Source organism: Cervus canadensis, chromosome 1, assembly GCF_019320065.1.
Source record: "Cervus canadensis isolate Bull #8, Minnesota chromosome 1, ASM1932006v1, whole genome shotgun sequence".
NCBI classification, from domain to species: domain Eukaryota; kingdom Metazoa; phylum Chordata; class Mammalia; order Artiodactyla; family Cervidae; genus Cervus; species Cervus canadensis.
Genome location: NC_057386.1, coordinates 117,045,438 through 117,175,580, shown reverse-complemented (window position 1 = coordinate 117,175,580; position 130,143 = coordinate 117,045,438). Strand labels below are relative to the sequence as shown.

The 130,143-nt window shown below is 50.0% G+C and overlaps 4 protein-coding genes across 6 annotated transcripts; all 4 read left to right on the top strand.

Annotated features, from left to right (window-relative positions):
• The first annotated feature begins 37,253 nt into the window (after nucleotides 1–37,253).
• On the top strand, nucleotides 37,254–62,659 carry CABP1 (calcium binding protein 1). Of its 3 annotated transcripts, XM_043438916.1 has the most exons (7): nucleotides 45,150–45,764; nucleotides 50,332–50,508; nucleotides 53,698–53,728; nucleotides 53,969–54,112; nucleotides 56,112–56,221; nucleotides 56,453–56,600; nucleotides 62,201–62,659. In XM_043438916.1, the coding sequence occupies exons 1-7, from the start codon at nucleotides 45,720–45,722 to the stop codon at nucleotides 62,224–62,226; spliced, it is 681 nt and encodes a 226-aa protein (XP_043294851.1). In that variant the 5' UTR covers nucleotides 45,150–45,719; the 3' UTR covers nucleotides 62,227–62,659. The 3 variants fall into 3 exon arrangements, with proteins under 3 accessions (XP_043294850.1, XP_043294851.1, XP_043294852.1); XM_043438915.1 differs by lacking the exons at nucleotides 45,150–45,764; nucleotides 50,332–50,508 and adding an exon at nucleotides 37,254–38,035; XM_043438917.1 differs by lacking the exon at nucleotides 50,332–50,508.
• Nucleotides 62,660–75,993: 13,334 nt separating this feature from the next.
• MLEC (malectin) lies at nucleotides 75,994–91,241 on the top strand. The gene is made up of 5 exons (XM_043438914.1): nucleotides 75,994–76,368; nucleotides 82,573–82,751; nucleotides 83,800–83,976; nucleotides 84,094–84,151; nucleotides 85,614–91,241. Exons 1-5 carry the CDS (start codon nucleotides 76,161–76,163, stop codon nucleotides 85,841–85,843), a joined length of 852 nt encoding a protein of 283 aa, XP_043294849.1. The 5' UTR covers nucleotides 75,994–76,160; the 3' UTR covers nucleotides 85,844–91,241.
• A 6,535-nt stretch (nucleotides 91,242–97,776) lies between these two features.
• On the top strand, nucleotides 97,777–109,525 carry UNC119B (unc-119 lipid binding chaperone B). The gene is made up of 5 exons (XM_043438913.1): nucleotides 97,777–98,064; nucleotides 100,670–100,783; nucleotides 103,573–103,693; nucleotides 103,827–103,999; nucleotides 106,053–109,525. The coding sequence occupies exons 1-5, from the start codon at nucleotides 97,821–97,823 to the stop codon at nucleotides 106,163–106,165; spliced, it is 765 nt and encodes a 254-aa protein (XP_043294848.1). The 5' UTR covers nucleotides 97,777–97,820; the 3' UTR covers nucleotides 106,166–109,525.
• Nucleotides 109,526–111,584: 2,059 nt separating this feature from the next.
• On the top strand, nucleotides 111,585–125,563 carry ACADS (acyl-CoA dehydrogenase short chain). The gene is made up of 10 exons (XM_043438912.1): nucleotides 111,585–111,744; nucleotides 113,012–113,175; nucleotides 122,410–122,559; nucleotides 122,771–122,882; nucleotides 123,235–123,386; nucleotides 123,671–123,841; nucleotides 123,935–124,072; nucleotides 124,246–124,341; nucleotides 124,539–124,595; nucleotides 124,770–125,563. Exons 1-10 carry the CDS (start codon nucleotides 111,699–111,701, stop codon nucleotides 124,920–124,922), a joined length of 1,239 nt encoding a protein of 412 aa, XP_043294847.1. The 5' UTR covers nucleotides 111,585–111,698; the 3' UTR covers nucleotides 124,923–125,563.
• Nucleotides 125,564–130,143: the final 4,580 nt, after the last annotated feature.

Below are 130,143 nucleotides of genomic sequence, written 5' to 3'. Positions count from 1 at the left end.
GTACCACCCGCAGGCACAGCCCCGGGGGAAGCACACCGGGTCCGTCCTGGGCCTCCTCTCCTCGGATTCTGCCCGGCGCCCTGCGTCCCCGACCGACTAGGGTCCGGACACCCGCGGGCCGGGCTGCAGGGAGGGGAGGCGTTGGCGGCTAAGGCCGCTCCCGGCGGTAATTAGCCGGTGTAGACTCCCGCCTCGCCAGCCGCTAATTACACGTCTCCTAATGAGGCCGGCGGCTGTTTGCAATCACTCGGGTCCCCGCCGCGCGGCGCGGGAGGCCGCGGGGGAATACGCCCGCGGGGGCGTGGATGGCGGCTGCAGCCCGAGACCGCGAGATCCGCTGGGCGGCGGCGGGGGTGCGCCCCGGCGGCGTCTGCCCCGCATTGTGCGCCTGGCTCAGTCAGTCTTTGGAATCATTATCATCCCACTTTACAGATGAGGAAGGGGGCTGAGGCTCGGAAAGACGAACTCAGCCGCAAAACTCACTCTGGAATAGTCTAATCCAGTGCCCTTAACACGGTACGGCCTGGATCAATGGGGTACTTGCTGTTGTGACTCCTGGGACTTTCAGAAGCATATGTCCCAGATCAGTTAAAAGAGGCGGGGGTGAGGGTGGGGTGCCGGACGTAGAGGGGGACTTCCTTTGAGCTCTTTCCCATTTGAAGGTTCTCACCATCAATTTGCCCTTTTGGATCAGACACAAAACCGAGTATCAGCTCCAGTAAGGCCTTTAAAGTTTACTTGGAAAAGTAAATCATATAACCCATTTCACAGACTGGGAAACCTGGCACGTTTCCTAGGAGGTGGTTGGGGCTACTGCTAAAATGCTCCCATAGTGATGCATGTGGGTGCATGTGAGATTTAAATGAGATACCATGGGCAAGCGCCTAGCACTGTGAATTCCCTGGTGATCCAGTGGTTAGGACTCACTGTTTTTACTGCTGATGGCCCAGGTTCAGTCCCTGGTCAGGGAACTAAGATTCCGGCAAGCCATGTGGGATGCCTGGTGGAGAGGGCGGGGAGGGGGGGGGAAGCTCCCATAACATCAAGGTGGGCTTCCAGGATGGCTCAGCCTAAAGAATCTGCCCGCAATGCAGGATCCCTGGGTGGGGAACAGCCCCTGAAGGAGGAAACGGCAACCCATTCCAGTATTCTTGCCTGAAAAATCTCATGGACAGAGGAGCCTGGTGGGCTACAGTCCATGGGATCACAAAGAGTCAAACACAACTGAGCACACAGTTCAGAGGTTCAACATGATGGTAGGAAGCTACAACTGTGTTTCTTGTTCTCTTCTGGGATGGGATCCAGAGTAGCTGCTTTCTTTCTTTCTTTTTTTTAATATTTACTTATTTTTGACTGCATCAGGTCTTAGTTGCGCTGCCCAGGCTTCTCTCTAGTTGTGTCCTGAGGGTTTAGTTGCCCCATGGCATGTGGGATCTTAGTTCCCTGACCAGGGATGGAACCTGCACCCCTTGAATCGGAAGCAGATTCTTAACCACCGGACCACCCAGGAAGTCCCTAGCTGCCTCTATTCTTCCTCCTTATGTTCTGGGCTACCACTCATTAGGCTCTCACTATGAGCCAGATACTGTCCTGAGCACTTTGTGGGCTTGACTTCCTTTAGTCCACCCCATGAACATAGGCCCCATTACTCTCTGAAGCTGAGGGAGGAAAGTGACTTGCCTGAGGTCGCACAGTAATTTTGTATTCGAGCGGGCAGTGGCGGCCCTTGCCGGGAGCCATTGCTGTGCCACCCATTACCAGGCAGTGGTTATCGCGAGACCACTAACGTGGGCCAGTTAGAACGGCGGTTAGAAGTCCCATCAGCCACTGGGCAGCGCCACAGCGGGCCCCTCTCCCAAGCGAGCAACTGTCACCGAGCGACCCTTCGTGGGCTATTCAGCTAACAGTCGTTGGAGTGGTGGTCTGTCAGGAGGAGAGTAAGGTAAGAGACCGATCACGACCTGCTCTCCGGGGCCCTCCAGCTCATGTGGCCTCGGGCCAGCGAACAGGGGACCCAGGGAACAGGCTGTGTCCTGCAGGACTCCAGAGCCCTCACCATGGCCGCCCATGGCTGGGCCCAGGCCTTGAGGTGGCGGGGAACCTCTCTCCCTTCCCCACCTCTACACTTCGACCTACTGACCTACTGGCGGTGGCAGGCTGTGTGGGATGCCGTCTGCAGGACCTGGCCCCCGCCATTTGGGTGGCCTGAGGAGCCTGAGGGCTGGGTGGGTTGATGCTTTTGAACTGTGGTGTTGGAGAATACTCTTGAGAGTCCCTTGGACTGTAAGGAGATCCAACCAGTCAATCCTAAAGGAAATCAACCCTGAATATTCATTGGAAGGACTGATGCTGAAGCTGAAACTCCAATACTTTGTCCACCTGATGCGAAGAACTGACTCATTTGAAAAGACCCTGATGCTGGGAAAGACTGAAGGCGGCAGGAGAAGGGGATGACAGAGGATGAGATGGTTGGATGGCATCACCGACTCAATGGACTTGAGTTTGAGTAAATTGTGGGAGTTGGTGACGGACAGGGAGGCCTGGTGTGCTGCAGTCCATGGGTTCGCAAAGAGCTGGACACGACTGGGGGACTGAACTGAACTGAACTGAACTGAAGAGCCTGAGGGCTGGCTGGGTCCTTCAGCGATGACGGCTGGGCAGGGCCTGGGGACCTGGCCCTGAGGGTGCCACGGGCTGAGGCCTGCCTCCGCAGCTGGGCCTGAGCACTGGTGGGAGGACCCGGATTGGGTGCTGGACGAAGGCTTTGGGACAAGGTGACAGCTCCTGCAGGGACACGCTTCTCTTAACCAGGGCCTGGACCTTGGAGGGTGACAGGTGTGCCTTTGGGACCTTGCCCTTTCTCGTCAGAACAGAGAATGACATTTGTTTGGTGGAGATTTATAGGAACGTTGTTACCTGATTGAGACCTGACCTCAGGAGCAAAGAATCTGACACCAAGACGTTTGCAAAGCACCATGCCCCTCCCTCACCTTTCCTGGAAAAGGGCTTTGCTGAGAGCTTTCTGGGAGTTTGGGGTTTTAAAGGCATGAGCCACCGGTCTCCTTTAGGACCCTGAACCAAACCTTTCTCTGTTTCAAACTCTGACGTTTTGGTATCATTTGGCCTCACTGTGTGTTGGGCACATGGACTTGTGTTTCTGTAACAATTTCAGCAGAGACCTTTTGTCTTACCCCTCAAACCTGTGCTCTTGACCTCTTGCTCTCTACCTCTTCTGGGATGTCTGGGACCTAGAAGGATGTTCAAAGGAGGTATATGCAGCTGGGGTGCCATTCTGAAGTATCTTCGGCATCCAGCGGGTCCTGACTGGAGCCTGCATGCTGCCACAGTGGTTGGTGGCAAAGAAAAATGGTTCCGCATCAGCATCTTGTTAAGCAGCCGCTGCTCATTAGGGGCTCCTGCTCCTCTAATCCAATCAACCAGTTCCCTATAAAACCTTCATGGGGACAATCTGGATAAAATTAAACCTTCCATCTGCTTGGCCAGGGGCCTGGGGGCTGCATACTCTGGGTTGCTGGGGCAGGCACAGCCCTCCCTGAGCCTCAGAGACAGAACATCGTGCTTCTCCCTCATCCTCCCTGCCTGTGGACCTCCTTCCCTTTGCCCTGCCTGCCATGAGGATTCACTTATCCCCAAATTAATTGAAATTACAAGGGCACTACTGTTTGACCCAGCAATTTCTCCACCAGTAATTTATCCCATTGAGATTCTTGGGCTTGTACCCAATGACAAATAGACCAGGGTGTATCTTGTATCATTGTTTGTGATAGTAAAAGCCTACCTTAGTGTCCACCAGAAAGGATCCACTGTATGTGTACATTTATTGGACAACCACATGCCAGAGAATTCGCTAAATGCTTCACGTCAGTTCAGTTCAGTTGCTCAGTCATGTCCAACCTGTTGCGACCCCATGGACTGCAGCACGCCAGGCTTCCCTGTCCATCACTAACTCCTGGAGCTTGCTCAAACTCATGTCCATTGAGTTGGTGACGCCATCCAACCATCTCATCCTCGGTCATCCCCTTCTCCCTCTGCCTTCAGTCTTTTCCAGCATTGGGGTCTTTTCCAAGGAGTCAGTTCTTTGTATCAAGTGGCCAAAGTATTGGAGCTTTAGCTTCAGCATCAGTCCTTCCAATGAATATTCAGGACTAATTTCCTTTAGGATTGACTGGTTTAATCTCCTTGCCTTTCAAGGGACTCTCACGTCTTCTAAAAAAATAAATAAATAAAAATTAAAAATTAAAAATAAATTAAAAATTTAAAAAAAACATTTAAAAAAGAGTTTTCTCCAACACCACAGTTCAAAAGCATCAATTCTTCGGCACTCAGCCTTCTTTATGAAGGTCCAACTCTCACATCCATACATGACTACTGGAAAAACCATGGCTTTGACTAGACGGACCCTTGTTGGCAGAGTAATGTCTCTGCTTTTTAATATGCTGTCTAGGTTGGTCATAGCTTGGTCATATGCTTCACATAGATTGACTCATTTAATCCTCGCAGCTACCCTGTAAGGCAGGGACTTAGTTGTTTTTTTCTTTTTTTTTTTTTTCATTTCATTTATTTATTTCTGGCTGTGCTGGGTCTTTGTTGCTACTTTTCTCTAGTTGTGGTGCATGGGCTTCTCATAGTGATGTCTTCTCTTATTGCGGAGCATGGGCTCTGGGGTGTGAGGGCTTCGGCAGCTGTGGCACGTGGGCGCAGTAATTACGGCTCTCCAGGCTCTAGGGCTCTAGAGCACAGTCTCAAGGGTTGTGGTGCACAGGCTTAGTGGCTCCGAGGCATGTGGGAATCTTCCCGGATCAGGGGTTGAACCTGTGTCTCCTGCACCGGCAGGCAGATTCTTTACCACTGAGCCACCAGGGAAGCCCGGGACTTAGTTTTATTAACCCCTTATGACAGATGAGGACACTGAGGCTCGGGGAGAACTAGGAACTTGCTGAAGCTTCACATACATAGCTGGTAAGGAAGGTTGGCTAAAGATGGCAGAGTAGAAGGACATGTGCTCATTGTCTCCTGCGAGAACACATAGCTAGCTGGTAAGCAGCAGGGCCAGGCTTTGACCCAGGCAGTTCTTGTCCTAAACCACTGTCCTAGTCAGCTTCTCTGTCTTTATGTGCTTGAAAAATTTCCAGAAGGTGACACAAAAGCTTTAACAGTGGTTACCTCTGGGGAGTAGAATTACAGGTGCAAAAGAGAAGGGGAATGTGTCCCTTTTTACTGTGTCCCGCTTTGGACCATATTATTTTACCATGAGCATATGTTAGTTTCATAATTTAGAGCAGTTATTGAGCCCCAGTTGCCACAGTATGTTATTAATAATCCTTCCGTCAACTCTGGTCGTGGCTTCTGTCATGATCCTTGTTTTGCAGGTGAGGAAGCTGAGCTCACCGAGGTGGTTTTGCTCAGTGACACGTCTGGGAATGGCAAAGGACTGATCATCAAGCCAGTGCTCATTCCCCTAATTTTTATTAGCCTCTTGGCGAAGAGGGAAGGGAAGGTCCAGAGGGCAGAAAAGTAGTAAAAAACAGACCCCAGAGCCTATGGAGTTCAAGTCCTGACTTAGCCACTCACCCACTGTGTGCCATTGGACAAGTCACTTCTCCTCTCTGAACCTCAGTTTCCTCTGTGAGAATTAAATGACTTAGCTCCATGTTAGGGCTTCCCTGCTGGCTCAGACAGTAAAGAATCTGCCTGCAATGCAGGAGACCCAGGTTTAATCCCTGAGTCAGGAAGATCCCCTGGAGAAGGGAATGGCAACCCACTCCAGTATTCTTGCCTGGAGAGTCTTACGGACAGAGGAGCCTGGCAGGCTATACAGTCCATGGGGTCGCAAAGAGGCTTTCACACACATACTTCCTTGTCAAGTACTTAGAGCCTATCTAATTGTAGACACTCAAGAAATGTTGAATATTTTTACATATTGTCCTGAATGCTGTCTTCCTCAGTTTCAAGCTCAGAGCAGTCCTGTCTCCCAGCTGGTGGGTTCAGCTATGGCTGTTCCAGCCCCCTCCCTGAAGGGAGAGGCCCAACCCCCGCTGCGCCCCAGCCTCCAGCAGAAGTCCTTCAGGATTGGTTCTCCTGGGCTTATCCCATTGTGGTGTGGTGTGATCAGAATTGATCACATCACCAGAGCTGGAAAAAGGGGCAGAGCTGCAGGGCTGGTGTGGCCCAGATCCAGGGTGAGGCTGAGACGGGCGGCCTCCCAGTTCGGGATGTTCCCAGCGCCTTCCCACCGCTCATGCTTGGAGGGAGAAGGGTCTCAAAATAGCTGTTGCTTCCCCAGCACGGCGCTAGGCCAGGGACAGGAATAGACATCTGGGGGTGGCCGCCTCAGCTTCCCTCAGGAGCCCTAGGGGACCGGGAATAGGCAGAGGCCAGACTCCCCCCAGGCTAGTGCAGCTCTCAATGTGCAGTGACCCCCCCACCCCACCCCGTGACAGTCCAGCCCCTGCAAAGGGTCGCCCCAGCTGGGGTGGGGGTCAGACAGGTCACTAGCACTGGCTAGATACTGGCCATGGCCTGGACTCTAAGACCAATAGGAAGTGCCCTTCAACATTGACTCCTGCAGTCCTCTCTTGACAAGTAGGGAAACTGAGGCCGGGAGAGAAGTTCATGTGCTTGAGATCACAACGCTGGTTAGAAACCAAAGCTGACAGAAGAGGCAGGCCCTGGGGCTTTGAGTGGCTTTATAGCATGGTGATTAAAAGGTTAAAGGACTCAGACTATCTGGGTTCTGATCCAGCCTCCACTACTTATGACCTGTATGCATTCTCTTGAACCTCAATTCCATTGCCTGTAAAATGGGCATGATAAAAGTTCCCACATTTTTTAGTGGTTGTAGAGGATTGAATGAATTCATGCTTGTGGCTATTATGATTGTTAGTGTTTTTTCATTAGATTCCTCACTTGTTCATCTCTAGGGCATTGGCTGAATACCTGCCCTGTGCCAGGCACTGTTCTAGGCCTAGATCACTGTAGCTCACAGTGTGGCGAGAGGAGATTGGTTGATATTTCAGGGACCCTGCCAGGTGCCAGCTACTATACAAAGTATTTTTTACCTACAGTACCTCATTTATTCCTCATGGCAACAGAAGAGGAGCCATTGTCATGCCCTATTTTATGCATGAAGGGAGTGAGGCTCAGAGAGGTGAAGTCACTTCTCCAGGGTCACATTGCCAGGAGGTTGCAGAGCTAGGATTTGAAATCTGGACTGCCTGCCTGCAGAGCTCATGTAAACCAATGCATGATGCTGTCTCTTTACTGGGGAGATGGACAAAGTCATTCAGTAGGTACAGTCCAGAGATTGGGTACGAGGTGTTTTTTGTTTTTGGCCACACCTCACGGCCATGCAGGATCTTAGTTCCCTGATCAGGGATTGAACCTGCATCTCTTGAAGTAGAAGCAGCATCTTTAACCCCTGGACCATCAGGACCACCTGGGTAGGAAGTGTTGGGTGCATGGAGGAGGGCTGCACTCTGCTAGCTTTTAAGCTTATCACCCCTGCCCCCAGCAGCCTCTCCCTGACTTCTTTCTTCTCCAGGCCCCTCCTAGTTACCAGGGCCTTTTCACTTAAAATAGCAATTTATTATAAAACAGCAAGCTATTATTTTTCATGATTCTATGACAGTATAGTTCTTTGTGTGGCTGGGGGCACTGGGATAGCTGGAAGTTTCTGAAGTGGCCTCCTCACTCACATAAGCCTGGTAGTCGGTGCTGGGGGGCCTCAATTCATTTCCATGTGGCCTCTCCATGGGGCTTGGGCTTCTTATAGCATAGCATCTGGCTTCTAAGTAGCAGAAGTTGCCACGCTCCTTAAGGCCTGGCTCCAGAGTCCCAGAACATCACTTCTGCTGCATCATAATGGTCAGTCCTAAGATCAGCCTCATTCAAGGGGAGAGGAAGTAAGCACTCTCATTATTATTGCACAATTTAGTGCAATTAGTGCAATTTAGTGGCATTTAGTGCATTCACAATGTTGTGCAACCAGCACTTCTCCCTAATTTTAACTTCCATCATCTCATAAGAACATCCTATACCCATTATGCCATTGCTCTCCATTCCCCCTCTTTCCAGCCCCTGGCAATCACTAGTCTGTTTTCTGTCTCTATGGATTTGCCCATTCTACATATTTCATATAAAAGAAATCATAAAATGTGACCTTTTGTGTCTGATTTCTTTAGCCCAATGTTTTGGAAGTTCCTCTATGTGCAGCAAGTATCAGTGCTTCATTCTTTTTCATGGCTTAATTGTATTCCACTATATGGACATACTAAAATTTGCTAATCCATTCATCTGATGGACATTTGGGTTGTTTCCATCTTTTGGTGATTGTGAATTGTGAATATACAAATGATCATTTGTGTATAAATTTTTGCCTGAATACCTGTTTTCAGTTCTTTACCTGGGAGCTGGGTCATATGGTAATTCCATGCTTAACTTTTTGAGGCCCCAACAAACTTTTTTTCACAGCCCCTGTACCATTGTATATTCCCATCAGCAATGGGAATTACTATTTCTCCAGATACTTGCTAACACTTTTTTTTTTAATTAAAGCTATCCACAATCCTAGTGGGTGTGAGGTGATGATGTCATTTGTGGTTTTGATTTGTATTTACTTAATTACCAGTGATCTTGAACATCTCTTCATGTGCTTTTTGACCATTTGTTTATCTTCTTTGGAGAAATGTACTTGGTTCATTTTTTAGTTGGGTTGTTTGTCTTTTCTGTTGCTGAGTTTAAGAGTTCTTTGCATATTCTGAATACTGGACCTTTATCTGATTTATGAATATTTCTCCCATTCTATAGGTAACCTTCTCACTTTCTTTGTCCTTTGGTGCACAAAAGTTTTTACTTTTCATGAAGTCCCATTTACTTTTTATTTTCTTTCTCATGCTTTGGGTGTCAAATCTAAGAATTCATTGCCAAATCCAAGGTCTTGAAGATTCACCCCTATATATTCTTCTAATCATTTTATAGTTTTAGTTCTTTAGGTCATTGATCCATTTTGTGTTAATTTTGAGGCACAAAGAGGTTAAGTAACTTACCCAATGCCACTTAGCTAATAAGCAGCAGAGCTGAGACTCAAACCCAGGCCATCAGGCTTCATTGTGCTGACTGGTGAGGAGAGCATTAAATAGGGCAATTTGTTCAGGGAAGACTACTCTAAAGATGTGACGGTTGAGTGGAAACACATAGACATCAGTCATGGGAAGTCCAGGAGGCTGTGTATATGGAGTGAAGTAGGGGTCTAGCTTCATTCTTTGGCATGTGGTTAAGCTCTATCCCTCGACGAATTGTCAGCATGCCCTTACCGGAAGGGGAGGTATAGTTAGGAGCCATCTTTGGAGACAATCCAACCCAGCAGGTCTTGGTGATGAGTTGGCCCTGAAGGCTTGGGGAGAGAAGAGGGAGGAGAAGGCAGGCAGGATGACATCCGTATTTCTGGACTGAGTTACTGTCATTGGATAGATGGGGAAGCCTGAGGGAAGAGCAACATATAGGCGAAGGAAAGAACTCAGTCCTGGACATATTGAGTTTCAGCCCCCTGAGTCATCCAGGCACCAAATGGTAAAGGAAACATAGAAGGATGCTAAGGTTCTCATTCATTCAACGAATTGCTATGGGACACCTAATACTAATAACAGGTAACATTCATGTGGTGCCAACCATGGGCCAGGCACACAGCACTTTTTTTTTTAACATTTACTGTGTGCTCATTGCCTGGTACTTTACAAATTATTATCTAAAATTCTTACAAAATTCAGAGTGATGGATATTCCTAGCTCCATTTTTCATGTGAGAAAACTGAAGCTCAGTTTGGCTGCTTAACTTGTCCAAAGTTGCATAGCAAGTTAGCAGCAGAGCCAGAATTTAATTGCAGACCTTCTGTCTTTAAGATCTGAGCTTTCTCACTTTTCAAAAAATTGAGCTGTAGGCCTTCCCTGTGTTAATCCTTCAGTTGTGTCCAACTCTTTGTGACCCCTTAGACTGTAGCCCCCTAGGCTCCTCTGTCCATGGAATTCTCCAGGCAAGAATACTGGAGTGGGTTGCCATTTCCTTCTCCAGGGGATCTTCCCAACCCGGGGATCAAACCCTGGTATCCTGAATTGCAGGCAGATTCTTTACCATCTGAACCACCAGGGAAGCACTCCGGGTGGTCCAGTGGTTGAGAATCCACCTGCTAGTGCAGGGGACTCAGGTTCAATCCCTGGTCTGGAAAGATCCCACATATCACATGACAACTAAGCCTGTGTAACACAACGCCTGACCCTGAGCGCTGAAATTACTGAAGCCCAAGTGCCCTAGAGCCTGTGCTCCACAACGAGAGAGTAGCCCTCACTTGCTGCAACAAGAGAAAGCCTGCATACATCAGTGAAGACCCGGTACAACCAAAAATAAGTAAATAAATAAAAATTTAAAAAAATTGAGCTATAACATACATGCAGTGAACTGAACAAATCTTGAGTTTGTTCACTAAATTTTGTATATGCCACCTCCCAGGTACAGACGTAGAACATTTCCAGCCCCCTAGAAGGTTCCCTCTCAGGAATATTTAATTCCTACGGTAACACTAGGAGGTAGGTATTATTATTGTCCCCGTTCTTCAGATGAGGAAACTGAGGCTCAGAGAGGTAAAACCACATGCCCATGATGCCCCCCCACCCCACCGCCACGTGGTGCTGGTGGGGGAGGGGTGGAATCTGGATTCTAACTCAGACCTATAGGACTAGGAACTTAAAGTCTTTTCTACCTCCCCTCCACCCCGAGATTTCTCCCGAAGGCCAAAGTCCAGACTCTCAGGCCCTCTGAGGCCACATTGAGGACCACCTCACCCCTCACAGGGCTGGGACTGGACTCAGACCTGGTGAGGGGTTGGTTCTTGAGGACAGGAGCTGGCCTCTGCTGAGGCCCTCATTTGTGGCTTTGTGGGGCCAAGGAGGAGGCGGATTTAGGATGAGGAGAGAGGAATGCAATGAGCTCTTCCTCGTACCCTACCTATCCCTATCAGTCACAGAGGATGAACAGTGGGCAGGAGTCCAGCTGGGGCCCTTGCCCAGCAACAGGCTCCCGGGGAAAAAGTTCAGCTCTGTCTGGAACTGACTGGCCTGAAGTGAGGGGAGGAGGGGGCTCTGGACCATTTCCTCAGCATCCCTGGAGCAGCTGGGAGGACCCCAGGAATGTCCTCGGCACCTCTTCCCACCTCCATGTGTCTGCCCTGCACCCCCCACCCTGACCTCTTCTCCTGTCCCTCTGCTTCAGCTAAAACTGACCTGCTTGCTTTCTTTCCAACCTGTCAAGCTCCTTCCCGCCTCAGGGCCTTTGTACTGAATGTTCCCTCCATCTGGATCCTTCTGCCTCCTGGACTTCCTAGGGCTGGTGTCTCATCATGCATCTCCACTCAAATGTCACGTCATCAGAGTGATACTTCCTGCACAAGTTGCCCTACTTAATGCCCTTCCCACCAGCCAGCACAAAGGAGCCAGATGGCCTGGGTTTGAATCTCAGCTCTGCTGCTTATTAGCTGGGTCGCACTGGGCAAGTTACTTAACCTTTCTGTGCCAGTTTCCTCAGCTATAAATGGGGCTGATGATAATAGTGCCTAGCTCATAGAGTTGTAGTAAGGAGGATGCTTTCTATAAACGTGCTGCCCGTGTTAGATGCTGTATAAAAATGTGCTGTTATTCACAGAGCACTCATCCCATTCTGAAATTATCCCTATTACTGATTTACTTGTTACTCCGGTTAGAATGTGAGCTCCGGACTTCCCTGGTGGTCCAGTAGTTGGGAGTCCACCTGCCAATGCAGGAGACACGGGTTTGATCCCTGGTCCGGGAAGATTCCACATGCTGCAGGGCAACTGGGCCTGTGTGCCACAACTACTGAGCCCTTGCGCCCTAGAGCCCACACTCTGCAACAAGAGGAGCCACCGCAATGAGAAGTCCACACACCTCACCTAGAGAGTAGCCTTGCTCGCCGCAACCAGAGAAAGCCGGCGTGCAGCAACGTGAAGATCCAGCCCAGCCAAAAATAAATAAATTAAGTAAAATTTTAAAAAACTGTAAGAAAAAGAATGTGAGTCCTGCATATTGAATCCATCTATGTTGGTTCACTGCTCTGCGCCCAGTAAGGGCCTGGCCCACAGTAATGCATGTGGGTTGAATAAACTGAATGGACAAATAAGCCAGGCTGCTAGATGATTCTGCTTGCAGCTCCCTGAACATGCCATGCTCCCTCTCGTTTCTTGACCTTTGTGTTTGCTGTTCCTGCTGCCTGGAGACATCCTCCAGAGGAAGGGAGGGAAGCAATGAAGAAAGACTGCTTTGCAGCCGTCCAGGTCTCTCTCTTATCCCCTCCTCCACTGCCTTCTGCATGAGGCACCCACAAGAGAGCAGGGAGTGAGAATCTAGACTCTCTGGAACTAGAATCACTTGTTACTGCCCTCTTGTTCTGGAAATGGGGAAACTGGCCAGAGAGGAGAAAGGACTGGGCCAGGGTCTCACAGCCAGTTGAGGGTAACATTCTCACCATTGGACGTCCCGGTATGTCACCTGGAGGTCCCTTCCAGTGTCCATGCTGGTTCCACCTCCCTGCATGGGGCTGGAGACAGGTGGCGAGTGAGGGGCTTTGGCTACTGCCCTCTGTCCCTGGGAGGAGGGGCCAGGGCAGCTGGGCCTAATGAAGGGACACACACTTTTGACTCTTCTATTTCGTAACCTTGTGGCCTTGGACTCTCTGAGCCTCAGTTTACACCCCTGGAAGATGAGGAGATGGAAACCCACCCTCTGGGGTCGCTGGGAAGATTTGCATTAAAAGCGCTCATGCATTGAGTACTTATACTCCATGGGGCAGGAATGAATTTTATGCCCAGCTTCCGGATGAGGAAACTGAGGCTCAGAATGGAGGCAAAATGACTTGCCCAAGATCCCAGAGCCAGCAAGAAAGAGCGTAGGGATTTGAATCCAGCAGGCTGACTACAGAGCTCCCGTTCTCAGCTGGGCACTCCATCCAAGGCACGTGGTAGGCACCCCACAGAGGGTAGCTACAGGTAGGTACCCCCTGGTTGAACTCCTAGGACAACCTCATTTGAGGTTGGCACCATTTTCGAGGACAAGAGCACTGCAAACCACATCTTTCCTTCATTTTCCTCCCCGCCAATCCCCACTTGGAGGGCTCTCGCAACCTCTCTCTGATGGGATTTTCAGATTATCCCCACCTTGATTAGTTCCAGAGTCTCCAGGCAGAGGCACGAGTTATTTTGGGGACTTGATGGCTCCCTCTGGCTGCCTCTGACCTCCCCTCACCGCCCCCCACCACAGTTGCAAACACCTCTGTCAGTTCGTTTAGGGTTCATTAGCTGCCTCCCCGCGGCTCACTTTCTGCCCCTGCAGCTCAGACTCTAGCGCAACACCTGCTCTCTGCTCCCCTCTCCCACCCCACAGCCACTTCTGCCTCCCCACGATTTAGTAGGGGTGGCGCAACCGTCAACTCTCTCCTAATCCTTGGCTCCCCAAGACGTTGCCTCAGAGCAGTGACCCTCCCTCCAATTTCAGGATTTTTCCAGCCAAACCTCATGCACCATTTGGATGCAAATATTTTCTTCCTGTTCCTTTTGGAATTGAGTCCCCAGTGTCATTCAGCCTGCTGTGGGAATAGGTCAGAAATTTCCAAGGCTAAATTTTATGGTATGTATATTTTACCACAATTAAAAAAAAATCCCCAAAGGGACACAGGATGGGGGGAGGGGGTTGCCCATGTTATGTCACAGAGCGTGGGGTCGACGTCACAGGGACATGGTATAAGTTCTGCTGTCACTGTCTGTTCTCTCTGCTCCTGGCTCTCCTTTCCAGCTCTGAGCTCTGCCAGGGCTGCCTGCAGGCCTTGCTTGCTTTTCAAAAATAACTCCAGAGTCTCTTCCCGAGGTGGAGGGGCTGCTTCCTTGGTGTCCCAGGCTGTGAGTTAATCCTTTCAAGGCAAGACTTCCTGAAACCAACTCAAGTTGGGCCAGTCCGGGGGAAGGTCTTCGGTGGTCTGTCTGAAGTCATTCAGATGCCAACATCCAGGTCTAGCACCTGTCACCTTCAAGGAAGCAGGTCCTCCCTGGTGCCCACGAGGTCATTTATTCATTCATTCAACAAGCATCATTAGTGCCGCTGGCTGCAGAACTCACCTCTGGGTGGCCTCTATTCTTCCCTCCTTTGTTTTTGCTTCTCTTTGAATTCCCACTTCCTTCTCTAAGGTAAGGGATCTTTTTTTTCTTTTTTTTTTAAAGTAGGGGATCTTAATTAGGGTGGCCAGTCAGTCCCACAAGGAAACAGATGGCGTGCTCAAAATTGGGCAACTTGAGAAAGACTGAATAAAGGACAGTTTAGGTGTGAGCAGAGGGTAGGGAAATTGCTGACACCTTGCTAGGAGCAGGCTGGGCCCAGGGAGCAGTTCTCCTTCCCAGAAGGAGTTGTGTGCAGAAGGCCACCTTTCAGAGAAGCTGTGACCTTTTGTTGCGGGAGCAGCCTGGCCTGAGGTGCCCTGTGGTTGAGACAGGGTTGGGGGTGCAGAGGAATAAGCATCCTGACTTCCTTTTCCCTTCCCGTCTCCACCTCCTCCTGAGGGCTCCCCACTGGCCAAACCTGATTGGAAGCCAAAGGAGATTGTTGAGTCTGAAGTGGTCAGTCTCCCTGGGCACAAAGCAAGGTGGGAGAAAGTGGAGCATGCTCCTGGATGGATGGACGGGCAGAGGATTATCAACCTGATCACTACCCAGTAGTAAACAGTAGGAGTCATAGTAGGTCTCATGACGCATGCTCAATAAATGTCAGCTACTATTATTAGTGCTCACATTTAGTTATTTACTGTTGCATAACAAGTTACCCCAGAGGACTCCCTGGTGGTCCAATGGTTAGGACTCCGCGATTTCCACTACTGAGGCCCTCGGTTCAATCCCTAATCAGGGAACTAAGATCCTACAAGCTGTACAGTGTGGCCAAAAAACAAAACAAAACAAAACAGCCTGAACTGTTGTCTGATAAATCATGCATGTGAATTTTTGCCCCAAACAAACAAACCTCCAAGTTACTGAAAAACTTGGTGGCTTAAAACAAATACATATTACCTCACACAGTTCCTGTGGGTCAGCTGGGAGTGGCTTCGCTGCACGGTCCTGACTCCGTCTCTCCTGAGGTTACAGCCAAGCTGTCGGCCACTCATCTCAAGCAGTTCACTCCTGAGGCTGGCGACGTGGTGCTGGCTGTTGGCAAGAGGCTTCAAGTTCTTTGCCATCCAGATTTCTCCACAGGGCTGCTTGAGAGTCCTCATGGTGTGGTGGGTGGCTTGCTTCCCTCAGAAAGAATGAGCCAAGAGCAGAATCCTCAAGATGTTTTCTGACCTTGTCTGGAAATCCACAGACCATCATTTCAACAATACCCTGTAGGTTTTACAGGTCAGCCTATTCAATATGGACAGGGGTGGGGTGTCATGGAGGGGCACGGGGGAAGGAATACCAGGAGGCAGGAATCATTGGAAGCCTTCTTGGAGGTTGGCCACCACAGTTCCCAATACGTTCACTCATTTAATCCCTTCCAAATCCCTGATGCGAAGAGCCGACTCATTGGAAAAGACCCTAATGCTGGGAAAGATAGAAGGCAGGAAGAGAAGGGGACAACAGAGGATAGATGGCATCACCGACTTGACAGTTATGAGCTTGAGCAAGCTCCAGGAGATGGTGAAGGACAAGGAAGTGTATAGTCCATGGGGTCACAAAGGTTGGACACGACTGAGCGACTGAACAACAACAAAAACACAAGTCCTAGGAGGTTATCTAAAGAAAATGAAGCAGAAACCTCTGAGTATTATTATTATTGTCACTTTTCTGTTGAAGAAACAGAGGCACAGAAAAGTGAAATAACTTGTCCAGAATTATACAGCTAAGTGGCAAAGCCAGGAATTGAAAGTGGAGTATTTTTTTCAGTCAGTTTTATTTAGTTCAGTTCAGTCACTCAGTCGTGTCTGACTCTTTGTGACCCCGTGGACTGTAGCATGCCAGGCTTCCCTGTCCATCACCAACTCCCGAAGCTTGCTCAAACTCATGTCCATCAAGTTGGTGATGCCATCCAACCATTTCATCGTCTGTCGTCCCCTTCTCCTTCTGCCTTCAGTCTTTCCCAACATCAGGGTCTTTTCCAGTGAGTCAGTTCTTCGCATCAGGTGGCCAAAGTATTGGAGTTTCAGCTTCAGCATCAGCCCTTCCAATGATTATTGGGCTACAGTAAAAACACTCCAATATAGATATAACCATTTTTGTTCCCCCGAATTTTCTCTCTTGCCCTTTGCAGTTAATCCTCCTGGGCCCTGCTCCAGGCAATCTCTGATGGACTTTCTATGATTATAGATTTTTGCTTTGTCCGTTTTAGGACTTCATATAAATGAAACCATACAGTATGTATGTCCTTTTTTGTAACTTGCTTCTTTTTTGTTTATTTTTATTTTTGGCTGCACTGGGTCTTTGTTGCTGCACGCGGGCTTTCTCTGGTTGCAGCAAGCCGGGGGGCCACTACTCTCCATTGTGATGGGCAGGCTTCTCATTGCAGTGGTTTCTCTTGCTGAAGAGCACAGGCTCTCTAGGGCGCACAGGCTTAGTTGCTCTGCAGCACGTGACATCTTCCCAACCTAGGGATGGAACCCGTGTCCCCCGCACTGGCAGGTGGATTCTTAACCACTGGACAACAAGGGAAGTCCAACTCGCTTCTTTTGTTGAACTAAAATGTTTATGAGATCCACCTACCTTGTCACATGTATTGGTAATTCTTTTTTAAACTGCTGAGTAGTATTCCACTGCATAGAAATGACGTAAATCTTTTATCCAATTCTCCTGTTCAATGGCATCTGGGCTGTTTCCAGTGTGGGGCTATTATGAATAAAGATGCTATGAACTTCATGTAAATGTCTTTGTATGGACATATGTTTTTTGTTTATTTCAGGTAAATAGGTAGGAGTAGAATAGCCAAACCATATGGTAAGTTTATATTTAATGTCATAAGAAGCTGCCGAACTTTTCCAACGTAATTCTACCATCTTATACTCCCACCAGAAGTATATGTGAGTTCCAGTTACTCCATATTCTCACCAACATTTTGTATCATCATTGTATATCATTGTATTAATTTTAGCCCTTCCATCTGTGTGTAGTGGTACCTTATCATGGTTTAAGTTTGTACTTCCCTGTCAACCACTGAGCATCTTTTCACATGCATATTGGCCATTTGTTTGTCTTCTTTCAGAAAGTATTTGTTTAATTCTTTTGCCTATGTTTTACTGGGTTATTTGTCTTCTCATTATTTAGTTGTGAGATTTCTTTATATATTCTGGATAGAGAAGTACTTTGTGAGAGATACACATAATGAATATTTTTGCTTAGTCTGTGGCTTACAGTTTCATTTTTTAATAGTCTTTTTTTTTAAGAACAGAAGTTTCAAATTTTGATAAAGTTCTGCTTATCAATTAATTACTTTTATTGTTTACTCTTTTTTGTGTCCTAAGCAATTTTTGCCTATCCTTAGGTCACAAGTTTTTTCTTATGTTTTCTCCTAAAAGTTTTTATGTATGGTATGACGCAGGGGTCATAGCTCTTTTCTTCCTTCTGTGTTGATATATTTCACTACTAGCTTCCTTTTTCTACTGAATCATCATGGCATTTCAGTAAAATAATCAATTGATTATATGTATGTGGATTTACTTTTGGACTTTATTCTGTTTTGTTGATCTATATGTGTATTCCTATGTTAATACTACATTGTCTTGATTACTACAGATTCATAGTAATTCTCAAAATCAAGTAGCATTTAAGTGCTGCAAATTCATTCCTTAAAATTGTTTTGGCTACTCTTTATTTTCATATGTATTTTATAATCTACTTGATAATTTCCAGAAAAAAAAACCCTCTGCTGGAATTTTGATCATGATTGTATTGAATCTATAGATCAATATGGAGAGAATGACATTTTACACATGAACGTGGTATATCTCTCCATTTATTTAGCTCTTTAATTTCTCTCAGGAAGGTTTTGTAGTTTTCAGACTGCAGATCTTACATGTTATGTTAAATGTATCCCTAAATATTCTATATTTTTTCTATATAAAATTTTTTTCTATATTTATATTTCTATATAAATAATTTTTTCTATTTTTTCTGTATAAAAATGATTTTATATATTTAACTTCTCAATTGTTTGTTACTAGTATAGTCTGCCCTCCTGTATCCACATGTTCTGCAGCTGCAGATAGAGCTGGCTGTACTATCCCATTTTTGTATAAGGGATTTGGGCATCTGTGGATTTCAGTATCCATGGGCAGGTGATTCCCAGAACCAGTACCCCATGGATACCAAGGGATGACTATATAGAGAATTACATTTTTATATAGTTACCTATATCCTTTGATCTTGTTAAATAAAATGATTAATTCTAGTTTTGTAAATCCTTTAGGGTTTTCTACACACATCATCATGTCATCTGCAAGTAAAGATCATTTAACTTTGCCCTTTCCCCCTTTTTTTTCTTGTCTTATTGTCTTGGCTAGGACCTCCCAGTGTTGCATGAAGTGGTGAGAGCAGATATTCTTGCCTTGTTCCCAATCAGGGAGGAAAAATGAAAGTGAAAGTTGCTCAGTGGGGTCCAACTCTTTGTGACCCCATGGACTATAGAGTCCATGGAATTCTCCAGGCCAGAATACTGGAGTGGGTAGCCTTCCCCTTCTCCAGGGGATCTTCCCAACCCAGGGATCGAACCCAGGTTTCCCGCATTACAGGCAGATTCTTTACCAGCTGAGCCACCAGGGAAGCCCTCATGAGGAAAGTGTGTAGATTTTCAGCATTATATACAGGAGGTGTTTTGCAACAGGTTAAGGAAGTTCTCTTCTGACACTGCTCAAGTTTGTTTGTTTGTAAATAATGACTAGGCATTAACTTTTATCAAATGTTTTTTCATATCAATACCATGTAGTCAACCCCTGTGTGTGTGTGTGTAAACTGAGATGAACATAAGATTAACACACAATTAATCTTATATTTATTTATTTTTGGCTGCACCACACAGCATGCCAGATCTTCATTCCCCAACCAGGGATCAAACCTGAGGCCCCTGCAGTGGAAGCATGGAGTCCTAACCACTGGACTGCCAGGGAAGTCCCATACAATTAATAATTTTAAAGCAAACAATTCAGTGGCATTGCATGACCACCATCTCTCTCCAGTCTATAAAGACAAACTATCTTTAGTCACTACAAAAGGAAACCCTGCACCCAGTAAGTGGTTATTACGCCCCATTCCCTCTCCCCAAGGGTGTGGTAACCATCAGTTTGCATTCTGTCTCTATGGGTTGGTCTATTCTGGAACTTCATATAAATGGAATATTCGACCTTTTGTGTCTGGCTTCTTTCACTTAGTATATTTCTGAGGTCTATCCACATTGTAGTATGATCAGTACTTCATTCATTTTCATGGCTGAATAATATTCCATCATATGGACACACCACAATTTTTTTAATTGAAGCATAGTTGATTTATAATGCTGTATTAATTGCTTCTGTATAGCAAAGGGATTGAGTTATATATACATTCTTTTTTATATTCCTTCCACTATGGTTTATCATAGGATATTGAATATAGTTTCCTGGGCTCTATAGTAGGGTCTTGTTGTTTATCCATTCTATATATAAAAGCTTACATCTGCTAACCCCAGCTTCCCACTCCAGCCCTCCCTCAGTACCTTCCCCCTTGGCAACTACCAGTCTGTTCTCTATGTCCATGATTCTGTTCCTGTTTCATAGACAGGTTCATTTGTGTCATATTTAGATTCCACATATATGTGATATCATATGATATTTGTCTTTTTCTTTCTGGTTCACTTCACTTAGTATGATAATCTCTGAGTCCATCCTTGTGGCTGCAAATGGTATTATTTTGTTCTTTTTATGGCTGAGTAGTATTCCACTGTGTATATGCACTACACCTTCTTTACTTATTCACCTGTCAATGGACATTTAAGTTGTTTCTATGTCTTGGCTATTGTGAATAGTGTTTCTGTAAACCTAGGGTTGTGTGTCTACCTAGATAGATTCCTTTTTAAAAATTTTATTTATTATTTATTTGGCTGCATTGAGTCTTAGTTGCAGCAATTGGGATCTTCGTTGGATCATGAGGGATCTTTCATTGTGGTGCATAGACTCTCTAGTTATGATGCACAAGGCTTTGTTGCTTTGTGGCATGTTGGATCTTAGATCTCTGACCAGGGATTGAGCCCATGTCCCCTGCATTGCAGGGTGGATTCTTAACCACTGGACTATCAGGGAAGCTCCTCCCAGGTAGATCCTTAACCACTATTCTATGCTATCTCTCAACGTGCCAGGTGGTGTCTTTAGCTCTACGGATATCAGTTCAGTTCAGTTCCGTCGCTCAGTCGTGTCCGACTTTTTGCGACCCCATGAACCGTAGCACGCTAGGCCTCCCTGTCCATCACCAACTCCCGGAGTCCACCCAAACCAATGTCCATCGAGTCGATGATGCCATCCAACCATCTCACCCTCTCATCCCCTTCTCCTCCTGCCCTCAATCTTTCCCAGCATCAGGGTCTTTTCCAATGAGTCAGCTCTTCTCATCAGGTGGCCAAAGTGTTGGAGTTTCAGCTTCAACCTCAGTCCTTCCAATGAACACCCAGGATTGATCTCCTTTAGGATGGACTGGTTAGATTTCCTTGCAGTCCAAGGGACTCTCAAGAGTCTTCTCCAACACCACAGTTCAAAAGCATCAATTCTTCGGCACTCAGCTTTCTTTATAGTCCAACTCTCACATCCATACATGACCACTGGAAAAACCATAGCCTTGACTAGACGGACCTTTGCTGGCAAGTAGTGTCTCTGCTTTTTAATATGCTGTCTAGGTTGGTCATAACTTTCCTTCCAAGGAGTAAGCGTCTTTTAATTTCATGGCTGCAGTCACCCTCTGCAGTGATTTTGGAGCCCAGAAAAATAAAGTCAGCCACTGTTTCCACTGTTTCCCCATCTATCTGCCGTGAAGTGATGGGACCGGATGCCATGATCTTAGTTTTCTGAATGTTGAGCTGTAAGCCAACTTTTTCACTCTCCTCTTTCACTTTCATCAAGAGGCTCTTTAGTTCTTCTTCACATATAGTGGGAAACAAAGCTAGCTTAAGAATGTTTTGGAACTAAAAAAAAAAAAAAAAGAATCTTCTGGAACTTAGTCGTCTCTGTGGCAACTATGTGTGTCCATCTTTGATCACACTGGGGGCCCCAAGTGTTCTTGCACATTTGTCTCCATAACCCCAGTGTCTAACCCAGTGCTGTCACCTGAAAAGACAAGTTTTAATCTGAGAAGGCTTCATGGAGGAAGCAGCTTTTGTGGGGAGTCTTAAAGTTTGAGAAGTTGAGAGATTTCCTTCAGCCCACAGTAACTGATAATGACAGCCACTATTTGTGTGCAGGGCATGGTAACGAGCACATCAACCTCCTGGGGGGCAGCCAGCTCCTGAGGGGCAGAGGAGAGACGGGATGTGAACCCAGACCCCCACTCTTAATAAGTGCCTTACACAGTCTTTCCAAGCCTGGTTCCAGATTAAGGCTGGGGTCTTTCTTCTCCATATTCCGTCCCCTCGTCTTTTCTTCTGGGGATACCTGAATGGGACTAGAGAGTGACAGGATGATGGGCAAAGCCTGGACTTGGATCACCCCAAGTCCTGGAAAGAGCTTAGCTCCTATCCTTCCGGGTCCTTCGGACTTGGTAGAGACCTGGGCCCCCGGGAGACGGCACTGTCTGTCCCTCCCATGGCTCTTTCCTCCCCTACCCCTGTCCCCCTCCTCCTTCCTTAGCCCCTCTAGCTCATCGGGCTGTGCCGGAATCTGTGGGGAAAGGAGCAGGATTTCAGCTAAATATAAACCAGGCTGTTCCAGTTTCCAAATAGAACAAAGGAGCAGGGTGTTAAGTTGATTTTTATAAATAAAGAGAGAGGGAGTGAGAGAATATTTTTTCGAGATGTTTAATAAAATCGCCTTGTGAGAGGCAGGAAAATCACTGGGCTGCGGTGGGAGGGTTTTTTTTGGGGGGGGGGGCATTGAGAAGGAGAACGGGGAATGCTTCCTCCTTCCTGCTGTGACACCTGCCGACTCCCGGTCCTTTTCCTGGGACCAGGGAGAGATGGTGGGGCAGAGGTGGGTAAGACGCAGGGGAAGGACATGAGGGTCCCTAGGAGGAGGAGGAGGAGGGCGAGGAACACTCGTCATCGTGATAGTGACTGCGTATTGAGCGCCCACTGTATGCCAGGCCCCGTGCTAGATCTATGCATCATCTCCCCAAATGCAGACAAGCGTGAGGAGTTGGGATACTCGTCACTGGGAGCTCTGCGAACTAGCCCCTGCCTACCTCTCTGACCTCACCTCCCTCTCTCCCCTCCCTGGATCACTCCAGTCCTACCACACAAGCTCCATACAGCAAGCTTATTCCCTTGGAGGTCTCCCTGCCTCCTCTTTCCTTGCCTCCAGGTCTCTCAGCCAGCTAGGTGTCTAGGTCTTCTCATCATTCGGGTCTCAGAATAAATGTCGCTTCTTGTCTGATCGCATTGCTAAATATGCATTAGCTAAGTGATTGAGGCTCAGAGAGGTGAAGTGACTTGCCCAAGGTCACACAGCTAGGAAGTGACAGACAGGAGGGAGCCCAGATTTACCTCACTGCCAAATGCATGCCCTTTCTACTAGTTTACAAGGCTCCTAGCATGGTGGGGACAGGGGAATGGGGACTTGAGGAGATTTTTCTGGAACTTGGAGGTTTTGGAGGATGACCAGACAAAACCCGGAGGATCAAAGTTGGGGCGTGGTGTCAGGGAAGTCGGAATGTCACCATCACCTTCATCCTTAATGTGTGTAACATATAAAAATTATTAAGAAGACAATGTTTTGGCAGCCGTTAGGCAGAGAGAGTTTTACTCAGTATCACCCAAAGGAGAGCTAGTCCAGGCTTTGGGGATGTGGCACAGAGATGGCCTCTCATCTCAGGAGGTGGGAGGGATGGTCAGAGGAAGCAGAGATATCTTGCACCCCTGCCCACCTGCCCCTCTTCTTTCCCTTGACCCCTCCGCTTCTGCTCACGGGAACATCACGTGTCGGGTGGGCTAGAAGAAAGTCCCCAGAGTCAGAGGGGGCTGGTTGAACCTTTCTGCTGACGTCAGATGCTGCCTCACCAGGTCCTGTGGGGCTTGGACAAGTCATCCAGCTCTCTATGAGTCTCCGTTTCTTCCTGCGTGACATGGAGATGGCGAAATTTGCTTGGTTATGAAGATAAGAGATATGGCATTATATGTCAGGAACCCATACTACAAACACCTGGTAGATGTTCTGTAGACTAGATGAAAGCTGTCATTTTCTAATTTATTATTACCCTTCTCCAGATTAGAATCTAACTGAGCACAGTGACAGTCACTCTGTTAATTGATGGCCATTATATGCCAGGCTCTGGGCTAAGCACTCTATGTGGAGTATCTTGTTGAATTCCCCATATCAGTTCCATGAAGTAGGTGCAGTTATTATCATCATAATATCACAGTAGTATTAGTACCATAGTACTATTACTGTTATTCTTCCTCATTATTGAATGAGGAATATGGGGCTCCCAGAGTGAAGTAACTTGCCAAAGGTCACACAGCCAGGAAGTAGCTGAGTTGGGCCTGAAATCCAGGTAAGCCCAAGTGCAGATCTTGAGGTTTTAAATATTATACAATCCTGCCTCCCAGAACTAGTGAACCAGTGGGCCTTCTGGTGCTCCAGGGGGTTGAGCCTGGGGTCAAGGGAGAGTGACAGGGTCAGAGAGGGTCATGGTAAAAAGCAGAGGCCAGGGGACTTCCCTGGTGGTCCAGTGGCTAAGGCTCCTTGCTCCCAATGTAGGGGGCCCGGAGTTCGATCCCTGGTCAGGGAAGTAGATCCCACATGCTGCAACTAAGACCCAACACAGTCAAAGAAATAAATAAAAACAAACAAACAGACAAAAAGCAGAGGCCAGGTCTTGATTAGGAGGTCAGCGGGGGAGCCCGGGATGGAATGGTGGGATTCAGGAGTGATGCTGCAGTTTGGGGGGCTGTGGCTCTGAGCCTCTGACTCATTCAGACTGAGCAGCTTGACTCCCAGCCGCAGGAGATACTATTTATAACCTGCAGGTTCTAGCAGCCTCCGGATCATGGAGCCCTGCAGCTACCTGGGGCCCTTGGCCCTGGCCTGCAGGGCAGAGAGGGAAGGCAAGTGGTCGAGGAAGGCCATGGCCAGGCCTCCCTTCTCCTTGGTCTGGACTCTCCAGTCAGTACAAAATACACCCTCAAGTGCCCTGTGGTTCACTCTGGGGGTGTCTGGCTTGTCATCAGCAGAGTGCCTGGTACCTAAGAGGCTTGAATAAATGAATGAATGAGCGATCATCGCTTCAGACTTTTTTCTTGGGTCAGATGATGTCATTTCTCTGCCCCAGACTCTCCAGTGGTTTTCCATCTCATCTGGAGTAAAAGCCACAGTCCTTACCAGCAGCCTACAAAGCTCCTACCTGACGGGACTCCTTTACTTCTCCTGGGAGCACGAGTGGAGCGTCCCTGCCTTGGTCTCGCTCTGCTTCCTCCTCCTGGGACTCTCTTCCCTAGATCCTGGCCTGTCTTCCTCCCTTAGCTCCTTCAGGTCTTTGCTTCAATGCCAGCTTCTTAGTGATGCTTTCCTTGACCCTTCGACTTAAAACTGCACCTACACAGAATACTCCTGATTCCCTCGCCTGCTTCGTTTCTCTCTGTGGTGGTTGCCATCATCCAACACATTACATACATTACTAATTTATCATTTAATTGTCTGTTTCCTCCCACTAGAACATCAGCTTCAAGGGAACAGAAATTTTTGTCCATTTTGATTACTGCCGTAACCCTAGTGCCTGGCACATATATGGCACTCAAAGAGCATTCGTTGGCAGCATGAATTCACTGGGATTTTTCACAGGCTTGCTGTGTGACCTTGGACAGCTAATTTCACCCCTCTGGGCCTCAGTCAGTGGCCTCCCAGTTTGGATAGTCATTGGGCTCTAACTCATCATCCTCATACCGATGACAGGCTGCGGGTACTTCCTCAGGAGCCAGATGAGAGGCACCCACTGCAGTGCTGCCCACCGTTGGATGACGGAGGCCCACTGGCGCACAGCGGGCTTCATGGGGACGCGAGGCCCCGTTTAGATCTCATCTGTTCTTAAGGGGAAATGGATCCAAACTTGCCCAGTTTTCTTTCCTCATCTCCTCAGGTTTTGTTTTTTTTTTCCCCCCTCAAATCCCGACATCTCAGGAGAGACCTAGCCCTGACCCTTCTACTTAAAATCTTACCCATGCAACACACTCCTTATCCCCTCTCCTCGCTTCATGTTTCTGCATGGTACTTGCTATCATCTAACTCACTACATATACTGGCAGAACCCTTTTTTTAAAATTTGTTTTTGGTTGTGCTGGGTCTCCATTGTTGCACGGGCTTTTGCTCTAGTTGCAGCAAGCAGGGGCTACTCTCTAGTTGTGGTGCACAGGCTTCTCATTGCCGTGTCTTCTCTTGTTGTGGAGCTGACTCTAGGGCGCGCAGTCTTCAGCAGTTGTGGCTCTTGGGTTCTAGAGCACTGGCTCAGTAGTAGTTGTGTGCATGGGCTTAGTTGCTCTGCGGCACGTGGGATCTTCCCAGATCAGGGATCAAACCTGTGTCTCCTGCATTGGCAGGTGAATTCTACATCCACCAAGAAAGCCCCCTTTTTTTGGCTACAGTTCAGTTCAGTCACTCAATTGTGTCTGACTCGTTGCAACCCCATGGACTGCAGCACACCAGGCTTCCCTGTCCATCACCAACTCCCAGAGCCCACTCAAAGTCATGTCCATTGAGTCAGTGATGCCCTCCAACCATCTCATCCTCTGTCGTCCCCTTCTCCTCCCGCCTTCAATCTTTCCCATCATCAGGGTCTTTTCAAATGAGTCAGTTCTTCACATCAGGTGGCCAAAGTATTGGAGTTTCAGCTTCAGCATCAGTCCTTCCAATGAATATTACACCGTGGGGCATTCAGGAATCTGTTTCCCAACTAGGGATGAAACCCGAATTCCCTGCCATGGAAGCAGAGAGTCTTGATCACTAGACTGCCAAGGAAGTCCCAGAGCCCACTACATATGTTATTAAAGGGCTTTGGAGTTCATTCGCCTATTCATACACTATCTCATTCATACACTATCTCACACGATCGCTTCTATTTTTGCACACCCCGAACTTACCTAGCACAGTACCTGGCATCTGATGGGTAGAAAAATTCATTTTTCTGAGTAGTGGAAGGCGGGCAGGAGTGTCATTTTATAACGATGATGAGGCTCGGTGGTGACATGACTGGTTCAAAGGCATACAGGTAAGACATGAACCCAGGCAGGCAGGTGGCTCCGAGTTACTAGGGAAGGAGAGCAGGAACTCCTTCCCAGTGATGACTACACTTCAGGAAAACAAACTTTACTTTTGAAGGAGGAGCAAGGGCCTAAGAGAGCATGGGTGTTGGGGATCTAGAGAAACTTGGGTTCAAATCCAGGACTGTCATTACCGGTGGCTGTGGACAAGTCCCTCAAGCCACAGGAGCCTCATTTTCTGTATCTGTAAAACGGACACATTGGTCCCTTCTACACAAAGTTCTTGGGGTCATTTAGTCCAATGCCTGTCACTGGGTGATGCTCACTACCTTCCAAGCCCACCCTGACCACCTCAGTGACCTTCTGAATCTCTCTCCCGTTTCAACAGTGCCTCCTGTTCTCAATCAGACCAGGCTGAAATGTGCAGCTGCAACATCCGGGCAAGGGTGGAGGGATAACACAGTAAGTAATCCTCTCACGCACGCGAAGCATCCACAAGCCATGGGACTGGAAGCCAGACAAGTCCAAGGTGTGAAGCGGGAGGAACGTTATGCTCCCAAGGGGGTGCTGGGTACTGTCATGTTCTCCCCTCGTCTCAGGTCTTGGGAGTGCCTGGGTATATGCTTGAGGGGAAGACAGAAAGCAAACACCTTGAACCTCAGAGGTCCTTTTGACCTTTTTCATTACTGAGGCCCAGGGGACCATAGGAAACCTGGGTCCAAAGAATTGGTAGAGAAATGGTCATCATCGGGCAGGGCAGTCCTCCTGGGTTCAGTTAGGCAACAACTGAGCGTTCAGTTCTTCACTGGTGTTCCGATCTGGGGGTGCAGTGACACCCCCAGCTGGGGAGACACACATTCCCTGGCAAGTGTCAGCCAAGTGGAAACCGGATGGATGCGTCTCAGTCTGGAGGAGAGGGGAAAGGGAGGCTGCTGACAGATCTGGGAACAGAGCACAAGGGCCTTCGAGTGGGGAGAAGCCGGGATGGTTGAGAGAACTGAGGTGGAATGGTGGCACTCTGAAGAATTTTGGACTTGATCCTAAGAGCAGTGGGAAGCCATTGAGGTTGGGGAATAACGCAGTGTTTATGGCCCTGCACTGAACAATATTTTTGCCTTGTTTTCTCATTGGAAAAAAAAAAAGTGGATTTTTCAATTCCATACCTGCCAAAATAATTTTTTTTTCAGAAGGAGAAAATAAGGGAATGATAGAATATGCATTTACCTCCAGGATTAAATGTGCTAACAGATGCAAATTGCCTAGCATTCTAAGTGTGGTCTATAAATGGTAGTTCCCTTATCTTTCCTCTGAATTCCATTTCACAAATTCTGCTATTCCGAGAGCACGGAAGGAGACCAAGTCTCCCTACAGTCTAAAGATAAATTTCATTTGAAGTACTCTGGATGGATGAAAAAAGTGGAATTGGTTCATAAGATCAAAGGGTGATTATTTTACAAAATTATTGTTCAAATAGTGAGGTCCCCCTGATCCAACTTATTACTTGATTTATGGAAATACAGTCCCTATTCAACTTTTTAGGAACACATTTGTTGCATAAAACAAGACCACATTTCACCATGTCAGAGCCCATGGCAATGTTATTCCTCACTGTGAGATTTCCATCTTTCTGGTCATGTAGTAGACATTTAAGTACTTGTGGTTGATTTAAATACTGGAATAAACCTTCTGCTAAATCTCAAGTCGGGGGCATCAGTTCTGTAGCTCTCTCTTTATAGTTGTTCGCATGAATTTTGATGGCATGAAAAAGCTTGTTCTCGATTTATATTTAGCTCATACAAACGCTACTGCACAATTATGTTGTAAGGAGGAATTAGGTTTTATCTTTAAGTTGTTATTATAGTGTTGTGAAAAGGTGAACATTGGGAATAACTATAAAGTAGTAGCATATTGTATTATTCATTTTGCTACTCTTTCTTTAAAAAAAACTGTGGTGCAGGGCCTGGAACAGACTAACACGTGTGGTAGGTGTATCAGTCAGGTTCTGTATAAGGAGCAGATGGTATGTTCAAATTAGATAATTAGAGGAGGGTTTAATAAAGGGACTATTTACAAAGGTTTGGATAAAGTGTAGGGAAATCATAGGGGTAGTGGAGTGTCCATAAAGCTGAGCACCAAAAAACTGATCCTTTTGAACTGTGGTGTTAAAGAAGACTCTTTTTTTTTTTTGGAGAAGACTCTTGAGAGTCCCTTGGACTGCAAGGAGATCCAACCAGTCCATCCTAGGGGAAATCAGTCCTGAATGTTCACTGGAAGGACTAATGCTGAAGCTGAAACTCTAATACTTTGGCCACCTGATGTGAAGAACTAACTCATTTGAAAAGACCCTGATGATGGGAAAGATTGAAGGCAGGAGGAGAAGGGGACGACAGAGGATGAGATGGTTGGATGGCATCACTGACTCAATGGACATGAGCTTGAGCAAGCTCCAGGAGTTGGTGATGGACAGGTAAGCCTGGTGTGCTGTAGTCCATGGGGTCGCAAAGAGTTGGACACGACTGAACTGAGTGCAGTATTCAGGGGGCTAGGAATAATTGGGGTCTTTACCATTCCTAGAGCTAAAAGTTGAAAGGAAGGGAGAAATTCCAGAACCCAGAAAGAGAGCTATGTGGAAAGGGCTGCCTTGAAAGGGAGCAGTGACCTTTTATCAAAAGACATAACCAACCTGAGGCTATCTGGCAGGGAGGGAACCAGGGAAATAAATACATCACCCTCAGTGTCCTTCTGCCCTCCAGTCTGCTGCTGCCACCTTCCACTGGCTGTACCCAAATGGAAGCGACAGTGTCAAGTCCATGGAGTCTGTATGGGGGAGCATCCCAGGTCAGACAGTAGATCAGGAAGGGCAAATGGAAAAATATTTGGTACAGCAGGCTTCATTTCCAAGTTGAATAAATACCTGACATTTAAATCTTGATGTCTTAGACAATGAAACCTTTAGGGATGGCCCTGTGGCAGGAGGTTCAAGGTTATCATGTGTTCATTCTTTGGATCTACTGAACATTCTATAAAAAGTATTAAGGTGGACATTTTGAGAGAAGCCCAGCTTTGACAAAAGAATCCCAGAAATGCAAGGAATTCTCCTTCCCGATGTACGTATTTTTCAGAACACCTCCTCACCCTATCAAAGAAGCACTTGTTTAGAGCTTGGAATATACCTATGACCCTATTGGACTCAAAATTAGATGCTGCTTCCCTCCCCAGAAGCGAGCAAGTTCAGTTCAGGCAAAGCGCCCAGGTTCTGAATCTCGTGGCTGGCAACTGGCAATTATGTTCCTTGCGTGCTGGTACCTTTTAGGTAGTGGCTGAATAGTCATTTTTCAGGCCAGGGGACCAGAAGCGGGTTTGTCAGTGCAGTTCTGGAAATTGGACTTGTTCTTGTGGATGGAGTCCATCGTGGTCTCACATTTTCTGAATCTGTGAAATCATCCCCCTCTTTAATGAAGTCCTCTTGGAAGAGGAGGGAGTGGGTCTCCTTTACTGACATGACTCTGACAAGCAAATCAATTCGTTCCATTTGTTTCCTCTTTGAAAACAGCAATCCTCGCGCATTACATAATCTAATCTTCATGCCTCACTGGTTTGTTCTGTCCTCCTGAGGAATTGGCAGATGGTGCCAACGCGGAGACCCGCACACACGCCTCGCGAGCCTCATGGTAACGGGAGAGTTGCTCACGGTGTCTGTCTCTTTGCTGTGGGGTCCCTCGCTGGCATTTGTTTCCCTGGCTCAGTCTGCTCTTTAGCATTCCTCAGGCACCGCTGGCTTCTTGCCTGGGGCTCTCATTCCAAGATTAATTGGAAATATTGAAAGCAGATAAAAAGAGAACAGAAAGTGAAGTTGCCAGGGCAGAGAATTTGCCTCATCTCTTCTGAACGCCCTCCTCCATTAAAATCTGAAGCATCTTTGGCAATTTGAGCTCCAAACCTTCCTCACCCAGCCTGGTCCCCGGGTCCATCCTTGTTGCCGGGTTACACATAGCCTGGGGATGGGGCTGGCTGTGTCAGAGTGGGGAGAGCAGAGATCTGCCTGATAAGGTCTCTGAATTTCATTCTCTCTCTCTCTTGCTCGTGTGAGTCACATACCTGCAGGAATGATTGTTCCCCAGATAGGGCAGTTGCCTGGATCCGCCTTCAGGTCAGTGATGTCATCTTTGCTTAAGGAAAATTATCTCAGCACTCTGTGAGGGAAGGAGCTTCCCAGCAAGGCCCTGTCAGCGAAACCACAATGTTTAGATGTCCAGGCAGAGATGCTGCCTATGTAGCTCATCTAAAAGGGAACAAAGGCTTCTCGAGCATCCTGTGGTGGGTACAGTTCTACTGGTATTAATACTTAGGGCTGGAAATGAGCTGATATGCTCCAGTTGTGAAAATATTGAAATACTTCCATATCAATTGGTAAATAGTTCTACCTTTGCGCTCCCAAGTGCCTCCCATCCTTCTGCTAATTTTTAAGTCGTTGAGAGGCTGATATTTTAGGTGATTGCATGAGCAAGCTCTACCTTTCCATGCAGCACTGTGAGTGGCCATTGCTACTTTGTTTTCAGCCGTGCAGAACCAGGAGGTCTGCTTGGGTGTCGAGCCAGGCTCAACTCCAAGTGCCGCAGATGTAACCGCCCTGCTCACAGACCGCACTGTTGGCTGACTCGAATTTTGGATGGAACCTCCAGGCAATTAAAGCATAGAACCCTCCTGCCTGTGGCAAAAACATGCCTGGTCCTTAAAAGGTCACATGTACCTTTATGCTGGCTGGTCACTCAGGATCCAGGCGGCACATACAGACGACAGACACGATCTGTCTGATGGAGGAAAACAAAGCAAGCCACGTGGAATCTTCTTCAGTTCCATTTCCCCACCACTGAGTCCAAACAGAGGGAACTAATTTCTATAAAAACAACAAATGTTTTGCTGCTTTCAATTTGTGACTCGTTCACTCAATGTCAGGTGAGCACCTACTGTGCTGTTATGTGTTGGTCACTTTGCTAGATGCTGGACATCCAGTAGTGAATAAAAACCCTGTCTCTGCTTTCATGGAACACACAGTCTAGTGGGGGAGATAGATAATAAAGGAGGCCAGCATTGTTGGAATGTCCTTAGGTCATCTCAACATGGGTTGCATTTCAGCTGATGGAAACTGTATGGATGTAATGGTGACTTCCGGTGTGTTGTATATGGAGGGTATGTGTCTACACTGCTAAAGCAGACAGCAGCGTAGGGGTGTGCCAGGGGTGTGTGGCAATCGTATTAAAGGAATAACACACGGCAGGGTGAGGGTGGGGGGTGAGATCACTTCCTGTATCCAGTAAAGATCTCAGAAAGGCTGAGAACTGCTTTGGGTTAGGGGAAGACAAAGAGGGATGCTCTGAATGAGAATGATGGTGATGATATATTTCATACTTGGAGATCAGATAGTCTGTCCTTAAAAGAAAATGGTAACTTCTGACCAGTCACCTGTTTAGTTCAGTTCAGTGGCTCAGTCGTGTCCGACTCTTTTCGACCCCATGAATTTCCCTCATCTATGCTTTTCATCTCCTTTGCCCTTGAAATAAGGGAACAAGTAAACACAGAATTTGCTAGCTAGGTGGAGGGGTACAAACAAACTGCACCCCCAAAACCATGGATGGCTAATGACCTACATAGGAATCAGTTGGTGAAAACCCTGGCCTCACTATCAGAGCCTCTTCCAATGGAGTTCAGTCCCCACTATTTTGAAAATCATAATTCATGTCCCTAAGACAGTCTGGTAGTTGGTTCTACTTGTCAGTGTTAATTATTTTTGCTCTGTCTGTCCTGCTTGCTTGATTTTTCTTTGTATTGAGTTATAATTTATACACAGCAGGAGGTCTAGTTTCAAACATACAGTTCAGTGTCGACATCTGCATATATATTCTCATGATCCACATCCCTTTTCATTTTATTTTAAAAATCTTGGAATCCTCTTAAGTGATGAACATTTGGGTCCAAAGGCAGATATCCAAAAAGGAATCCCCTATTCAGTTCACTGACTGTCCCCTCTCCCCGACCCCTTGAAAAAAAAAAATTCTCATCTAATCCTTTCTCGAGTTCCCCAATCACCACAGAGGACTTAAAGCCATAAGAACATTTTGTAATCCCAGCTTTCTGAAACCTAACAGAGAGATTTTGTCATCTGAAAACAAGGGAGAGATTAAGTACAAAATTTGATTCTGACAGTGGCAGAAAGGAGCCAGCTCGACAGGAAACGTCATGAGAATTAATCCAAGCACCGCTGTCCACATTTTTCATGACTCTGAACATGAGGTAAGTTCTGGTCAGGATGGAACAGTTTTTAAAGGAGTTTGCTACAGGGACATGACATCATCAGACTGAGGCATTTTAAATGAGAGATCTGTGTACATTTTAAAAACTTTGCCCTTAATCCTGCCTCACTCCTCTGAATGCATGCTGTTAGAAATGAGACACCAAGACAGCAAAACACACTGTTCTCTCTAGACTAATGTGGTCCCAGACCCATCTTCTCTTTTTAACTGTCCTTTTGTCTTTCCAGCACTCCACGACAGCTCTTCTTTTGTATAACTTTCATTAAGGGTTATGCAGTCAAATAACACAACAACATATAATTAGTTAATAACTGCAATGTGTATAACATTTAAAGGCAAGTGAGAGGCTTTATGTGACAATGCTTTTAAACCTATAAAAATATGTATAATCCAAAAGGATTATTTAAAAAATTATTTCTATGTGGCAGGATACTTTGCAGTGACTATACTCCCATTCATGGCAAAAAAACAGAGAGGCAAGCCATTCTTATTTTCTACATCCAGAACTTCCCATGTCTTAACAGTGAAATTTCTGAAACATTTCCTGAATTTGACCCAGAGTCTACTTTTAGTCCTTATTACCTCCCCATCAGACTTAACAATCCATAAAGAAAGGCACAGTGTTCCCTTAATTACTGCTCTGTTTCCAATGCCTAGCACGTGGTGGGGACTTGAGCATTTGTGTTAAAGAAGTGGACCTAATTTCCTGGTTGTTTCTGCCTTCAGTGTCCTTTCAGTCCGTTCAACAATGCAGCATCATTTTCTTCAAAAATACAGTTTTGCTCATGTCCTATATGCACGCATAAAACCGTTAAGGCATCTGTTTTGTCTGTAGAATAAAGGACAGGTTCTTGACTATATCATATTCCAGAGCCTTCACAGTTTGATCCAATCACCTTTCCAGGCCTGTCTTCCAGCCCTTACCCCTCCTCCCCACAAACCATAGATAGTTCCCAAACTCCCTCTGCAGATTCACACTCCCAAGCCTCCACAGAAGCTATCCCCCTTCCTTGGAATGACCTTCCTTTTATCTTCCTTATTCACCTGGTGGAATTTCACTTCTCCAAAACGCAGCTCAAATGTCACCTTCTCTGACGCTTCTCCAGCTCCCTTAAGGGTTCTGCTTAGTACTCCCACATAATCTAGTTTGTCCTGCCCTTATTGCACATTTCCCATGATATTATAGCAGGGTTTATCCTCTTTTTTGTTTTTGCTTTTTTGTGTGTGCAAATTCCTGGAGAGCAGGAACCGAAGCTTATCGTGATTCTTTACGAATCTGACGCTGACCGCCCCTTCCTTCCTCCCCCATTTTCGGCCTAGTCCGAGCCACCCTCCTCCCTCACCTGCTCCATGCGACAGCACCTGGCTGTCTCCACGCTGCCGCGTCTCCATCCGGGCGACGGACCTGCTGTGAAGCCACCAGCGCTCCTCGAATGATGTAAACAACCAGGTGCCTTGTCTCTACCACAAACCTGCTAGTGGTTTTCCTTGATACTTAAAAAACTCCCAAAGCCCTGGATTCTCTGACCCCTGCCTTCCTCTCCAGTTTCATCTCTATAGCTCTCCCACTTTTCACCCCAGACCCACTTGCCTCTGCTTCTCTGGGAATGTGCCATGTCATTCCCTCTTTGGGACTTTCTTTCTTTTTTACTTTTTGGCCACATGATGAGGCATGTAAGATCTTAGTTCTCTGACCAGGGATCAAACTCTCACCCCTGCATTGGAAGCTTGAATCTTAAATCACTGGACCACCAGGGAAGTTCCCCTTCTTGGGACTTTTGACCTGTCTCCTCTCTGCTCTGGATATATGCCTGGCTTGCTCCCTTACTTCATTGCGATCTCTGCTCAAACATCCCCTCCTTAGAAAGGGCCTTCCTAACTACAGTCTAAGGTAACACCCTCCATTAAGTCTTCCTCTCCTACCTGCTTTATATCTCTTCACTGCACTAAATGCCACTAGTTGGTCACCATTAATTATCTGTGCATCTCAGTTGTCCATCTGTTGCTAGGGATACAGAGTTTTTGTTTACCACCATGTCCCTGGTACCTAACATGGTGCCTGGCAAATAGCAGGCACTCAAGTGTTTGTGGAATGAGTGGATGAATCTTTATATCCCAGGTGACTAACACAACACCTGGTTCTAGAAGGATCTGTCAAGTGAATGTCCAAATTAACAAATTTTACAAATGAAATGACATCTTGGCCTATATCCAGGATAATCTAGGATCTGAGGGCAAGTGTTTCATCCACTTGTACCATGAACATAATCTTGATTTGTTTTATTTAAGATCATAAGTGATGTAACCAGATTCTTCACTTTTTCAAAGAAACTGGTCGCTGACAGAGGTCTTGCCCAAGAATATTGAGGGAATTTCAGAAAGCTCATCAAGAGGGGGCACAGTGGGGATTTAGAACACCCTTCAGCCCACTGCTTTCAGAAGCTCCGGAGGGATTCAGATAAGGTACTTTATGTCCTGTGATTTATCCAGAATGGACATTGGTTGTTAATCCTGCCCAGCGCTGATTACTCTGAGGGCTGGAACAGGTAAGACGCTGACTGACCTGGGACTCCGAGAGAGGGCACACGGCAATGAAGCACCCGAGCCTGCCCCAGCTTTTGTGCTCCAGGACCCCGGTGGCTTTGATGTGGCACCTCAGGCCCTCAGAGCAGGTGAAAGTGCTAGTCACTCAGTCATGTCCGACTGCCACCCCGTGGACTGTAGCCCGCCGGGTTCCTCTGTCAGTGGGATTGGCTGCAGGGAACAATTTGCTGGAGAACAAGAGAAATTTCCCTTCTTCACTTTGGCCTCCGGGCAGCTGTTTTTCCCATCCTGTTTCTCTTAAATCCTTGCGTATGGAATGAGATGTTTGCATAGGCAGACAGTACAGAGAGCAGTGAACCCTCGGCAGGAATGAAGTGTAGCTTTTTGGCAGTCTGTCCATCTAGCCTTCCGTGGAGTCAAAGCTGTGATCAAACGCCCTGTTCTCCTGCATGGATGGGTTTCCCTGGTGGCTCAGCTGGTAGAGAATCCACCTGTAATGTGGGAGACCTGGGTTCGCTCCTTGGGTTGGGAAGAGCCCCTGGAGAAGGGAAAGGCTACCTGCTCTAGTATTCCTGGGCTTCCATTGTGGCTCAGCTGGTAAAGAATCCACCTGCAATGTGGGAGACCTGGGTTCAGTTCCTGGGTTGGGAAGATCCCCTGGAGAAGGGAAAGGCTACCCACTCCAGTATTCTGGCCTAGAGAATTCCATGGACTGTATAGGCCATGGGGTCGCAAAGAGTTGGACCCGACTGAGTGACTTTCACACTTTCCTGCATGGATGGCATCATCCATGTAATTTGGAAAGACCAGAACAGGGAGAGCCTGAGGTCCACACCCCATCCTTCCAAGTCTTTGGTATCCCATTGCTAAACAAGAGTGGGGGATGGGGCCTTATAAGGTGCAGAGGGAAGGAAACTTCCTGAACTGCACTTGCGGCCCTGCTGTGAACACTGGGCTAAGCCTTTTATGTGATAGTGTTGTTGCAGGAAGGGGGACCCCTTCCAGGGCCCGAAACTGGGCTCTTGTCTAACACTCGGAAATGAATTGTCCAAGGAGACGCATGTGCTGACAAAGCAAGAGATTTTATTGGGAAAAGGCACCTGGGTGGAGAGCAAGAGGGTAAGGGAACCCAGGAGAACTGCTCTGCCGCCTGGCTCACAGTCTCAGGTTTTATGGTGATGGGATTAGTTCATCAGATGTTACCGAGAAGTTGATTATGATTATTACCGGCATTTTACAGAACAGGAAGACAAGGTTCAGAGGCTGATGACACTTGCCCAAGATACCCAGATGGTAAGTGGCAGAGCTGGGGTCTGAGATTCAAACCAGGTCTATGGGACTTCCTGCCTGCTTACCAAGAGCAGAAATTTCTTTACCATCTGGAAGGGCAAGAGGGCGGGAGGGGGACAAGAGCTGGAGGGGCAGCAGATGGGTCCTACCTGAGACTTGAGCATCACCAGACCCTGCAAAGTCCAGGTTACGCGGGTGCCACCTGGCTTCTCTTCGGTTCTGAGAACTGTCATCCTGGTCCCATTCCAGGGTACTGGGAATGGGTGAAGCCCCCATACAGGGGAGCCGTTCCTTCCAGCAGTGTCCTTCCACGCCATTCTGGCTCCGGGGTTCGGGGTGGCGGTGTCCTACACAGCCTGCCTTCACCCTCCTTGCGTCTCGAGTTTACTTCCTTCACGTCTCTCGTCATCTTTTCGAAAGTTGTACCCCCTGGACAGTGCACCCCGCCAGTATTTCTGGAGGTTCCGGCGGTTGTGGGTCATTTGGGAACCTCCGGGCGTGCTCCCGGGCACCGCCGGCGCCACCAAGGTCTGGACTTCTTTGGGGCCTTTCGCCGAGCCCCTTCCCTCGCGCTCGCGGCTCCGCGCCGCAGCGCCCCCTCCGCCGCCAGGGGCCGCCCGGAAGCGGGGCTCCTCGAGCGCGGGGCGGGGCAAGGGGCGGGGCGCGGCGGTACCTGGGCCGCGGGAGAGCCGGGGGTGGACTCTTCGGGGACAGCCGGCGGCCCCCCCAGATTCGCACCGCCAGCCGCCGGGGAGCTCGGGGCTCCGGGCGTAGAGGCTGCGCTGTCACATGGGCGGCGGCGACGGGGCCGCATTTAAGCGGCCGGGGGACGGCGCCCGCCTCCAGCGCGTCCTCGGGCTCGGCTCCCGCCGGGCGCCCCGCTCTCTGCCCGCCGGGGGCCCAGCGCCGCGCCGCACCGCGCCGCCCCCGCCGGGCCATGAGAGCGCGGGCCCCGCCGCGATGAGCTCGCACATCGCCAAAAGCGAGTCCAAGACGTCTCTGCTGAAGGCGGCGGCGGCGGCGGCGAGCGGGGGCAGCCGGGCTCCCCGTCACGGCCCTGCCCGGGAGCCAGTGCTGCCCAGTCGCCGGCTGCCCGGCCCCTGCCCTGGCACGCCGTCGCCGTCAGGGGACCCCAGTTCGCGGAGGCCCCTGTGCCGGCCGGCGCCGCGAGAGGAGGGCGCGCGGGGGAGCCGGCGCGGGCTCCCCCAGGCGCACTGCAGGCCCCGGGAGGCGCCGCCGGCCGCGGCGTCCCGACCTTCGCCGCCGTCGCCGCTGCCGCCGGCCCGCGGGCGGGATGGGGAGGAACGGGGTCTGTCCCCGGCGCTCGGCCTCCGGGGCTCACTGCGAGCCCCGGGTCGCGGGGACTCCGCTCCAGCCGCCGCGTCCGAGGCAGACCCGTTCCTCCACCAGCTGCGCCCCATGCTCAGCTCCGCCTTCGGCCAGGTAAGGGCCGCGCCTCCCACCCGCTCCCTGGAGAGGCGCTCGGGACCCTGCCGCGGCTGCGCGCCCTCAGCCCTCCTCCCGCTGCCCGCGGCCCCCCAGGTCACACTCCTCTGGTCCTCCCGCCGCCTGGCGCCCTGGTCCGCGCGCCTCCTCCTCCCCCGTGCCTGATTCAGCACCCTGTGCGCTGTCCACGCTCCGGGCCTCTTCCGGGCCAGGCACCACCGCTTAGACTCCCTCCACCTGCCAGAACCGGCCAGTCTTGGAAGGCAGCGACCTCCACAAACAGCCTGGAAATTTGCAGGGATCAAGGAGGGGTGCTCCGAGCAGGTGGCGCCAAACCCACTCTTTCGGCCTCTGACCGAGAAGACCAATGAATGAGCATGGAGTCTGGGGGTCAAGAGAGGGGACTTTGGGTTATACTGCCTTGTCAGGCGATGAGGGACCCTAGCCATCGCCTGTGATGGCCCCAAAGACCTGGGGAAAGTTAGGAGAGCTAAAAATATGAGAAAAGAGGAGTGTGTGGGTAGACACGCAGGGCTGTAAGAGCTATGGCTCAAACTGGAACTTTGAGGGTATTTCAAGGAGGTTGTCATCTAGGAATGCCACGAGGATGGCAGTGGTCAGTTTTTGAGTTGTGGGGTGTGGAAGAACACCCAGAGATCCCTAGTCTGAGTTAGTGTGCATTCTAGGGTCAGAAAGGTCACTAAGGGGTCACGAATGGCTCATTTTGTTTCTTTTCTCTCAAGAGCCCCAAGCAGCTGGGCACCTGCCCTTTACAAATAGCCCCGTAGTCATAATCCAGATCTACAGTTTGAGGCCGTGCTGCTGGGGAGAGAGGCTCAGCAGAAAGGGACCTGTGAACTCCTGAGCAAAGCCAGGATTTCATCTAGTTCCAAGTCCATAATTAAGTCGAACTCGTTGGCACAGCGTGGACACCGTTCTGCGGCAGCCGAGGAGGGGTGTAATGCATAGATGTGATCAGAGTATTTGCATGGTGTGTGGGGGATGGAGGGTGGGGGCGGGCCTGTGCGTTTCTGTGCTGGGATGTAGCGTAAAGAAGCTGTTTCAAGCTCCTGGCTTGCCAGGCTGGATCAGAACTCCAAGGAGGCCGTGTGTGTTTTGCTTCAGATGTGCACAGTTCCTTTTCAAAATACTACTCCGCTGCGGCTGATGCCGGTGGAGGTCTGACATGAAGGCGGCTGCACGTAGGCTCGGGTTGCACGGGGCTGCGGTGGTGGTGTGATAGGGCAGCAGTCTGGCTTTGTTCCTGCCGGGAGCTCTCGTTAGTTGAGGCAGTTGGAAACAGTTTCTCCAGAGTAGAGCTGTGGATGCAGAGCTGTGACAGTGCAGCGCTGTGTTGACTGCGGTGGCTTCTGTATGACTGAGGGGGAGTCAGGTGTTAGGGCAGGAGTGGGCTGGCTTGCGAAAGGGATACCGTGCCAGTTGAATCGATGACAACTATCGGTTGCACTTATCAAATATTTTTTGATCGCCTGCTTTGTCCAGGCGTTTGCTGGGCACTATGGAGATGAAAGTAGAGAGGGTAGCGGGGTCCTGACTATTTTGGAGATTAGCAGTCTAGAAGTTTGGAAGGGTAGGTCATTGAGGATCACACACTTTCTGGTTATTTAGTTTGCCAGTGATCCGACTTCGTTCCTAGAAAAGGAGCCCTTTCTTTCCAGCCTTGCAGAATTTGCCTGCCTGGGCCCTTTGTGAGCACAGAGCATTTCAGCTCATGTGCTTCTCTTTCTTCTACTTTCTCAGTCATGAGATGAAGGCTGTTCTCCAGTCCAGTGTTCTGAAATGTCACCAGGGTCACCTGAGTCAGGAGGAGCTGGAAGGTCCCATCAAATATTTACTACCTTCCCCTGGAAGCTCTTGCCTTTGGAACTGCCGACTTTCTCTTTAAAGCTGGGCACATCCAGTCTGGGCTTCCTGCTGATGGCTCTAAGACATCTGCTCCAATGACAGGGACAACAACAAAACCCGGCCTGGGACTTTGTGTCAGAGTCTCCAGTCTCCTGCAAGAATTAGTCTTTCTGTCCCTTCTCTCTGCATGGAGATTTCTGTCCTTAGGTCGGAACCAAGAGAAGGGAAATGAGGTTCTGAATATAGAAACTTTCAGATAGGCTCTGCTTTGGGCAAAGTATAGCCCTGGGGAAATATATTTTTCATGTCTCCCAAGTTCTTTTCTTTTTTTTTTTTTAACCTTTGGTGAATCGCTTAACCTCGTAAACCTGTGTTTCCTTATCTGCATATTTGGGATAATCATAGTATCTCAGGTGGTGCAGTGGTAAAGAACCTGCCTGCCAATGCAGGAGACTCGGGTTCAGTCTCTGGGGCAGGAAGATCCCCTGGAGAAGGAAATGACAACCTACTCCAGTATTCTTGCCTGGAAAATTCCATGAACAGAGGAGTCTGGCAGGTTACAATCCATAGGGTTCCAAAGAGTCAGACACGACTGAGCGCGCACGCGTGTGCACACACACACACACACACACACACACACACAGAGTATCTCAATGGGTTTGGGGGGGGAATTAAAGGGGATATGAAGATATACACAGAGCTTGGCCTAGAGCAAGGGTCTGTGGATGTTATTCTTATTGTTGTTGTTGTTGATTCACTAACAAGGGCTATGTCAGAACTTGTTTCCATTTGTAACAGAGTCAGGGAGGGCCAGGGGCCAAAGCGACCCTGGGGGTATCAAGATAGACTCCCTCACTAGGGAACGGGAATTAGGGTTCTCCCAGTGACCTCACAGAGCATCCTTACGGCCTGCAGGGAGAACGTGTGCTTTTGAGGCTAAGGCATGGAATGGTGGGTTGGGAGATAGAGCTGAAGATTCCTACTCCAGCAATGTCACTTCCCATTGCTGTGACCTTGGGCCTGTTATTTTCTCTCTCTGGTCTGGGTTTCTTCATCCAGAAATAAGACTAATGACAAAAACAAAAAAAACTACCTTGCAGAACTCTTATGAGCGTTATACAAGGTTAAGGATGCCAAATGGCCTGGCTCAGAGTGGGTGCTAGAAAAGGGCTCAGGCTTCATTCATGTTATTATTATTATTATTAATAGAGTGATTGTCAAAATGAGGGCCTGCATAAGATAGTCTGAAAGCTGTCTCTGAGCTAAGTGACGAAGGCCACTAAAGGAAGGAGCTGAATGACCAAGGACCTTCCCTGGTATCCTCTTTGTGGCCAGTTAATAGCACACCACCCAACTATCTAGAGAGAAGATGTGGTATCAGAAAGCAACTCAAAACAGACAACTCTTGGCATTGGATCTTGGAAAACTAATTAGAAATTTTTTTTGGCTGTGCAGCATGTGAGATTTTAGTTCCCTCACCAGGGATTGAACCTGCACCCCCTGAAATAGGAAGCACACAGTCTTAACCACTGAACCATCAGGGAAGTCCAGAAAACTACCCAAAGAACAGTCTTTCTGTTCCTTATTCTGTTTGGGAAGAAACACCTCTTTAGAGGAGGCAACTATGAATAAAATCCATAGCTCTGTTCCATCCTTCCCCTTTCTCTAACTATAGGGACATCTCTTCTGATTTGAGTAGGCCAGCCCAATTCCTAAATTGCTTTGTGCATAACAGGATTGAGATATTTAATGTATGAATGAATGAATGACAGGTATCTCCAGCCTCTGGACTTCAGAGTTTCTTAATTCCCATAGTTAAGATGAGGGAGACAGGCGATGACAATTTGGGTCCTAACAGATTCAACTGCACTAGGCCTGTGTGCCTAGGATGATGGCTTGGGTGTATTACTTACTCCTTCCTGGTCAGGTCACTTCCTACTGCTCTCTTAAAAGGCTGGGAGCCCCTGTGGCCTTTCTCTGGGGCCTGGGAAAGGGGAAGAGAAGGCCCGTTTGTGGTTGACATAGATTATAGATGATAGGAGTGTCTTGGTGTCAGTTTGTAGGTTTCGCAGAAGCAACATTGGCACTTTAGATCTCTGTCTAGAATCCAGTAAACAATGGACAAAGCATCTTCTCATTATCTTCATAGCAAACTGTAAATGTAGCATCATCTTCCCCCATTTTAGAGATGAAGAGACAGACTCAAGAGAGGGGAAGTAGCTTGACCAAAGGTCCCAGAATAAGTAAAAGGCAGGACTGTGACGTGCTATGTCTCTCTCCAAACAGTCTGCCAGTGCCACACCATACCGGCTGGTAGAAAGTCACAGAAGTGTGTTTCCTATTTGTCAGAAGCATCCACAAAGCACCTCTCAGGTTACGACCCAGCTTTCCCCAAGTGTCTTAACACTGGGCTGCCATCCAAGTTCAAATGCTGGCGTTAGGACTGCTCAGGGCCCAAAGCCAGCCTCCCTCCTAATCAGGAATAATCAGCAACGGGTTTATCCTTCTCATCCCTCTGATCCTATTATCCCATTCCAAAACTCTAAGTGTGGATTCCGAAGGCCCAGGCCTGCTGCCACAGTGCATAGGGATGGGGAGGCGGGGCCGTGCGATGTGCTTTGCTTCTTAAGGAAGCCTCCACCATTCAGCCCTTTATAAAATTTTCTGCCGAAGGTCAAGCCATCTGCTTCGTCAAGATCAGTAGCTACTCCTGTCATGCAGAACCACCATCACCCCATCTGTCCAACCTAAAATAGCTTAAGCGAGCTCTGGGTTTGAATCCTGAATCCCTTGCTTCCGTTAAGCCCCCAGGCTACTGTTGGCACCCTCTCTGCTAAAGAAGGATGGAATTTCTTCAAAGTAGGTGGACTTTTCCATAGGGGGAAAAGTCCTGTCTCCTGTCTTCTGTCTCCAAGGACAGGGGCATATCCCAAGGTTGACAAATGGGTGCTATGCCATAGGCTGGCCTGAAGGGGGCAGGAGTCACCAGGTCTGACCTAGTGGGGGCCCTGCTGGGCAGGGTAAGGGGCACCTTCCAGATGCTTGGCACTGTGCCAAGCCCTTTGCAGGCGTGATCTCATTAACTCCTCATAAGTCCTACCAGGGAAGGGTTATTAGGGTACCCGTTTTATAAATAAAGAAACCAAGGCTCAGAAAGATGAACAAGTCCTCAAGCTCACATGGTTGGTAGGCAGCAGGGCAAGATTTGAACTCAGGTCTGTCCGACTCCACATGCTGAACTCTGTATCTCTAGATCAGTGGTTCTCAACACTGACTGCAGGTTAAAATTACCTGGAATATTAAACAACACCGGTGCCCGTGGTTCACCTACACCTATTCCATCAGCAGCTTTAGGGAAGTTCCCCAGTGATTCTAGTCTGCAGCCAGCACTGAAAACGTGCCTGCTTCACCCTGTCCAGTCTTTTCATATATCCACCCATTTAGCTCATATGAATTGGGTTTGTACCTTACCTGGAGCCTAACTCATCTCCCCTCTGGGGTCTGTGGTAAGCCCTAGCTTTTCAAAAGAGTCTGCAAGACTCTAGATTTTGTGTGCAAGTCTTTCCTGATCCCTCTACACTAAGTCAGATCCCTCTGGCTCACTTTCTCAGAGTGTTTGTGTTTCCCCTTCATGGCATTGACCTGAAAAGTGATTCAGTAAGTTGATAGCTCTTTAATATCTCCTGCCCCCCTGCTAGACTGTAAGCTCCCTGCAAGCAGTGAAAGTGAAAGTGTTAGTTGCTCAGTCATGTCCGGCTCTTTGTGACCCCACGGACTGTAACCCTCCAGGCTGCTCTGTCCATGGAATTCTCCAGGCGAGAATACTGGAGTGAGTTGCCATTCCCTTCTCCAGGGGATCTTCCTGACCCAGGGATCAAATCTAAAAGCAGGGACTATATGTATCTTGTTCCTACAACATTCCCAGAGCCAAGCACATGGGACAAATGATACTTCCTCCTTCCATGTTAATAATTCCTCATTCCAGTACCTGTTTTGAATCACGCACATTTTATAACCAGGCGAGGGAACTGGTGAGTGTTCAGAAGCCAGCAGAGCCAGGACTCATCCCAGGCCTCCAGACCCTTCAGTTTCATCTGAGTTCATTGCTCTTCTCACAGCCCTGCCTTCACGCTTTGTTTCCAAGAAACAGGTCTTTGAAGAAGGCATTTTTGTTGGCTCTTCCCATACCAGCTCCCCCCACCCTCCTCCAAGTGTCTTCACTCCCCTTTCCTGCCCTTTAGATGTCAACAACCTCGCCCCCACCCAGGCCTCTCTTTGTGTCCTCAGGAGGAGACCCTCCTCCTCCGTATCCCCTTCCAGAGGCCAAACCAGCCTGCTGAATGACTCCCCTGATTAAGCTATTCCATTGCCGTCACTGCACGGTTGTCAAGAGCCACCCAGGGACCTACCTCCTCAGTTCCCTGGGAGCCGGTCTGTGGCACCCTCTGGGCAGCATCCCCACCCATCTATCCCTGACGGGAGCTCTGCTCAGCCACCCAAAACTGGACCAAAAAAAAAAAAAATTCCTGCGAAAGGACCCTCTGTGGACTGAAACTCAGAGCGGTGCGCCGAAGGGTTTTTGCATCAGGGCCCGGAAAGAGCTTGGGGTCCCAGTCTGCCTCTGGTGCCCCCTGCTGGGAAAAGTAGGGGTGCAGGGAAACGTGGATACAGACTCTCCTGGGTCATCTGGCTCCGGGCTGTAGGTCTCGATGGTGACATCTGAGGCTTGAAATGAATTCACATCAAAGCTGGAACCGGAAGGGACGAGGACGTGCAGGCTACCTAAAAAGTTCTATTCATGGGACGTTGACGCCCCCTTTGCAAAGGGCGGCCTCTCTGCTCTGCGCCCCGAGGGAGCCGGTGAAAGATGCTCTGTCAGGCTCAGGCAGAGGGCTTGGGAGAAGGTTCGTCGCCCTCGCTCGCTCACGCCTGCTGGGCCAGCACTGCCTCCGTCAGGACCCGCTCAGGGCCGGCTCTTGATTTCCCCTGGGTCGGAAAGACGGCACACGGTGAAGGGAGCCAGCGGAAGAAGCCGCTGTTGGCTCAGCTGTGCTTCCAGCCCCGGAGCCTCATCCCATTTCAATGAGGAGGCAAGTGTGAAAAATGGAGCGTGATGGAGAGTCGTCACAAGATCTCCAGGGCCTCGACTGGAGCCGCCATCTCTCGATCTAGCTGCGATGGCCGGGGGCGATTAAGATGCCCGTTCGTCCCTGGGTGCGTGTGTGTATGTGTGTGTGTGTGAGAGAGAGAGAATGCACACACAAGGCTGGGAGCTGCGAGGCCCCGTGGATTTGGGGGCCCAAACTAGCCTGCTTCCCCTTCTGGGTCTGCTGGCCTAATTCCCAGCTGCAGCTGCCATTCTGGGCTCCCCTCCCCGAGGCAATCTCCCTGCAGATTTGACAGCGGGAGGGGAGGGGCCGAGGGAAGGGGAGTGAACCGGGAGAGGACTCGGCTGTAATCTCATGTAGCTGATCCCGCAGCCTTCTCCAGCTCGGCTGCCCTCTGCCATCAGCTCTCCAGGCGATTCTCTCTGTGCCTGCACTCTCCCCTCTTGCCTTCATCTCCTTAAGAAAGTGTCCAGAAAGTTAAACCCACACACACAATCCACCAAAAAAAAAAAAAAACACCAGGGAGCAGGAACAGGCAGACGAGTAAGCGAGCACGCGCGCAGGAGAGAGGGCTCAGCCGGTCTTGGAGGAAGCACCGCGCAGGCAGAGGGAGGCTGGGGTTGGCGGGACCGGGACTCAGGTCTCTTAGCCCCCGGGAGCCTCCTTCATGGACGCAGGGATCCTGAAAGGGGCTGCCTCAGCTTAGGATGGGCAACTGTGTCAAGTCTCCACTGAGAAATTTCTCAAGGAAGGTATGTTTCTGGAGTTCTTAACACCTGGGGTGGGAGATTGGGGCATCCTGCCATCTGTCCCAGAGGCTGGGGGCGGAGAGGGTGGACGTTTGAAGCTCGCTTCCCTTCCTGTGGGTTCTGTCTAGGGCCGCTTCCCTGTTCCTGCTTCTGCATTCCCTCCTATCACAGTTGTCTGTGTCCCGGGGCTCTAAGCTGAAGTTGGGATTTAGAGCTGCATGGGGGCCCATGTTTGGGAATTTGCATAAGATTTAGGAAAGAAACCATGTAGGGTCCTTACCATGTGCATGGACAGACTGCCTCGGGATAAGCAAGATGAGAAGAGGGTTAAGATGGACTTTGACCCTGCTGCTCGTGGTTCTTTCCCAGCGGTAGAGGAGGGGTTCGTTCATCTCCTCTGAGGGACTCTGACCCTCTCCCGTGGTCTCTAAGGTCTTCAGAGTTGTGGGTTTTAAAGTAGATCCCATTGTTACTGAGAGGAAACAAGCCGGACATCCCTGTCTACCCTTGCGAATTCTTGAGTCAGGTCAGAGACTCACAAATAGGACCAGTCTGGCTCAGGGCCCCAGGGTTGTTTCCATCGAGAAATGGAGTATACAGCAAAGGTGTCTGTCAATTGCGTTCTGTAGTGGGTGCATTGCTTATACACCGGGATAATATTCTTTTGCAAGAATCCCTTTTGGAAAGCAAATAATCACCTTCAAAGCATCTTTCCTGAAAGCCTGGTCTTACATCTGTAGGATCTTGCTTTAGGTGGGCTCTGCCTGTATTTCTGGCCCTCTGTAGTCAGGCCGTAGAAGAAATTCATAGGTATTTCATAAAGGAAGAAGAAATATGAGGGATGGTTTCCTCCAATTCTTTCATTTTCCAGAGAAGGAACTTGATTGCCACTCAGGTTAAGTGACTTATCCAAGGTCTCAGGTTAGCTAATGGCTCCTCCACCCCCAACCCCTTCCTACCCCCTCTGTTAGTTTGACAGCCTCTCAATTTAGGACATTTCAGGCTTTTTTGCTCATCTTCTTCCTCATTTAGCTAAGCTGCTCACATCAAATTCCTTTTAATCTTCGCTGTTCCTTGGATCTTTCTGAGGGTTGACTGTTTCTTCTGTGCATCCCCCACCCCCAGTCATCTGTCATCTTAAAGGAGAGTTCTTTGCATCAGACGTGGCCTCCACACTGTTGCAGAGAAGTAGAAATGGATTTGAATTAGTCTAGAGGACCACTGGGCGAATGCCCTTTCCCTGAGTTCTGTCCAGACCTTCAAGAGGTGAACTCAAGAACAAAAGCTGTCCTTCTGTCCTACCCCACCCGTGACTCAGACTTCTTAGGTCTCCTCTTTATAGCCATGTGACCTTGGATAAGTTATTTGACCCCTGCTGGGTCTCAGTTCCTTTGTCTATCAAGTGGAAATACTAACATCTACCTCCTGAGGTGATTGTGGGGCCTAAAGAAAGAGCTGGGATCGCTGCCCGGGATGCAGGCAGCTAACATACCCAGTATATGTTAGCTAGTGTTAATAGCATCATAATCATAATTTTTACATTCTGGGTTTTCTGAGAAGGGGGATGAGGAAAAGGAAACAGGAGAGGTTTTGAGTCCATGGAGTAAGGCAAAAAATCATAAAAGGTATTGCACTCAGTTTCATTGTTTAAAAAAATAATAGTAAACATTGCTTTTTCCTGAATATCTACAAGATCTCCAACATCTATTATCTTATTTACTGTTTTCCACTGAGTTGTTCTCTTGGCTATTTTCTAGAGAAAAGAATGAGACTCAAAGATAAGAGTGTTCCTGAGATGCTACAGCTGACTGGGAGCAGGGCTGAGATGTAAACCCTGGTCTGTGTGAATCCAGAGCTGGGGTTTTGTTTTTAATTTTGCCTCTCTCTCTTTCTCCTGCTGTCAGAGATGTTATTCATAGATTCGTGAACCTGACCTTATAGGTCATCTTAGTCCAAATTCCCACTCGCTGGGAAATGCCCTCTCCCACCACATCAAGTGCTTCCTCACTCAACTCCTCCTTCAGTGAATACATTCGATGAGAGGGAGCACGGTCTTGGCTGCCTTGTGTTGTTAGAAAGCTGTTAGGTCAGGAGGTGTGCCGGTTCCTCCTGTTGCCCTGCCGCACTCAGGAGATGCCCCCTTGGTGCCAGGAAACATTGTCAGCCCATGGGCCGCTGCCCACTTGGCTTCCTGTGTGGTGACCAGGAATTGGTGATGGAGATAGGCGGCCTCCTCCAGGCTCCGAGCTGGGCAGGACTGGGCTGTCAGGTGCCAGGGAAGAACAGCAGCCTCCTGGGGCAACTGGGTGCCAGACTGGGTTAAGATCAAGAGATGCAGTGGAAATTCCCCAGCCATTGCTGGTTCTTGCTTCGTGGGAGCAAATTTTTCTCTGTCCTCCTCACTTCTTTCCTGATTGGCAAATATTCTCCCACTTCTTCTGCAGCCAGAAGTAAATGCCTTCTGGCGCCCAGCATCTCTCAAGTTGCATCATCATCATCATCGTCATCATCGTTGTCATCATCATTGTCATCACCATGGCAACTCCACATATTCGGCTCCTGCCATGCTCTAGGCACTGCGCAATGGCTCATTTGCCTCTCACAGAATCCTGTGAGTGGCCCTGATCATCCCCCGCTGGACAGAGAATGAAACCAGGGCCCAGAGAGGTGAAGTGACCTGCCCAAGGTCACACAGCGAAGCAAGCGGCAGAGCCAGAATATGTCCCCAAGACTGTCTGAGTCCAAAGCCAGTTATACTCAAGCTGCTCTCTGAGTTCCCTGCCACCTGCTGCCTCCTCCTCCTGGGTGTGCTCATCTGAGCCAAGTGAGTGAGAGTCAGCCAGAAACAAAAAGGCTGATTCTCTGCAAATATCTCCTGAGATTGTTTCCTGGGGCTTAACCACAGTTGACTCCCTGGCTCCCTCTGTCCAGAAGGTCTCTCTGGTCCTGCCCTCACTCTAGCCAGGTCCCTGTAGCCTGTGTGAGTGTGGCCGAGGCTCTGAACCTCTTTTGGTCATCAATCCAGAATGGACCCTGATCACCCCTCAAGTTCTAGGACTACTCAGGGTGACCCTCATTGCACTCCCTGGACTCGGGCCTTGCACTGAGGGCCCGTACCTTGGGTCTGTGTGGCTGCTTGCCATTAGAGGAACCAGAATATTGCTCCTTCCTCTCTAGGCCTGGAAGAAGCTTAGAAGTTGGACAAGAGTCTAGACTGCAGCCCCACACTGTGGGGCTTCGAGAAGGAGCATGAGGACAGGGTGAGATGTGGGAGATTGCTTTGCTTGTCCACCTGGGAGGACAGGCTTCCCCTTAGGTCTCAGCATCTTCTCCTGAGTGGGACCTTCTTGGAGCTGGAGGAAACTGGCAGGAAGAGGGTGCAGCAGAATGGATGGGTGGGACATGCAACTCTGGGGTCCTTGGACAGAGGCAGCCCTCTAAGTTTTCACTGCTCTTTCCTTAGACGGTTTGGCTCCAGCCCCTCACTCTGGGGGTGGAGGTATCCAATCTGGGGGCTGAAGGCAGACCACCCCGACCTAGGGGGACCCTGGGCATCCTGGCGAGGAGGCTGGGCTGGGAGAGAATGTTGAGTCTGGACACTGCTGTTGTCCTAAGGGGACGGTCTGTGGGCAGTGCTGACTTTTTATAGCTGCATGGGAACCATCAGGGGGAGGATGGGCTGGCTGGGGCCAGGGAGCCTGGCTATATTTGGTCAGAACAGAGGGCCCCTGCCTAAGCCTCCAGAGGTCCCTGGACCAGGCACAGAGCCAGCGAAGGCGGGAGGGACGAGGAAGATTGCTGATGGGAGACAGCGTCTAGTCTTGAGGCCGTGAGCTAGGTGGAAGCTGACGGACAGAAGTGCTTTGTTTAGCCCACACAGTGCTTTAAATCGGAAAGTCTGGCAACACCGGGCTGGAGTTACGTCACGCTGTCCCTTCAGAGGGACCCAGAGCATCCATCTTACCCCAGGCCCCGCCTCTCACACCTGCCTGCTTCGTTTCCGTTTGCCATGGCCCCTGTGTGGGCAGCCTCCGGTCCCGCAGACTAGCTGAGCCCACGCTCTGCTGCCAGCTCTGATGGTCCTCACTACCTCCAGTGGGTTCTAGCAGGGGTAGGATCAGAGGTCCGCTGGGGAGCTTGGCCCCAAGGATTGTGCCGGGATGTTGGGAGCATCTTAGGAAAGGACCTTATTCCCTGAATGAACAGAAGCCTCCCTCTGCCTGCTCCTCTCTCTGAGCTTCTGTCTGCACACGAGGGTGTGTTTCTGTGCACGTGTGTGTGTGTGTGTGTGTGTGTGTGTGTCTGCAGGTGTGCCACACGGTGTCACACCCAGATCTCCCTGGAACATCCATTTCGGCCCATGATCCGGGACTCCGTCTGTCGGACCAGTTTGCTGCCTGCTGCCTGTGCATCCTGAAGGCTCTCTGCACCCTGGTGTTTGCCTCTCAAGGTCTTCTCTTGAGAAGGGGCCCTTCTAGGATCGGGAGCCAGGCTGGGGCCCGGAGGACCCAGGTAGACCAGAGAGGTGACATCCTGCCTCTGTTTTGTATTTGCTTGGTGCTGGCTGAAGATGCGCCAGGAGGAGACCAGCTACACAGTGGTGCAGACGAGCGAGGAGGGGCTGGCGGCCAGCAACGAGCTCCCCGGGCCACTCCTGATGCTGGCTCAGAACTGCGCGGTCATGCACAACCTGCTGGGCCCGGCCTGCATCTTCCTGCGTAAGGGCTTCGCGGAGAACAGGCAGCCTGTACGTAAGTTGGCCCCGGTGGAGCTGCGTTCGACTTGGCTTCACGGGGCATGAGGAAGGAGGTGCTGGGAAGAAGAGGGGCTCTGTACACAGTGGTGTGCATCCCCCGGCAGACGCACCTCACACCCTCAACTTGTGAACCTGACCCCCAGAGTTTCCCACTCATGGCTGCAGAGCCCTGATGCGTCCACATTCACCAGCACAAAAATAATAGCAGCTATAGTATTGTTTGGGGTTTGAGGTTTTTTTTTTTTTTTTTTTTTTGAGCACTTAATATGTGCCAGGCACTGTACTCAGTCCTTTGGTGCTTAAGCCGCAGAGCAACCCCAAGAGGTAGGTACTATTATCCTCCCCATTTGCAGATGAAGAAATTGAGTTGGAGAGAATAACATGCTCAAGGTAACAGCTGGTAGGTGATAGCAGTAGGATTCAGACTCAGGGAGCCTGACTCAAGGGTCCCCTGTGTTCTGAACAACACTACCGAATACACAGCACTGTCCACTAGAACTTTCAATGATGATAGAAACATTTCTCCGATCAGCACAGCCCTCTACATTAACCACTGGCCCTTGAAGTGTGGCTAGTGCAACTGAAGAAGTGGATTATTAATTTTCTTTGATTCCAATTCCAATTTAAGTAGTCACATGTGCCCACTGCTTTGGAGGGCCTCTCATACATATCTGAACAGTCACAGAGAGGAGGGTATTGATGATGTTACAGATTCAAACATCGGTAGGTTTATCAAATGGTGGTGGTTGAGTTGCTAAGTTGTGTCCAACTCCTATGACCCAATGGACTGTAGCCCGCCAGTCTCCTCTGTTCAGTCCATGGGATTTCCCAGGGAAGAATACTGGAGTTCTGGAGTGGGTTGTCATTTCCTTCTCCAGGGTTTATTGAATGCCACCTGCTAAACACTTTACATTATCTTGCCTCACAGATGCTCACAAAGACCCTGTAAGGTGGTTTCTAGTATTAACCCATTTTACAGATGAGGAATCTGTGGCTCATACAGTGGAAGCGACCTACCCAAGGTCCTCCATCTAGGAAGCAGCAGATCTGGGCTTTGTCCTTGAGTCCATCTGACATTAGAGGCCAAACTCATCCCTTTACTGCATAAGTTGGGGAGTGAGGGCTGTGGTGGGCTCCGTTCCCACCTGACCCCCTGAACCGGTGTTCATGGTTTCCCTGTCATGTCGCTGAGCATCCCTGGCTCTGCTCCACATCCCCCACCACTCTGCCCTGGGGAGCGTGTGACTCGGGGACCAGCCACCAGGACAGAGCCAGACCAGCTCTTGCCACAGGCACATGGCCAAGGGGTACTGGCTTTTCTGCACCCTGGTTCTGGGTTTACAAGAAGCAGGGAAGGGGCTGCAGAGCTGATCCTGGAGATGTGAGAGGCTGCAGGGTGGGAAGGGACTTGTCGCCTGTCCCAGTGAGCATACCCTGCATGTGTGTGTACATGCATATTCTCGCTGACGCTTTCACTTATGGGGGGTACCAGGCATTGTGAAAAGCACCCTTTGTGGTCACTCAAGATCCCAGTCTGACTAAGAACAGCTAGTGGGTGATAGAGGTAGGAATAGGTAGGTGTTAGAGGGAGTGACAACCCCTCCCTGTGCAAGGCGACAGGCTTTTTAAGTGGAAGTCCTTCTAGTCATCTCACAGAGACAGACAGCTTCAGCTTGAAATGCTGCTGGCAGGACCTGGGAGCCTGCAGACTACTCGTGTCAAGCTCATGTACACTCTCAGCATGGTCCTGCCATGTACAGCCCCTTCCAAGAGCCAAGTCCTTCCTGTGCAGCTGGTGGTCCTGCAAAATGTTGCTCAACAGCCCCTTTCTAAAAGATTCCCGGGTTTTCTGGCACTGGGATTCCTTGCCCTGGGGCCAGTTTGGAGCAGGTGGGCAGCAGCCTCTCACCTGCCCTGGCCCAGTGGGCTAGAACAGCCCACGTGCACGGCTATGGCACGCCCACATGTCTGTGTCCCTGACTGGATTACCCACACCTGGTGTGCACTCCCTCAGGGCGGGCACACCCTGCCCCTTTGGGCAGGGAGTTGTGACATATGGGCAGGATGAGCCCCGTGGACCAGTTTTGGAGCCTGCTAAGCATGTCCAGCTGGGCACCGCATCCATTTCATGCCAGTCTGTCTCCCTCCTGGGCAGGCCTGGGGCAGCTGGCAAGTCACCAGCTGGAGCCTGCCCCCTGCTCCTTCCGGGCCCACTCTTTGGAGACTTCTCTGCCATCTGTTCGGATGCCTCGCCCTGGGGCTTCCTTGACTCCCCAAGGAGACCTGGGCACTGCTTGAGGCTGGAGACGTGTGCTTTGGACCCTGGCAGCCGCCAGAGGCACTGGCAGCCCCCAGGGTCCTATGCTGTGTCCTGTGACGGGGCGAGGTCTAAGATGGGGGCCCAACTGGAGAAGGTGGGGCGGTGCCCAGGAAGCAGGGCGCAGTCCTAATCCTGCCTCCATTCCCTCTGCTCCTTCTCTTCCTCCCTTTCGTGCACTGGTCTGGACCCCACTTCCTCTCCCCCAGCCTCTTGCTTCTCCCATTGCCCCCCCTCAGCCCCTCTTCTCCCCAGCTCTTCCTGGTTTCATTGTGTGTGTGTGTGTGCGTGCTCAATTGTGTCCGACTCTTTGCGACCCCATGCACTGTAGCCCTCCAGGCTCCTCTGACCATAGAATTTTCCAGGCAAGAATATTGGAGTGGGTTGCCATTTCCTTCTCCAGGGGATCTTCCCAACCCAAGGATCGAACCAGCGTCTCTTGTGTCCCTGCACTGGCAGGCGGGTTCCTTAGCAGCTGAGCCACCGGGGAAGCCCTTGGTTTTATCGGGTAGAGCCCTCTTCTACCTGTTGGGATCCTCCCAATAACCCCATTTTATTTACAGGTTTTGGCCTCCAAATCAGTTCTGTTCCCTGACCACAGGCTTGTGTCTGGAATAAGGGGTTAGGGGTGCAGAGGTTCTGGGCCCAGGTTGGAAGGGGCTTCTGGCTCCCCGGCCTCTCCCATGTGTGTGAGATGGGTGGGGCTGCACTTTTCCCTTCCAGGACATGGTCCAGGCACACCTCCGCGGCCGCCCCATCACCTCCCAGCCAGTGCCTGCTGCCACTGGGACGGCCCTCAGCTGGGCACTGGATGACTTCTGGGCCCCTCCCAGCTGCTAATGGCACATGTTCTTTTGTTTCAGGACAGATCTCTGCGGCCAGAGGAGATTGAAGGTGAGACCTGGCCTCTTAGAGGAGGGTGTTGCTCAGCCATCCAGGAAGATGAGGGGAGCGGGGTGGGTGGGAAGAGGGGCAGAGACATCTCGGCTTCCTGTGAACAGGTTCTAGTGCAGAGCCGGGCATCCTCTGGGGAGCCGGGCGTTGAAGGAATGCATGAGTCGATGGGCCCCTCGGGGCAGCCTCTGCCCCAGAGGCTCTGCGGGTCACCACATCCACCTTCCTTCTCTTCCCTAGAGCTCAGGGAGGCCTTCAGAGAATTTGACAAGGACAAGGATGGCTATATCAACTGCCGGGACCTGGGTAACTGTATGCGCACCATGGGCTACATGCCCACCGAGATGGAGCTCATCGAGCTGTCTCAGCAGATCAACATGAACCGTGAGTCCCTCCGCCAGGCACCCCCTTCCCTCCCCGGCCTCGCCCTTGCTGTCCTCTGCCTGGGTTCAAGTTCTGAGCTCCCCCTTCTTCCTAGCTCTGTGACCTGCGGGCAAACCACTTACCCTCCCTGTGCCTCAGTTTCTTCACCTGTAAAATGAGGGGTGGAATAGGGAGTCAACCGGGGGTATGTTTATTTATTTATTGTTTTTTCTTGGGTTACTTATTCATTTATTTTTTGGGGAAACAGCTTTATTGAGATATAATTCATATACCATACAGTTGACTCACTTAAAGCATTCCCTTCAGGGACTTCTGTGGTGGTCCAGTGGTTAGGACTCCTTCTTCTCACTGCAGGGGGCATGGGTTTGATCCCTGGTTGGGAAATTAAAGTATAGATTTCAGTGGCTTTTAGTATGTTCAGAGTTGTGCAACCATCACCCCGATCAACTTTAAAATATTTTCATGCCCCCTCCACCAAAGAAGTCCTATACCACTTTGCCATCACCCCCAAGTCCCTCCCCAGCCCTGGGCAACCACTAATCTACATTCTGTCTAAGCAGATTTGCCTATTCCGGGCATTTCTTTTTTTTAAGTTGAAGTATGGTTGATATACAGTATTATATTAGTTTCAGGTGTACAACATAGTGATTCAAAATTTTTATAGATTATACTGTATTTAAAGTTATTGTAAAATATTGGCTCTATTCCGCATGCTGTACAATATACCCCTGTGGCTTTTTTATGTTACACAGAGTAGTTGACATCTCTTAATCCCCAGCCTCTATGTTTCCCCTCCCCCAAACCCCCTTCCCTTCACTGGTGACCGCTGGTTTGTTTTCTGTATCTGTGAGCCTGTTTCTCTTTAGGGGATATATATATATATTTTTTAATTATTTATTTATTTTGGTTGTGTTGGGTCTTTGTTGCCACGCGCGGACTCTCTCTCGTTGCGCTGAGCAGGGGCTGCTTCCTGGTTGCGGTGTGCGGGCCTCTCATTGCCGCGGCTTCTCTTGTTGCAGAGCATGGGCTCTAGAGCACGGGCTTCAGTAGTTGTGGTGCACAGGCTCAGCTGCCCCATGGCAGGCGGGACCTTCCCAGACCATGGATCATGTCCCCTGTACTGGCCGGCGGGACTCCCAACCACGGGACCACCAGCAAAGAAGTCCCTAGAGGATATTCTAAACAGCCCAATAAATCAATACCTGGCACTCAGTAAGAGTTGAACAGAGGACGCTACCATTATTATGTTTTTCTCTGTCTCACTTTGGGTTCTCCCAGGAGCAGACCAGGAGACAAGGGTTTGAGTGTGGAGTTTACTTAGGAGGGGCAGGACAGAGTTGGTAGAGAGTAGGGAGGCGGGAGGGTGAAGACAGGGCACCAAAGCAGAAGGCACTTGAGGAGCTACCACTGTGGGTGATGAGCTCAGGGTGCTGGCGTCGAAGGCCCACCGTGGAGCTGTCTCTCGGGCTGGGTATTTATCCCCCAAGCTCAGTCACTGGCTGAAAGTGTTGTGAGCAGGCCCCGGGGGCAGGTCTCCTGTATTTCCACCCTCTGAAGGCTGGGTGAAGTTGGAAGGTGGCTGAAGCTGGCTGAAGGTTGGAAGGTGAGTTCCACTTGCACAGTGAGGGAGAGAGGGGGGCAAGTGGGCAAGTGGGCCAGGCGCTCACGACTCCTGCTTCCCTCTCTGTCTTTCTGCATGTTTGTCTCTGTCTCTCTCCTGCTCTGAAATTCTTCGCCTATCTCTGTGACTTCATGTTTCTTTCTCCCCTCTGTACCCCTGTCCAGTTCCTGACTCACCCTTAGTTAGCCCCCGGCCTCTCCTCTGAGCTGTTCTATGATAACCCCCTGTCCATGGTCACTTATCTGTCCTCATTCGGCCTCTGCTTTTACCCTGGGCCTGTCGCTGGGCAGGTCAGGGGGAGCTGGCAGCTCCCTCGGCTGTCTAGTTGGAGGTGGGTAGTGGTTAGATGGATGACCCAGCCTGTTCCTCTGTCCCCAGTGGGTGGCCATGTGGATTTTGATGACTTTGTGGAGCTAATGGGACCTAAACTCCTGGCGGAGACGGCAGATATGATTGGAGTAAAGGAACTGCGAGATGCCTTCCGAGAGGTAAGTGGTGGACAGTGTACAGGCAGGGGCGGGGGACTTGTTAGAATTCCCAACCTGAAAGGAACCTGGACCTCTGGATCCCACCCCAGGGGAAGAAGCTTGGACAGAGAGGCGCTCTGGGGAAGGGGTTGTGGGGGGGACAGTGATGCTGAAGACGGGGTTCAACCTTGGGGTCTGCTTCTGACAGTCTTTCTGTTGTAGCTCCTCTTCCCTCCTTCATGCCCCCTCTAGTTTGACACCAATGGTGATGGTGAGATAAGCACCAGTGAGTTACGAGAGGCCATGAGGAAACTCCTGGGTCATCAGGTGGGACACCGAGACATAGAGGAGATTATCCGGGACGTGGACCTCAACGGGGATGGACGAGTGGACTTTGAAGGTAGGCGGGTCTTGAGAGTGGAAGAAGAACCAAGACAGGAGTGGGCATCCTCAGAGTTTATCCCTCCACATGGGTGTCCATCATGCAGTCATCAATCCACCCCAACTTTCCATCCCCTTACCCTTCCATCCTTCCACCCCTCTAATCCATCGTCTGTTCCTGCATCCATCCATCCATCCATCCACCCATCCATCCATCCATCTTTCCAGATCTCTCTTTCCATGTGTATATCCATCTGTCTCTTTTTCTGTCCAGGTGCCTATTTATTCACTAACAGATCTCCAAACAATTATCCATAGAATCATTTACCTATGGCCTTACCTACCCATCCAGGCATCTATTCATTCTTCTGTACATTCACCCATGCCTCCATCTACCTGTATACCTTCTCCCATCTATCCATGCATCTGTAACTCTCAACATTCATTCAGACATTTATTCTCTACCCATCCGCCTGTATCTCCACCCACACTTCCATTGATCTGTCAGTCGTCTGTACTTTCCCCATCTGTATCCATCTAATCATCCATCTATCCACTCCTGTGTCCCTCTGCCCCCACCCATCTCTTTCTATGTCTATTGACCCACCTTCTCCTATATCCATCAATGGAGGTATTTTCTGAACACCACATTCCTCAACCTGACACTCAGACCCCTTAAGATCGATCCACAACTCACCTCCCTGGCCACAGCTTTCACCATTCCTTCACTCACACTCCACCTTAAAACCACAGGTGATCCAAAAGCCTGCCAAGCTCTCATTTGATTACACTATTATTTTTGTCAGGATGCCTTGTATTCTGTTTTTCACTGGGGCTAAAGTCTATTCCATCTTTAAGACCCAGCAGTGGGGCCACTTCCCTCGGTCCCCAGACTGAGCTTCCTCTTTTCTGGGCTTTCACAGCACCTCAGGCTTACCCTCGTTCTTCACACTGGCCCCTAAGCGCTAGTTATATCTCCACTTAATTCTGAACTTTTGGAGAAAAGAGGAACCCTACTTTCTTTATCTCTGAGATTCCCACAGAACTCAGTATCTGACACATAGTGAATGCTCAGTAAAAGTGTTTTTAAAATAGTAATAATCATAATTAGTGATCATCTCTAACTGTACATGCTCTATATAGTCAGCAAAAACAAGACTGGGAGCTGACTGTGGCTCAGATCATGAACTCCTTATTGCAAAATTCAGACTTACATCGAAGAAAGTAGGGAAAACCACTAGACCATTCAGGTATGATGTAAATCAGATCCCTTATGATTATATAGTGGAGGTGACAAATAGATTCAAGGGATTAGATCAGATAGACAGAGTGCCTGAAGAACTATGGATGGAGATTCATGACATTGTACAGGAGGTAGTGATCAAGACCATTCTCAAGAAAAAGAAATGCAAAAAAGCAAAATGGTTGTCTGAGGAGGACTTATAAATAGCTGAGAAAAGAAGAGAAGCAAAAGGCAAAGGAGAAAAGGAAAGATATACCCGTTTGAATGCAGAGTTCCAAAGAATAGCAAGGAGAGATAAGAAAGCTTTCCTCAGTGATCAGTGCAAAGAAATAGAGGAAAATAATAGAATGGGAAACACTAGAGATCTCTGAAAAGAAAATTAGAGATCCCAAGGGAACATTTCATGCAAAGATGGGCACAGTAAAGGACAGAAATGGTATGGACCTAACAGAAGCAGGAGATATTAGGAAGAGTTGGCAAGAATACACAGAAGAACTATACAAAAAAGGTCTTCATGACCCAGATAACCACGATGGTGTGATCACTCACTTAGAGCCAGACATCCTGGTGTGTGAAGTCAAGTGGGCCTTAGGAAGCATCACTATGAACAAAACTAGTGGAGGTGATGGAATTCCAACTGAGCTATTTCAAATCCTAAAAGATGATGCTTGAAAGTGCTGCACTCAATATGCCAGCAAATCTGGAAAACTCAGCAGTGGCCACAGGACTGGAAAAGGTCAATTTTCATTCTAATCCCAAAGAAAGATAATGCCAAAGAATGTTCAAACTATCACACAATTGCACTCATTTCACACGCTAGCAAAGTAATGCTCAAAATTCTCCAAGCCAGTCTTCAACAGTACATGAACCGTGAACTTCCAGACGTTCAAGCTGAATTTAGAAAAGGCAGAGGAACCACAGATCAAGTTGCCAACATCTGTTGGATAATGGGAAAAGCAACAGAGTTCCAGAAAAACATCTACTTCTGCTTTATTGACTGTGCTAAAGCATTTGACTGTGTGGATTACGACAAACTGAAAAATTCTTAAAGAGATGGGAATACCAGACCACCTTACCTGCCTCCTGAGAAATCTGTTTGCAGGTCAAGAAGCACCAGTTAGAGCCAGACATGGAACAACAGACTGGTTCCAAATTGGGGAAAGAGTACGTCAAGGCTGTATATTGTCACCCTGTTTATTTAACTTCTAAGCAGAGTACATCATGCGAAATGCCAGGCTGGATAAAGTTCAAACTGGAATCAAGATTTCAGGGAGAAATATCAACAACCTCAGATACAAAGATGATGCCATCCTTATGGCAGAAACTAAAGAGCCTCTTGATGAAAGTGAAAGAGGAGAGTCAAAAAGCTGGCTTAAAACTCAACATTCAAAAAACGAAGATCATGGCATCTGGTCCTATCACTTCATGGCAAATAGATGGGGAAACAATAGAAACAGTGACAGACTTTCTTTTCTTGGGCTCCAAAATCACTGCAGATGGTGACTGCAGCCATGAAATTAAAACATGCTTGTTCCTTGGAAGAAAATCTATGACCAACCTAGACAGCATATTAAAAAGCAGAGACATTACTTTGCCTACAAAGGTCCATCTATTCAAAGCTATGGCTTTTCCAGTAGTCATGTATGGATATGAGAGTTTGATCTAAAGAAAGCTAAGCACCAAAGAATTGATGCTTTTGAACTGTGGTGTTGGAGAAGACTCTTGAGAGTCTCTTGGACTGCAAGGAGATCCAACCAGTCCATCTTAAAGGTGATCAGTCCTGAATATTCATTGGAAGTACTGATGCTGAAGTTGAAACTCCAATACTTTGGCCACCTGATGCAAAGAACTGACTCATTGGAAAAGAGCCTGATGCTGGGAAAGGTTGAAGGCAGGAGGAGAAGGGGATGACAGAGGATGAGATGATTGGATGGCATCACCGACTCAATGGACATGAGTTTGAGCAAGCTCCGGGAGTTGGTGAAGGACAGGGAAGCCTGGCATGCTGCAGTCCATGCGGTTGCAAAGAGTCGGACACGACTGAGCGACTGAACTGAACTGAACTGAACATTTATTATATACCAGTCACTGTACTAAGTAACTTTACATGTATTATCCCATTTAATTTTTACAATGACTCCAGGGACTGCACTGTTATTACCTCATGTTACAATTGAGTAAACTGAGCCTCAGAGAAGTAATATAACTTGCTTCTCTTACAGAGGAGCAGAGCTGGGTCATAAACTCAGGCCTGGAATCTCAGCCATTCCATACATTACACTGTTCATGACACCATCTGAGGCACCATGGGATACAGGGGGGAAAAACACAGCAAAACACTGATTCTACACTCATAAACTTGGGTGCTGAGCAGAAAGGCAAGATAAACATGAGCTAGACTGTGAATATGTCCAGAACACTAAGGCTGGGAGGACTTTTCTGGGGAGTAGCTGGTCTTCAAGGTCAAGGAGAGTGTGGCAGTGGAGAGGCTTGGCTACCAAAGGCTTGGCTACCACCAGAGCTGAACATTTCAGGTACCCCGTGTCCAGGTAGTGACCCCTACAGATGACCGCTCTTCCCTGAAAGCCCAGTATCTCCCATTCATTCTACCAGCATGTGTTGTACATGAGCTGTGTGCCAAGACCTGATCCCCACCTTGAGGAGCCCATGACCAGCAAGGAAAAGAGAAGCCGACAGTATAGTCCATGCCATGTGGGGGGAAGAACAGCAGGCTGTTGCATACAGCGGGGGCACCTTTGCCAAAGTGGCAAGGATTAGGGAAGGCTTCCTGGAGGAGGCTGTAAGTAAGCAGAGCCCTAAGAGACAAGTAGGAGTCACCAGGTGAAAAAGAAGGAAGAGATATTTGCCCTATGGAATTGAAAACTCTTACCTACACAAAAACCTACAAACAGATTTACTGTTTATAGCAGCCTTACTTATAATCGCCAAAATTTGGAAACAACCAATATGCCCTTCACTAGGTGAATATATAAATAAAACTGTGGTATACCCAGGCAATGGAATATTATGCAGCGTTGTAAAAGAAACGTGCTATCAAGTGATGAAAAGACATGGAAGAAACTTAAATGCACAGTAAGCAAAAGAAAATCTGAAAAGGTTGCGTACTCTGTGATTCCAACGATATGACATTCAGGAAAAGGCAAAACCATGGAGACCCGGAGACAGTGAAAAGATCAGTGGTTGCCAAGAGTTGTTCGTGGCAGAAGGGATGAATAGGGGGAACACAGAGGATGTTTAGGCAAGTAAAACTATTCTGTGTGATACTATAATAGGGATATATGTCATTATACATTTGTCCAAACCTATAGAGCCTCCAGGTCTTCCCAGGTGGTGCTAGTGGTAAAGAACCCACTTGCTAACGCAGGAGACTCAGAGACGTGGGTTCGATCCCTGGTTGGGGAAAATCCCCTGGAGGAGGACATGGCAACCCACTCCAGTATTCTTGCCTGGAGAATCCTCATGGACAGAGAAGCCTGGGGGACTATAGTCCATAGGGTCATACAGAGTTGGGCACGACTGAAGCGACTTAGCACACACACACAGAGTCTCCAACACCAAGGATAAATCCTAATGTAACTATGCACGTGGGGTAATAATGATGAGTCAACATAGGTTCATCTGTAAGCAACATCCTACTCTGCTCGGGGATGTTGGTGATGGAGGAGGCTGTGTGTGTGTTTGTGTGTGTGTGTAGAGGCAGGGGGTAGATGGAAAAATCTGGACTTCCTGCTCAATTTTGCTGTGAACCTAAAACTGCTCTAAAAAACAAAGTCTAGTTAAAAGAGAAGGGAGCAGGACAGGTTGCAGGAAAGCTAAGCGGGGAGGGGAGGGGGGAGTCAGCTCCACCTGAGGTGCAGACAGGGGATCCACGGAGTCGAACTTCGTGGTAAGGGGTGAGTAGTGACAGGTAAGGCTGGAGCTATCAGCTGGGGCCAGAACAGGGAGGCCTTGGGGTTGTGCCCGTTGCCCTGTGGGGACCATGAGAGGTTTGAAAGCGGTCACACGTACAGATAGAAAGATCCTGCTGGCTGCTGCAAAGAAGAGGGATTGGAAGATGCTGGATGGGGAACTTCCCTGGTGGTCCAGCAGCTAGGATTCCATGCTCCCACTGCAGGGGGCCTGGGTTCAATCCCTGGTCAGGGAACTAAGATCCTGCATGCCACGTGGTGGGCGAGACCAAAAAAAACAAAAAACAAAAAACCATGCGGATGGACACTGAGGACCAGCACCGGTCAGAGGCGGTGGCCACAGACGGGGGAGGGAGGCATCGATCTGAGGAAGGTGTGGGGGCAGTGTCCTGCACCCTGACTGCTGCTTTCTCCCCATCCCCGCCCGTTCCCCCGCCCCCACCGCAGAGTTTGTCCGGATGATGTCCCGCTGAGGCCGCCAGGGCCCCTCCAGGACCGCCAAGCTCCGCGGGGCGGGAGAAGAAGAGCCTGAGCTCGCCTCACCCTGCTGCCGCCGCCGCCGCCGCCCAGAGCCCAGGATGTACTGGCGGACGGGGCCTGCCTGCACCCCGGGGAGGTGCCCACCCCGGACCCCCACCCCTCCGCACTGTGAAAAAGACTCACGACTCCTGCAACTGGAAAGGGGGGGCGCCCGCCAACGAGGAGGCCACCATGCCAGGCCGGCAGAGGTCAGGCCGGGCGCCGAGTGCCACGGACCCAGCCGCCGCTGGCTGGGGTGGGGGGGCCCACACAGCATGTCTGCCCCAGGGCAGAGCCTCTCACCACCTTCCTTAGCTCTGTGCCCGTCCCAGCTCGCCTCAGCCCTGTTATCTCAGAACCAATAAAAATATTTCCAAGAGGAAGGTGGCTCTGGGGGTTCTTCGCTTCTCCTGCCTGGTTAGATGATGCATGCATTTCCTGAGTACCAGTTGCACTCGGGGAACTGGCTCAAAAACCTTCCTGCACTCGCCTTGTGTGGAGTTCCATGAGGTCCCCAGCCTCTTCCATACTCATCTCAGAAGCCAGAACCCGGTACCTTTAACTGAAAGGGAGACTGGGTCATACACGGATGTAGCTGAACACAGCGCTGCCCCAAACAGAGTCAAGTTCTGTAAGGAAAGCAGACTGGATGTGGCTTGCGCAAGCCCTGGAGCAGGGTCTGCCTCACTTCCCGCCTCCCTGGAGCTTTCACACTGGTTGGGGAGACCGACAGGAGATAATCACATCCATATGTGATTACAAATTGCGGTCCTGCTTTTAAGGAAAAACGTGGGGACCTTTGGTGGGGTAGAATAAGGAGGTCTGGACTACTCTCCTGGGAGGTCAGGAGAGGCTTTCCTAAGGAAGTGATAACACGGTTTTTGCCCAGGAGGAAATCCCAGAGTGTGTGAGAAGACAGATGTAGAATCAGCCTTCATTCTCTCCGCCAAGCGAGAAGCAGGATCCTGTTGGGTCCTGGATTTATTATGCTCGTTGTGTGACTTTGGGCCAGCCACATCTCCTCTCTGAACCTCAGTTTCCTCATGTGCAATAAGGGGATAATAAAGTCCACTGTAAATGATCTCGGGGTATTGCAGTGCCCACCTCCAGAGGCCTTGAAATAGTGCAAGGTGGCATTATTAAACAGGGTCCATTGTAATCACTGTCATTAATTTCTATAATCAAAGGCTTAAAGGAGTCTGAAGGAGAAGTTTGTGGGCAGAAGTTGCCCAGAATCTTTTGACAGGCTTGAGGCATAATCTGACTGGTGTGTGGGATGGAACCATGGACTCCAAGCCAGGGGTTCTCAAACTTGAGTTTGCTCATCAGGAGTACCTGGAGGGTTTATTAGGCACCCCCAACCCAATGATTCAGGTCCAGTGTTTGGGACAGACTTCGTGAAGTTGTATCTCTCACAAGCTTCAGGGGATGCTGATGCTCTCAGGACCTCAACTGGAATAACACGGCTGAACATCCCAGGCACAGGGGACGTAGCTGATGGAGGCTGTGGGCTGCAGGCTGGAAGCGGGAGGTAAGTAGACAATCCCCTGCCTCTCTGTAGCCACAGAAAGAGGATCCATGTTATCAGATCCATTAGAGGAGGATGGTGGGCTCCCCCCCGGCCCCACCCTCTAGAGGCTTGGGTAATCCCCGAATCCCCAGAGCCAGGGGGGCTGGGAGCTCCAAATTCACTGGAATAATCCAATTCTGAGACTAAGCCCGTGGCTCTGCACCCTGGTGGGCAGATCTGCAGCCTTGCCTGCTGCTGTACCCAGCTCTGCCCACAGACTCCAGATCCACACTGTTTCAGAAATCCAGTGGCCTAGCATCCCTGTCAGCTGACAGGGATGAGCCTTTGAGGGCACCACAGGGAGAAAATAGAGTTAGGGCGTCAACTTCTGTCCTCAGTACTGTGGTTTGCTAAAGTCACAGACACGGCGGCTATGATAAACGGACTTGAGAAGGTGTCAGGCCACTGTTCAGAGGAGCCCGCATGCCCAGGACCGGGGGAAGCCCAGAGGCGGGGCTTCTGCCTCCTCCAGTGCTGAAACCCCTTGAACTTGTATATCTAGGCATTCCTAATAAGATCATTTGAAGAAGAGGTTCTCTTCCTTTCCAAGAACTGAGGCTCATTTTCCTGGATGAACCCTATCCCAGGCAGGAACTCTTTCTATACCTTCTCCCCAGGCGGGTGTATCATCTTAGAAGAGTTCTCATTGTCTGGGAGGTCTGAAACTGAGCCTGGATTTGTCTCCTTGGACCTGTAAAGTCCAGTTCATTCACTCATTCAAGCACGTATTCAACCGATTTTTATTGAGCACCTAGTCTGCACCAGGTCCTCTGCCTGAGTCCCTGTCTCTTAGAAGCTCAGACTCTAGTAGGGAAATGGATAAGAAGGCAGACAAGGCTGATGTAGTGGTAGAAGTGCTATTTACCAGGTTACTTATGAGGTTAGCCTAGGAGAAGTGCGCGTACTAGAATCTACCCACCAATCTGGTGGGGCGGAAGGGACAGGTTTGCTAGGACCTGAAGGATCAGCTGTGCCGAGTCAGAGGAATTGAACCAAGGAGTGTTTCTGGTTAAGGGAACAGCAGAAGCAAAGGCCCAGGGATAAGAGAGAGTGTGGCTTCTTCGGGAAACGAAGCAGAATTCCACTTGGCTGGTGTACTGGGCTGGAGGAAGGAGCAGAGATGATGCTGGTCAGAGAGGCAGGGCCTGATCCCACCCAGACCTTGGAGGGTGGAGCGTGATTAGCACTGGGCTCAGGGGGGACTTATGAGGAGCAGCTTCCTTGTCTGAGCCAGGGCCACGGCAACAGAATACCTGGTGCTTGGAAAGGGCTCATATTTAACAGATAGGTCCAGAGCGTGGAGCAAATTCATAGGGCAGCCGGGGGACAGCCAGGGGCAGCCAGGGAGCATACTCATAGCAGTGTGGTTGAGAGCCTGGTTCTGACCAAAAGACAGAGAAAAACAGACATCCTGTGCCCTTAACAGAAGAACACACCCCTTGCGGGGGTTGCTGAGATGAAAGAACCCGAGCCCGACTGTGCCTCTAGCTCCAGTGGGCAAGTGGCAGGAAATTCAGAGTACGGAAGAACACATTGAGACATACCGTGAGTATTCCATCAGCAAAATTCAGACCTGGGAAGCTTCACAGGTCAAAGGGCTCAAACATATAAATGACAAGAAAAAGAAAGGGATGGATGGAGGACTTGTAGATGAAAAGAGACTTAAAAGTTATCAAGTTTTTTCTTTTTTTTAAAGTGGGCCTAAATAAATGACAGTGTTTAGAGATGTGCACTTGAATTGGGAAAAAAACCACCATAAACAGAAGAGAATTATTCTTATAAAAGTCTGAATAGTGGTTCCTTTTAGGGAGAGAGAGAGGGAGGGGACTGTGATTGGGCTTCCTTGGTGGCTCAGACAGTGAAGAATCCGCCTGCAATGCAGGAGATATGGATTCAATCCCTGGGTGGTGAAGATTCCCCGGAAAAGGAAATGGCAAACCACTGCAGTATTCTTGCCTGGGAAATTCCATGGACAGAGGAGCCTAGCAGGGTGCTAGCGGAGTCCATGGGGTCGCAAAGAGTCAGACACGACTGCCCAACTAACACACTTAGGGAGAGAGAGGGACAGGACTGTGATTGGGACAGGGCACAGAGAGGGGCTTCTGGGGAATCTGACAAACTTCTATTTTTTCAGAAATACTTATTTATTTATTTGGTTGCCCTGGGTCTTAGCTGCAGCATGCGGGAACTTTAGTTACAGCATGAGGTATCTAGTTCCCTGACCATGGATCGAACCCGGACACGCATTGGGCGCAAGGAGTCTCAGCCATGGACCACCAGTGAAGTCCCACAAAGTTCTATTTCTTGATCCATATGGTAGCTACAAGGTTGTTTGTCTCTCACTTAGTTGTACATTTATGCCAGGGTATTTTTCAGTTTTTCTTATTTTATGATAGAAGTTTGTTTTGTTTTGTTTTTTAAATCTGAGCTCAGGAGTCAGCCACTGGGTTTCAAATCTCAGCTCTGCCACTTACAAGCTGTGTCATTTTGGGTAAATTATAAGATCCTCTGGGGATTTCCCTGGTGGTCCAGTGGTTAAGAATGAATCTGAATAAACTTTTTAGAAAAAGAATAAATTTGCACTTCCACTGCAGGGGGCATGGGTTCCATCCCTGATGAGGGAACTAAGATCCCACAGGCCTCAAGATGTGGCTGGAAAAAAAAAAAACAAAAAACCCTGGGCCACAGTTTCCTTATCTGCAAAATGGGGATGATGTTACAGTGTTGTTCTGAAGACAAAACACGCTAGTGTACGCGAAGCCCTTGGAACAGTGCCTGGCACACAGGAAGTTTGGTACAGTTTTTGCTATTTTTGTTACTATTGTGTTGTTATTCCTTTTTCCCCTATCCCTCTCTCCCATGTGTCTTCATGCCTCCATGATTCCCTCTCAAGGAAAGGGGAATGGAGAACTAGCCTCGGCATTCCTTAATGGCTGTGGCTGAACCTATCATTGACAGTGACAAGACAATCACAGCTTAAGTCTGGGATCTGGCTCTCTGACCAGGCAGTGACAGTCTGCATGCTGTGGACCTGTGAAGTGGCCCTGATGCTGTTGGCTGTGCCTGCGGCTTAGGCTGTGGGGCCAGGATATCCCTTCACCCCTCTGGAGGTGTCTGCCACCTGCTCCCATGATCTTGCTGATGTCTGTCTTTTCTAGAAGGAGGACAAAGGGGCTGAGGTTCATGATCAAGGCGTGGGCTTTGATGATAATATGAACTTGCTTTCTAGCCCATCTCTGCCACTTAACCAAGTTAAGGGATACAGGTGTTCCTTTTTGAGCCTTGTTATCCATTAGTTATGATAATAAGTGCATGTACCTGGGTAGGGGGGGCGGTTGGAGAAATACCCCATGCATAATGCTTGATAGAGGGCCTGGCTCAGGGCCTTCACATATGCTGTTCCCTCTGCCTGGAGTGCTTTTCCCTGCATTCATTGAGTGGCTGGATCTTTCTCATTTCTTGGGGTTGGGCTTAAATAGTTCCTTGGCTTCCCTTCTGAAGGAAGAAAGGAAGCCACCACCACATCTTGTTTATATTCTTTAGAGCATATGTGACATTTCTGGCCTGACATAGTTTATTACATTACAGTATATTCTTCTTTTCATTCTTTGACACCTCCTGCCCCTCACTAGAATTGAGACTCTCCACGTTGGCAGGGACCACCTCTACCTTGTTCACTGCAGTATCTCCAGTGTCTAGTAGGTACCTGGCGATTGTTTACTGAGAAAAATCCACAAACCTATAAATATGCATTATTTGCTTCTCTGCAGCCTGTCTTTTCTGATGGGTTTGTGAGGGACATAAGCACAAGGATCTTGCCTGACCTGTTCTCCGCTGTGTCTCCTGAGCCCCTTGCACTGGTCAGCGTGCACTGCATGGTCTGTAAATACTTGTCAGGCGGACAGGAGCCAGGGGTGCAGAGGGTGGCAGGCATCTGTGACCACTGCTTTCAGGGGCAGGAAGCACTCCAGGCCCTGTCCCTGGTGGCTTCTTGATTCAGGTCTCACTCTGTTCCAATGCTGGATTTTTGCGGACTATTTCTTTGTGCTGCAGGGCCCTCAAAGTGACAGGCAGTGCCCTGTATTGGGAAAACAGACAGCGGATTGGGAGTTGGGCAGACCTAGACGCTAGTCTCTGATGATCAGTCGTTAACAGTCTCTGGGACCTTGAGTCACTTGCTGAAGCTTCAGTTTTCTCATCTGTAACATTGTCCAATATGGTGTGACTATTTAAGTGAAGGCAAATTCAGTAAAAATTTACTTCCCTAGTCATACCAGCCACATCTCATGTGTTCAACAGCCACGTGTGGCCAGTGGTCGCTGTGTTAGATGGTGCAGATACAGTACGTTTCCATCATGGTGGGAAGTTCAAGTCTAAAGGGACAACTGACAAGCAAACTGGCGTGCAAGCGCTGACTATTACATTTCTTCTTGCTTCCCTAGTTTGCCCATCTCACGGGGAGGGAGTGGAAAGGATACAGCAGCTGCTTCATTTGTTTATACAGTGTTGTTGGGGGTGTTAAGTCCTTTTCATCCCTCATTTCACTCCATCTATACACCCACTCTATTTTACCGACGAGGAAACTGGGGTTCCAAGAGAGGTATGACTTGTCAAGACTGTCCCTGGTGTTCCCAACTCCAAAAAATTGTGTCCTTAACACAAGAATAGTCTGGGAGATAGTAAGAACAGCTAATATGTAGGAAGAGCTCATGATGGCCATGTGAGGCCCTCTTGGAAATTCACTTTATATAAATCTCATCCCAACCCTGGGCGGCTGAGCATTCTCACCACCTCATTTACAGGTGAGGAAACCAAAAACGCAGAGAGGAAGTGACTTGCCCATGGCAACCCAGATTGGAAGACGCTTGTTGTTTCTGACCTTGTCCCAGGCAACTTTCCCGTGACTCATATCCTCCTGTGGGAAGCCAAGAAAAGCCAAGTCCATACTCCCTCCTGTGAAGTTGGAGACCCAGCCAGGTTTCTCTTGGGTCTGCCTATTTGGGACAGGACCAGGAGACACCATGGGCTGGTTCCCTGCCTCTCTGGGTGGCTCTGGTCTCCCTGCTGTCTAACTGCTGGAGGCCCTGGGCATGGAAACTTGGCTTGGGGACCAGACCACCCACCTCCAAGACCAAGGGCTGGCAGGGTGGGCTGAGCAGAAGGCAGGGCTGGCCCCCGCCCTCTCTCTGTGTTTACCTTTTGAACTTTTATTGTGAGCTTATCTTTAAAGTGGAAAAATATTCCATAAACTTAAAATAGGCAAGACTTAATTAATAGCATGCTTTGTTCTTCTGATCCTTATCCGTACAGGAAGACACACCCCTTTTCAGTTTTGTGGGTCAAGGTGAAATTACCCCTGGGGGCTTCCAAACAGCTGCTCTATTTTCTACTTTTGAACTCGGAGACCTTTTGGCTTTTCCCTGCCTGGGGTGGAAAGGTTTTTCCCAACTCATTAGCCTAAGGATTTCACCAAGGCCTTTTCTGTTTACCATATCACTATTCTTACATGTTATAATTATTTCTTCTCATGTGATTAATAGCTACTATGCATTGAAGACCTACTTTGTTAAGGGCTCCTCATACTCTTACATGGTAGATCTTATTTCCGTTTTACAGATGAGGAAACAGATCCGAAGAGGAAAAATTACTTTCCCAAGGCTGCACAACTCTTAAGATGTGGAGCTTGGCTTTGAATCTGGGCTCCATGCCTCCATACACCCATGACTAATATTTTACTGACTGCTTAGCTCTGAACTCAAGGGTCTAAAACACGTCTCTTTTATTTTCCTTGTTTAAAACATCTCTTTTTACTTCTTACAGTCCTACAAGGCATGTATAATTATTCTCACCATTTCACAGATGAGGAAACTTTGGCTCAGAGAGGTGAATTCATTTACCCAAAGTCAATGGTGGAGCTGTGATTTGCACCAAGCTGTGTCTGATAGGTAGCTTGGCTCAGGAAAAGTCGTAGATTAGAAGCCAAAAACCCCCACAGATTTTGGCTCCTCATTGTGTGGGCAATCCACTTAAGCCTTCTGAACTTCATTTCTTATCTGCGAAATGGGGACACTTTGTTTTCCTAACTTCTTGAGGTGGTTGTGAGAATCAAATGGCTGGGAAACAGGTGATTCTTGAGAACTGTTCCCTCAGAGCCTGAGTTTACCCCAGTTTTGGATGGAATTGTGGTAAATTTTGTCTTTGTGAAATTCTCTTCTGAGTTTTCCAACAAAATGTGTATCTCTCTTCCACGAGCAGAGAAAAATAATATATGTCCTTTTTTAAACCATCTCATTCAATCCTTACAACAGTCGTGAGATGGATGATCTTTTTTGCATTTTAGGAGAGAAGTGATTAGAAAGAAAAGGAGCTCTTCTCAGAGCTGGGAAGCTGCTAAGAAAGGAAGTGAACCCAGTTCTGTCTGACCATCAAATCTCCATGCACATCACTTCATGGAGGGCAAATTCTCCATTCTTAGAAGGTTCTGGAGAGTTTGGAGTAGTATTTTTTTTTTTAGATAGACTTTATATTTTAGAGCAGTTTTAGGTTCACATCAAAGCTGAATGGAAAGCACTTAGAGTTCCCTTATTACTCCCCATCCTTACTCCATACACAGTTAGCTGTTCTGCCATCAACACCTCTCACCAGAGTGCTCCATTTGTTACGACTGATGAACCTACACTGACATGTCATTATCACCTAAAGTCCAGTGTTTACTGAGAGCCACTCTTTAGTGCTGTATATTATATGGCTTTAGACAAAAGTATAATGACATGTCCCTGGAGGAGGGCAAGGCAACCCACTCCAGTATTCTTGCCTGGAGAATCCCATGGACAGAAGAGTCTGGAGCACCACAGTCTATAGGGTGCCAAAGAGTTGGACAGGACTGAAGCGACTTAGCAAACACACACACACACACACACACACACACACACACACACAATGACATGTGTCCACCGTTACAATATTATACGGGGTAGTTTTGCTGCTATGACACGACTGAAGCAACTTAGCATGCATGCATGAATGCAAAACTTCTCTGTCCTTTGCTTATTCATTCCCCCATTCCCCCAATAACCCCTGGCAACCACAGTGTCTCCATAGTTTCAGCATCATACAGTATGTAACCTTCTCAGATTGGCTTCTTTCACTTAGTACTATGCATTGAAGGTTCTTCCACATCTTTTCATGGCTTGCTAGCTCATTTCTTTTTTAGCACTGAATAATATTAGAATATTGCATTGTTTGGAGGTACCATAGTTAATTTATCCATTCACCTACTGAAGGACATCTTGGTTGCCTCCATGTTTTGTCAGTTATGAACAGAACTGCTGTCAACATCTGTGTGCAGGTTTTTGTGTGGATGTGGGTGTTCACCTCCTTTAGATAAATACCCAGGAGTTTGATTGCTGAATCTCACAGTAAGAGCATGCTGAGTTTAGTAAGAAGCTGCCAAACTGTTTTCCAAAGCGGCTTACCATTCTCACCAGCAGTGAGTGAGCACTTCTCCTCTGAAGAGCTGAAGTTGTTTTTGGAGAAAACCAGCCCCAGTTGAAGGGGGCGGGGATGCAGCCACTCTGAGAGCCCTTGTGCTCTGAGGTGGGGCTGACCTTCCACAACAGGCAGGAGACATTGGAAGCTGGAGAGAAATGCCTGGGCCCAATGCCACCAGGGAACTGACACCCTTCTCTGCTTTCCTAGAGCTCACATTCCCTGCCGTGTGGACAGCCAGCCTTGAGAGGAGGCCCAGGGCTATTTGGGGACTCCTAGGTCAGCGACTTTGGATGTAATCCTGCCTTGGGGTCAGGCCCTGCAGTCTGGCTTGGCAGCCGGGACCCTAACACTTTTGTCTCCCCGCCTACCCCCACCCCAGGGGGCTTCCCTGTGGCTTAGATGGTAAAGAATCTGCCTGAAATGCAGGAGACCTGGGTTCGATCCCTGGGTTGGGAAGATCCCCTGGAGTGGCAACCCTCTCCAGTATTCTTGCCTGGAGAATCCCATGGATGGAAGAGCAGGGCAGGCTACAGTACATGGGGTTGCAGAGTCGGACACGACTGAGCCACTAACGCATTCATTCAACGCCACCCGCATCCCAGCCCTGAGTCCTGCTCCTGATAACTCTTCAGCTGCTAGAAGCTTAACTCCTCCAATCTCTATCACCACTTGCTTCCATAAAACTGCCCCTGAATCACACTATCTCAGATAAGACTCACTCTATAGGTGCCAGCCTCTTTTTGCAGAAGCAATGCCTGCCATTTGAAATCTGCTGGCCCCTATTCCTGCAGGTTTGCTTCCTCAGTTATATGAGGAGAATAGGTATGGGGCTTTCAAACGTTATAAGAATCTCACAGGGCTTCCCTGGTGGCTCAGTGGTAAAGAATCAGGCTGCCAATGCAGGAGACTCAGGTTTTATCCCTGTGTCAGGAAGATCCCGTGGAGGAGGACATGGCAACCCACTCCAGTATTCTTGCCTGGAGAATCCCATGGAAAGAGGAGCCTGGCAGTCTACAGTGCATAGGGTCGCAAAAGAGTCAGACATGACTTAGCAACTAAACAAGAATGTCATGAGATAAGAAAAGATAAAGAGCTTGGTGAGTCGAGGGGCCCAATACTTCTGTTAGGAAATCCCCTGTTAAATAGTACCACCAAATTTCACCAGCCCCAGGGTTATGGGGTGTCAGCTACAGAAGACATGAGGCATAGGGCCCTTCAGCAGGAAGGAATTTGAGGAGGTTGCAGCTTCAGTGATTATACTTACCACTCCTGGCATTCCTAAGAAAGCCTAACTCTGGCAACCTTTCACAGGACAGGTGGGGGTACAAATTGCAGAAAGCAAGAACTCAGGGACCCTTTCATTCCGGGATAACAACTGGCTGAGTGCTTGACTTGTGCCAGGCGCTACTCTAATCTCTACTCTAAAGTACATCAACTTCTCTTCTTCCTCCTCTGCTCCCTCCTCTTCCTCCTTTATCTTCTTTTTGGTATCAGTTTTATTTAAGTATAATTCACAAACCAGACAATTCATCTGTTTAACATGTACAAATCAGTGGTTTAGTACATTCACAGAATTTGTGCAACCATACCACAATCTATTTTAGATATTTTTGTTACCCAAAAGGACACCCCATACTCTAGTTATCACTCCCCAATCTCCCTACTTCCCCAGCCCCAGGCAACCACTAATCTACTTTCTGTCACTATAGATTTCCCTATTCTGGACATTTTATATAAATGCAGAATTAGATTTTATTTATAGCCTTTCTTTTTTCTGGCTTCTTTCTTTCAGTACAGCGTTTTCGAGGGTCATCCATGTTGTAGTCTGTACCGGTACTTTGTTACTTTTTCTGGCCGAATAGTCTATTGTACAGATACACCACATTTAAAACCCATCCAGTGGTTGATAGGCATCTGGGTTGCTTCCAGTTTTGGGCCATTATGAATAATGCTGCTATGAACATTCATGTACAATTGTTGGTGTGAACATGTGTTTTCATTTCTCTTGGGTGAAATGGAGTGAAATTGCTGAGTCAAATGATTGCATTACTTTCTCTAGTTCTACATCTACCCTTTGAAGTCGAAACTATCTTTAAGTCACAATTGGGGAAACTTGAAACTCAGAGAGGTTGCCTAAGACCACATGGTGAGTGAATGGTAGAACAGGACTTGGAACTCAGGCAGTCTAACTCAGATCCCATGCTTCTCATCCCACTTTCAGGGTCTTAAAACTTCTGTTTTACCTAAGAGGTAGCCTCAACTACAAGCATCTGAATCTCAAAAATGGGCCCAGGCCTCTGGGTACTGGAAGAGAGCCCAGCCAGGAATGAACTCTGAAGAGCCTAGTTTTGGGGAGGGGTTTGGAGTGGAGAAAAATCAGGTATCTTGTTCATCGCCTGGGGTGACCAAGGATCTAAGGTACTGAGAGAAGGCTTAAGTTTAGGCTATCTTTGTGTGTGTGTGTGTGTGTGTGTGTGTGTGTGGTCAGTCAAGTCTGACTCTTCATAACCCCATGGACTGTAGTCCACCAGGCTCCTCTGTCCATTAGATTTCCCAGGCAAGAATGGGAGTAATGAATAATGCTGCTACGGAGTGGAGTGGGTTACTATTTTCTACCCCACGGGATCTTCCTGTCCCAGGGATCAAACCCCAGTCTCTAGTGTCTCCTGTGTTGGCAGGCAGATTCTTTACCATTGTGCCACCTGGGTCCTCTTCAAAAGTTTAACGGTTTCTTAAAAAAAAAGTTTAATGGTTTTTGTGATAGTTTCTTTTAGACTAGACTGCCTTGAGGATGAAATGAACATGAGTTTCTGGAAGCAGTGTAGTAAATGGTCGGTACATGGACTTTACAGGTCAACTGCCCAGGAGGGAGAAGTCCCCATCACCTCTCTGGGCCTGTGTTCCCCCGCTTGCACTACACCCTGCTCTGTGGGCTCTTTAAGCTCTGATTTGTCAGGTTCTCCAAAGATGACAGTTTTCAGAGGAAAGTAGGATTAGAAACTCCAGAGCAGGACCCCAGAGGCCTTTGGAGGGGAAACAGGTCCCTGGAAGGAAACAAGTTCATATTCTTGCAAAAGAAGGGGGGAGACGTAGGACTAAAAAGAGGATACTTCAAAAATGATCTCTGTGGGAATCTGCCCTTGGGGGCTGGGGAAGCAATTCAGGTGCATTTAAATTTACTACCTAGCACTTCTCTGGCAGTCCAGTGTTTAAGACTCTGTGCTCCCATTGCAGGGGTCACAGGTTCCATCCCTGGTCAGAGAACTAAGACCCTGCCGTGTTTCGCGGCAGGCACTCCATCCGCCGGGCCAAAAAGAAAAATTTCGCCCAACTATACTTCACTTTGGTACCTCACTTTGTTCCTTTAGAGTACTCATCATTGTTCTAACTTAATAATTGAGTAAGGACTGTGATTCTCATGTGAGATCCGGAGTGTAGTTTTGTTCACGGCTGCCAAAAACTCATTGTCTGGCAGGTAGCAGGCAGCATTGTCAGAAAAAAATCCAAAAAGCCCAGTTAAATTTCAGTTTTGGATAAGCAGTAAATTATTTTTAGTGTATGTTCCATTTATTTGAAATTCAAATTTAACTGTGCTTCCTGTATTTTACCTGCTAAATCTGACAACCCTAGGAGTAGGGTCTCGATAAATATTTGTGGAACAAATGGATAAAGGAGGTTTTGCCTTGGCTCCGCCCTATACTTGTGGTTTGACCGTTTGAGCAACTCTCGGTCCCTCTCTGGGTCTGTTTCTCTGAGAGGTGGGAGTTCGGGCGGCGAACACAGCGCAGGGATCGCCAAGGCAGGAGAGCGTGGTGTGAACTGCCAAAGAAAAGGAGGAAACTAGGGTCATCTCTGTGTGGGGCAGTCTGGACCTCCGGACTGGGTACCGCTCTCAAGTCCTTCTGCCGGGGCCGGGGAAGCCCCAGTCCCGCCCCTCCATAGCTGGGGCCAGCCTGAGGCTGTCGCCATGGAGATACGGGTAGCCTGGAGCCCCTCCCCGCCAGGCCACGCGTTTCCGCTGCGTTGGAGCCTCCTGATTGGACGGCCACCTGGACGCTACCACCAGCCCAGAGCCTGCTAAGGGGTGGGGGCGGGATCTTGTCCTCGTGGGACCCTTGCCCTGAAAACCTGTGCATGTGGCCTTTCTAGGGGAGGATGGGTTCTCTGTCTCACGTGGGGAAAAAGGCTGGGTATCAGGTCGGAAGCGTGATCATTGCTTCTCCTACTAGAGCTTATGTTCATGCCTCTCCCTGAGAAAGAAAGCGGGGATCGGGAAAGTCGGTAACGCCCCCCTCGAGAGCCTATTCGGCCCCCAAAATCTGGAGCACCGGAAGTGCTGGCGACGTGTCAGTGCGCCCTATCCTAAACCTTCCCCCCTAGGCCACATTTCCTATTCAGCTGCGGGATTCCGGGGCCGCCTGGGCGCTGCACCCCACCACTTCCGCATTGAACCGCCGCTTCAACCGAACTCCCAGCCTCTGCGCGCGCTCCCTCTCAGGCCTGATGGTTGGGCCGGCGCCTGAGAGTAGCCACGCCCTCTCCCGCTCCTAGCAGCCAATGGGCGGGCGCCTCCCGGCGGGGTGGTGGGTAATTAATGAGGACCGGGCACTGATTGGCTACAGGGTCGTGGCCGGGGGCAGGGCGGTGGGGTAGGTTGTTCCTAAGGTGGGAGGCGGCACCCGTGGCTGAGAAGGAGGGCCTGAGAGCGACATGTCCCCGGCGGCTGAGGCACGGCGGCCCGTGGCGCTGTTTTTCTGAGTCCGGGGCGGCCTGGCGGCCGGCTGAGAACAAGACTCGGCGGAGGCTGCCCCCGCTGCGAAGGCCGCCATGCTAGGCGCTCGGGCGGTTGAGGGAGCCGCCGTGGCGCTCCTGCGACTGCTGCTGCTGCTGCTGCCGGCGCTCGGCGTGGTCCGTTTGGCGGGGGCCGGGCTGCCCGAGAGCGTGATTTGGGCCGTCAACGCGGGCGGGGAAGCGCATGTGGACGTGCACGGGATCCACTTCCGCAAGGACCCTTTGGAAGGCCGGGTGGGCCGAGGTGAGAGCCCCTCGGCCGAGCCGCGGGATTCCGGGCCTGCCGTGACGGGCGCAGCGCGCCAAGGGCTGCGGGCCCCGAACCCCTTCCTCGACCTCAGGGCCACGTCTCTGGAGCGAAGTTTCTCTCTACAGTTTCCTCGGGGGCCCGGTCAGAGCCTAGAGACTGGCACTGGCTCGAAGCAACCAAGAGCCATCGAGGCAGAGAGTTGGCGAGAAGTTGTATTTGGACCTCGCATCTTGTTTTTTCTTAACCCCTCACCTCCAATCGCACTGGGAAAGTAAAGTCGGGGGCGGCCTATTGCCACCTCGAGGCTTCACGGGTTTTTCGGTTTTTCGCTGTTCCTGGCCTGGTGGTTCTGCTCTCCAGTCAGTTTCGAGTAGATTTCTGCCGCCCCAGAAATCGGCCGCTCTCTTTACCCTCTCTGCAGGAGCGGAGCTTGATTCTTAGCCAGAATGGAAAGGAATCTTCGAAGAGGATGGGCCAGGAAAGTTTGATGGTAGCCTCCTCCCCCGCCCGCCCCCCTTTTGGAGCGGGGCATATGTGTGCTTAAAAGTAGAAGCTTTAAGGCCCTTCCCGGAGGGTGGTTATGTCGCCAAACCTACTGCATGCACGTGGGGCTGGTGGTGTGTCAGCTGGGTCATCCGTGTAAGGTCTGAATATTCTGCCTACCTGTGCGGAGAGCCTACCCCTCAGTGGTCCTGAGAGGTGTGATTCCAGCTTATGGGAAAATTGCTTTTGGCTTAACTGAGCAACAGTAGTTTTGAGAGAGCTGCACAGTTCTCAGTGTAAGAATTGCTGGGGGAGCTGCTTAAAAATGCAAATTCTAGACATGTAGATGAAACCCAGGTTTCTGCAGCCCTGGGGCTTCTGATGTAGGTCGTCTACAGACCACTTTTCGGAAAATCTAGACTTTGTTTCTTCTGTTCCTGGGATTGGAAAACAGGTTTAAGAAGGAAGTTCCCCGCTTCATGTGTTGGAAGGAGATTTATGCTGTAGGCTGGGTTCAGAGGCTGCCAGCTTGGCAACAGGCCATCTCCAGAAAAGTAGGAAACAGACTTTCTCACTCTTTTTGCCGCGATGCCCAGATTTGGCTCTTGCCTTTCCTGAAAGGTTTAACTTGGTTCTTCCAACCAAGTTAATTGCCCTGGCCTCCCTGGAATTTGTTGTATGGGGGGCAGTTTATTGCTTCCATAGACGTGGGGGTGTTGGGGCACAGAGCAGTTTTCCAAAGCTCCACGTTTGTCTTCACTTTAGCTCTGGAATTTATTTAGCCCTGGCATGTAGGTCTCCGTAGCCTGGGTTCAGCTGAGTCAGGGCCCTGGTCTACAGCAGCCGTCACAGCAGCCAAAGGCAGACTTAATAGCAGGAGGTGGTTGTTATCTTCAGCCTGGACCCTTCCTCTTTCTTCATGGGTGTGGGCAGGGCGGAAGGAGCCCTTGAGGAAATTATAGACCGTTTGTGGACTTCGCCTCTAGAGATAGCTGTGGTGAGGCCATGTACAGATGGTTCCTTTTCAATTAACAAATACCAGGCTTTTCATAGGTGACCTTATTCTCTTTGGTCCCTAGTGCAGAGGAGGGAGCTAAGACCATACAGGTTTAGGCCCCAGCTACTTTACTTCCCTTATTCAGAAATCCTGGTTTTCATTTGCTGGTGCGAGTGGGTTTGGTTTTTTTTTTTTTTTTTTTTTTTTGAGCCTTATCAGCAGTCAGCCAGGCTGTCTGTCCTTAGGTTACTGGATCATAGTTGCAGTGCCTTTGGAAGAGTTTATTGTAGCAGGTAAAAGTGTGCGACTTACCATATTACCAAAGCTCACTTGTTCTGGAATCCTGACTGGAACCCTGGCACTCTAAATGGAGGTTCCCTGCTCCACGCTGATAGTCTAGTCCACTTGGGTATGAATTGCAGCAGTGTTAAGGGTTGGAGGAGAGTGGAGGGTGGTTGTCAGCCTGTAGGTTGATGTAGCTTGGGCCAGCCAGTTGCACCCTTGCACTTGGAGGGCTCCTGAGGGCAGCATTTTGCTGGCTGTAGGTCTGGGGAGAAGTGATTAGTCTTTCTCAGAAGGCAGCTCTTTAGATTCTTTCTGTGCAGGGGAGTCAGTACCACGAAGGGAAGTGCAGCTGCCGCCTCTGCCTGCCCTTGACTGGCTCTGTTTGGATGAGGGTGTGCCAAGTGTTTGGAGACCCTCGCCCCTGCCCCCCCCCCACCGCCCCCACCTGCTGCTGTTTACACTAATTTCCGTCGGAGCTGAACGTCTTTATTTCTTTACCCGAGGAAAGTCCATTTTCGTGTTTAATGAATTCAGGTATTTGTTGCCAAGTTAATCCAGATAAGAGTCTGGCCTGCTTTTGAACTTGCTGTCTCTCTATAGTGTCTTTGTAGTTTGGCATTCTGGGAACTGTGAGTGGCCCAAGGCACCTAGTGGCTTTTGCTTTCAAAGGCACTTCACATTGTGTATTGAGTTTCATTTCTGCCTTGAGGATAGCTAGTGCTCATAGAAGATGCTGACAGCCTGGGAAAGGCTTTTTTCAACCTGTGTGCTTCAGCAGACAGAGGTACCACTATGGAGAGTGATTCAGAAGCGCTCTCTGTGTGGGATTCTGGCGTGCTCTGCATCCCAGGTTCTTCATAACTTGCTCTCTGTGGGTTCCTCTTGACTCTGATGGAAAAGACTTGGTTATTTGGCCTGAGGGCATAGGGGTTGGCTCGATTTTAGGAAAAAGGCTATTTCTTCTTCATAGAAAGGTGCCCGCTAGTTAATTGTATGGCTTTGATGAATTTGCATTCCCTCTCTGAACCTTGTTTTCCTTCTTCGTAAAACTTGTCATGCTTTAGGAATCAGTGACATGAGTCTGAAAATTCTCCTGTCCAGAGTAGGTTCAAGTGTCTGTCTTTTTCTTTGCTCAAAGATCTTTTACAAGGAATTACAAGTGGAGCAGAACATGGCTTTGGAGGGGAAAAGCTGGCCAGGGGCCTGAGCCTATTGGATTACTAATTCTCTAGACCTAAGGAAGACCCTGCAGAGGCTTCTCTGGTGGCAGTGGTAAGGAATCTGCCTGCTAATGCAGGAGATGCAGGTTCGATTACTGGGTCAGGAAGATTCCCTGGAGAAGGAAATGGCAACCCACTCCAGTATTCTTGCCTGGGAGATCCCATGGACAGAGGAGCCTGGTGGGCTACATTCCACAGGGTTGCAAAAGATTCACACAGGACTGAGCAGCTAAAGAACAACAAAGAATACTCTTTCCTTTTGGCTGGGGAAGGATTTGGCTTTGGGGAGATAAGAGCTTGAAAGATAATGTGAGAGAGACACTGCTACTTCTGATTTGCTTAAGGCCAAGGGATTTGTTTAAAATTCTCTTCCTATACTGCTTCCCTGATGGCTCAGATGGTAAAGAATCTGCCTGCAGTGCAGAGACCTGGGTTGGGAAGATCCCCTGGAGAAAAGAAGGCAACCCACTCCAGCATTCTTGCCTGGAGAATCCCATGGACAGAGGAACCTGGCGGTCTACAGTCTATGGGGTCACAAAGAGTCAGACACAACTGAATGACTAATACTTTCATATACTGCTACATAAGAGGCCAGTTTCATTTGCAGGCCCTCCTAGGAGCAGTTCACTGGCGGAAAATTTAGGTAGATGATACCCTGTTTTCCAGATGAAAAAACACCTAGAGACAACAGCATGTTCTATATCACATAGTAGGTGGCAGAGCCAGAATTCAAATCCAGGCCCATCTTCCCCTCAAACCTGGACTGAGTTTTTAAAGTAGCCTGGTGACTCCATTGTCTAGAGCTAAGAAGCTGTGGACAGAGTGTGGCCCCTCTGGCCCCCTTTTATCTTTGGTTAACTGTCTGACCTCAGTCAGGCTAACTTGAAATTTTAATTCCAGCTGCCATTGTATGCTCCTTGTGTCCACTTCACTGCTAAGGGAGCCATGAAGGCATAAAGGCTCGGAGGGGAAGTTGCTATTGTCTCTCTTGAGACTAGGGCAAATTCAGCTTTGCATGTGGCAAATTTCATGGGAAAGCCACTTGGAAAGCTTAAAAGATAATTCCAAGATTGTTGATCACACGGCTGCGTTTTCTTAGCTGTGAGACTGAGCCTGCCACAGATTACGCTACCGTCAGTTCCTCACTTTTTCCGTGCCGTGAGGGGGAACAGGTTCTCCAAACATGCGTGACATCTTCTGTGTCTCCGAAAAGCAAATCGGGTGACCATTCCAAATTTGTAAGGATCACGGTCCTCGTGAACGAGGGAGATTCTTAGAACTCAGTTGGAAGAGGATCGGCAATCTTTTAGTCTTCATAGGTTTGTGGTCTGAGCCTGGGGGATGGATCTGGGGCAGTTGGCAGCACATCCTTTGTAGAGCTACTCAGTACCACCACCACCCCCGCCCCGCCCACCGCCCCTTTGATTTTTCGAGGAGAAATAGGAAGAAAAAAATGTCCGGAGACAAAAGTGCAATGAGTTTCCTGTTCATTGTCTCATCAGTCCATCTGATCTGGCTTCTATTCACTTACAGGAACTGTTAACAGTTCTGTTTATTTTTCTGGAAGGCTTGACCTTAGCCACTGGATCTTCTAGTTACTCTTTTACCTCCGGTGGAGATAAAAGATCCTGTCTCTTGGAGTCTTGGAAGATAAAGCTGCCAGGGTGGCCCTCTCAAACACTGCCCTGGGGATCCAGGTGCTAGATGTCTGCAGAGTCACCCTGTGAAATTGGAAGGTGGACTTGACACCTTAGCTCCAAGACTCCTCCTCCCAGGTGGAGGAGAGACTAGGCCCGGTACCAAAATCACTGCCAAGTCTGTGGTTTGGAAAGTAGATGGATAGAGCTCTGGAAGGCATAGCTATTCACCTCTGGGCCCTGAGTGTGGAATCATATTTGAGGAAGGGCCCAGGTTTAGTTTGTTGTGTGGGAGAAAGAAAAACATACACAGAGTCCTCTCCCTGTAAGACTGGGGGCAGCCTGAGGGCAGTAGAGGACTTTGGCTCTTCTGATGCCCACCCACAAGTAAGAACTTATTTTACTCTGCCTTCTTCCTCATCTGTTTGAAATGGGAAAGGTGGCTCAGTGGTAAAGAATCAGCCTGCTAATGGAGGAGAAGCAGGTTCAATCCCTGGGTTGGAAAGATCCTCTGGAGGAGGAAATGGCAACCCACTCCAGTATTCTTACCTGGACAGAGGAGCCTGGCGGGCTAGAGTCCGTGGGGTCGCAGAGTCAGACACGACTGAGTGACTGAGCACACACATGGACGCATTCCTCATCTGTCTGAAATGGGGAAGGTGGCTCCTGGACCTGGGCATCTGAGGCCAGAGATGCGGTGGGACCGTGGACCCCTGCTAGGATGGCTCTGGCCCCGTGGAGAGGAGCGTGTGACTTTACTACGCTGCGGGCACCTCCTTTGTTGCCATTTGTTTCTTCAGTGGATCACACTGAGCATGCTGACGAATGTGCCCAGGACGATGTTAGGTGCTGGGGATACAGCAGGAATCTTGTTTCTTCTTTCATTTTGTTGGGGGGAGTGTTCAAGACCTTGGGTGAGGTTGAGTTCTGTGAGTGTGGGAAGTAAGGTGTTAGACCCAGAGGAAATTAGAGAGCATCAAATCCTTTTTTTAACGACCTTGTTGCTTTTGACCAGCCCTGGAACTTTTTGAATGAAAACGTTGTAAAAAGCAATGAAAGCTGGTTTCTTATTTGCGGTAAAGACAATGAAGAATGACTTTCCTAACAGATATCCTGTTTTTTTCACTTAGACTGAGCTCTTCCAAATGAGGGAAAAAAAAATTCTTTGAACTTAATCATCTTGCAGTGTTCCTGGCCATCCCCCTGCTTTTACGAGGTTTCTCTGAGGCCTCGCAGCTGTAGGGCAGTGCTTTGCTATAGTAGTGAGTTAGACTTGTTCCCTTCCCATCACTTTGGATATGGCTGGGGAGAAGTCAATTTCACGAATGTTTGAAAGTTTTGCTGTGAGGGTGATGGGAGCTTGTTGGGGTGATTGCTGTGTTGGTTTCTTTCATTTTATTCTTCCTTGGTAACAGCTGCCCGACTCCTGCCTTCGTGGCTGGTCTCTTTGGAGCCAGGTGCAGCGGGGGAGGGTTATTAGCTTTGCCCGGGGAGACGCCCCGGCCATTCTGGGGTCTCCTGCTCTTCTTTTGTGTTTGACCTCTGATGTGGTTTCTCTCGTGTCTCTTGTCCCCAGCCTCTGACTATGGCATGAAGCTGCCAATCCTGCGTTCCAACCCGGAAGACCAGATCCTGTACCAGACGGAGCGGTACAACGAGGAGAGCTTCGGCTACGAGGTGCCCATCAAGGAGGAGGGGGACTACGTGCTGGTGCTCAAGTTTGCCGAGGTCTACTTTGCGCAATCCCAGCAGAAGGTGAGGCGGCTCAGGCCCCCACTTGACCAGTAGAACCTCGCCACTCTGGCAGAAAGCTCCCAGAGAATGGAGGTGCTTAGGAGGGAGGAACAGTTGAGGTTTGAGGAGAAGCTGGGTTTTCTTTTTTAAGGTCACGCCACGCAGCTTGTGGGATCTCAGTTCCCCGACCAAGGACTGAACCCCAGGCCACCACAGTGAAAGCCTGGAATCCTAACCACTAGGCCGCCAGGGAACTCCCAAAGCTGGATTCCTCTTGCCCAGCTATGTCCCGTGACTACGAGGCTGCATTTGCCTTGGGGTGACAGAAGGTACTTGTGACAGAAAGAACCTGATGCTGGGAAAGATTGAAGGCCAGAGGAGAAGGGGACGAAAGAGGATGGGATGGTTGGATGGCATCACCGACGTGATGGACATGAGTTTGAGCAAGCTCTGGGAGTTGGTGATGGACAGGGAAGCCTGGTGTGCTGCAGTCCACGGGGTTGCAAAGAGTCAGACACGACTGAGCGACTGAACTGAGCTGAACTGAACTGACAGAAGGCAATGCCAGAATCCTAGATCTTAGCAATTAACTAATCTTCTTAAGGTCCTCCTGGTCATAACCTCTCCCTTCTTGGTTGTCCGCACCTTCTTGTTTTTCGCCGATATTTTCCTGTCCCTTCTTCTGACTTTCCTTCTTTTCACCTTGAATTTTTTGTTTGCACTCTTTGTTCCCAGTTAGCAACCTTGACAGTGAAGGAATGTGCCTTTGGTTTGACTCAGGTAAAGGTCTCTAGCCACCCTGAAGTCTACCCAGCCCTGCCTGTCATTCCTTCAGTTATTTTTGAACCTGAAGCCCAGGCAGGTGCCTCATGTCCCAACTGCTGAAGGAGTGTGAAGCAGAGGGTTTTTTGTTTGTTTGTTTTGGCTGTGTCTAGTGGCATGGAAAACTTGCCCTACCAGGGATCGAACCTGCAACCCATACGTTAGAAGCGCAGAGCCTTAACCACTGGACCCCCAGGGAAGTCTGAAGCAGGTGGTTTTGACACCGTCTCCTTGTCTGTCTTGGCAGGTGTTCGATGTGCGATTGAACGGCCACGTGGTGGTGAAGGACCTAGATATCTTTGATCGCGTAGGGCACAGTACCGCCCACGATGAGATCATCCCGATGAGCATCCGGAAGGGGAAGCTGAGCGTCCAGGGCGAGGTGTCCACCTTCACAGGCAAACTCTACATCGAGTTTGTCAAGGTAACACTCCTCCTCTGCCCCTTTGCAGCCGAGGATAAGTTGAAAAGGATGGGTGCCAGGGGCAGGGGGGCGCTGTTTGCTGCTGTGTGGGGGTGACCGCTGTTTCCCTTACTTTAGGGATACTATGACAACCCCAAAGTCTGTGCACTCTACATCATGGCTGGGACAGTGGATGGTAAGTTGTGTTTCTGGTCTGCTTTTTTAAAAAAAATTATTTATTTTTGGCTGTGCTGGCTCTTCATTGCGGTGCGGGCTTTTCTCTAGTTGTGGCGAGCAGAGGCTCCTCTCTAGTTGTGGTATGCAGGCTTCTCATTGTGGTGGCTTCTCTTTTATGGAGCACAGTCTCAGGTACTCAGGCTTCAGCAGTTGTGGCCCAGGTGGGCTCCTGGGCTCTAGGGGACAGGCTCAGTAGTTGTGGCACAGCGGCTTAGTTGTTCCCCAGCATGTGGGATCTTCCCGGACCAGGGATCGAACCCATGTCTCCTGCATCGGCAGGTAGATTCTCTACACTGAGCCATCCGGGAAGCTCCTCTGATCTGCTCTTTGACGTGGGCTGAAGGATAGGATCAACCGCTAGGGGGTGATTTAGCTGATCACTGTTTTGAAAACACTAACACTTAAAGCCATAACATGAGGAACCTGGAGTCAGGTGGCCCTAGCTGAAGTGTAGCAAGCACCGTGCTAGCCCTAAGCTTTGCAGCAGGGTCTGTGTTCAGATCTTCCTGTCACCATTTAATCAGTGAATTGGTTTTAGACAAAAATCCTTTTAATTGCTCTGTAAATCAGACTGGGTGTGCCCTGACCCTTGTAGTCATTTGGAATTGCCTAAACCTCACCCTTGTTCTGTTTCTTTGACATCTATGAATGAGGGGCGGGGCGGGTAGGTAGAAAGAAGAAGAAGGCAGAGGAAGGGCCCTGAGTGTTTGGTGTGCTCTGAGCACAGTGTTGCTGGGCTGCCCTGAGCAGAGGTTCACTTATTAATGTCTCCTTGTTCCTGGGATCCAGCCCCAAAGTCCATCTCTTTCTCAGGGTTGAAGGTCCTGTCTGCCAGCTTTCCCAGGCTGGTTTTTGCAGAGAAGGCGTCTGTCTCAGTGACTTTGCTCCCCCATCCCACCTCCATGCCTTTCCCTACCTCATCTGGAGGCACATCCCAGAGGATGTCTTACTCCCAGACTGATGGGTAACCAGAATCCCTTGGGAGGGGACAGTGAACAGAGGGGGACGGTGTGCGGAGAACCCAGAACTCCGTGGATCAGCTTTTCCTCGGTTGCTTTGTGCATCAGAAGGGAATGTGGGGTTGGAGGAGGGAGAAGGGAAGATTTGAAAGGTTAAGCTTGGGGTGTTGGGTCACTGTCCTTGTCCAGTCTGGTTCTCTCCAGGCTCTGAAGAAGTAGAATAGGAAAGGGAGACAGGGAGTCTCTCAGGGTGCAAGGCTTCTACTCCATTTTAGTTAAATCTCAGAAAGACCCGTGTTTGCAGCAATCTGCTCTTCTCCAGGCTGGGAACTGTGGCTGCTCCTTCCTGTGGATCCTGCTTTAGGTCATAGGGTCTCTTTCTTGTGGCTCATTTACTTCCCTTAAGGGCCTCATTTAAATGCCGTGAGTCTTACTTAAAAGGTGTTCTTGTTCTCGTGTCAGATGTACCAAAGCTGCAGCCTCATCCAGGACTGGAAAAGAAAGAAGAGGAGGAGGAGGAAGAAGAATATGATGAAGGGTCTAATCTCAAGAGACAGACCAATAAGAACCGAGTGCAGTCGGGCCCCCGCACGCCCAACCCCTATGCCTCGGACAACAGCAGCCTCATGTTTCCCATCCTCGTGGCCTTCGGAGTCTTCATTCCAACCCTCTTCTGCCTCTGCCGGTTGTGAGAACTGATCACCATCCTGAACAGGTGGAGGGGTGTGGGAAAGAAACCGAACGTGTTGGTTTGGGTTTCTGTATTTTTTACAGTGATTAACAAAAACAAATGAGAAAACATACACACACACATACACACACATACGCACCCGAAATTAAAGGAGATGAAAAGAGGCAGAGTGACTAGAGAGCAGCCCTCATCCACCACCTGGTCCCAGACCTGCTCTAGTCCTCGTCCTCTCCCTGGGGCAGCCCCCCAGCTATCTCTTTCCTCTCTAGGGTACATAGGGTAAACTGGATCCCACCTGGCCAAGGGTCTTCGTCCAGTGGAAGGGACTCTGAACTCAGAGCCGACCTGGTTCCTTTTTTTAGGTTAGAAATTAACAGCAGGGAAATACGATCTTCTTACTCCAGAAGACCAGTGCTGGGAGTTGGGTATGTTCTGAAGTGATGTCCAGGGAAGTTTTCAGGCTTCCTGGGATTCCAAGTGGGTGTGGTGTGTGTGTGTGTGTGTGTGTGTGTGTGTGTGTGTGTGTGAAGGTGTATAATTTGTATGATAAGACAAAAACTGAAGGGGGATTCAAAAGGAGAAAAGTCGATACTTCCTTACACGGAAGCCTGTCTGGTTTTAGCCCAGTGACGGTTCCACCTTAAGTGTTTGAGCTTTGTCATTGCTTGTCTCCCTGACACGTGCCAGTTAGAGGACTGTCTGGTATCCAAGACGATTCGTTTCTATCAGGTCCTCGAGTTGCCTCTGACTTCTTACCACAGCAGATCATTTTGATTTCAGTGCCTGTTGGGGACTTGGTTTCCTCTCTCTCTCTCTTTTTTTTCTGAACCTGGCTCATTTGTAAATCTCTTCTCGCTCGCTCTCAACCATCCTGCTAAGTTATTGCCAAGAAGGGAAGGAGACATTGGGGATCTGGAGTTCCCTCTGCTTGAATGTCTTCTCCTCCACCACCTCACCTTACTGGTACCTCCCTCCCTGGATCTCTGAGCCAGCAGCCAGGAGGACCTGACCGAGCAGCTCTTTTACTGGCCCCTTTGTAGGGGCTTGCTGCCAGGGGACACAGAGGCTTTCCAGCCTGCAGCCACAGAACACTTGACCTTAAAAGTCTCTTCTGGTCTTTGGATTGGAAAAGGCTTACGTTAGCATAACTTAAGAGCAACCTCAGAGACCTGAGCCCTACTAAGTGACTGACCACTGTTGAGAGTATCTAGTATCCGACGTTCATTGATTCCCTTGTTGTCCTACGTCACGGTTCAGCCAGTTTTGGTTTAAGGCTAGAGCTGCCCCAAGGAGCTAGACTGATTGTATCTGGCCCAGTGACGCCTCTCACTGACCTTAAGAGTGTGCCCTTAGGACCTTTCATTTCCCTGTCCAGGTCGCTGCCAAGTTCTTGGTGTGATGGGGCAGGAAGATTACCAGGCAGCCGTAGTCCTGGAAGCCCCGGATATGTCTGTCTTGAATTCCCTGCGAAAATTTTCTGCGGGAAGTAAGGCTCCTCTGTTGTCCTCTTTTCTGATCCTCGTCATCCTCTTCCCCGTTAGGGGAGCAGTGAGCTGGGACCCAGCCAAGCTACAAGGAGTTTTGTGGATGGAGAGCCGCAGGACGAGCCGCTGCTGGGGCTGGAACAGCAGAGACTATCAGGCCAGGTCCATCTTTAGAACCTGTTGAATTTTGAGTTTGCCCTTTCATTTCTGGTTTCCAAGAGCTCTGCATATTTGAGCTGCTCGTTTTGGGACAAAGGAAGTAGCCCCTGGGCTCCCGTCCTGGATTTTTGCTTCTGACCGAAGTTACTCCAGGTCTGCCTTTTAGTCCTTCGAGAGAGTCAGAGCCCTTCATTTCAGCTGTGACTTAGACGTCTGTCCTCGGTCACAGAGTTAGGCAGCCTAGTGGCTGCGGCCTGAAGCTGTAACCAGAGGCGCACTTGGAGTGCTTCACAAAGCCGCCCGCGTTTCAGGGGTACGTCCTGAAGCCTCTGTCCTGGGGACTACCTGCCTGGGGCAGTGGGTGTCCTGATGGTCACTCGGGCTTCTGACAGTGGCTTGGATTCCCGTCCCATCGCCGCTCTCCTGAGGCCACTGCCCACGGGGTAAACAGGATGCGGGAGGGCTTGCGGCCGCCATCTTGCCTTGTCCATTCGTTTGCTGGGTCTCTCTGAGGAAGGACGGCTCCCCGCCTCCTCACCTCAACCCTTTCCTCCAGTGACTCAGAGTCTCAGAAGGAAACCCCGACTCCTGGGGCCATTTCCTCACGGTACTGTAAGCCAAGCAGCCTTGCTTCTGCCTCTGTTTCCCAGCCCACCCTTTCCCTGCGCTCAGGGGCAGGGATGGGCGCTTTCCTCTTTGGTCGTGTCTGAAAGGAAGGAACAGCTTTCTGTGGCTCATAAAAGCTAAAGGGGAAGCGAGGAAACAGGAAGAAGTATGGCGGGGGCTGGGGTCAAGTCCCCTGTAGCCAAGCCCACCCAGCTCTCAGAGCCGCCCAGGGCTGCTCACGGTTGGCTTGGAATGCTGAACTTGAAAGCTTTTTTTTGGGTTTTTTTTTTTTTTTGCTCCTTCAAGATGTTATAGGTACATGAAGTTTAGGTTAAAGGGGTGGGAATGGGGTACTGTTTATTTCTATTTTTTGTATTGTGTGTGTCAAGAATTTCTCTGTTGTTTATCCTTTGCTCTTTGCACTGTTTGTCCCCGCGTCTGTGTCTTGAGCTGGTGCTAGGGCTGAGAGTCTGCGCTGTAGGGGAGTTGCTGGCTGGGGTTGGGGAGGTGAGAAGTCAGGCCCGTTAGGGGGTGGGAAAGGAGAGGCCTCGACTCCTCTCTACGGGATCCACATTCTGTCCGAGCTTCTGAGATCCTCCTCAGCCCAGGTGGCCAAAGCCAAGAGCAGACGCTAAGTGAGATGAAACTCCTGGTGCCAGACGTGTGGCTCAGGCCCAGTTTCCACTTGGACCGGGCACAGATGTCCGTGGGAGGTGGGCTGAGTCTGCCGTGTCGCCCTGATGGGGGTCAGGGACCAGCTGGCCTCCAGTCAGACTTTTAGGGGGCTTCACTCAACGCTGATGGGAACATCATGCCAGGAAACAAATCTGCAGGACCCACGTACCCTAAACCAGATATGTTGTTCTGGGGGAAAAAAACAACAGAAAAACCTGTATGATCGAGAAGAAGCTGCTCAATGTTTACCTTGCGTTCTGGTGACTTGAAAGATGGTTCTCTTTGTTTCAGTGGTGTTAGGACCACAGGGCCTGCAGGCCCACCTGTCACTTGGAGAGAGTGATCTTGTTTTCCTGTTCCCACCATTTACCTAAGAGATACTGGCCGGAAGTTGGAGAATCATATTAGAAGTCACTTAGGCTTTGAAGAGATGGGGTAAAGTTAGAGTTAAGTTAACCGCCCCCTTTCTGTGCCTGGAGACTGTTTAATCCAGTTTTAGAATCGCGTTGTGACTTCTTTTCTTTTTGGAGAAGCTTCTGTTTTAAGGAATTTCTCGCCCTTCACATCCTGCTTCTGCCCTCTCCTGGGAAGGCCTGGCTGTGGCTTCTGGGATCTGACTTGAACTTCGGAAAGCAGCAGCAGTATTTTCCCTTTCCTAGCACTTACGCTCCTTTCCCTAGAAATGGGCTCACCTTGGGAAGCCCAGGGGGAGAATCAGCAGGTTCTCCACCCTCCCTGGGGGTCGGGGAAGGACCCGCCCGGTCAGCACAGTGCCTTTTCCTCTCCTGCTCTGAGCCAGGATGGGTGTTCCCACGAGATTCAGGTCTGGGCAGGGGGTCTCACTGTTCCCACCATGGGGCTGCCTCCCCGTCCCTTCCCTCTCTTCCCCTTTGCTGGCCGGCTCTGACCTAGTCCAAGTGTCTTCTTGCCTCGGGGAGCCTTAATGGCATCAAGTGGCAACATGTAATGCTGTCCTCCACGCCTCTCCAAAAAGACTTAGAAGAGCAGGTGAGCTTTCCAGAATGAGAGACTAATAAGAGATACTCCTGTGTCACAAAAACAAGGTGAGGAGGGAGGGTAAGCTTAGGGCCTCCTTCTGCTGTGACCCTGGGGGAAGGAGCCTAGGGATGGTGCAGAAGTAGAACCAGAGACACCCGGGATCCATTCAGAAACCAGAGAAGCAATCTGCTCCTCTTCTATGGGAAGAGACAATTAGGGATGAAAGAGCTCTAAGAAAATTGCAAAGAAGCCTTAACGTTCAAGCTTCAGAGAGATCTGAGTCGTTTCTCCCTTTCAGTCTGAGCTAGGGCTCCTTCTGTATTTAGACCTCTCCTGGGGCGAGAGAGCTAGATTTCCTCGTTTTGTTACAAGACTAGGTTGGCACCAGTGGGTCCACTGCCAGGCCAGGGTGGTTTCTTCTCTGTTACATGGGTGGCTTACTGCCAATCTGGTATGTCCTTGCCTAGCAGCCTTTGGCTAGCTGGCTTTCAGCTGCCAGACCATTTGGATAAGGGCAAGCAATTTGGGGCCTGGATGGGTTGGCAGGGAAAGAGCAAGATGGATCTCCTGGGATGGGTTCCCCGCTCCTGCCCCCGCCCCCCAGGAGTATAAAAACGAGGAGCCAGGATGGTGCTGGCAGCCAGGGAAACAGTGGTGCCTGCTGGAGTTGGCAGAGAGGCCCTTGGCACCTCTTGCATCCAGGCAGTCTTGTGAGACGGGGGCACACAGCACCAGGAAAAGCAGGACTCCATTCCATCTCTATTTTGAGCTTTGGGCCTTCATGTCAGTATGAGGAAAAACAACAACAATCTGAAGTGCGCCTTCCGTCCTTTCAAAGGACAACTGTCAGGAAAGGAGGGCTGAGTTGCCAGGTGGGAGAGGGGAGTTGGCAGGGTGAGGCGGGAGGACAGACCCGGGGGTGAGACACCCTTGACTCCTCTCTTCCCTGGTGCGTTGTGATCCGGGGAATGAAAAGAAATTGGACCCTGGATCAGTCCTCTCTGAGGATTTTCCTTCCCCCAAGCTCTTCCACACTTGGACCAGCTGTCCCTTCAGAGCTCAGGGCAGCCTCTTCAACTGTCACCCGCCTAAGCTGGGCTTGTCAGGACACCAGCCTGCCCCTCTTGGTCGGTCGATTCTGTACCAAGTGCTGGAGCCACAGTGTCTGGTTCATGGTAGCCCCCGTAGCTCCTGTTCTAGAAGCCCATCCTCTCCCTGTGGAGGCCAAACCTGCTCTGTCTGTAGCCACAACACGCATTTACAGCAACACAGCAGGGTGTGACAGGAGCTTTGAACCTGGCTGGCCCGGGAAAGCTGCCGGCGAGCACAGAGCTGTCTTTCTTTCCGGGCTGTCTCCATCTGTCCCTACCCCTCCCATGCCCCCACCCAACTCCCACCAAAAAGTGGAAAAAAAAAAAATCAGGATGTTTTTCACTGTCCATTGCTTTGTGTTTTAATAAACAATTTGCAGTGACACTCAGTGTTGGGATTGAGTTTGAACTTGATCGCAAAGAAGTGAGGTGGAGACCCAGGGGTTCTCTTGGCTGCAAAGGGTTCTCCCGTGATGTGTCAGGGAGCTTTCTTTTCTCTTCACCAGGATGTTTGGCTAAGGGAATGAAGTTTTGTAAAATGGTTTTGTAAAATGCCGCTGGGCCTTTTCAACTGGCAGCAGCTCACTCAAGGGAAAATAAACAGTTATTTTGTTTTGTTTCCACTTTCACTGGAACACCAGGCCAGGACTCTTACTTCCAAGACACACTGAACCTGTTGCTGCCTCCCCCACCCCCGGTTTTCCCCGCAGCTTCCACAGTAACCCGTGGACAGACTCGGCTGTGAGACGGTTTTCTCTGCTTGCTCCTCTTCTGGTGTGCTGTCAGTGTCGACAAGCTCAGGAACACGAAGCTCAAAAAACTTCAGAAATTTACCCCAGGCTAGTCAGTAAATGGTCAAGCCAGGATTCAAACCCAGTCTGTCCGGCTGCAAAGCCCATGATCTTGCTAAGGCTATAGGAATAATCATTACAGATAGCTTTGACTGAGCTTTTGAAATAGGCCTGGCAGAAGACCCAGCACTTCCACAGACGTTAATCTGTTTAGTCTTTAACACCTTTAAGAAGTGAAGTGACTTGCCGAAGGTCACAAAGCCAGCAAAAGGCAGTCCTGAGGTTTTACACCAGGGCTCTCGCTCTTGACCATGACTCTCTGGCCTTCCATACCCTCCCCCGACGCCACGTTCTGTGTTTCTCCAAGCAGGAACCAAGGCTGCTGGTTTGGGGAGAGGGAGGGAGAGCGTGGCCTGCCTCCCCTCAGTTATCCCTTGAAGGGCAGAATTCAGCGCTCAGCTCCAAGAATGAAACCACTGTTGATGGAGTCTGTTCTCAGGGCTCAAATAAGCCAGGAGGCCCACAGAGCCTCATTCTTAGCTTGAGCCCACCCATAACTAGAGTTCTTGACTAATTTAGACTTGGCTGTTACTATTTCAAGTAGCTTCGTGTGAGCTGCCAAACGGGGAAGAGACCTGAAGAAGCCCTACTCTAGGGACTCACAGGGAGGGAAATTGTCTGACAGAAGGTCTTGGGCCAAGTGCCGGGGGTTGGGTTAAACCACTCTTGGGTCCAGATCTTAATCTCGCTGAGGAAATCAGGCTCCCGGTTGGCTGGAGCCGATGTGTCGGACCTTTCTCCATACTTAGTACCCCACGCCCCTCCACTGCCCCCATAGAGGAAGAAAGAAAGAGTTTTTCCAACATTTACTGGAATGCCTGTTGCCATAGCAATGGTAAGAGGTCAAGGCAGAACTGAAGCGAAGCATGGAGGTCTGGATCAGGCGGGCCTCTGCTCTCTAGCAACCGGAAATGGTAGCTACCTCACCGCGGTTATTTGGCCCAAGACTCTTAGTTTTGTTTGTTGTTAACCACTTATATTAGTGAAAAACAAACCCACTTGTTTTTTGGCTTGGGCCTTAAGACTCCTTCTCCTGAGGTTTTTTGTTTTTTTTTTTGGCCATGTGGTATGTGGGATCTTAGTTCCCTGACCAGGGTGTGAACCTGAGCCCCCTGCCTTGGAAGTGCGGAGTCTTATACCACTGGATTACCAGGGAAGCCCTCTCCTGGGTTTTCTCATGGCTTCTACTTGACCTCCCATCTGTTGCTTCCTTAAACGTTGGTCCCCGGCGCGTCTCCTCTCTGTGCTGACTTGACTGTTTTTTCAGTCATTGCACTGCACTCTCCCATCCAGCTCCATGACTTCTCCCTGCCCAGGGTGCCTGCCTTCAGCAGAGGGCTCGTGGAGAAAGTGGGCACTGAAATGTATTGCCATAGCGACTGTTCATGAGACACTCTCCCTGGCACCAGCAGAGTGCTTTTCATTGCTGTTTTCATCTCCTCTCAACCCCAAGAAAGACCAGTCACTGGCCTGACGTGTAAATAAGAAAACAAAGGCTCAGAGGGCATATGTGACCTACCCTGTGTTCTTTTAACATCATGATGTATTACTTTTTTTTTTTTGAGATGGAGTTTTAATTAAAATTTTTTTTTCTTTTTTAAATTATGAAAGTATGATAAAACATTTATAGGAAACTTGGAAATACAGAACAAGGTTACATACAGTTCTATATATTACAATTATCTTTTTAAGTAGATTAAGATTTTTAGTTGGTGTTTCAATATCAAACTCTCAAAAATTAATAGAATGAATATACAGAGAAGTAGAAGGATATAGTAGACTTGAAAAGCACTATGAACCAGTTCCACATAATTGAGATTTTATACAGTATTCAAGTTCCCATAGACTGTAAACCAGGATATGTCCAGGGACATGAAACATGATGTACTATTTTTAAGAAGGAACCTTTTGAGGGTAGATAACTGAGGAAGCTGGGTGTTGGTTACACGGAGGTTTATTATATTCTTTCTCTGAAAAAGAAAAGTAACCTTTTAAGGCTTAGTGATACAAAGTGCAAAAGTACATTTAAAAATTTTATGTGGGGTACAGGATGTGAAAAAGATTCATCTGTCTTAGCCCTACCTCTTTAATCCCTAGAGGATGATATAAATTATGTTTGGTGTATATCTTCCATTTTATATGTATTTATATATATTTATATGTACGTATACAGTCCATGGAGTCAGACACGACTGAAGTGACTGAGCACACATGCATACACATATTTACATATGTATTTATTTTGCACATGTGCAAATGTGCCTTTAGAATTCCATTAAGGAATTACTGAAAACAGTATATGCAAACAGTATACGGTTAAGACTCCTTGGTTCCACTGCAGGCACTGCAGGTTCGATCCCTGGTTGGGAAACTAAGATCCTGTGTGCCATATGGTATAGCCAAAACAAAAACCAAAGTCAATATATGCACTTAAAATGTTGAAATGTCTGCCCTCAAGAAAGACTACACGAATGTCCACCCACCAGTCTTGTGCTGTATGACTTTGGAATATAGGACGAATCTGTTTTGGAAGCAGGTGGGATAAAAGTAACAAATGAATGCTTAAAAAAAAAAAAAAAAAGCCCTCAGCCAGGGAGAGAAGTGACTTGGGTACTAGGGAAATTACTAGCTCCCAGACCACAAGGCCCGCCTGCAGTCCCAGCCATAAGCCTCCGATTCAATGGATGTCACCTCAGGGAGGCAGCAGGAAGGACTGAACTTCCCTGTCTCAGCAGAAAAAAGCCCTCTGATGTCCTGCTTACCTTGGCTGCACCAGCTCTGGGCCCCACCTGCCTGGCCTGATTTGAGGCCGACTGCCTGGCAACTCTGAGACTGTCCTGGAAAATAGCCACTGTCACACCTCTCAGAGAAGAAACTAACCAGCTGAAGGAGAGGGACCTGAAGAGGAACCGAGTTGGAATGAAAGGGAGGCCAGCCTCCCCACTCCTGTCTTCCCATGTTCTGGCCCAGGCAGACACGGGGGCTGTTCTTTAATGCAGTAAATCTATATTTTCCTTTTTCCACCAAACAGGGAATGAGAAGACGTACTTTTCAAAAAACACTTTTTATTTAAGAGCCTTTTGATACAGCTAAGGAAGATTTGGTGAGGAGAGGCAGATTGGAGTTTACAGCCCTGATTTTTCCAACTCCTTTTTAAAAAGGAATAATCACAGATATTTTTTCTTTCTTTTTGGTGTGCTTGCTATTCTCCTAAAGACATAATCTTTTTAACCATAGTTTACAGATAGTGATCAGAGAGAGTACAGGCCTCAACTCCCATATATGGCAGTATTTATTTAAATTTCTTTTTGAACAGAAAAAAGGGATCCAGTCTGAGGTAGCTTTCAAGTTTTTAAGAGATAATAAGGCTACTTTGACTTAGACTCTACCTCCAAGACACAGATCCAAAGTTATTTATTTATTTCAAAGTAAACAAGCAGCCCATGATCATGTGCTTCTTGTGATAAAACAGCATAGAAAAAAAGAAAATAGCATAGAAGCAGCTCAAGAGTGTTGAAAGAGAATATATCCCCCTTCAGTCCCTTCTAATACTCTGCTCCCCAATGGGAACCTCACTTAATACTTTATATCCAAACCCCTTCCATTGCAGTCACATACAAATATTCATGTACTTTTAAATTTTAAGTGAATGGGATTATATGCCTTGTCCACCTCCCCCCACAAACTTAATCTATCTTTGAGGTTTCTCCATACTAGTACATGGAGATGGATCTCATTCTTTTTAACAGCTGTATGATATGAATAGATGCAACTTACTGTTAACTTTTCAGTGTTAGAATGGTCCGGCATCTTTGTGAATACATATCGGCTAAATTCCTGGATGTGGAATTGCAAGTAAAGGGGTCAACACGCTTGTCATCATCCCTAAAAAGAGAAAAGCCGGGCTCCAGGTAGCTCGAGTTCTGGTGCTCCGAGAACAAAGATTCATGGAGCAAGTGATTGTGGGAAATGGCTGTATGCTCACCCCCGCCCCACCCATCACCATCTTAGTGATTCACAATCAAGTAGCATATTAACAGTTCTGGAAATTCTTCAGTAGTTACTTACCGCTGAGTAGTTTAAAAAGAATTGTTTGCAAAGGGAAAGAACTTAATTTTCTGTACACATCTTAAAATTTCCTGAACAGTTTGAGAAGTCCCACCCGGGGCGGAGGAGGGGGGTAATCTCTCCAAGACAGGACAGTGTTTTGATAGGAACTTGACCACATACTGTTTCACCCTGCTGGGCAACTGAGGTGGAGTCAGGTTTGGATTTTATCCAGAAACCAGATGAGGCTTATCAGCCGCTCCCAAACCCCTCATATCAGGTGAGAGGACTCAGCAAGTCCTGCATAAATCCAGTCTTTTGAGGCTAAGGCTCAAAAGAGAGTCAGAGAGACTTGTAGAGAGATGGGTAGAGTTTCACTTTGGCCTGAGCCTAACAGGTGACATCAGCCTTGCAGACACATTTTGCAGCACTCAGGCCGGGGGCCTCCCAACACAGAAGAGAGCGGATCCTGACTCGAGTGAAGGAGCCACTTGCGGTGTAAGGGAGCAGCATCTTCCCCGTCCCACTCACCTGCAGTTGACATAGCAGTGAATTTCCAATTTTCAGTGCAGACATCACCCCTGAAGCCTCTCTCCCACCCCCAGACCTCTCCTGTGTACTCTGCTAGCACCTCTGCTGCCACAGTTAGCAGTCTGCTTTGTCTTCTAGTTCGTCCACACTAGGCTGGTCAAGAGGAAGGGCCATGCAGTGGATTAGGTACCTCAGGCTTCCCCAGCAGAGTGGGAGCTCTTCCGCAGCACCGTGCTGTGCAAGCCTTCCTTCACTCATTCATTCATTGTCAGTCAGTCATTACTGAGCACCTGGTGCTTTCCAATTGTGCCTCTGGAGCAGACTCTTGAGAATCCCTTAGCAAGGAGAGGAAACCAGCCAATCCTAAAGGAAATCAAACCTGAATATTTGTTGGAAAGACTGAATCTGAAGCTTGAATACTTTGGCCACCTGATGCGAAGAGTGGACTCCCTGGAAAAGACCCTGAGGCTGGGTCTGAAAGATTGAGGGCAGGGGAAGGGGGCGACAGAGGATGAGATGGTTGGATGGCATCACCAACTCAATGGATGTGAGTTTGAGCAAGCTCCAGGAGGCAGTGAAGGACAGGAAAGCCTGGAGTGCTGCAGTCCATGGGGTCTCAGAGAGACAGGACTTAGCCACTGAACAACAGGCATAGCTCAGTTCAGTTCAGTCGCTCAGTTGTGTCCGACTCTGCGACCCCATGAATTGCAGCACGCCAGGCCTCCCTGTCCATCACCAACTCCTGGAGTTTACTCAAACTCATGTCCATTCAGTCAGTGATGCCATCCAGCCATCTCATCCTCTGTTGTCCCCTTCTCCTCCCGCCTTCAGTCTTTACCAGCATCAGGGTCTTTTCAAATGAGTCAGTTCTTCCCGTCAGGTGGCCAAAGTATTGGAGTTTCAGCTTCAACATCAGTCTTTCCAAAGAATATTCAGGACGGATCTCCTTTAGGATGGACTGGTTGGATCTCTTTGCTGTCCAAGGGACTCTCAAGAGTCTTCTCCAACACCACAGTTCAAAAGCATCAATTCTTTGGTGCTCAGCTTTCTTTATAGGTTGCTGAAATACAGTGGTGAATACAGCAGACTCAATCCCTGCCCCCTTTCATATTCTTATATTCCTTGTAGCCTAGTTTAATGTCTAGCCCAAAGCCTGTCGCAGTAGGGTTTAAGAATGGCAAACTAATCGGAAAGCTGCTTTTGCACAGCACACACAGTCTTACCTTCTAGGCTGCAGATGAAAACACATTTTCTCAAGATGCCTTGTTTACATTTTACGTGCTAGAAAGTAATTTGACCGTACAAAATATATGTTAGATGTTTGGGATGACTTCGGGGGCCAAAGGGAGAGTCCGGAGTACTAAGGTGGCGGCCCACCTGGCTGGACCAGCCCTGGAGGGGCGGGCGGGGTGGTGTCATCGACGCGGCTCGCAGGCCCCGCCCACCTCGGCCCCGCCTCTAGGTCCCGACCCGGTCCCGCCCCCTCTCTCCATAGTTACGGCTGCGGAGGCGGCGGCCATCTTGGCGGCAGAGCGATGAGCGGGTCGAATTCGAAGGCTGCGGCCGTGGGGTCGGCCGTTGGGCCCGGGGGGCTGGTAACTGGCAAGGAAGAGAAGAAGAAGGCGGGCGGCGGCGTCCTAAACAGGCTCAAGGCGCGGCGGCAGGCGCCCCACCACGCGGTAGACGACGGCATCGGGGCAGCGGTCACAGAGCAGGAGCTGCTGGCTCTGGACACCATCCGGCCCGAGCACGTCCTGCGCCTCAGCCGGGTCACCGAGAGTGAGTGCGGGGCCTGCCGCGTCCTCCCCTCGGCGCCGGGCCCCTGGGCCCCCGGGCCCCGTGTCGCCTTCCGCGGAGCCGGCCGCTCGCCGCTCGGCGGGCCCAGGGGGTCCACCCAGGCGCCCCCGACTGGCCAGGCCTCGCTGCCCACTGCTCCGCCCGGCCGAGTCGGCGCTCCCCACCTTCACCTACACCTGGTTGGGATGGGTCCCCTTGAGCTCGACTGCCCTCTCCTGACTCCGGCCACGCCAGGCTTCCCTGTGGCCCGTCCCTGTTGGGCCCTCAGGCCCGGCCGACCGTTCTCCTCCCCGCTGGATCTCTTTGGGTGGGGACGGACCCCGTCTTGTCTTCTTAACTAGCTCCTGACCCTGGCAAGTGGGCCGCTGCCGCTCCCCCACTCCTTCAGCCCCCAGCTCCCTGCTATCAGTGAAGTTCCTGCTCAGCTTGGCCCCCTCGATCTGAGCCAGCCTCTGCTGCCCTCTGCTAGCCCAGACCCGTACCTGCTTTCTCCGCGTTTCCCTCCACTCTGGACCCCCGGACAGCCCCTCCAGGTTCCAGCCTGCCTTGGCTCCCTGCCTCTGCCCCCTGCCTCTTTTGGGTCCCAAGCGTTGCCCTCTTTGTGTGCAGGTGGACTCTTCCTTAAGTATATTGCTGCGGCGTTTCCTGCCGCATTTATATGTAAATAATGTATATATTAATAAAGTTTCAGTTCCACGTATAAAACCAGAATGTGAATCCTGCTTTTGACACTTGTTCTAGTGGTTGAAGAATACGTCAGAGTATCAGAAATGCATTTCTTGCATAGAATGCAGCGGTTTTACACCTTTTATTGGTAGAAGAAATATATCGCCCGCTCGCTGTCCTGGTTCTCCTCCCTCTTCCTGTTCTCTTCCAGGTCATTCTCTGACTTCATGCCCTTTCTCTTGCTGCTATTTCCCCCTGAGTTTCCAGTCGGTAGGTTAGATCCTGCTTGCCCAGCCCACCCACCTGCCCCATCCTCTAGACTTCTAACATTGAAGGCCCAACACCAGCTTGATGGATTAAGGCTGCTCTCCTTTTGTCTGTTGACTTGCTTTGGTCGGCAGCTCAGGTGGCCCTCAGGAAGCTGAAGGCCACCCCAGTGATTTGAGGATGGCAGTTTGAGGGGATGGGCCTTGGTTCAGCCTGTGTGAAACGGAATGCCCATCTTCTAAGACAGTTTTAATTTGATTCTGAGTATTGTCATATGTCCGTTTTCAATCACTGTTTGGCTCAGGACTATCCTTTGCACACCTGAGTGTGTCTTTAGAAGGTCTTGCTATTCTGTTTCATAGAAACATTGTGAAAAAGCTGCTTCTGTTCTGACCCAGTTATCACCAGGGGTTCTGAAAGTAAGGAAATGCTCACCTCACCTTTTCTCACCACCTGCTTTCTCGTGATAGCAAGGGTGAATCCAGCCTCTAGTGCCTGATGCTGAGTGGCATGCTCAGAGGGCACTCAGGCCCTGTGTAGGAACTTGAGCTTGGTACTGTTGCTTCCGAACACCTCTGCAGCTTCTTGGAGAAAGTAGTGAGTCAGCTTGGTGACCTCTGGATTTTGTTACTTAAAGTCTGTTCCGTTTAGCAGGGTATTTATTGAGGCCCCTGTAAAGGTGTAGAACCAATATCAGTGCCTTGGGAAGTTATGGAATAATCAGTAGCTCTCAATTTTGCCATCTTATTGGAGAGGCAGCTTGTAAAACACGAAACAGCGAACACAGCAGGCAGTATAAGATAAAGTACCAAAGTGAACTGTGGAGAAGATGCTCTCAGGAGTCATGGTGGAAAGGAAGAAGTGAAATCATCTTTGGTCAATACTATCTTGATGTTGATGAAGCTATTGGAGGCTCCATTTCCCTTTGGCCTCATGCCCTCTCCAGCAAATCTGTCCTGCCACCTGGGTGGGTATGGCCCACCATCTGGTTTTGTGCAGCCCACAATCCAAGAATGATTTTTATCTTTTCGAATGGTTGGGGGAAAAAATCTCTTGGGACACACGGTTATATAAAATTTGTGTTTTTTTGTCTGTAAATAGTTGTGTGACTGCATTTGTGCTACAGTGACAGAGTTGAGTAGTTGTGATGTAACTGTGTGGCCTCAAAAACTAAATTACTCATTTTCTGACCCTTTACAGAGAAAGTTGGCTGATCTCTGCTTTGTGATACCCTCAGCAAGCATGCACCATGTTCACTATTAGGTGTGTGCTCGCTCAGTCGCGTCTGACTTTTAGGTCAGCATAAATGTTTCCAAACGGATTTCTAAAAAAGTTCTGTTGTGTTGTGACTTCTAATGAAAGATTTGTAGGTCATTTTTGAAGTGTTTCCAAAGAAATTCTCTTCTACCATCCCTGTTTCTAAGTGTTACGATAATCTTCCATCTAAACCAAGTCCATGCACTTTTCTCCTTTCTTGGATCCCATAATTCTTTCCACACAACTTTTGCCTGTAACATAGGAGGAAGTTTTGGGGTATATTTTAAGTGAATTATGTAAGAAGAAAACAACCCGAGTTTGCTTCACAACTTGAGAAAGAAATGGTAGTTTTGGAGGATTATTTAACAACATTGGTTTCTCTCTCTCTCATTTTCAGATTATTTATGTAAACCCGAAGACAACGTCTACAGTATTGATTTTACCCGCTTCAAAATTCGAGATTTGGAGACAGGGACAGTGCTGTTTGAGATTGCCAAACCTTGTGTTTCAGGTAGGTCTCAGGATCGTATCAACAGTAGTCAGTTGACCGTTGGAGCAAAGAGTCTGAGGCTTGAGTTTTTGCGCGCCGTCGCATCCTGTGTCACTGACGCCAGCAAGGCCTGCCTCCGAGCCGCCTCCTAAAGCCTGGCCTGCGGTCTTGAAGCTGTGCTTGTTGAGTATCTACTCTGCACTGGTTATCGGTTCCACAGCTTTCTGTTTATGTCAGCTTATGGAGTCCTCACACCTCTGTGAGGGGTTATTATCCTTATCTTACAGATAAGGAAGCTGAGGCCCAGAATTTCCAAGTGACTTTCCTAAGGTCCCGTGCTCTTTGATCTGACCGTGTCACCTCCACTTAGGAAGGAATCCTTGAAGTGAAAGTATAATGAAGAAAGCCTGCCCGAGCCTTGCGTCCTGGGGACGCTCTGGAAGGGCGATAGGGAGGCTTCCAGTCCACATCGTGAGTTTGTCTTCTCACACCCTTTCCATTGAATAGTGTCTCTCAGATTTCCTAGTTAGTCCCGGTTTGGATTTTAATCTCCAGCATTTTCTGGATGACCAGAAGGCCCAGGCCTGTGAACTCATTTGCTTGGGACCCCTTCAGTTAGCCTTGAATGAACACTGCTTGTGCTTGTGATGCGTTCCAGGGCACTTCATTTCTGACTAGGGGACCACGTGTAGGTCTGGGGAGCAAGTCACTGGAGATTGAGCGCCCCCTGGAGTTTGGTTTTAGAACACCAGCCCAGATAGTCCAGAGGTGCAGTCACAGTCTGTGTTAATGACTCTTTTTGCTAAGCTTTTTTCATCTATTTGCTATTCAGAAAGAGCCTGTAAGTTTGGTAAGACAGCTGTTAATAACCAAGTAAGTCAGAGGCTTTCATAAAAAAGTCTCAGCCAAGACTAGGGCATCTGTCTCCTGACCCCACTTGAGATTCCTTGTGCTACCGTAATCCCGGACTGACTAGGGCACTAAAGACTTGAGCTTGTAGGTACTTATCTTGTATTGGGAGGGTCAGGGCCACCTAATTTCCTGGGTCTCTACCATTTGCATCTCTAAGCTTCCTGTCCTTGTGGTGTTAAGATGTTCCCAGGACCCAGGGAATACCAGGGCTACTTCCTGGTGTATGGATTTGGATGAGACAGGACTGAGAATAGTCATTTCAGTACAAAACTGAACTGTCACAGGAAGGTCAGCATCAGACACTGTAAAAATACCATGATTTTCAGCCCGTCCAGTCTTTCAGGATCTTGATTCACTAAGGCTCACGCCGAACCAGAGCCCTCCTGCAGCACTTTTCTGATGAGCTCGAATCCCCGAGAAGATCTGCTCTGTTTCTTTCTGAATCTCATAGTTGGAGCCGGACCTCTGGAGTCTTTACCTTTGAACTCCCACTCTGTCTGGTTGTCCACTGCTCTTGGGACGTTTGATGCTGAAAAGACTTCTCTTTTATTGTACCTTTGTTCAGCCTAGACCTGGAAAAAAATGCTCTTGCTGGACACTGGGTGGCTACTAGACACTGGGTGAACTGGTTCACATTAGAATGTCTGCCAGTTCCTTTTACAGATTCTCCATTCCTGGGTTCAGGAATGGGCTAGACCAGAGCCCATCATTACTGCTGTGGACCGTCTCCTTTCTTGGGTCCCGCATTTTGGTGCATGGCCCATCTGCTTCATGCTTCACCCTTTCCCAGATGGTCAGAGTGTTGGGCCTAGTATGGCCTGGAATAGGCAGTAATCCAAGGAGGTGCAGTTCCCCAAGGCTGAAGGTCACTGTCTTTCATTTAAATAGCAGAATTATTTCTAGGGATTTGTCTTTGCTGTGTCAGAAATTTCTGCATTCTTTGAAAGTGCCTTCTCGATAATTTCAACTTTTGCAGCCTCATTATTTTGCTTAGCAGCAAGCACATTAACTTGGTCAACAGCAGACCTGGTCTGTATAGCACAGACCACCTCAGGGGCCTGGTACCCAGCTGGTCTTTAGGCTTCAGCGTTAGGACATGGCCCAAGGCCTCAGATTATATAAAAGGCAAATAGCCTTGTCTTTAAGAATAGGCCTCGAGTCTGATGGGCCTGGATCCACATCCCTGCTCCCTCAATTTACTATAGGCTCACTTCGCTTTATTGAACTTCACAGATAGTGTGTTTTTTTTACAAATTGAAGGTTCATGGCAACCTTGTATTGAGTAAGTCTATTGGCTCCATTTTTTCAACAACATTAAAAATTTTTTTTATTGAAGTGTAGTTGATTTACAGTGTTGTGTTAGTTTCTGGTGTATAGTTATATATTTTTTCATTTTCTTTCCCATTATGGTTTATTACACGATATTGTATATAGCAACATTATTTAATTTTTGCTATGGCTTTGCAGGATCTTAGTTCCCTGACCAGGGATCCAACCCATGCTCCCTGCAGTGGAACCACAGAGTCCTAACCACTGGACCACCAGGGAATTCCCAGCAGCAGTATTTTCATTTTAATTTTTAAAAATATTTTATTTATTCAATTTACTTCTTTGGCTGCTCTGAGTCTTAGTTGTGGCATGGGGGATCTAGTTCCCTGACCAGGGATTGAACCCTGGGGTTTTGATTGAAGACTGGGGGGACTTTGGACCCCTGAGCTCACCTCTCTGGGTCTGTACAGTGGAGATAAAATGAAGACAACAGCTCCAGGGTTGTTAGGACCCTGTGAGGTGTGCAGGATGGAGCCAGGCATGCCAGCAGGTGCTCAGTGAGCTGTGGGTGTCGGTGTCCCCGATTGGTCGTGCTCTTTGCTGAGCTGGCGTTCCATGTGCCCTTTCAGACCAGGAGGAAGAAGAGGACGAGGAAGGGGAAGCAGGCGGGGATGTGGACGTCAGCGCTGGCCGCTTCGTCCGCTACCAGTTCACACCAGCGTTTCTCCGCCTCCGCACCGTGGGCGCCACGTGAGTCCCTGCTTCTCCTGAGGGGAGCACCTGCTTCTGGTTCACAGAGGAGAATGTCCTCTGTTGGGTTGGGGTTGGCTGTAGAGGAGGGAGGAGGCAACAAAACCAAGCTCACGGAGATTGTGTTTCGCAGGGTGGAGTTCACGGTGGGAGACAAACCTGTGTCAAATTTCCGGATGATTGAACGGCACTACTTTCGGGAACGCCTGCTGAAAAATTTTGACTTTGATTTCGGCTTCTGCATCCCCAGCAGCAGGAACACTTGCGAGCACATCTATGAGTTTCCCCAACTTTCTGAGGATGTCAGTACGTATCCCCTGACTTGTGCAACGTTCTGCATCTTTCAGCTTAGCAGGAGTGCACCTTGAAATGAAATCCATCTGGTCTGGTGACCTCCTTGGTAGAGAAACGGGGACATGATGGGTCTCGAGTCACTTGACCTCAGGCTTCTCGTTTCTTTTCACTCCTGTTTCATGTTTCACCCTCTGGCTCTGCTGGCAGTGGGACTCTGAAGGTGTTAATACAGGCCATCCGTTAAGAAGCCTGCTGTGGGGAAGGGTGTGATGGAGGGAGATGAGAGGAGACCCCGACCCTCCCTGGAGCGCCCATTCCATACACAGCCAGTCATGGTTTCACGGTTCTGGTCCTCAGCTCCTGCTCAGCACTGCGCTGGCCCTTTGCTTTCTCCTTAATCAGAGCTATGTGTGAAACTGAGCTGAGTGGGATTCTCGATCTGAGAACCACCTCTTTCTCATTCTCTGCCAGTAGAAGGGTCATGAGATAAACTGTCAGAATAGATCAGGCAGGAAATAGCGAGCTGGTCGAGGTCTGGAAGCAGGAGTGACAGAATGGAAACAGGGTCTTAGGAGGAGACCTGGGGGGGGCACCAGGCAGGGAAGGCCAGTCCAGGGAGGAGATGGACCTGATGACAGAGGACAAACAGGCTGTATAGTCTTGTGGCTTCCGTCTGGCTCTCTCACATTAGCATCGCCTGTGAGTCATGAGGGGAAGTGGTTCCGGAGCAATGAGGATCCGATGGGATCCTGTGAGTAGTGGTGGAGTTTAGTTGAATTGTGACCAGTTTTCTCAGAGTCCCAGACCCGTGAAAGTGTTGTTTTCTGACAAGTGTTCTGTGCTTGTGTGGCAGTGCTGTTCGCAGGTAAAGTGAGGTTTGATGAGGAGTGGGCAGGCTGTCAACTGCATCTGCTATCATCATGATCCTGTTTTTAAAGCCCTCTCCCCAAACTGGCCTGGAACATGTTGATAATTGCAAGAGAAGATTAAGTACAGCCTTTTAAGTTTTTTATCAAAGGCCAGCTATCTAACTTTCTCTCCTTGAAACCAGATAAGCTAAAAGAGGATGGGGGTCGGTCATCTGGATGTGAGCTAAATAACGTCGGTGAGTTCAAAGAAATTGAAGCAGTCACCGTGCCTTTTGAGAACTGTGGTCAGCGACGGCGTTTCCTCCAGGGGATTCAGAATAGCACATGATCACTGACTCAGAATCAACCAGGGGTGGTGGCTCGCAGGTCTCTTGACCCTCCATTTATAGTTAAAGACCTGGGGCAGCTGTCTTAACACACAGAAGATTCAAGTCTGGGTCCTAGGACAGGTTTGCCTTTTCAGGGTCGTTGGCAAGTTAACACCATGCGCCATCTCTGGAGAAGACGCCTTGCCCCCTGCACTCATGCACACCTCGGATTCCTTTGTTGTAGGGGCGCCTGTGGGTGGGCCCAGTGAGGCACCGCATTCTAAATTTGGACCAGAATGTCTGGAGGTGGGGGCCAGAAGCACCGATCAGTCAGCCGCTTTGATGCATGTTGGCAGACGGGCGAGCTCCTCTCTGGGGTTCTGACTGAGCACCAGGCTGGCAATGGCCTCGGAGGGTCAGGCCCAGTGCTGCTGGCCGCCTGCTGTGGAAGCAGAGGGCACGCACCAGTTGGGGGCCTCGGTGGTCCCAGGTCTCCCCAGCTCTCCAGGCCTGGCTCCCTCTGTTCTGACCTCATTATTCTGACAGCACATGCTCACATTTTCAGGACGGGCTGGTTTATGCATTTTTATGTGTGGGTGCTCAGTCATGTCCAACTCTTTGCAACCCCATGGACTGCAGCCCACCAAGCTCCTCTGTCCATGGGCTTCTCCAGGCAAGAACACTGGAGTGGGTTGCCATTTCCTCCTCCAGGGGACCTTCCCGACCCAGGGATTGGACCTGCGTCTCTTGCGTCTCCTGCATTGGTGGGCGGGTTCTTTACCACTGAGCCACCTGGGAATTTAGAGGGGATGCTAAGTTTTTTCCCACCTGGCCCATAGGGCAGACTCACACATAACTCTGCATTTTTTCCCTTCTCCTAACTTGCAGTTCGTCTGATGATTGAAAATCCCTATGAGACCCGTTCTGACAGCTTTTACTTCGTCGACAACAAGCTGATAATGCACAACAAGGCCGACTATGCCTATAACGGGGGCCAGTAGCAGTGGCTGGAGCAGACGGGGAGGTGCTTTGCTATGGCCCGAGGTCCTGGTGCACGGAGGTGGTTGAAGCTGTTGTCTGTCGACACATATCTGGAACCTGGCCCCAGGAAGCCGAGGCTGGGGTGGCAGTTTCCTGTGCTCCAAGAGAGGTGCCAAGCAGTGCTGTGTCTCTTTCCCCCCGTATTTTTTCCTCCCTTTTCCCCCTGCCCCTTAGGTCGCAGAAGTAGTAAAACTTAGAATAAGACTCCTGGAATCCAGATAGAAAGAAAGTTTATTTTCCCGGCTCCTCCAGGATGTCCTGATGAGCCTGGGTCCCTGCAGGCACAGCTGTACCAGGGAGAGAAGGCTCTCCTGTGGGTTCGGGGCCCTCTGCGAAGCTGAGACTCCTCCTTCACCGGCAGGGCCGCCATCAGCACACTGACCTCGGCCTGAGGATCGTCCTGAACCTCCTGGAGAGGACCCTGAGCGGAGCGGAGGGGAGGATGGGGCCCAGAGTTGAGGCGCGGGGGTGGGCAAAGCTGCCGAGCCTAGGGAGCCGCTTACCTGTCTGACTTCCGGGATCTTGGCTGCTCCTCCCGGGGCACCCCCGAGGTTTCAGCCTGGCTGTGCCTTCCTGTTCTCCTTCCAGACAGAAGACGAGCTTGCTCTGCTTTTTCTAGCTCCTACCTTTTGAGTTTCTCCTGAAATCAAACGTGTCCGTTTTCGCTCTGGGAATTGTGTCGCTCGAGGCCAGCACAGGCCTCGTTGTTTTGTTTTTTTATTTCTAGGCTTCTTGTGGGGAGGTTTTACAAAATGTCAGGGGTGCTCCCAGTGTATGTGATGTGTGGCTAGACTTCTCCGAGTACCGATTAGGCTCCTGCGGCTCCTCTGGCCCTTGTCCCCTCTGCTTTTGTACTGAAGCTGCTCTGGAACCATCCTGGCCGGTCCCACCTAAGTAAGGCAAATTCTGGTCCTGTGGACTGCTAGTCGGAATGGTCTCGGGGTTGGGAAAGGGGGAAATGGGCTGAGGTGACCCAGCAGAGACATGTGTTCTCCAAAACGTGTCTCTTTGCACTTCCCTCAGGCCCTCATTGGGCGGACTGTCCCCGCCTCAGCTCCCTACCGCTGTCTATGTGGGCGGATGTAGGTGCTCAGGCCAACTGCTGCCCTTCTGATGAGATTGTCGCCGTGGCCAGGGCTCAGCGTTCATAGGAAGGTCGCAGTAGGGAGCACCCAGGCACATCGTGCCTCTGACAGGAGCGCCGTCTCCCGTGTTGGGGAGAAAGGCCGGGCGGGGCCAGGAGAGGCGGACCTGGCTTTTGCTGCCCCGTGTTGCACCCTGTTTGGCTTCTAGAGCGCGAGTGGCCTTGAACTTTGGTCCAGCACTTTGTGCCAGGCCGGAGTCTGGGCTGTGCCAGAGGCTGGCAGCTCTCTCACTGAGAGAACCCTGGTTCATCCTGGGTGCTGGCCCTGGACCCAGCCCCCAAGGGAGGAAGAAACCGGGCTCCCTGCAGGGCAGGCTGCTCACCCCAGACCCAATGAGCCCCAGAACTGGAGTTGGCTGCAAATCCAGGTGCCTTCGGCGTGGCTCCTTCCCGTCCCTGGCGGACAGACATCAGCACTGCCTCTTCACTTCCTCTCCCTCTGGGGCACCTTCAGCAGATCTGTGTTCGCTGGGCTTCGGAGTAACCCCTTCACTCTGCGACAAGCCCAGTCGGGAGAGTTTCTACTATTTGATGTTTAAGTACTATCTAGGAAATGGTTTGGAGCTGCCCAGCGCTCTGCTCAGGAGACCGTGTCCCAGGCAGACCCCGTCTGGTGGGCTCATGGGCTGTCCCTCGCAGCAGTGTTGGCGGTTGCTGGGAGGAGGGCAGGCATTGGGGAGGAGGCCGGTGTTCTGGCGTGAAGAGCGCTGCGCCCTGTTCCCAGGAACTTGCCTTAGTCTCGCTGGAGACCACCATGAGGCCGAGCGCCCGCTCTGTGCTCGGCGGGATAGGGACTGGTCCCCTTCTGCACTTGAAGGTCTGGTGTCTGTACCTGGGACTCCAGATTCTTGTGTCCAGCTACTCAGGAAACCTTGAGAAGCATCTGGGGTGTTAACTAGGATAAGTCTGAAATTAACCCTTCTGTATCCGAGCTGGGGAGAGAATTGGAAATTATACTTTCTCTGAAAGTAGCTGAACTCATCAGAAGCTGAGTCAGGAGGCCGTGGCGTTGAGAAGTCTGGACTGTGGGCAGCAGTTACCTACCTGTGGGCACTGGGGTGGCAGGACAGAAACTGCCTGCCCAGGGCGACACACCCTCCCTCTGTTCAGAGCTGGCACCAGTGAGGCAGCTCCTGGAGGGAACACGTCCCAGCAGACCGGCTCGCCCCGCTGTGGCCAGAGGGCCTGCCGCCTGCACCCCACCTTCTGTCTCGCTCCTGTCCTTCTGCCCTGGAGGCTCCTGGGAGAGCACCTTTCTTTTCCTGTGGCGCCTTTGGGCTGAGATACCCTTTTAGCTTCTGCAGAGAAGACCATGGTTTATTTTATTCTATGTTTTAAGAGTAAACAGGAAATAAGTAAAAGTAGTTCTGGGATAAAGTAGGTCATCCTCTCCTCACATGTCAGCTTATAGCTGTCTTGCAGGGAATGCAAGTTTTCAGGGCTTTGCAGGACTTCCTGAAGGCACTCACAGTCTGGGCCACCTGATTCTCAAATACAGGCAGTGATTTGGGGGTCTTGGAGCTCTCCTTAGACTGGAGAGTCGTGACGTGGCAATAGCTGGGGGGGATCTTCAACTTGTTTTTTAGTCGAAGTGGGACTCACATCTGGAATGGCCTTCACAGGCGGCGTCCGGCACACCCGTTGGGTGTCTTGCCACCCTTGGTACTCTTGGTTTAGTACTCCCAGTACACTCTTACTTTTTTGCTGTAAAGTCACTGTCTTCCTGGTGGCCGTTGTCACTACGACATCAGTGAGGTTGGGGAATGGGGGCCATTCTCAGAATTACAGCACAGACTCTGTCTGTGGGTGAGGACCCCTGATGCAGAGGGTGCCGCTCTACCCGGTGAAGGAACCTAAGCGTCAATCATGTTTCTCACATTCCATGTCACCGAACGTCTTAGGCACAAGAAGGAGGTGGATTTACCCCTTGTTGTATACAGAGGATCACGTAAAGTCGTTGAACTTGTGAAAGTCTATTTTTTCCCCCCGTAAATCTATTTTTCACAGAATATAAGAAACATCAATGACCAAATCTGTCCTTCCTCCCTTTCCCCTTCACCTAAGATCCTCATTCCAGTTTGTATTGTCTTTGTGTCCAAAGTAAACTAGGTGACTTATTTGTATAAAATGTTATTTTGCCACAAGAGACAGTAATAAAAGAAAGATTTTCACAGTATGTGTGCCCTCGTGTCTCCTGACTGGGCTTCTTGCTTTGCAGGGGGAGTAGGTGGAGTGGGGGTGGCCTTTCTGTAAATACTGGTTTAATGGGTAGAGCTGGTTTCTAGAGTGATTAGGACACAGTATTGTGCCTTAGGTTTCATGTGTTTTTGCTTTACATTTTAATGAAATGCTTTCAGAATTTAAAATGCATATATATTTTAAAGTTAGGTTCATTGAGGTGTGTTTTAACCATACCTCATTTAAAAGTAAATTCAACCCATTTAAGAGTATGGTTTGATGAGTTTGATAAATGGATACCTGATCACAGTCATGATAAAGGATGTTTTCATCACTTTGGAAAGTTTCCTGGTGTCTGCTGCCAGTTCCTTCCCTCCATCCAACCTCTTGCAACCAACTTCTGAGTCCTATCTTTTTTGGAAAGCATGCATACTTTTAATATAAAACTTACATCCATGTTTAAGGTCACAAACAATGTAAGTTAAAAATAAATCTCGTTTAGACAGTTAGTGGCACCTGAAGGTCTGTTGGCCTCTGCCTACAAACACTCATTTATTTTCCCCTTCTCTTCCCCCTTTTCTTCTACCCAGGGCTGGTGCCCAGGTGTGGTGGTAAAAGGTGAGGAAGCCTCAGAGGAGCATTTGCCAATGACAGTAAATGTAGGTTTAGAGGCTTTCTTTTGAATGCATTTCTTTTAAATGCAAGGTAATATAGAAGCACCAACTCAGTGGACATGAATTTGAGCAAACTAAGGGAGATAGTGGAGGACAGAGGAGCCTCGTGGGCTACAGTCCTTGGGGTTGCAAAGAATTGGACATGACTTAGTGACTTAAGGAACAAAACATTTGAAAGACTGCCACATCTTTTAATAGATCTTCAGAAAGCAGAGCAAGTTCTGGTTTCAGCCTGAGACAGTCGGCTGGCTGAGTTAATGGGGGAAGAAAGGCAGCTGGAGGGACTGGGTTACTGGGTGCATGTGGGTGGTGCCTAGAACCTGTGGAAGTCTGACTCACACCTGGGCCCATGGAAGATGCTTGTCAGGCAAGAGAAATCGCTGTAATTTTGGGGGGCTGGGTGAAGGGGTCCTGACAAACGACAAAATGCAGGGCATTAGGGCACAGCGTTCAAGGCTCCCGTTGGAGGGGTAGGTGGGGTGCTCTGCTCCACAATTGGGAGTGAGACGCGGGACCACGGGGACAGGGAAGCATCAGTGCTGCCCCACCTTCACAACCTCCTAGCACCCCAACTCCTTATGCCAAGAGAATGAGCAGCAGCGTAAGATCCTTGCACTGGGCACTCACAGGCTAGTAGGGGACTTGGTAAGATTTCAGATGCTACCTGTCAGAAATAAAACAATGGGATGGAGAGTTTGTCAGGGGAAGCACCGGCCTCCTCAGGGAGGTGTTGATGGGAAGAAGTCTTCCAGTGGAGAGAATGGTGACTGCAAAGGCCCTGAGGCAGCAAGCAGCTAGAGATCCTGGAGAAAAGCTGCACTGTGAGGCTTCAGTGGGGGCGCGGTGGGTTTGGGGTGGGGGAAGGCTAAGTGGAGTTTTTTTAGATTATGGAACTGGATTTTAGGAGAGAGCTAGGCTCGCCCCCTGGAGTTTTAAGGTCAGCCTAAAACCAGGAAATCAACCCTGAATATTCATCGGAAGGACTGAAGTTGAAGCTCCAATACTTTGGCCGCTTAATGCGAAGAGCCGACTCATTGGAAAAGACCCTGATGCCGGGAAAGACTGAAGGCGATTGAAGGCAGGAAGAGAAGGGGATGACAGAGGATGAGATGGTTGGATCGCACCACCGACTCAAAGACATGAATTTGAGCAAACTCCGGCAGATGGTGAAGGACAAGGAAGCCTGGCGGGCTTCAATTCAGTTCACGGGGTCGCAAAGAGTTGGATACGATTTAGCGATTTAGCGGGCTGAACAACAGAACCAGCTTCGGAGACTTTCCCTAAAGAGTTGGTTTATCTCCGCGGTGGGGCTGGTGGGCGGAGGCGGGGCTCAGGAGCACCCGCGGCCGGCCCCGCCCCCGGAGCTCGAGGGCGCGCCGGCCCCGCCCCGAGGCCCGAGGGGCGGGGCTCCTGACCGGCGCCGGTCCCTCCCCGCGCGGCCCCGAGGTCGCCAGGAAGAAGCCCAGTACCGTCACCAGCCCGCCGTGTCTGTCCTCCATGGCTGCCACGCTATTCGTCCGGGCCTGTGGCCTTGTCCGCGGAGGTGAGTGTGTTCCGACCCCGCACAGTGGGGCGGCGGGAGGGGCGGGCGTGGGTCCGGGCAGCGGGTTCACCCCTGCAGCAGGGCGGGCGGCCGGGCGGTGCCCTTCCGGATCGCGAGGCCTTTGCCTCAGTTAGCCTGCTTCTCGCACCTGCGTGGCCTCGGCCCCTGCTCCGACCCCCAGTCCCAGCCCGCTTCTCACGCTGCACCCACACACCCCCCCCACCCACTTATTGCACCTGCGGAGGAGGTTCAGGGTGCACCATTCCTAGGGTGCCAGGTCTGGGGTTGAACCCAGACTGTGCATCTGTGACCTTGGGCCCTTGTGTGAAACGACCACAGGAATACTGCTGTTCTCCTAGAGTTGTTACAAGGATTAAAACACAGGTGCCTGGCAGATTACAGGAGCTCACTGGTAGCCTCTTTCCCATCTTCTAATTTCTCTACCCTGTAGGAGCAGTGGCCCCTGTGGCCAGGGCTTCCTTTGCCTGGTCAAGACCCACTCACCCTGAATAACAATAAAGGGGGCCCTCTTTGAGAGCTGCTGCTACTCTCAGCAGGGTTAAGTGCTAAGTGCTACAGTTAGTTTTCATGGTTCTAGCCCGGGAGCAGAGTACTGCTGTCCTCCACATTTAGAGAAACCAGTGAAGTGAAGATCCTTGCCTGAGGTCGCAGAGTTGTGCTCTTACTGTTACTGGGGTTATACTGGCCACCGAGTAGGACTGTTGTACCAAGTATTCAGCAAGCATGGTGAACATTCCATTCTGTTCTCAATAGCAGTGTTAGTGACATTTTGGGCCCCTAGTTCTTTGTCGTGGGTTCCGTCCTGTACAGTGTTTAGCAGTATGCCTGGCTTCTACCCACTCCCTACCACGCACCAGTTGAGACAACCAAAAATGTCTCTGGACTTTGCCAGATGTCCCCTGGGGGACCCGAGTCATCTGTGGTGGAGAACCACCCAGTAAGTGAAAAAGTGAAAATGAAAGTGTTCATCACTCAGTCGTGTCCAACTCTGTGACCCCATGGACTGTAGCCCGCCCGGCTCCTTTGTCCATGGAATTCTCCAGGCAAGAATACTGGAGTGGATAGTCATTCCCTTCTCCAGGGGATCTTCCCGACCCAGGGATCGAACCTGGGTCTCTCGCATTGCAGGCAGTTTCTTTACCATTTGAGCCACCAGGGAAGCCCACCCAGTAAGTGGATCACCATTATTATAATTACATGAGACCTCTTGCATTCCCTTTCCACTGACTCCTCTTCTCTCTGGCAGCCCCCTGGCCTTGGGGCTGGCGTCGCCTACATACCGTCTACCAGTCTGTTGAACTGCCCGAGACTCACCAGATGCTGCGGCAGACGTGCCGCGAGTTTGCCGAGAAGGAGCTCTTTCCCATCGCAGCCCAGGTAGACAAGGAGCATCGCTTCCCAGCAGCTCAGGTGAGAATTCCGCCCTCAGCACCCAGTGATGGACTCTGCCTTCTGCCCCAGGATAACTGGTGATGGTGACAGCCAGAGGCAGTGACACTGCAGTCAGGGAACCCTCAGGGCAAGTGATCCTGGGAGCCAGAAAATGCCCTGGAGGCTTCTGCTCTCCAGCGTGAGGCCTGTAGCCAGGATAATAACTTCTGGAATAACAGTAATCATGGTGGATGATTGTGTTGATAATAATAGTTAACACTTGTGCTTACATGTGCTTGGCACGCTCCTAAATGCCGATGGGTTAGCACACCTGTTTCTTTTCTTTTTTCGGTTGCACCATGTGTGACGCAGGATCTTAGTTCCCTGAGTGGGGATCGAACTCATACCCCCTTCAGTGGCGTCTCGGAGTCTTAACCACTGGACCACTAGGGAAGTGCCTAGCTTATCTATCTCTTAAAACTGTCCAGTGAGGTGAAGGTGCCATTGTTTTGTATCCTGTTGTGTAGTTGATGAAACTCAGATTGATGAGGGGAGTAAATGATGTGCCCAAGGTCATGGAGCTAATGAGTTACAGAGCTAAGGTTCCAGCCGTCTGTCTTCTCCAGCCGCTGAGATCCCAGTCGGTGCCGTCCTCCCCGTGTCACTGTATCATTCCCGTGAGGACAAGTGCTTCTGCTCTGCCCTCCCACCGGATTTAACAAGTTGTCTGGTACATGGTTATAAACACTTAGTAGACATTTGTTGGGATAACTTATGATAAATCGATTCTGTCAGGCCTTCGCACCCTGTTTGCCCGTCTGGGGAATTCAGAACTTGTAGTCACTGTTACCATGCTTCTTCAGCCTTGGGGCCACTTTCTCATCTTAGTGCATGTTGTGTGTTCACAGTGTACCGGGCACTGTGCCTTGATTGTAACATCTAAAGAGCTCAAAGCAGGGTAGGTGGGTGACATTCTGAGCACCAACATGAGTTGGGCAACTTTTATGTGGTAAGCCTTGAAGTTGTCATCATCGCATTGAGCCCTAAAGGCATCCCCAGCTGCAGGTCTAATCTCCATTTGGCTTCCTGGAATGGTTGTGAGGATTGTAGGCGATCATGTATGTCAAGTTCATGGTGCATTTGAAAAACAGAAGCTATTAATACTATTATTATTTTTATCACAGTTGATAAACTTGAAGCACCGAGAGGGGATGTGACCAGTCTGGGGGGCTGGAATTCATGCTCCAGGTGTAGTAGGCTCCAAAACCCTGTTCCACCCACTAGCCACAGGGTGTCCCAGAAGCCCAGCTGGGAAGACCTGTTCTGGTTGGAAATATTATCCTCCAATAGCCACACACTCTGGTGCTGCCCGAGGGCCGTTGTGACTATGACATAGGGCTGCCCTATAACATGGCCATATATCGCAGCTTTTCCTACCTAATGACAGACCACTTGATTTTTTTTTTCTATATCCCTTCAAATTACTTATTATGTTAATAGACATAAGACTTGCTTTGTGCAAGAAAGCTGGCAGTAGCAGCAGGCTTTCTACCAACCTGCTCTTAACCAGTTCTTTGGCTTTATAATCTCTTACTTACTTTATAGGGCTGGGGAATTTGCAAATTAACCCTGCCACTAAATAGTGGTAGAAAAGGATGTGGAAGGAAGAGACCAAAGGCATCAGTCTCCTTCCCTTCTGGCACATTCTAGCATACAGCAGCTGTCCAGGCCAGACTTGGTGAATGCATTAGCTAGCTTAGAGTAGTGATACCATTTGTTATTTCATTTTATCTTGGATAACTGTCTTCATATCTGTAATCTTATTAGGTTATCAGGAGTCCTGCCATTATTTCCTTGGCCTAGAGGAAAGAACTGTACAAAAAAGGTCTTAATGACCTGGATAACCACTATGGTATGGTCACTCACCTAGAACCAGAAATCCTGGAGTGCCAAGTCAAATGGGCCTCAGGAAGCATTACTACCAACAAAGCTAGTGGAGGTGACAAAATTCTAGCTGAGCCATTTCAGATCCTAAAAGATGATGCTGTGAAAGTGCTACATTCGATATGCCAGCAAATTTGCAAAACTCAGCAGTGGCCACAGGACTGGAAAAGGACTGTTTTCATTCCAATCCCAAAGAGGGGCAATGCCAAAGAATGTTCAAGCTCCCACACATTTGCACTCATTTCACTTGTGAGCAAGATAATGCTCAAAAACCTGGAAGGAAATCCAGGACTTAAACAAGCAGAAGGATCAAAACTGTAGACACAGGGGACAGGCTGCAAAATTAAAAATAATACCACTCGTGTTTTACAATGACGATAGTAATAATAACAGGAGTAACTCTCATTTGGGGGTTACCACATTCCAGGTTGCCGTCCAGTCGCTCAGTCATGTCTGACGCTTTGCGACCACATGGACTGTAGCCCGCCAGGCTCCTGTGTCCTCCACTGCCTGTTGGAGTTTGCTCAAATTCTGTCCATTAAGTTGGTAATTTTCATGTAGTTACCCTTAAATCGTCAACAAGACACTCAGGCAGTTTTGTCATTGATCTCCAGTTTTCGGATGAGGAAACAGAAGCCAGGAATTACATTTCTCTGTCAATCAAGCCACAGGGCTGGGATCAGAGGAGCCAGATGTAGACTCTGTGCTCCCTCCAACCTGCAGGAGATGCTTAGTTAGTGTTTTCTAATATTTTGTTTCCTGAAGACTTTTCTCCCAGGAAGAGTGGGTTTCCTGAGGAAGAGTCAAGGGGAGAAGAGTTGAGAGGTGGACCGGCCGTGAAGGAGGCAGAAGGTTAGTGCCAGCTTCTGCTCACGTGGCTGGCTTTGTAATCCAAGTTGAACTTTGGTCTTTCTGCATCCAAACCTACCTCCTACAACTCCTGGGGGAAAAAAAAGGAACAATTATGAATTATATAATAAAGGGAAATTAGAAATAGAATGGTGTTTCCAAACCAGCTTTGGACTCTGGAACCTGGGAATGTATATGTGCATTTTTATCTGTTTATATATTTTTGGCTGCACTGTGTGGCTTGGAGGATCTTAGTTCCCCAGTTAGGGATCGAACCCAAGTCCCCTGCAGTGGAAGCACCACGTCCTAACCACTGCAGCCGCCAGGGAAGTCCCGGAATGTGCGTGCTTATATCTTGAAAACTGAACCCAGTTTCTCTTCCTTCACTCAGTGAATGTTGATTGAGTAAGTTTAATATATTGGGTGCAAAACCTGCTTTTTCTCCTCTTGCCCTAATGTCAGATGATAGTCTACCACGTACATAGAAGCCTCTCGAGCCATACTCCATTTTCCCTCTTATTCATATGCACAGATTCTTGTTAACGCCACTTGGGCGGTGTCCCCTGAATAGCATCACCTTTCACCTCTCCCACCAAGAGTTCGTCACTCTGTGTTCATAATCCCTGGTTCTCTGGGTGTGCTTATCATGCTGTTGTGTGTGTCCTATGTCCCAGTTATTTTCTAAGGTTGCCTTCGTGAAGGCCAGGCTTGTTCAAACCCCTACCTCCTGGCCCAGCAAAACACCTCCTTGCCAAGTAAGTGCTTGGCATTCAGCAGACGTTTGCTGAGTGGACTTGAACTTTTTGGTCAAGTCATCCTGAATGTTCTTACTGTCCCAGCACTCGGCACCCACCGGCACAGAGTAGAAACTGGGGAGGTGGCTCCCGTGGCCCTTTCCCTTGAATAAAGCAACAAATCTTCAACAAGTAAGGAGACGTGATTCTCTAAAGGGAGTGAGTCTGGACTCTCATGGGCATTGGCAGACTCAGGACAAATTTGATTTTTTAGGAATGTGAGCTTTAGAAGTGACTTAAAAGCACCGCTTTTTATACAAGCATCCTCTAAAACAGGTCCCACATGTGAAGGTGGCACGTGCTGAAGCCTCGCTCTGCTAGGAAAGGGGTCTTTCACGTCCTCACATGTTCTCTTGGGAGTTTTGTTTTTTTGTTTTAAATAAACTTGATGCATTTAAAATATTTATTTATTTATTTACTTTTGGCCATGCAAGTGGGGCCTTCCCCGGGGCTCAGATGGTAAAGAATCTGCCTGCAATGCAGGAGACGCGGGTTCTATCCCTCGGTCGGGAAGGTCCCCTGGAGGAGGAAATGGCAACCCACTCCAGTCTTCTTGCCAGGAAAATCCCATGCACAGAGGACCCTGGTGGGCTCCAGTCCATGGGGTCGCAAAAGAGTTGGATACAACTTAAGTGACTGAGAATGTACACAGTGCGTGGAAACCCTTAATTCCCCAACCAGGAATTGAATCTGCAACCCCTGCGTTGAAAACGGGGAGTCTTAACCACTAGACCTCCAGGGAAGTCCCTCTCTGGCGGGTTTGGAGACCACTCGACATGGCCCAGTCAGGGTTGCAGGTCCACACTCCTGGTTCACAGACGCAGGCATGGAGTGACCCCCGTGGGTAGCGTCTCTGAGGGGTTCTTGAGATCGCTCAAAATTGGCAAAAATATTGGCAAAAACATTAGGGAGGCTGGCTGCCGTTAGCCAGTTACCATCAAACATGCGGGATCAGAAATTATTTCTGCAGCTGGACACACAGTCTGTGTGTGTGCGCTGCTTTTTCTTTTGTCTTTGCTTTCTTCTTCTTCTTGATCACACCGTCTCTTCTCTCCACTGCCTTCCTGTCTCCACATTTCCCCTAGAACGTTCCTGCAGCTGGCCGTGGCGTATTGCCAGAAATCTCCAGATACACTTGAGAATGAGGAAGGTTGGGGGAACAGCATGCTGGTGAGGCCGCCACTCGGGTGCAGTCACTGTGGGCTCCGGCAGCTTTCTGTTCTGAGAGCACCAGAGGGCAGGGCGAGGGGCCGAGAGCCAGGGGCCCTGGCTTTCTCCTCAGACTCCGGGTGTCCTGGGAGCGCCACCATCTGCACAAGAGCCCCCCGTTACAGGGAAACGGGGTCGTCCTTGTCCCGCCTGTACTCCACCTGGGAATTTCCGTTCCCCTTCTGTCTCCTGGTGTAAAATGGAGTCGTCTTGGTGTGATGGGCTGGTGTGTCAGTTATCCCACAGTTGTGGACCAGAGAGAGAGAGGGTGAAGAGGAGGGTGTGTGTCTTAATGCCTAGAGAAGCTGGATGGTGCACGTAGGGTGAGACAAATGGGGCTTTTTTTTTTTTTCCTACTTCAGTTTCTTTTGCTGTTTGGCCACGGAAAGCCCTCCAGTGGGGTTCCTGTCTGGGCTTGAGCAGGAATCCTGGGGACCCTGTTTATTTTTGGCTCCTGGTAGAATGCAGCCTTAGCTGGTGAGCCAGCACAGGCCTCCCCAGTAAACCACCCCCTCACTCTGGAATAGGTTTGCCGGAGGCCCCCATGTGGGTTCGAAAGGGGCTCTGTTCTGAGGCCACCCCAGGGCTGGCACCGGGCTCTGAGTCCCCAGGCCGTGCTCAGAGACAGACAGTGGCTCAGCTGCTCTCTGCTTCCCACCTCACCCACTCTTTGATCTGACAGCTTACAGTGAAGCATGTCAGGTTCAGTGATCTCCCAAGAAGATGATTCAGCTTCAGGCCCAGAGACCAGGCTCGACCACTCAGGGCTCTTGTGGCAGAAGTTTTATTACAGTGAGAAGGGACAGAGGAAGCTCCTGACACAGACATCAGAAGGGGGCAGAGAGTGCTAGTCTTGGCAAGGGAGCTATATGCTTTTTAAACTGGTTGTTACAGTAAATCAAAAGAATGTCTCAAGGTTGTAAAGCTCTTACTAGACCCACTCCCACAATTTACATTTTAAGATGACAGAATTAGAACTAACAATAGAAAGATTTTACTAGACCCCCCCTCCCATAATATACATTTTAAGATAACAGGATTAGTCAGAAGGCTCTCAAGAAAGAGAAACATGTCCTCAAGCAGGATACATATGTTATATGTATGTGTATATATATATATGTATGTATGTATACATATATAAGTTATATATGTAATCCTTGTTGTTGTATATGTAATCCTTGGGCTTCCTTCATAGCTCTGTTGGTAAAGAATCCACCTGCATTGCCAGAGACCCCGGTTTGATTCCTGGGTTGGCAAGGTCTCTGGAGAAGAGATAGGCTACCCACTCCAGTATTCTTGGGTTTCCCTGGTGGCTCAGCTGGTAAAGAATCTGCTGGGTTTGATCCCTGGGTTGGGAAGATCCCCTGGAGAAGGAAAAGCCTACCCACTCCAGCATTCTGGCCTGGAGAATTCCATAGACTATACAGTCCATGGGGTTGCAAAGAGTCGGACACAACTGAGAAACATCATGTTCAAGAGAACAGGATCATGGACAAGAGAAACATGTCCTCAAGCAGGATACATTGTTTTATATATAAAATCCTTGGTACAGAGTTTAAGCTGAGTTTTATCAGCTCTGGGCTTAAAGAAAAAAACGTCTTATGTGACTAAGACTAAGGAATGTAGGGGGAAAACAACTTGTCCTTCTCTCCTCCTCGAGAGCTCCAGACCCCTATCCTCTTTGAGAGCCCCAGACCCCTCTTTCCTCCTCGGGGACCCCTGACTTCTTATCAACGCACCTAGAAACTGGCTCTCGGACCCTCCCACCCTCACCCACGCCTCGATTCCCGCCGGCTTTCCTGAGCGGTGTCACCCCCTGCTGCCCCCAGGTGTGCAGTGACCACATTTTTTTTTTTTTTTTTTAGTGACTCGAAATGCCACATTGCTGGTGGCTCTGAATCCTATTCCTCACTGTGTCCGAGCTTCCTGTTGCAGCAGCTGGCCCCAGAATCAGTGGCTAGAGCAGGCAGGGCCCACTTAGTGCCTGACCGTGCCTGGGGGGCGGAAATCCAAAGCTGCTCTCTCTGAGTCTGATCAAGGTGTGGGCAGGCCTTTGGGCGGGCCTCAGGGAGACTCACTGCCTGGCCTTGTCCAGTTTCTCTTCTTTCCCTCACAAGGACCCTGTGAGTACACTGGCCTCCCTGGATAATCCAGGGAGGCCCCTCCTCACCTCAGGACCTTTGCTTACTCTCCTGGCAGAGTCTCTTTGAACATACTCAGTCTCTTTGAACCTGGGGATTAGGGCGCGCTTGTCTCTGTGAGGCTGTCATTCTGCCTCCCCGGCACGGGCCATCTCCTCCCTGTATTACAGGGGAGACCCTGAGGTGGGTCAGGCCCACCCCAAGCCTAGAGTCTTGCAGACTGTCTCACATGGGAACAACTCAAGGTGGAATCAAACACCCAGTTTCATCAGTCAGTTCAGTCACTGGATCTCTAATTTTCTTGAAGAGATCTCTAGTCTTTCCCATTCTGTTGTTTTCCTCTATTTCTTTGCATTGATCACTGAGGAAGGCTTTCTTACCTCTCCTGGCTATTCTTTGGAACTCTGCATTCAAATGGGAATATCTTTCCTTTTCCCAGTTTCATAGAGGGACACAAATCATTGTGAAAGTTCAGCAATTTCACCGATGCCGCTCTTCCCGGACATTGCTGTCGAGTCAAGAACTTCTCAGTCACTTGATAAGAAATGCCATTCTAATTCTTAGAGAAATGCAAATGGAAACTGCAAAGAGGTACCACCTCACACCGGTCAGAATGGCCATCATTAAAAAGTCTCTGAATAATAAATGCTAGAGAGGGTGTGGAGAAAAGGGAACCCTCCTATGCTGTTGGTGGGAATGTAAATTGGTGCAGTGGATAACAGTAGGGAGGCTCCTCAGAAAACTGAAAATAGAGTTGCCATGTGGTCCAGCAGTCCCAGTACTGGGCATATATCCAGACAAAGCTATAATTTGAAAAGATACATGGGCCCCTGTGTTCATAGCAGCAGTGTCCACGATAGCCAAGACATGGAAAGAACCTGTCCATGGATAGATGCATGGATAAAGAACACGTGATACATATATACAATAGAATATAGAATATTACTCGGCCACAAACAGGAATGAAATAATGTCATTTGCAGCACCGTGGTGGATCTAGAGGTTATCATACTAAGTGAAGTCAGTCAAAGAGAAAGACAAATACCCCATGACATCACTTACATGTGTTATCTAAAATACAGCACAAATTTAACCTGTCTATTAATACTGAACAGAGACTCACAGACAGGGAGAGCAGACATGTAGTTGCCAAGGAGAAGGGGGTGAGGGAGGGATGAATTGGGAGTTTGGGATTAGCAGCTGCAAACTATTGTATATAGGATGGATAAACAAGGCCCTACCGTACAGCACATGGAACTATATTCAGTATCCTGTGGTAAACCATATGGAAAACAATATGAAAAAGAATATGTATAACAGGGTTACTTTGCTATACAGCAGAAATTCACACAACATTGTAGATCGACTAGCGTTCAATAAAACTTTTTTTTTCAAATGCCGTTCACGGATCACTCACCTTGTGCAGACTGAGCTGGTTGTGGTCCTGGAGTCGGTGCTGGGTTTCAGTCTCAGCCCCACCATTGACAAGGCCCGTCCTGTGCAAAGCTCTCCACCCCCCTGAGCTCCAGCTTCCTCACCTGTGACGTGAGGTTGACTCAGCAAAGCTTTGAGCTTCAGAGAGACTCGACCGAGAATACACATGAAGCACTTTCCAGCGCTGAGCATGTAAAAGGCACTTGATAATTAACCCCAGCCACTCCTGGATTCCAAGTCAAACATTCCAAGCTCTTCCCCTTTATCGAATCTTTCACTGGCACTGGAATAAGCAGTGGGCAAAACTGCGCTGTCTCTGTCCTTGTGGTCAGGCAGAGAGACCGTAGTCAGAACAAGCACATGAAGAGGTGTGAAGTTACAAGTGCTGCGGGAGTGTGTGATTAAAGGATTTGACTCAGTGAGGTCCGAGATGGCCACCCAGCAGAAGAGATGCCTGAGCTGAGACCCACAGGTGGGAGTAGTTAGCAAGCAGTTGATACAGGGCATCACTGACAGGAACAGCATGTGCAAAGGCCCTGTGGTAGGGAGGACAGGCTGTGTGGTGAGCGTGAGGGACTGAAAGAAGGTCTGTGTGGCACTGTGCTGCCCTGCTTCTTCACCTCGGAGGCCCCTGAAGCCTTCTTGTGCCTCCTGCGTGCTCACTGGTTGTGGCTGTAGACACAGAGATGAGTGAGGGCAGAGTATGGAGGCAGGGCTGCCTGAGACAACAGGGCTGTCTTACCGATCCAGCCTTGGGGGCTGCAGGGTGGGTGGTTAGGGTCGCATGACCTGAGTTTCTGCGGGCACCAGCCTGGGGACAGGTGGGTTGGGGCTGGAGAGGGTGGGCCCTGGCCCCACCTCCACCCCCATCCCCTCGCCATGACATCCTTTTCTGGGGCCAGGTGAAGAAGATGGGCAAGATGGGGCTCATGGCCATAAACGTGCCTGAGGAGCTCAGCGGACCCGGCCTCGATTACCTGGCCTACTCCATCGCCGTGGAGGAGATCAGCCGGGGCTGCGCCTCCTCGGGGGTCATCATGAGTGTCAACAATGTGAGTCTCCGCCCGGGCCCTGGACACACAGGCAGAGGGGGAGGCTCCGGGCGGCCCAGCATCCAGGGCACAGCCCTCCCTTGGCTCCCTGCCCCTGACCACCTCGAGGCCTGGTCCTTTGCATGGGGCCTCTGGAGAGAGGAGGCCTGGGGGTGGGTATGCGGGCGGGTATGCTGGGGCCTGTGACGATCGCCCCCCACTGTCCCCTCAGTCCCTCTACTTGGGGCCCATCCTGAAGTTCGGCACCAAGGAGCAGAAGCAGCGGTGGGTCCCTCCCTTCACTAGTGGTGACAAAATTGGCTGCTTTGCCCTCAGTGAACCAGGTACCACCATGGGACAGTGGGTCACCTACCCCTACCCCCACCCCGCCCGGCATCCACCTTGACTGAGCTGGGAAGGAGGCACTTGGACCCCGGGGTCCCTTTGGCTTGGACACAGCTGGGTGCCACATCCCCCCACCCTGAGAGCTGAGGGAGCTGGTGTGGCCCTCCAGCCCCTTCTCTCAGGAGCCAGACCCTGATTCCCTGCACCTGGGTCTGGCTCACCAGCTTGGTTGGGGGTGGTGGGCAGAATGAGGGGGTTGCTTGGGGGGGTTGGGGGTGCTTGGTGTGGGAGGTGCGAGGTTGGGTCCCGGTGAGCTGGCGGCGGTGAACTCTGAGTCTGCGTGTGGGGCAGGGAACGGCAGCGACGCAGGGGCCGCGGCCACCACCGCGCGGGCAGACGGTGACTCGTGGGTCCTGAGTGGCACCAAGGCCTGGATCACCAATGCCTGGGAGGCCTCGGCTGCCGTGGTCTTCGCCAGCACCGACAGATCCTTGCATAACAAGGTGGGAGGCCCGCAAGGGAGAGGCAACGAGCCGCTCAGAGTTTCTCCAGCCGTGTCTCTGCGGTTCAGTGGAGCGAGCCTCTTGGGCTCTGGGGCTCTTGCCAGCCCACCTTTTCCGGCCCCGGGGCGGCGCTGTCCCCGGCGGAGCCAGCAGAGGGCGTCACAGCGAGGTTCTGAGGGAGGTGGAAGTGTTGGGGGGGGACCTGAGTGGGAGTCTCGGGTGGTTCGTCTGAGGGGCGTGGCCTCGGGCCGGTGAGCAAGCCAGGGGCGTGTCCCGGCCTCCAGGGCATCAGTGCCTTCCTGGTCCCCATGCCCACACCCGGGCTCACGCTGGGGAAGAAGGAAGATAAGCTGGGCATCCGGGCCTCGTCCACGGCCAACCTCATCTTCGAGGACTGTCGCATCCCCAAGGACAGCCTGCTGGGGGAGCCGGGGCTGGGCTTCAAGATCGCCATGGTGAGCCCGGCAGCGGGGCGGGGGGGGGGGGGGGGCGGTCCTTAGGGTGAGGCCCTGGGGAACGGCCGGCCCCTGACAGGTGGGTTCTCACAGCAAACCCTGGACATGGGCCGCATCGGCATCGCCTCCCAAGCCCTGGGCATTGCCCAGGCCGCCCTGGACTGTGCTGTGAGCTACGCCGAGAACCGCAGTGCTTTCGGGGCGCCCCTCACCAAGCTACAGGGCATCCAGGTAACAGAGGCGCGCAGCCTTGCCTGGACGGAAAAGGGACGTGATTTCGGCCTCTCCTCCCTGCCTCCCAGACGGCTTTCAGCCGCTGTCCTCCGCCCTCCTCCGTCCCGCCCCTCAGGGGGAGGGGAGGGCTGGCAAGCAGTGACCGGTGGGGCGGGCCTGGGTTGTTGCAGTTCAAGTTGGCGGATATGGCCCTGGCCCTGGAGAGTGCCCGGCTGCTGACCTGGCGCGCTGCCATGCTGAAGGACAACAAGAAGCCCTTCACCAAGGTGCCAGTGGGGCAGGGGTCTCCCCGGGCCCAGCCCAGAGCTTCGGTGGCGGCGGAGGCACTGAGGGAGCCGTCCGGGCGGGGTCCCAGTTCCTTGAGCCTGTGGGTTTATCGCTCCAAGGGGCGGCTTCCCCAGGCCCGCCCTGTAGCACAGGTCAGGTGCTAAGAATTTCTGACGCCACCGTCCTCTGTGGTTAGGAGGCGGCAATGGCCAAGCTGGCTGCATCGGAGGCCGCAACTGCCATCACCCACCAGGTGAGCGTCCCCACTGCCTGGGTGAGCTCCCCAGGGCCGGGTAAGCGGGAGTGTGCCGGCTGCTTTCCCTCCCCGCTGGTCCTTCTGTGTGGATGGTCCTGCCCTGTCTTTCCCCCACGAGTTGGGGAGGGGGGGGATAGTCTTCTCTTCCTGAGCCCCCGCGTTCCCCCTCAGGCCATGCAGATCCTGGGCGGCATGGGCTACGTGACGGAGATGCCGGCCGAGCGGCACTACCGCGACGCCCGCATCACCGAGATTTATGAAGGCACCAGTGAGATCCAGAGGCTGGTGGTCGCCGGGCACCTGCTCAAGAGCTACCGGAGCTGAGCCCTCTCTGGAGGGCCGACCGTGCGGGCCGGGAAGCCGGGCTGCCTGAGGACCCTGGGAAAGGGGGCGGGAGTCACGTGGCGGAAGGAGGGGCGGGGCCACGCCCCCTCTTACCAGGACCCCTCCCACCCCCCCAGGCCCAGCCTCCTGGGTGGGCCTGCTGCTCGGCCTTAATCTGTCCAGCCAGAGCCAGCTTTCCGGGAATAAGCGGAGGCGGGGCTGCGACCTGGCCTGAGGACGCCCATCTCCAGCTGTTTCTTAACTTTGTTGCCTCTCCACCGCTGACAGTGCCTTATTTTCTTCATCTGGGCGCTGGGCCGTGGGAAGAGAGAAATGATCCCTCCGGGGATCCCGGGTTCTGTCCTGTGGGTCCTGGCGCTCAGCAGGAGACCCAGCCTCTGCCGTTTCCTCTGAGATCAGGGTCTGGAGGAGTGGGGTGAGGGCCCGAACGACCACATCTGAACGCAGAAATTGTGTCCTCTGAGGCCCCCGCCGCCTTGGGGCTGGGTCGTTATGGAAGCCTTCCTGCGCACCGATAACCTTTGTGAAGTATAAATGAGTACAGGTGAGGGGTCTGACTTGGTGCTTTGGGACAGTCATGTGTGGGAACCGAGTAATAAAGCATACCTGTTGCCGGCGCAGTCGTGATTCACCAGTCCAAAAAAAAAAAAAAAAAAAGCATACCTGTCCCTTGACCCGTGTGTCCTTGCCTGGGTGCTGCTGGGGAGAGAACGATGGTCCTTTAGTCTGCCCTCTACAGACCTCCACCATGTGTGAGTGTGAGTGTGTGTGTGAGAGGAGCTGGCTGCTGCAGCAGCAGGGTCCATCTCCAGCCTGGGAGAGCTCCCGCAGGAGGCAGGAGAATAAGGAGCTGAGTCCCGTGGCCGCGGGTGTCTGGAAGCCTAGCCGCTGGGCAGGGAGGGCCAGCCAGGTCAGGGCCACTGCTGGGCGGGCGGGCAGGCAGGGGAGTACCTGGTGGACCTAGCCTCGGGGCTGGAGGAGAGAGGATGCCAGAGGGGCTGGGGGTAGCGGAGAGCAGAAGGAGCAAAGCGAAACAAATGGAGACTTTCATAGCATCCCTTTTGCTTACTGTCTTCACCGAGGGCTGCACTGAACCTGTAGTGAGAGGCTCCCGGCGCCAAGGTGAACTCAGATGCACTCAGCTGACATGCAGCAAAACCAGTCTACTGACTGTGGTGAAAGGACATACAGGGTTTATTGCAAGTGCCAAGTGAAGGAGTGGGAGGCAAACCCCGAAGTCACTGCCTCCTGCATGGTCCTTGAGGTGGGGGTTTTTAAGGCGAAGAGCAAAGAGGCCAGCATTAATGGTTTCTGTGATTTTTCTTAATAGCAGTTTTGGGAGTTGGGGGTGTCTCTGATTTACAATTCTCTGGCCCAGTGGTCTCTGGCTGGGGGTCTGTGAGCTCCTCTTGCCCTGGAGAAGCAACCTGAGTTTGTAAGATGATGATAGGATCTTTAATAGTAACTTGAGCACAATAGCGATGATATGGACAGCAGTTGTAGCCATCTGCCTTGGACTGGTTAAGATTCAGTTAGCAGAGGACTGAGGTCATGGGGGACCAGAAAGGGGATAAAGTTTTGGAAAGTGAAAGTGTTAGTCTCTCGGTCCTGTCCCACTCTTGTCGATCCCTTGGGCTGTAGCCAGCCAGGTGCCTCTGTCCATGGGATTCTCCAGGCAAGAATACTGAAGTGGGTTGCCGTTCCCTTCTCCAGGAGATCTTCCCGACCCAGGAATCGAACCAGGGACTCCTGCATTGCTGGCAGCTTCATTACCGTCTGAGCCACTAGGGAAGCATAACGTTTTGGAGAGAGAGATTAATCATAAACTCAGCAAGGAAACGGGTTTTAGGAGGGTTGGGTTTTCAGTCCCGGTGCTGCGGGGCTGGCGGGGCTGGCGTTGGAACGGAAGAGCCTCTGCGGGGGTAGGGGGGGAGCACGCGACGATCACCGCTGTGGACCAAGGCAGAGAAGACAGTGGAGATGCTGGAGAAGACGACGGAAAAGGGGGTTGGGGTGGGGGTGAGAAAAGCCTGCAAAAACTTCAGAGGAGGTGGGGACAGCCCGCCGCCGCCGAGCGGGAAGGGCTGAGACATAGGCTTGAGGTCTCTGGAGGGAAGAGGGGACGGGGACATGATCCATTTGGAGCCGCCATCCAGTGGGCGCCCAACCACGTGGGCTTCCAGCCCGCCGTCCCCCGGGCGCCCAGGGCCGGCCTTGCTTTTAACCCTCGGGCAGCGCCCGAGCCGAGGCTCCCGCGGGAGAGAGCGGCTCTCTGGGCACACGTTCCTTCGGGGCGGGGCGGAGCACCTGGTCCAGGTGCGCGGGATGGAGGAGCCTGGCCGTGCGGGGCCGGGAGGCGCAGCGGCGGCGGCGTGTTTCCCCCACCGCGCAGGCGGGCGGGGCGTGAGTGGTAACAGGTGCGGGATCCCGGATCCCGAGACGCCCTGGCGCACAGACGCGGCCGCCGGGCAGAGCTCACGGACCGCTTCGCTGCCGTCTCGGCGTCTGCGGAGCTGCGCCTCCTCCTACTCCAGGTAAGCGGCCAGCGCACCCTTCTGCGGGGCCCTGGGCTGGGGTGCAAGCTGAAGGTGCGGGAAGCAGCCTGGGATTCAGGGCTCTTGCCCCGGAGCAGCCACGGTTGAGCCATCCCACCTGGCAGGCAAGGGAAGGACGGTCTTTTCCCAACTCAGTGACCCTGCCAATTGGGGCACCACAGGCGACCAGATGGCACCACACCACCTCCAACGAGGCAGTCCTGGCTCCTGGCCCCGGTGAGGGTGTGGGGACAGGCACGAGTTTGAGGCGGTCTCTGGGCCTTTCCTCCAGGCAGTGGTGGAGGGCGAGGGGGCTTTGAGGTTCACAGGGGAACAGAGGAGGCCCAACCTGAGCCTCCTCTTCTGAACCCGGGTCCCAGGCGGGACACCAGGCTGAGAACCCACTTCTCCTACTCTGGACTCCGGCCCCTCCTGGCCTGGCATCAAGCCAGCCCGGCCTACCTGCTGAAAAGGCTCCAGGCCTTGAAGGGCCAGGCAGCCAGGGCCACAGAGCGCCTGCGGGCACAGGGCTAGGCCAGCGGAGTCAGCCCCACCTGGGAAGTGTGCTGATCTACCCAGTGGCCACCCCAGCTGACCGCGTTCTTCTCAGATGGGGCTGGGAAGCACCTCAGCAACAGGGCCAGATAAAGCCATACCACCCTCCATTTTGCCCGTGAAAAGCCAGGGTCTCTGAGCCAAGGTCCAGTATATGCACTCCTGGGTTTCCAAAAGCTCTCATAGGTCTCGGGTCTCCCTTTCCAGTTGGGGGGGGCGGAAGTTAGTTCAGTCGCTCAGTCATGTCCGACTCTTTGCAACCCCATAGACTGCAGCATGCCAGGCTTCCCTGTCCATCACCAACTCCCAGAATTTACTCAAACTCATGTCCATCACGTCGGTGATGCCTTCCAACCATCTCATCCTCTGTCCTCCAATTCTCCTCCCACCTTCAATCTTTCCTAGCATCAGGGTCTTTTCCAAGGAGTCAGCTCTTCACATCAGGTGGCCAAAGTATTGGAGTTTCAGCTTCAGCGTCAGTCCTTCCAGTGAACACCCAGGACTGACCTCCTTTAGGATGGACTGGTTGGATCTCCTTGCAGTCCAAGGGACTCTCAAGAGTCTTCTCCAACACCACAGTTCAAAAGCATCAATTCTTCTGCGCTTAGCTTTCTTTATAGTCCAACTCTCACATCCATGCATGACCACTGGAAAAAACCATGGCTTTGACTAGACGGACCTTTGTTGGTCTCTGCTTTTTAATGTGCTGTCTAGGTTAGTCATAACTTTTCTTCCAAGGAGCAAATGTCTTTTAATGTCATGGCTGCAGTCACCATCTGCAGTGATTTTGGAGCCCTGAAAAAAATAAAGGCTGTCACTATTTCCATTGTTTCCCCATCTATTTGCCATGAAGTGATGGGACCAGATGCCATGATCTTAGTTTTCTGAATGTTGAGTTTTAAGCCAACTTTTTCACTCTCCTCTTTCACTTTCATCAAGAGGCTCTTTAGTTCTTCACTTTCTGCCATAAGGGTGGTGTCATCTGCATATCTGAGGTTATTGATATTTTTCCCAGCAATCTTGATTCCAGTTTGTGGGGAGAGTCAACCATGAATGCTTGGTTTTGATCAGGGAGCAGGCCTTCCTTAGTTGAAGCTTCTCTAGCTCAGAACTGAATGTTGAACTCCACCTGAGGTCTCCTTGAACCTGAACTACCCAGGTGGGTTGCAAACATCATGTCGCTGTGTGCCTCTCATTCTAGGATGGTTTCTCAGACTGAATTTGTTTTTTGTGACACTGGCATTTTTGAAGTGTGTAGGCAGGTTAATTTTTATTTTCTTTTTGAATTATGAAAGCATAACACATTTACAAGGAGACTTGGAAAATACAGAACAAGGTTACATATAGTTGCACTGTATATTACAGGTATTTTTTTTTTTAAGTAGATAAAGATAAGGCTGGTTAATCTTGCAGACTGTGTATCTGATGTTATCGATATTTCTCCCAGCAATCTTGTTTCCAGCTTGAAATTTATCCAGCCGAGCATTTCTCATGATATACTCTGCATAGAAGTTAAATAAACAGGGTGACAACATACAGCCTTTGCCGAGTCCAGCCTTGGCAGGATCCAGGGGGTACCCTCGGGATGAATGGCGTCAGCGAGAGAAGACACATGCGACCAGCCTTGATAGGGCCAAGTCTGCGAGGGAGAGAGAGAGAAAGAGAGAGAGTGAATGACCAGAAGGGGGCTGCAGCAGAGTCTGGCAGGGTCTGGCAATGCTTTATTTTTTACCATGGCTTTTATACCCTAAGTTAGTACATCTCTAAGGGGAAGATAGTTTAACATTACATCAGCTTGTTCTTCACGAAACCAGGGTGTTTTCTGCATACTTCTTTGTTTATGAGGGTCTTGTACATTATCTTCTGGCCTTGGGGCCTATTAACATCTTATGCAAGTCAGGTGAATGTAAACCTATTTTCAGTTTCTATGGTGACCTTAACTGAAAGGTAGCAGTCTTATAGGGCAACAGTACAGAGTAGAAGTATAACCTTGTTAACACAAAAATTAATCCTTCTGCAGAGGTTGTCAGTTGCGTTTATCTAAGACGTTTACCCCAGACTGACTCTGCGACTTTGGTGAGGCAGCTTCTACCTAGCACTCCTGGCTGACA

Bases quoted from the DNA above. Each gene is read 5' to 3' on its own strand.
- ACADS (XM_043438912.1), top strand. From the start codon at position 111,699: ATGGCTGCCACGCTATTCGTCCGGGCCTGTGGCCTTGTCCGCGGAG. The intron at 111,745-113,011 runs GTGAGTGTGTTC...TCTCTCTGGCAG, and splicing joins CTGTGGCCTTGTCCGCGGAG to CCCCCTGGCCTTGGGGCTGG. The intron at 122,560-122,770 runs GTGAGTCTCCGC...CTGTCCCCTCAG, and splicing joins TCATCATGAGTGTCAACAAT to TCCCTCTACTTGGGGCCCAT.
- CABP1 (XM_043438915.1), top strand. From the start codon at position 37,382: ATGGGCGGCGGCGACGGGGCCGCATTTAAGCGGCCGGGGGACGGCGCC. The intron at 38,036-53,697 runs GTAAGGGCCGCG...CTTTTGTTTCAG, and splicing joins TCAGCTCCGCCTTCGGCCAG to GACAGATCTCTGCGGCCAGA. The intron at 56,601-62,200 runs GTAGGCGGGTCT...CCCCCACCGCAG, and splicing joins TGGACGAGTGGACTTTGAAG to AGTTTGTCCGGATGATGTCC.
- UNC119B (XM_043438913.1), top strand. From the start codon at position 97,821: ATGAGCGGGTCGAATTCGAAGGCTGCGGCCGTGGGGTCGGCCGTTGGG. The intron at 100,784-103,572 runs GTAGGTCTCAGG...GTGCCCTTTCAG, and splicing joins TGCCAAACCTTGTGTTTCAG to ACCAGGAGGAAGAAGAGGAC. The intron at 104,000-106,052 runs GTACGTATCCCC...CCTAACTTGCAG, and splicing joins CCAACTTTCTGAGGATGTCA to TTCGTCTGATGATTGAAAAT.
- MLEC (XM_043438914.1), top strand. From the start codon at position 76,161: ATGCTAGGCGCTCGGGCGGTTGAGGGAGCCGCCGTGGCGCTCCTGCGA. The intron at 83,977-84,093 runs GTAACACTCCTC...CCCTTACTTTAG, and splicing joins TCTACATCGAGTTTGTCAAG to GGATACTATGACAACCCCAA. The intron at 84,152-85,613 runs GTAAGTTGTGTT...TTCTCGTGTCAG, and splicing joins CATGGCTGGGACAGTGGATG to ATGTACCAAAGCTGCAGCCT.